Source organism: Primulina eburnea, chromosome 13, assembly GCF_022965805.1.
Source record: "Primulina eburnea isolate SZY01 chromosome 13, ASM2296580v1, whole genome shotgun sequence".
Taxonomy (NCBI): Eukaryota; Viridiplantae; Streptophyta; class Magnoliopsida; order Lamiales; family Gesneriaceae; genus Primulina; species Primulina eburnea.
Window position 1 is genome coordinate 3,180,320 of NC_133113.1, and position 130,115 is coordinate 3,310,434.

Genomic DNA, 130,115 nt, shown 5'->3' on the forward strand with positions numbered 1-130,115 from the left:
GCGCCAAGTGGATAGTGCCGCGCGGTCCAACCTCTGGGTCACTGCATCCACTACAAGACAGACGTGGACCTAAAATGTCCCGGACCACCGAAGCCCTCCCGACCCGTCGGCCACTGTGTACTCTCGGTGTCCATGCGTCCACAAGACAGGGCTGAGCGGCCCCAAGATATAGCTTATCTCGAAAGAGATACAGCTCAACAGTATAGGCTATCTCGAAGGAGATACGGCTCAACATGAAATGCAATATGCATCATAACTCGTGACATAATAGCATGCATCATATGACATATAACAATGCAACAGATAATCATGCAACACATATATGAATGTATACTCAACCAGGATATCTCGGATAGTACTTCCGTACCTCTATCACTGCAATCCTAATCCACTGGAACAACCAGACAACAGGTCTAATCCAAGCCTATTCATCAAGTGAAAACCATCACTAAAACTTATCTACCAGACTTAACTAGATAATCCTGAGATAAATACTGATACAATTCCAAACCTTCGTCCGTCGCTAGCCCGCTGATGCCGCTAGCTCCCAACTAGAGCACAGCTCCGCTACAAGACCAGCAGCTCCCCGCTAGTGCCCGAATCTCGGAAAAAATACTAGAATCTCACAGAAACGACTGAAATGCTATGGAACTCTCTGAATTGGCGAGTCACAAATGAAGCCTCGCGCCTCTATTTATAGCCAATGTTCGGACGATCCGAACCACTTCGGACGCTCCGATCCAGCACACTTCGGACGGTCCGAACCCTGATCGGACGATCCGATCCTTGCATGACTTCCACGAGTACAGCCACCTGTCTCGGACGATCCGAACCCCAATCGGACGATCCGAACCTTACCACGTGTCCAGAACCCTTCCACGTGTCCAGCCACCTGTCTCGGACGGTCCGACACCTGGCTCGGACGATCCGAACCCATCGGACGATCCGAACTCATCGGACGATCCGAACTTGTTCGGTCCTTCCGATCCCACCGAAAATATAATTAAACCAATAATTACTCACATTAGGAATCGGGTTACTACATTCTCCCCCCCTTAAAAGATTTCGTCCTCGAAATCAAGTTTATAGGATGAACAAAACTGAAATAACAACATTGTTATTACATCTCAATTGTTGGTATACACAACTGATATTTGGATTACAACGGAAAACACACACACACACACATATCCATAGTACAACTCAAAAGAGCTCTGGATGCTCCGAACGCATACGACTCTCTAGCTCCCAAGTGGCTTCTTCAGTGCCTCTACGCTGCCACTGAACTAAGACAAGAGGAATGATCTTATTCCGCAACACCTTGTCTTTGCGATCGAGAATCTGAACTGGTTGCTCCACGTAAGACAAATCCGTATTAAGTTGAACTTCAGAGGGATGCAAGATGTGAGACTCATCTGCTACGTATCGTCTCAACAAAGATACGTGGAACACATCATGAATACCGGACAGATACGGAGGTAATGCTAACCTGTAAGCTAAATCTCCCACACATTTTAGAATCTCAAAAGGACCAATGAATCTCGGAGACAGCTTACCCTTGAGACCAAATCTCAAAATCCTGCGAAAAGGCGAAACTCGGAGAAACACTTTCTCACCTGACTGAAAATAAAGAGGTCGCCGCTTGGTGTTCGCATAACTAGCCTGTCGATCCTGGGCAATCTTAATCCGCTTCTTGATTACTGCAACTTTATCAATAGCCTGCTGGACTAACTCCGGTCCCTCAACATGTCGTTCACCAACTTCGTCCCAGAATAATGGAGTACGACAACGTCGCCCATACAACGCCTCAAATAGTGCCATACCGATACTACGATGGTAGCTGTTGTTGTACGCGAACTCAATCAAAGGCAAATGATCCTGCTAAGCGGGTCCGAAATCCATAACACAGGCTCGCAACATATCCTCAAGCGTACGGATAGTCCTCTCTGACTGACCGTCAGTCTCCGGATGATAAGCAGTACTCAGACTCAGTGTAGTACCCAAAACTGACTGGAAACTACCCCAAAACCGTGAGGTAAAACGAGGATCTCTGTCACTGACAATACTGACTGGCACTCCATGCAAACGTACAATCTCTTGAATGTACAGTCGAGCCATACGATCGAAAGTGAAGTCACGGTTGTAAGGCAGAAAATGAGCAGACTTGGTGAGTCGATCCACCACTACCCAAATAGCATCACTATTCCTCGACGATAATGGCAAGTGAGTAATGAAATCCATCGTGATATGCTCCCACTTCCATTCAGGAATAGGTAGATTCAACAATAATCCTCCAGGTCGACGGTGCTCTGCCTTAACCTGCTGACAAACAAGACACTTGGAAACAAACTGATAAACACTGCGCTTCATCCCTTTCCACCAAAATCGTGTCCTCAAGTCTTTATACATCTTATTACTTCCTGGATGAATACTCAGCTTGCTTTGATGAGCATGAGATAAGATCTCCTCCCTCAAAGTATCATCTTCTAGTACTACAACTCGATTAGACAAACACAGAAGACCATTAGACTGATAATGGAAACCGCTATCTCCACCCGCTAACCGAGCTAATCTCTGAGTCTTGAGATCAGACATCTGAGCATCTCGAATCCGAGCGAACAAAGCTGGCTCAGATAAAATGGTAGCAACCCGAATGCTCTCCATACCTTTCCGATGTTTGAAGTTAAATCCCAATGAACAACAATCCTGAATAGTACTAATCATAGCACTGGTCTGAAGTGCAGAGACTCTCACCTTACGACTAAGAGCATCGGCTGTGAGATTCGCAGAGCCTGGATGGTACTTGATCTCGCAGTCATAATCTTTCAGTAGATCCATCCAACGACGTTGTCTCATGTTCAACTCAGCCTGAGTGAACAGATACTTCAGACTCTTATGATCAGTAAAGATTTCAAACTTAACTCCGTACAAGTAATGACGCCAGATCTTCAGTGCGAACACAATAGCTGCCAACTCTAGATCATGAATAGGGTACTTCTCCTCGTGAGATTTCAGCTGCCTGGAAGCGTAAGCGATCACATGACCATTCTGCGTCAACACACACCCTAAGCCTTGAAAAGAGGCATCGGTGTAAACACTGAAACCATCAGATCCTGACGGTAACGCCAGAACAGGTGCAGAAGTCAGAAGTCGACGAAGCTCTCTGAAACTATCTTCGCACTCAGATGACCATTCAAATGGAACATCCTTCCGAGTAAGTTGCGTCAAAGGTCTAGCTACCTGGGAGAAATTCACGATGAAGCGACGATAATACCCTGCTAGACCTAGAAAACTACGGATCTCAGCCACCGTCGTAGGACGTGACCAATTCAGCACTGCCTCAATCTTGCTGGGATCCACAGAAATTCCTTCCTTGGAAATCACATGACCAAGGAATACTACACGATCAATCCAGAACTCGCACTTACTTAGCTTAGCATACAATTGCTTCTCGCGAAGAATCTGCAACACAATCCTCAAGTGCTGGACATGCTCCTCCACACTGTGAGAATAAATCAAGATATCGTCGATGAAAACCACAACGAACTGATCTAGAAAATCACGAAAGACTCGGTTCATCAGATCCATGAACACCGCTGGCGCATTCGTCAATCCGAATGGCATAACTAGAAACTCGTAATGCCCATATCGAGTACGAAATGCAGTCTTGGAAATATCATCATCTTTGACTCTCATCTGATGATAACCCGATCGCAAGTCAATCTTGGAGTAAACAGAGGTACCCTGAAGCTGATCGAACAAGTCATCGATACGAGGTAATGGATACTTGTTTTTGATCGTCACACGATTCAGCTGGCGATAGTCAATACACAATCGCATCGATCCATCCTTCTTCTTGACAAACAAGACTGGAGCTCCCCAAGGTGAAACACTCGGGCGAATATAACCTTTATCAAGAAGATCCTGCAATTGCTGCTTCAGTTCCCTCATCTCTGACGGTGCAAGACGATAGGGGGCACGAGAAATCGGTGCAGTCCCTGGCATTAACTCAATGCCAAACTCCACCTCTCTAACCGGAGGAAAACCAGGAATCTCATCTGGGAAAACATCAGAAAATTCACAAACCACTGGAATATCCTCTATACCAACACTACCTGTGGACGTATCAATTGCATAGATGAGGTAGCCTTCCCCGCCCGCCTCTAAAGCACGACATGCTTTCAGAGCAGATACCACTGGCATCGGAGGTCGCGCTCCCTCACCATAGAAAAACCAACTAGAGCTCTCAGTCGTACGGAACTGAACAAGCTTCTGGTAACAATCCACAGTAGCTCGGTAGGTAGTCAAAATGTCTATACCCAAAATACAATCAAAATCTTCCATCTCCAGAATCATAAGATTCGCAGTCAACTCGTTACCCTCAAAATCTAAAGGACAACCCATCACTAGACGCTTAGCTAACACCGAATGACCCATTGGGGTAGAAACAGAAAGAATGACGTCTAAAAAAACATACGGTAACTTATGACGCTTAACGAATCGTGCAGAAATGAATGAATGAGATGCTCCGGTATCTATAAGAACAAAAGCAGGAATACCGCATAAACGAAAAGTACCTGCTATGACTCTCTCCGTCTCATCTGCAGCCTGATCCTGGTTCAGCGCAAAAACCTGACCTTGGGCACGAGGTCGAAGATTCGAACTACCCACTGCTTGACCCTGCCTCCTCTGCTGAACAGTCGTCTGAGATCCAGAACCGGATCCTGCTCCACCTCGCAACTGAGGACAATTCTTCTTAATATGCCCCATCTCTCCGCACTGATAACAAGCTCCTGCGGCTACTCGGCATTGCTCCGATGGATGGTTCTTCCCACAATGCGCACAAGACTCCTTCTTCTTACCAAAACGGAAAACACCGCTAGATCGAGATCCAGATCCAGAAGAAGACGAACCAGATTTCTTGAACGACTGAGATCGAGGCCTCAAAGTACTCGGAGGTCTAGAAGAAAGAATAGCCCTACCCCGCTGGAGACTGATCTCTGCCTGGCGACACCGGTTCACTAACCCATCATAAGAAGTAGGATTATCACAAACAGTGACTCGGTCAAAGATCTCCTGGTTAAGACCCTGGAGGAAATGATCATACTTGGCCTCAGAACTGCCACTGATATGAGGAGCGAAGGGTAACAACTCAAAGAATTTCTGCTGATACTCATCAACAGACATACTTCCCTGCTTAAGGTTCAGGAGCTCAATCGTCTTCGCCTGGCGAAGGGCTGGAGGAAAATACAGCTGCATGAAAGCTGCCCGGAAATCGGCCCAAGTCACCCTACCCTGGGACTGGACTATCGGCGCAGAAGTCGATCGCCACCACTTGCGAGCACGGCCCTCGAGAAGAAAACTCAGGGTCTCCATCCTCTGCTCCTCGGTGCACTGGAATGCACGGAAACAACTCTCCATGCGCTCTAACCAGTCCTCAGCATCATCGGGAGTCTCTCCACCAACTAGAGGCTTAGGCCCCATCTGAATAAAACGATGCAAATCAAAACGTCTAGGGCCATCCCGACGATGACGATGCTCACGATGACGCCTATGATCATCCTGGTCGCCCCAACGACCTACACTCCCCTGACTACTCTCGTCACCAAAGTGGTCAGCCATCGCTACAAGATAGAGTAGGGAAAAATGGTAAAATGGTCAACGAAAATTCCCAAACAGAAATCTATATCCCAAAATCGTAAGCATGCTCTGATACCATAAATGTAGTGACCCGTTCCAGAATCACCTACTAATCAAGATCTAAGCATGCAAATAACTTAATTAACAATAATCAGAGATAACAGCGGAAATATGGCCAACGACAGAAGTTATACAACCCAATCGAAAATCAGAATAACTTAATATATTCGGTACAACCATATCGAAAAGACTAGTACTGAAAACTAAACCAATCAGCTACTCACTGTCCTCCTCCTGCTCGTCCTGAGCCATCCAACCTGAGACCTGCCCCGTAGGAATGGGGTGTCCAAGATAAACAAAACCGAAGACGTGAGCGATAAGAACGCCCAGTACAAAAGTATGAGTATACAAACCTATATGAAATGCACATGCTATGACATGATACCAGGGTAGTCAAGAAACAGGAGTCACAAAGGATCTCAAAATGCTCAGTCTAGAGGCGCCAAGTGGATAGTGCCGCGCGGTCCAACCTCTGGGTCACTGCATCCACTACAAGACAGACGTGGACCTAAAATGTCCCGGACCACCGAAGCCCTCCCGACCCGTCGGCCACTGTGTACTCTCGGTGTCCATGCGTCCACAAGACAGGGCTGAGCGGCCCCAAGATATAGCTTATCTCGAAAGAGATACAGCTCAACAGTATAGGCTATCTCGAAGGAGATACGGCTCAACATGAAATGCAATATGCATCATAACTCGTGACATAATAGCATGCATCATATGACATATAACAATGCAACAGATAATCATGCAACACATATATGAATGTATACTCAACCAGGATATCTCGGATAGTACTTCCGTACCTCTATCACTGCAATCCTAATCCACTGGAACAACCAGACAACAGGTCTAATCCAAGCCTATTCATCAAGTGAAAACCATCACTAAAACTTATCTACCAGACTTAACTAGATAATCCTGAGATAAATACTGATACAATTCCAAACCTTCGTCCGTCGCTAGCCCGCTGATGCCGCTAGCTCCCAACTAGAGCACAGCTCCGCTACAAGACCAGCAGCTCCCCGCTAGTGCCCGAATCTCGGAAAAAATACTAGAATCTCACAGAAACGACTGAAATGCTATGGAACTCTCTGAATTGGCGAGTCACAAATGAAGCCTCGCGCCTCTATTTATAGCCAATGTTCGGACGATCCGAACCACTTCGGACGCTCCGAACCAGCACACTTCGGACGGTCCGAACCCTGATCGGACGATCCGATCCTTGCATGACTTCCACGAGTACAGCCACCTGTCTCGGACGATCCGAACCCCAATCGGACGATCCGAACCTTACCACGTGTCCAGAACCCTTCCACGTGTCCAGCCACCTGTCTCGGACGGTCCGACACCTGGCTCGGACGATCCGAACTCATCGGACGATCCGAACTTATCGGACGATCCGAACTTGTTCGGTCCTTCCGATCCCACCGAAAATATAATTAAACCAATAATTACTCACATTAGGAATCGGGTTACTACAGGCTTCTTCCTCCTCGGGATCCTCAGGCATCTCTGGGTCTAAGAACTCTGCAAGCTGCATCTGAAGGCTCTGATTCTCCGATTCCAACTCAGCAATCTCTTCCATGTGGGTCAGAATCTTTCCTATCGTGTTATTCAACTCGTTCCTTGCATGCGCGCAGTTTGCTTTATCTTGCTGGATGAGCTCCTTCTCCTTTGCTTTCCTTTCGTCTACCTCCTTGCATAGCCTTTGGTTATTCTCGGATAATTGAATGATCACATTCCAGGACTCTTCAATTCTTTCCTTACCCTTAAGTCGTGCTTCAGTTAGCTCCACGGTGTGCCTCTCCATTTCTTCCCTAGCCCGCTTGGCTTGACCCAATGTTGTGCCTAACGAGTCTCGAAGCTCGGAATTATGATCTTTAGTGAGCTCGAACATTTGGAATACCTCGTCAATTCTTTTCTCTGCTGCCTCCAGTTTGGTAGTCAAGTCTTCCACTTGTTGCCTCCTCTCAGAATTATTATCTCTCAGCCTTCTGATAGTCTTCTCATGGTTCCTTAGGGCCAATTCGTTCGAACGTATAACAGCCTGAGTGTGCGTGCGAGATCGGTGATCGTCCAACGGAATTGACTCCCTATGAGTAATCGAGGTTAGTTTCTTACGAGCGGTGACATGCATACGAGCCATTTCTTGGATCAATAAAGAAAGGAAATGCTCAAAATATCACAAATAGGACAAAATAAAATATCAAGAACTAATAGAGCAAGGTATCGAAATAAATATATATATTTTCGAAAATTTCCGAAAATAGAAGGATAATGTTGGCGGGTTGACTCGTTGACTCGGCCGAGTTGACTCGTCGGGTTGACTCGCTGGAGTATGGTCGGAGCAAAGGCGTGTGTCGACGAAGGGGTCAGGGTCACGGAACCGGTGGTGGCACGGCCAGAATCGGTCGTAAAGCTACTTAATTTGGCCGGAACTCGCGAGAAATCGGTTGACTCACTCGAAATTGGGCGTTCCTGATTGATTGATCCGAACTCGAAATTAATTCTTGGGAAAAGTTACACATGGATCGTAGATTGTTTGGGCAAAATTAAATGAAAATCGGAGTAGGTTTGGTAGGATAATTGGACGGAATACGATTCGGTGTTAGGGTTCGTACGCCAAATTGGCAGATCCGAAATTCCGGTTTCACCTGAACACGAAATCCAAAATTGTTTGAGGGTTTTTGTTCGTATCGTCGAGACGATTCTGGAACTGGTTGCCGATCGAAGAAAGGGTACCGGAAGCGGCCGGAATCGGCGGAGAAGCGGCGCGCGCGCTAAGGGCCTGTTTGGCGAAATTTTCCCGAATTTTTTTTTTTTGAAACTCGACTTTTCCCACTCGGATTATGAACCTGATGGCTCTGATACCACTAAAATGTCATGCCCCGAAACTCGGGATTGACACCGACGTCGTTTAACAATCACACGATTGAAAACAACCAGCCTCGTAGCATAGTATAAACCGAAAACCAATTTATTAATCATAATCTCAAAAAAAAAAACCAATGTCTTTTACAACTGAATAAAATAAATTTGCGGAAACGTCTAACATAATGTTGAAAGTACTAAATTCAAAAAAATAACATAACTAAACTAAATGACAAAATTCACCATTTCCAAAATTGTTCAGATTCTTCTTCTTCCACCTGTTCTTCGGATTTATCTGGGGAAGGGTGTAAGGGTAAGTATTTTGGGAAATACTCAGTAAATGGGGGATATTGAAAACAACATAACATTTTATAACAATTTCGGATCATAACATAGCATGCTTTTCATAATCGTAACATCATATCCATAACATAACACTGCGATTTTTCACCTTTCATGGTTTACTGATATCAGTCCCTAAGTTTTAATCTGTTAGGATCGGTTATTGGCTAATTAGTGTTTAGAAAGGGGGGTTGAATAAACACTAATAGGAATTTAAATGTTTTTCGAAAAAGATAGTTCAGTCTTGTTACAAACTGAACTAAGTATCCCATCAGTCAATATCAACTAGTTAAACTGAATAAGCAGTTGCGGAAAATAAACTGTTTGATAGATAGAATATCTAACTGAAAATGAAAAGCTAAAGTAAAGATGACACGGTATGTTTATGGATGTTCGGAGAATTGAATAACTCCTACGTCACCCCTTCTATCTCAAGGATAAGATATTTACTAAAAGACTTTGATCGAGTACAACGCTTGTACAGACCCACTTCAGTTAGGACTTATCTATTGCCTGAACTGAAACTCTTAGTATAATACAATGATCTCTGTAAGTAACTGAACTTAGCACTTAATTGAATTTTCAATATTTCACAGTGCTAATTTGCTCAATGTGTAGCCTTGATTGCTACGAATAGATCTGATACGAGTGAGCAGAGATTTTGACAGAGTAATGACAAGTTTAAGATTGATCAATGGCGTTACTTGTCAACTGCTCTTTAGTCATATTTATAGACTTCTCTTCCAACGGTAATTTTGAATTCTCGTATCCGTTGATTGCCACTTTATCATTTCTTGGACAATGTTCTTGATTGCTGCTTCATCATTTATTGCAAGACGGCGTATAAATCTTGATAGCCGAAACACATTGTTCTATGCAGTGCGGCTTTCCACATTCAGTTGCTGTCTGATATGTCTTTTTGTCTGTTTGAATGATCTTTCCCGAGGTATCTTCAGTCGAGAAGCTTTAATATATTCGGCTGAATGTTTTACTGATCAGTTCTCAACTGATCAGTTTGTGTCAACTGATTTTAGTTGAATGTTCAGCTGCCGAATATGCTTTCAAGGATTAGTTGGTTTAGTTAATTGGTTTATGTTTTGTCAAACTCCAGAATTCAGTTTCCAACAATTTTCCCCTTTATGGTGTTTGACAAAACCAAGAGATTTGACTCAGCTCTTTGTTGATAATGGATTGTGCGACTGAATCATAAGATAACAGAATTCCTTGTAGATAATATAAATTCTGAGAGAATAACATCAGTTGATAATAATCTGATTCATTCAGATAATTCTTTAGTTGTTTTCCCCCTTTTTGTCAAATACCTCCATTTTGTCCGTTAGCTTTTGAACGTGAAGGGAGAGAATTTTGACGTCTGATGTGATGCTTGAAGTAAAAGTGTTGAAGGAGATCTATAGTAACTCCGTTTGCTTTGAAACAAAAGCTTCCAGTCGCTGAAATCTTTGACTGTTTACATTTTGATCTGTTGATAAGGAATTTAGTAACCCCTGCTTTGTTTGATCCATAGTTGTGACAAGAGAGTCCATTTCGACTCTAAGAGCATTCAATTTCTCTAAGTTGATCTCTTTTAGATGATCCAATTTTAGAGTATGAGATAGTTGCGTGTTCTGAATGTTAGAGATGGCAGAGATCATTTGCTCCATATTATTGTGTAAATGCTGGACTTCTTCCAGAATAAGATCAATATCTGAAGCATTTTGAGGAGGAGATTGGTAGGATGATCCTGTTTCTTTGGTGATGTGTTCAGAAACGACTAGTGTATGATCAGTTGAGACTGGATCATCAACATTTTGAATTGAAACATCAGTTTCAATTATTTATCCTTGAACTGTAAGGGGAGGAGATGAATTCTTTTCAGTAAAATGACTTGTCTGAAGAATAATAGATGGTGGAGAATTGAGCACCGGTTCTTGTAGCGGAGGATCTTGACAAGCCTGAGGGTTTTCTGTTGAAGTATTTGTGTTAGCAGATGAAGCTTGCTGAATTGGTTCTTTTGCAGAGATGGGAGCCTCTTCATTAGTTTGATCAACTGGATGATCAATTTTGTCATTTGTAGATTTACTTAAGTTAGAATCCTGAACGATTACTGAAATGATCTCGTCGATGGGAGCAAAAGAAAGCTCAGCTTCGGTGTATAGTTGTTGTTCAGTCGGAGGTGACTGAAGCTTTTCTATAACTGGTACTTCAGTTGTAATAAGGGCCAGTTCAGATGATGGTTGCTGTTGTTCAGTGAGTGATTCGTCATCTTCGTTTTCATCATCAGTGTCTGAGTTTCCTTGATGAATAACCAATTCCTGATCCATTTCCCAAAATTTTATCTGAGATAGCAACCCAACCAGATCAGAATCTAGTTGAGTGATCACTGCTTGATCAGCATAGGCAGTTGGATTTGTGGGAATATAGTTGTTCTTCAATTTGCTGATAATTTGAGCCAACTTCTTTGCTCGCACTTGATCAAATAAGTAGTTTTTCCTTTGCATAGCCAGAGTAATGGAGGCTGCTTTCACTGTCTTCAGAACATAATCTTCCAGTTTAATAAATTTATTCAGTTGAGATTTGTTCTTTAGTTTCTTGGCAAAAATTTCAGTTCGGTAGGCCTTCCAGTCATCATAGACCTGGATTTTTGAAGCTGCAAAATCATTAACCTTTGCCCAAACAAGGTCAATGTGGGTCTGAATCGGATTTGTTGGTCGGGATTTTTCAATCATCTTCCCCTTTCCTTTGTCAGAACTCATGAGGTGTGGAATTTCTAATCCAGTTTGAGTTGAATCCACCACTTCTACAAACTTGATGCCTTTCGGGCGTGCAGGTGCGACACCAATTGGTCGAGATATCTGAGTTAAGGGAGCTTTGGCCCTAACTGATTCCCTCTTTGTGCTAGCTGAATCATCAGGTGGAATGATGTTCAAGGGAACAGCTTCTATCGGTTGCTGATTCTCTGTAGTCATTGACTGATCAGCAGCAATGGTGACTTCAGCAACTGACCTCACTCTTTGAGTTCTTGTTCTCTTGACAATCTGAGGTGATGGGGTTCTCTCTGAATCAGTTGTACTCAGAATCAATTTTCTTTTAGTGATCTTCCGTGGAGGTAGATTTTTGACTTTCTTTTCTGATTTTGTAGTCGCCTGATCTATTCCAATCTCCTTCTTAATCTTGACGAATTTGGCAGGAGAAATGTCCATGGTGATTTTTGGTGGCATGGTATTCTTTGCATTGAACACCTTGAATTTCGATAATCTTTCAGAATCAGCATCCACTAAACCTCTTACTTTCAAAAGATAACTGATTTGTACGGCAAAACCCTTGGATTGTTTTGATGACAACAACATATTCTTCAGTATGTTAAAGATGAGCCGTTTCCAGTTGAATTTTTGATCAGTCATAATAGCAGTAATAGCTTGAAACTTTTCCAATGTAAGGGCAGCAAATGATCCTGCTTTTGCTAAGAGCCCTTTAGCAATTATATCAGCAAGCAACTGAATTTCATGTTTCAGTTCCTTCTTAGGATCGGAAACTTTAATTTTCCGTCCATCAGCAGATAAAAGTATTTGCATTTCATCAATATCAGATGCTTTGACATCCGACAGTTGTGCTAATCCCTCACAAGGTAAAGAAAATATTTCCCCAAAAGAGTCTTCAGATATAGTCAGCGACTGATTATTGACAGTAGAATTTATAATACCTTCTGAGTCAACCTTGCCAGATGAATAGAAATCTTGAAGTTCTTTTGGATATATATCCTGCGATTGTTGTCCCAGAAATTTTCTCAGACCAGCATTTTCGAGTTTTTGAAACACCTTTTTGACTTCTTCATCTCCGAAAGATAAAATGGATCCAAAATTGATTGTCATAGCATTAAGCATGTAAGCGAGAATCTGAGTCGTCATTTCGTACTGGGTAATTTGCTGAAAGAGAAATTTAGAGAAGATATGTGTTCTTTCTTTCGGCAGTTTGTGAAGACTCGAACTGAAATGAGGCGGGCATTTGTACATATGTTTGTGACTATTCAAATTTTTGGACACGTGTCAGTCCGAAGTAATTTGTGTTTTTCAAAATAGTGTACGCGTGCCATGTGTGTGCAATTTTGAGCGGTGAAAAACGTGTACACGTTGTAAACTTAAAATTCATCATGATTTAGCAGATAGTCACGTCATATGATTTGGAATATAATAGGTTTAATTTATTAACTTTGATGAGAAGATTAGTAGAATTTTCAACTGAACGGTCAGTTAGGGAAAACTGAGTCCTTCCAGTTAAGAATTCACTAACAACTGTCTTCTCAGTTAATCTCTTAAACCATCAGTCCCCTAAATAAATGCATTAAAGAAAAATGACGGCGATAGACAGTAATGATTAAAGACGAGTATAGTGCTTGGCATATCAATCGTCACAGAGAGAAGTGTCCTTTCGTTTTCCTTGTCCTGGCCTATAAATAAGACTGAAAAGTTAGTCACAAGTATCAGCAGAAAACTTTTAAGAAGCAATGGCAGGAGCAAGTAGTTCAAGCGTCGTTCCAGTTTCACTTGAGGAACAAAAAGCTGCGATAGAAGACGAGGTCTTCTATGCTAATCTTCCCTACTGGGAAGAGTTACAGGAGCTAGAGCTCCTGTACAACTCAGGAAGGGTCACCACCTTTAGGCGGATGGCCCAGTTAAGAGAAGTGCGAAAGCACTTAAAAATTTCTGCTGAGGTGGATGCCTTCAAGGAGGGCCACTTTTATGAATTGATGCTGCGTAAGGAGTTGGAGACTCTTAACAGCATCGCATCTTCTCATAATTTCTGCAAAACTTCATCCTCAGCACTAGCTGTTTGGATGAGAATGTGGATAGGTAGTGTGCAAGAAACTTATGATCATGTAATCTTGTCCAATATTTATGGATAAATGAAATATTTATTTTGATTAATGTGTCATTTTATTTTGTTTTTGTGCACAATGATCTGGTATGAGATATAAACGCTTAAACACTAACTGATATCAGTTGTGATAAATAGATAAACTAATAAAGGATTAATTTTAATAATTTGGTTACAAGTTATTAATTATTAACTAATAACTTAAAGTCATTGGTAAATAGGAAAGACATATTTAATGACTTAAAACGCTTCGGCTTCTTCATTTTTCTTATAAGTAGTGATCACAATGTGATATATTATCAGTTAAACTTTCAATATGTCTGATTCTGATACGGGCAGTAGCACTCATGTTCATGTGACTGAACAGTCAGCCCATCGTTTAGCTGAGATTAAAATAAAAATGGAGAAATATGTCTTTCACAAGGTGTTGACAACCTGGGAGAAGATTCAAGATTTGAAGAATGTGAGTGACAGTGGTGTCATTCCTACTCATGCTCAGGAAAGGAGAGCACAAAAATTTCTTGCTCGTTTTGAGGTTAGCCATGTTAGAGATTTGGTAGAAGATAAATGTCTGTTAGAGGCACTGCTGTGGAAGGAGTGGCATGTTGTTGATAAGATTTCGAAGTCTAGGGCATTTGCCAGAGTTCGAATCTATGAGTTGAATGACTGGGTTAGAGAATGGCTAGATACAGTTGGATCTATGATTTCTGCTGTAAATTGGGAACGTTGGTATTCTTAATAAAATATTATTCTTAATTTGTTGTGTTCTTATTTTCTGTATTTAATTCTGTTATAGAAGATATATCAATTAAACCAAGAATATTTCGAAAATAAGAAAACTTAGCCTCTGGTAGCGGTTTTGTGAAGATGTCTGCTGCTTGTTGTTCCGTTGAAACATACTCCAATCTGATGTTCTTCTTCAGTGCATGATCCCTGATGAAGTGATGTCTGACATCTATGTGCTTGGTTCTGGAATGAAGAACTGGGTTATATGTTATAGCGATTGTACTTGTGTTGTCACAAAATATCGGTGACTCCTTTGCATCGACTCCATAATCTTTCAGTTGTTGCTGAATCCAAAGCAGTTGTGCGCAGCAGCTTCCAGCAGCAAGATATTCTGCTTCAGTTGTGGAAGTTGCTATGGATGTTTGCTTCTTACTGAACCAAGAGATCAGTCTGTCTCCTAGAAACTGACATGATCCACTTGTGCTTTTCCGATCAAGCTTGCATCCTGCATAATCTGCATCTGAATAGCCAACTAAGTTGAAAGATGAGTCTTTTGAATACCATAAACCAACATTTTCTGTGCCTTTAAGATATCTCAAAATACGTTTGGCCGCAGAAAAATGTGATTGCTTGGGGTTAGCTTGAAATCTTGCACATATACATACAGCAAACATAATATCAGGGCGACTAGCAGTTAGGTACAATAAAGAACCTATTAATCCTCTGTATAGTGTCGTCTCAACTGATATTCCCCCTTGATCAGTGTCTAATTTAATTGATGAACTCATTGGAGTGCTTGCTGTTGAACAAGATTCCATGCCAAATTTTCTTAGCAATTCCTTGGTATATTTGGTTTGACTAATAAATGTTCCTGAATCCAGTTGCTTCACTTGCAAACCAAGAAAGAATGTCAGCTCACCCATCATGCTCATCTCGAACTTTTCCTGCATCAACTTAGCAAATTTCTTGCATAATTTGGGGTTAGTTGACCCAAAAATAATATCATCAACGTAAATTTGAACAAGTAAGATATGATCATTTTTCGAGAATTTAAACAAAGTCTTATCAACTGATCCAACAGTAAAATCATGATCAGTTAGAAATTTTGATAGGGTTTCATACCAAGCCCGTGGGGCTTGTTTGAGACCATATAATGCTTTGTTCAAATGATAAACGTGATTAGGAAAATTATGATTGACAAAACCTGAGGGTTGCTCAACGTAAACTTCTTCTTGCAATTGGCCATTTAGGAATGCACTTTTCACATCCATTTGATAGACTTTAAAGTTTTTGAAAGATGCATAAGCAAGAAATATTCTTATTGCCTCCAGTCTTGCAACTGGTGCAAATGTCTCATCATAATCGATCCCTTCTTCTTGTCTATAGCCTTGTGCTACGAGCCTGGCTTTGTTGCGCACAACTGAACCGTCTTCGTTTAGTTTGTTCCTGTATACCCACTTTGTACCTATAACAGTTTTAGAAATTGGTCTTGGAACTAAGTTCCAGACATTGTTATGAACAAACTGATTTAGCTCTTCTTGCATTGCATTAATCCAATTAGGATCAGCAAGAGCTTCGTCAGTTTTCTTTGGTTCTAATTGAGATACAAAAGCTGAATGAATAAAAAGATTAAGCATCTGATTTCTGGTTCTTACTGGATCAGATGGGTTACCTATTACCAGTTCTGGAGGGTGTGATTTCTTCCATCTATATTCTGCATTTGTTGCTTCACAACCAGCAGATTCTTCGTTGGGTAACTGAATGTTCTCAGTTTCATTTGGAACTGATTCAGCTGATAATTGATTTCCATTAGTTTGCTCCATGAGCTGATTGTCAAGATTTGCTTCTAATTCAGCTGGTTGATCCAATATCTCAGGTTCAGGTGTATGAAAGATATTCTGATTATTACGATTTTCATCTGAGTCATCATCTTCCAGACTGATATCTGTAAAACGATCAGCTAGCTCAACTGGATCAGTTGGCTTATCAATTAGTGCAGTTTCATCAAAATTAACATGTGCAGATTCTTCAACATTCAAAGTTTTCTTATTAAATACTCTGTAAGCTATGCTAACTGATGAATATCCAAGGAATATTCCTTCTTCTGATTTGACATCGAATGCTTTTAGATAATTTTTACCATTGTTGTGAATGAAACATCTACAGCCAAATATTTTGAAATAAGTGATTATGCTTTTTCTTCCATGCCAGATCTCATATGGTGTTTTCATGTGATTTTTGTTAATCATCGATCTGTTCTGAGTATAGCATGTAGTGTTTACTGCTTCTGCCCAAAATCTTTGAGAAATACCTGAATCAGCAAGCATTGTTCTAGCAGCTTCCTTAAGAGTCCGATTCCTTCTCTCAGCTACACCGTTTTGCTGAGGTGTTCTTGCTGCTGAGAGCTCATGCTTGATTCCGGTATTTTCTAAAAAGTTTGAAAGTGTTTGATTGATGAATTCAGTTCCTCGATCAGTTCTGATTCGATCAATCCCAACTAATTTTTCATTTAAAAGTCTTTTGAAAAGTTTAATCAGTTGTGCAGCAGTATGGTCTTTGGATTTGAGAAATATAACCCAAGTGAATCTTGAAAAGTCATCTACAACCACTAAGGTGTATTTCATTCTCCCTAAGCTCATGACTGGTATTGGACCAAAGAGATCCATGTGCAATAGTTCTAAGCATCGGGATGAAGATTTACAGCCTTTGTTTTTAAAAGATGATCGAACTTGTTTTCCATACTGACATGCTGAACAAAGTTTTTCTTTTGAAAAATTTATTTTGGGCAAACCAGTTACAAGTTCATGCTTACTCAGATAGGCAAGAGATTTAAAATTTAAATGATTTAATCGTTTATTCCATAACCAGTTTTGAGATGATTTAGACGCAATAAAGCATACTGGTGTATAAGGTTGATCATTCCAACTGACTTTGTAAGTGTTTCCACACCTTTTGCCAGTTAGAATAATCTCTTCAGTTGAGTTTTTGACTGAACAAGAGTGTTTGTCAAACTGAACTGAGAATCCATTATCGCATAACTGACTAATGCTTATCAGATTATACTTAAGATTCTCGACTAATAAAATGTCACTAATGGTGAAATTACCATGGATAAGCTTACCCTTACCCACGGTTTTACCTTTGGAGTTATCCCCAAAACTGATGTTTGGACCATTGTATTTGACCAGTTGGGACAATAAGTTTGAATCTCCTGTCATGTGTCGAGAGCATCCACTGTCCAGGTACCATATTGATCCAATGCTTGTTCCTATTGTCTGCAATTAAACACAAAATAAGATTCTGGTACCCTTTTCTATTTGGGTCCATAGTTGATTAGTCCTTTTGGAATCCAGACTTGAATCAGTTTAACTGACTGTCCTGTTGCTGTATTCCATATGGTCCTTCCCTGTCTGTGTGTGCTTGGTGTATATTGTGTGGATGATTTTACATGTGTTTTTTTCTTCTTCAACTGATTGTTCAGTCGATATCTTTTCTGAACCGGCTTACAGTTGTGATAGTTTGAATAGCCATATGAATATTTTCTGCTGAGATTTTTTGGTTGCTGATTCCATTAATCAGTCTTACTCTTTGGAGTATATCCAATGCCACATCTCATGCCTTTATTCATATTCTGAGATGGCTGTTCAATCGGTTTGCTCGACTCTTCTTGATTTTGTACCATAACTGATTTTACAAAGCGAATATATTTCCCTTTGTTCGTATCCAGTTTTGGTTGAGTATCTTGGGAAGACAAATCATCGTTACTGCAGAATCCTAAACCAGTTTTATCATCAACTGATTTCTGAGAATTCTGTATATTAGTTAGAGCTTTTGATGATTTGTTCCAGACTTGAATGAGCTCATTGAGCTTTGTATTTTCAAGCGACAATTTTTGAATCATTGATTGATTCCTGCTTCTTTCATCAGTTAGTTCAGCAATCTCCCTTCTTAGACTCAACATTTCAACTGATTCATCAGTTTTTGTTTTATCGTCTTTGGGATCATCTTGCTTTGCTCTGAGTTTTTCAAATGATGAAGCAAGCTTTTGATACTCATTGACCATGTCATGAAGAGTTGAAATGAGTTCTTCTCGTGTAAAATCAATAGAGCTAAAATCAAATACCTGCTCGCAGCTTGATTGATCTTCTATGTTATCTGCCATTAAGCATGTTACTTCTTCCTCATCACTTGAACTGCAAGAGCTTTCTGGATCTGACTCTTCACTGTCAGTTTCTGCCCATTTTGCTTTGTTGTCTTCAGCTAGCAGTACTTCATGTTTCTTCTTGTAAGGCTTCTTTTCGTCTTTAGATCTTCTTCTGTGCTCATATATCTTCTTCTTTCTTTCAGTTGAGATTTGATTGTCCTTTTTAGGCTTTGTACAGTTGGCAATAAAGTGACCGGATTTGCCACAGTTGAAACATACATTAGATTCTTCTCTGGAGTTGTTTCTTTGATAATTCTTCTGAAAGTTTCCTTGATTTTTCCTCATGAATCTTCCAAATTTCTTAATGAATAGAGACATGGCATCATTACTCATCTGATCAGCAGTTTTCTTAATGAATAGAGACATGGCATTGCCACCAGCTCTATCTGCCATTCACGATGTGTTTCATGTTTCTATGTTGAGGAAATATGAACCGGATCCATCACATGTGCTTGCACCTGATGAGGTTGAATTGGATCCTTCTCTTTCCTATGTTGAACAACCTGTTCGTATTATGGATCGAAAGGAGAAGATATTGAGAAATAAATTGATCCCTTTGGTACGAGTGCAATGGACACGACATGGTGTTGAAGAATCAACATGGGAATTGGAGAACAAGATGCGAGATTCGTATCCGCATTTGTTTGATTCTATGACATCTGTTCCATTGTATTCGATGTATTCTGATCCTTTTACTGATTTTAGTTTTGATATGTACTATAACTGGTAACATATGTATGTTTGCCAATGTTATGTATATAGAGCTGTTTGAGATTTCGAGGATGAAATCTTTCAAGTAGGGGAGAAATGTAAGGACCGTGTATCGTATTATCGTAAATCTTATATGATTATCGATAATTCACGAATTTGTTATGTGATTATACATTTGATGTATATTATGACAATGAAATTGAGAAAATGAATATTGTATATGAACTGACGTTGTAAGAGCTCGATTGGAAAGGCCGGACGCCAATATAGTACAAAACTCATGTATTGTACAGAACATGTGGCGCCCGAGCGGTAGAAAGTGACCGCCCGAGCGCCAGGGTATTTGAAATGTGATGTTGGGCAGAACACTTCGCGCCCGAGCGGTAGTTTGTGACCGCCCGAGCGCGAAGCGAGTGGCATGGGACAGAACATGCCGCGCCCGAGCGGTAAATTGTGACCGCTCGAGCGCAGCATAGTTCGGGGACAGAACTTCTCGCGCTCGGGCGCGAGAATTCTACCGCCCGAGCGTGGTATCGGTGATGATAAGAATGAGATTTTCTTCTCTTTCTTCTTTCACTTTTACCGAGAGTTCGAGAGATAAGTTCGAGAATTCGATTTTCTTTCTTCCGAATCGACTTCGAAACGCTGTCTAAACGCGAAACAAATTATATATTTGTGATCTGCGCGTTGAGGGCTTCTGACTGAGGTAATTTTCTTTCAGTTTCATCAACTTTAAATATCAAGGTGCTGGAATAGCATGTATTTGAGGTTGAATTTATGATATGTAGTAGAATAACCGACAATAAACGTATATTCGAATTCGGAAGTGAATTATGATATGATTATGATTTGATATGAATTATTGAAGGTTCAAATGATATTTGAAACTCATATTAATGATTTTGGAGTATGTTATTGATTGAAATGAGTATGTAATTGATGTAGATAAAGTGTATCTTCAAGCTACATCAATTGGAACGAAGAATTGAGATATGTTGCGACCGGGTAACATACGACAGGTATCTGTAAAATATGATATATGTTGGATTGATTGGATTGATTGGAATGAGATTATGTGTCTATATGCCTTGTTTGTTGATTTATGTGGCATACATGACATTGAGATTGAGATATCGATGTATAAAATAAATGTTTTGTTAACACACATCATTTTATGCATACATCGATACATGACATGCACGTTGAGCTATGATCCTTGGATACCCTGATATGATTTGATTGGATTCCGGGGTTTGTGAACACAATGCTATGTTTGGTATTACATGACCCTTAAAACATAGACATTTGTGGCCCCATATGATTGGATATGAGATGTGGGATTGATGGCGCTTCGACGACGCTATCATATATGTGTATTCCCATATCGGCCGGTGTGCCAGCTCGAGCATTGATTTGATTTGATAGCGATTCGATTGATTCTGACATGTGCTCAGTGGATGGGCATTTGACCTGATACCTCCACGACATACATGCATTGCATACCATATATCATTGTTTAGATATCTGTGGTATATATGATTGGTTGTTCCATACGGAGCTTTGCTCACCCCCAAGGGGGGCTGTTGTTGTCTTTGTGTGTGGACAATGGCAGGTACTCCAGGATATCAGGAGGCCAGATAGGGTACTTCTGGTGGGAGCCACAGCTTGGGCTGAGGTTTTATGTTATGTCTTGTTCCCAGTATATATGTATATGTATCTATATACCGGGGCATGTCCCGAGGATATGAGTTGTTTGTATGTGATTGGTTTTGATTACGTGTGGGCGTGTTTTATGAATTGAATTTAGATACTATTTTTAGTATTTAAATATCAGAAGAGATATTTTGGGCTCATTGTAAAGAAATTTTAAACTCGGTTTCCGCTGTAATTACTTAACCCTAATCAGATTGCATTGTAATAACGATTAGGAGCTAAGGGCCCCACACTAGATGGTATCAGAGCATAGCTGGGAATGCTCTATTGAGTCTTGTGTACACGTAGTAGGCACAAATGAATTGTGCGTATGTGTTTGATTTATTTGTATTACTTGCTCTTACTTGATTTGATTTGAGTAAGTATCTGATGAGATTGATGATATGAGATGATGATGATGTGAAATTGATATTGATTTGTGATATTCATCATTGATTTGTAGATGGATCACACAGATGAAGTTGCGAGTAGTAATACTGAGAGGATTGTTGGACAATTTGAAGGATTGTCCATGGATGTGGTGATGGCTCGATTCCAGGATCTGAAACCACCGAAGTTCTTTGGCACTGAGAGTGCTGAAAGAGCTGAGGCCTGGCTGAAGGATATCGAGCACTTGTTTAATATTGTTGAGTATTCCAAAGCTCGGAGACTGAAACTTGCTTTGTATCAGCTGAAAGACCGAGCTAAATCTTGGTGGGAAGCCGCTGAGATTGGACTGAAAGAAGCAGGGACTGAAGTCACATGGGATGTCTTCAAGGCCCAGTTTTTAGAGAAGTATTCTCCTCCTTCTTATTATACTGCTCAGGAGAATGAATTTAATAATCTGCAGCAGGGAACGATGTCAGTTGCGGAGTATGCTTCAAAATTTTCTACTCTGTTGAAGTATGCACCTCACGTGGCTGGGAATGCGAGGGCAAAATATAACAGGTTTGTAAATGGTTTACATCCTATTTTGTATACATATGTTGTTTCTGGATTGCCTACCAGCTACGCAGAGGTAGTTGAACGAGCTAAGGCAGCCGAGGCTGGACTTAGGCGGGGAGGTCCACAGTATACTCCTCCACCACCGGTGTCAGCTCAGCAGCCTACTTTGCGACCGAGAGGTAAGAAGTTTAAGAAGACTGGCTCTGTTTCTTCGTCTTCGTCGAGTTCTAGTGGATCCCAGAGAGGGAGCCCTGTGATTGCCCCCTATTGCGGTCATTGTGGAGGGAAACATACTATCGAGCAGTGTCGAGGTATGTTTGGTACTTGTTATCAATGTGGGCAGGAAGGCCATTTCTCTCGAGTATGTCCGAACAGGGGTACGACTTCTGCTCAACCCCAGCCAGGATTTAGAGGTGGCCCTAGTATGATGAGACCTGTTGTTCCTGTTCCATCCTTTCAGCAGTCTAATGCCCCACGATTTCGAGGACCGGGTGGTCAGAGTGCACAAGTTCCTCCTCAAGTGAGAGTGTATGCCATGACTGAGGATCAGGCGAGAGAAGCTCCTGGGGGCATGATTGCAGGTATTTGCACGCTTTGCGATTATCCTGCACGTGTTTTGTTTGATACAGGAGCATCTCATTCATTCATATCTCATGCATTTGTTGCATCTCACGATATTGAGTGTACCCCGTTGTATGATATTTTGTCGATAGCCACGCCAGCAGGAAAGATTATTTTGTCTGAGAGAGTTGTGCATAATTGTGTATTGATATATGAGGATAATGTGATATTCCTGAATTTGATTGTCCTCCCTATGCACGACTTTGATTGTATTGTTGGCATGGATATCTTGACGACGAATCGAGCTACTGTTGATTGTTGTCATGGAGTGGTTCGATTTCGACCGATTGATGGACCCAAGTGGAATTTTTATGGCAAGGGTTCCCAAGCCAAAATTCCATTGGTATCTTCCTTGGAAATGTCTCGATTGTTGACTAGCGGAGATGAGGGTTATCTTATCTACGCTATTGATATTTCGAAGAAGGAGTCTTCTTTATCTGAGATTCCTGTTGCAAAAGAGTTTCCGGATGTATTTCCCGATGAGATTCCTGATTTTCCTCCTCATCGAGACGTTGAGTTTATTATTGATCTTGTGCCGAGGACTGCGCCTATTTCTAAAGCTCCTTATCGCATGGCACCCCTGGAATTGAAAGAACTGAAAGAACAATTACATGATCTTCTCGATAAGGGATATATTCGACCGAGTGTATCACCTTGGGGAGCTCCAGTATTATTTGTTCGAAAGAAAGATGGTACGATGCGAATGTGTATCGACTATAGGCAACTTAATCGGGTTACTGTGAAGAACAAGTACCCACTTCCGCGTATTGATGATTTATTTGATCAGCTTCAGGGTACTTCTGTATACTCTAAGATTGATCTTCGATCTGGGTATCATCAAGTACGGGTTCGAGACGAAGATGTGCCTAAAACTGCTTTTCGTACGAGGTATGGCCATTATGAATTCCTGGTTATGCCTTTTGGTCTTACGAATGCTCCTGCTATCTTTATGGATTTAATGAATCGGGTCTTTCGAGATTATCTAGACCGATTCGTTATTGTGTTTATTGATGACATTCTTGTGTATTCGAAATCGAAAAAGGAACATGCTGAACATCTGAGACTGGTACTTCAAACTCTTCGTACTAGTCATTTGTATGCCAAATTGTCCAAATGTGAATTCTGGATGGACAAAGTGGTATTTATGGGCCACGTCATTTCGAGACATGGCATATCTGTTGATCCTTCGAAGGTCGAAGCAGTATTGAATTGGCCAAGACCTACGAATGTTCCTGAGATCCGAAGCTTCATGGGTTTAGCTGGATATTATCGTCGTTTTATTGAAGGATTTTCGAAAATAGCTAAACCTATTACTCAACTGACACAGAAGAATCAGCGATTCATTTGGTCAGATGAATGTGAAGCTAGTTTTCTTGAATTGAAGACGAGATTGACCACAGCACCTGTGCTTACTATTCCCTCAGGTACCGGAGGATTTGTGGTTTGTACAGATGCGTCTGGTAAAGGGTTGGGCTGTGTTCTGATGCAACACGGCAAAGTGGTTGCTTATGCGTCTCGTCAATTGAAATCTCATGAAACACGTTATCCTGTTCATGATCTCGAATTGGCCGCCATTGTGTTTGCTTTGAAGATTTGGCGCCATTATTTGTACGGAGAAAAGTTTGTTATCTATTCGGACCATAAAAGTCTGAAATATCTATTCTCTCAATCTGATCTGAATATGAGGCAACGCAGGTGGATGGATCTCCTGAAGGATTTTGATTGTGAGATTCAATATCACCCTGGATCGGTGAATGTTACTGCGGATGCCCTGAGCCGGAAAGTTTATGATTCTGTTTTAGCTTCTGTCAATGTCGCCAAAGTACACGAGGATATATGTACTTCTGGTTGGACTTTTCACTCGAATTGGAATTCTGTCACTGTCTCTGCATTGCAAATTGATCCGAATTTGATATCAAAGATTCGAAAGGCCCAACGAAGCGATGCTCAGATCCAAAAGTCGAAAGAACTTGTATCTGCAGGACATCAGTCTGGATTTCAGATTTCTTCTGATGGTTCTTTACGACTTAATGGTCGGCTGGTAGTTCCTGATGACTCTGATTTGAGATCTACCCTTCTTCGAGAAGCACATTGTAGCAAATACAGTATTCACCCTGGAGGTCGAAAGATGTATTTGACATTGAGACCTCAATTCTGGTGGAAACGTATGAAGAAGGACATCGCTGAGTTTATCTCTAAATGTCTTGTCTGCCAGCAAGTGAAAGCCGAGAGAATGAAACCGGGAGGATTGCTCCATAGTCTCGAAATCCCGAAATGGAATTGGGAACATATTGCTATGGATTTTGTGACTCATTTACCTCGTTCACCCAAGGGCTGTGATGCTATTTGGGTAATTATTGATCGGCTTTCGAAATCTGCACATTTCATTCCGTATGAACGGACTTATCCCTATAAGAGAATGGCCCGTTTATACATTGAGAATGTTGTGAGACTGCACGGTGTGCCAGTCTCAATTGTATCTGATCGTGATCCCAGGTTTGCTTCTAAATTCTGGAGTAGTTTTCAGGAAGCGATGGGTACGCGTTTGGCTATGAGTACTGCTTATCATCCTCAAACTGATGGCCAGATTGAGCGTACAATTCAGACTTTAGAGGATATGTTGCGTGCTGTTGTGATGGAATTCAAAATGGGATGGCAAGATGCCTTACCATTAGTTGAATTTTCGTATAATAATAGCTTTCAAACGAGTATCGGTATGGCACCGTTTGAAGCTCTATATGGGAGACGATGTAGATCGCCGTTATTCTGGGATGAGATTGGTGAGAGACAATTGACTGGACCTGAAATGATACAGGAAATGAATGATAAGGTTCAGTTGATTCGGCAGCGGATGAAAGCTGCTCAGGATCGTCAAACGAGTTATGCGAATAAACGAAGACGACCCTTGGAATTCCAGAAAGGTGACCGAGTGTTTTTGAAAATATCTCCCTTTAGAGGCACTGTTCGGTTCGGCATGCGAGGGAAGTTATCTCCTCGTTATGTTGGTCCATATGAGATTCTCGATCGAGTTGGTGATCTTGCGTATCGATTGGCATTGCCACCAGCTCTATCTGCCATTCACGATGTGTTTCATGTTTCTATGTTGAGGAAATATGAACCGGATCCATCACATGTGCTTGCACCTGATGAGGTTGAATTGGATCCTTCTCTTTCCTATGTTGAACAACCTGTTCGTATTATGGATCGAAAGGAGAAGATATTGAGAAATAAATTGATCCCTTTGGTACGAGTGCAATGGACACGACATGGTGTTGAAGAATCAACATGGGAATTGGAGAACAAGATGCGAGATTCGTATCCGCATTTGTTTGATTCTATGACATCTGTTCCATTGTATTCGATGTATTCTGATCCTTTTACTGATTTTAGTTTTGATATGTACTATAACTGGTAACATATGTATGTTTGCCAATGTTATGTATATAGAGCTGTTTGAGATTTCGAGGATGAAATCTTTCAAGTAGGGGAGAAATGTAAGGACCGTGTATCGTATTATCGTAAATCTTATATGATTATCGATAATTCACGAATTTGTTATGTGATTATACATTTGATGTATATTATGACAATGAAATTGAGAAAATGAATATTGTATATGAACTGACGTTGTAAGAGCTCGATTGGAAAGGCCGGACGCCAATATAGTACAAAACTCATGTATTGTACAGAACATGTGGCGCCCGAGCGGTAGAAAGTGACCGCCCGAGCGCCAGGGTATTTGAAATGTGATGTTGGGCAGAACACTTCGCGCCCGAGCGGTAGTTTGTGACCGCCCGAGCGCGAAGCGAGTGGCATGGGACAGAACATGCCGCGCCCGAGCGGTAAATTGTGACCGCTCGAGCGCAGCATAGTTCGGGGACAGAACTTCTCGCGCTCGGGCGCGAGAATTCTACCGCCCGAGCGTGGTATCGGTGATGATAAGAATGAGATTTTCTTCTCTTTCTTCTTTCACTTTTACCGAGAGTTCGAGAGATAAGTTCGAGAATTCGATTTTCTTTCTTCCGAATCGACTTCGAAACGCTGTCTAAACGCGAAACAAATTATATATTTGTGATCTGCGCGTTGAGGGCTTCTGACTGAGGTAATTTTCTTTCAGTTTCATCAACTTTAAATATCAAGGTGCTGGAATAGCATGTATTTGAGGTTGAATTTCTGATATGTAGTAGAATAACCGACAATAAACGTATATTCGAATTCGGAAGTGAATTATGATATGATTATGATTTGATATGAATTATTGAAGGTTCAAATGATATTTGAAACTCATATTAATGATTTTGGAGTATGTTATTGATTGAAATGAGTATGTAATTGATGTAGATAAAGTGTATCTTCAAGCTACATCAATTGGAACGAAGAATTGAGGTATGTTGCGACCGGGTAACATACGACAGGTATCTATAAAATATGATATATGTTGGATTGATTGGATTGATTGGAATGAGATTATGTGTCTATATGCCTTGTTTGTTGATTTATGTGGCATACATGACATTGAGATTGAGATATCGATGTATAAAATAAATGTTTTGTTAACACACATCATTTTATGCATACATCGATACATGACATGCACGTTGAGCTATGATCCTTGGATACCCTGATATGATTTGATTGGATTCCGGGGTTTGTGAACACAATGCTATGTTTGGTATTACATGACCCTTAAAACATAGACATTTGTGGCCCCATATGATTGGATATGAGATGTGGGATTGATGGCGCTTCGACGACGCTATCATATATGTGTATTCTCATATCGGCCGGTGTGCCAACTCGAGCATTGATTTGATTTGATAGCGATTCGATTGATTCTGACATGTGCTCAGTGGATGGGCATTTGACCTGATACCTCCACGACATACATGCATTGCATACCATATATCATTGTTTAGATATCTGTGGTATATATGATTGGTTGTTCCATACGGAGCTTTGCTCACCCCCAAGGGGGGCTGTTGTTGTCTTTGTGTGTGGACAATGGCAGGTACTCCAGGATATCAGGAGGCCAGATAGGGTACTTCTGGTGGGAGCCACAGCTTGGGCTGAGGTTTTATGTTATGTCTTGTTCCCAGTATATATGTATATGTATCTATATACTGGGGCATGTCCCGAGGATATGAGTTGTTTGTATGTGATTGGTTTTGATTACGTGTGGGCGTGTTTTATGAATTGAATTTAGATACTATTTTTAGTATTTAAATATCAGAAGAGATATTTTGGGCTCATTGTAAAGAAATTTTAAACTCGGTTTCCGCTGTAATTACTTAACCCTAATCAGATTGCATTGTAATAACGATTAGGAGCTAAGGGCCCCACACTTTTACGCCGATTGCACTATTTTTGTAAAACTCTTCCTTTTGCAATATTTTACTAAATAGTTTTTTTAATTTATATTATTTTTAAAAAAAGCCCAAAAACAAAGTTACGATAAAGGAAGAATATTTCTTGGAGCCAATTCGTTCGCCACATGATTGACACTACAAGAACAGTGCTTGATCGAAGCATTCTTCAAATTGAGTTTAGACGGCGGATGTAATCTATCATAGAAGCGTCCAACGAACAATGATGGAATTGATCTAGTGTGAGTCTCATGTGAGACCGTCTCACAGATCACAATCTATGAGACGGCTCAACCCTACCGATAGTAACAATAAAAAGTAATACCCTTAGCATAAAAAGTAATCTTTTTCATTGATGACCCAAAAAAAATCCGTCTCACAAATACGATCCGTGAGACGATCTCACATAAGTTTTTGCCATTGATGAGTGAGTCTCATGTGAGAACGTCTCACAGATCCTAATCTGTTAGACGGGTCAGCCCTATCGATATTCACAATAAAAAGTAATATTCTTAGCATAAAAAATAATATTTTTTCATAGATGACTTTTGTAAAAGATCTGTCTAACAAATACGACTCGTGAGACGATCTCACGTAAGTTTTTGTAATTGATCTATTACTTAAATTATTAAAAAGACATCTGATTAGGACATCCGCATCCGTCGGAATTAATCCATGTTAATAACTCTCCATCTCATCAAAAATGATGGGGTCCACGAGCCACATATTCATTACATTAACACTTCCCCATTATTAACACACACTCACATTCATTTAATTTCAACTTTCATTATTTATGGGTCCCACTGTCCACTTACTCATTTTTTTTATTTTTAATTATTTCAATTTCTTTCTAATATTTCTAAAATTTTACAACAAATATTACTAAAAATAATTAGTATTATTATTTTAAAAATAACTTAATTCCAATATTCATTAAAATATTATTAAGAAATGAAAAAAAGTTGGACTTTTTTATTTAAAATATTATTTAAATAATGAAAAAACAACTGTTTAATAGTTTTATTTATTATTTTACGAGTTTCATTTATGTAAATTTAAAAATTTATTACAAATTTGACTGAAAGCGTACACATAGGAAACAACAGTTGAACATAATGAAAAACAACATATAAATCAAACATTTTGAAATTTGTAATAAACTGACTTCACTAATTGTTGTTGTACTCTGTCCAAATATGCTCAACTAAGTCGGCACGAAGTTGGTGATGTAATTGAGAGTCACGTAGTTTGGAATTTCTACGGATATAATCATGAAATCCTCGGTTTGAGCCTTGGACAGGTTGTGCGGGTTCGTCACCTTCGTCGTTAGACCAATTTGTCACGTTACACCCCTCATCCTCAACAATCATGTTGTGCAAAATAATGCATGTTAACATAATATATTTTAATTTTTTTCTGTACCAATAACGAGCTGGACCTCTAACAATCGCCCATCTAGATTGGAGCACTCCAAATGCCCGTTCAACATCTTTTCTTGCAGACTCTTGTCTTTCCTTAAACAATCTCCTTTTAGGATCCTCCGGACAAGGAAAAGCCTTAACGAAAGTAGCTCATTCCGGATATATTACATCCGTTAGATAGTAATCCTTCGTATAATGAGTGCCATTAACTGTGAAATTGATCTTCGGGGCATTTCCTTGCAAGATATTGTTGAATATGGGAGATTCGTACAACACGTTAATATCATTACGTGAACCCGCGACCCCGAAGAATGCGTGCCATATCCACAGATCTTGAGATGCGACTGCTTCAAGTACGATTTTCGGCGACCCATGGCCTCTGGTAAACTGCCCTTTCCAAGCAACTGGACAATTTTTCCACTGCCAGTGCATACAATCAAGGCTACCCAACATGCCAGGGAATTTGTGTTTCTCTTCGTGCATTTGAAGAAGACGTTGAATATCATCAGCATTCGGCCTTCTCAGGTAACGATCACCAAATATTTCAACCACATTTTGGCAGAATTTGAAAAGACACTTGATGGCAGTTGATTCCCCCATACGTAGGTACTCATCAAGATGGTCGGCAGGGACTTCATAAGCCAATTGACGTATAGCAGCTGTGTATTTTTGTAGTGGTGACAATCCTTTCCTTCTAACAGCATCGTTCCTCATTTGAAAATACATTGAATTGGCCTCAAGTGCATTCACAATGTGAAGGAATAACTCTCTTCGCATACGAAATCTTCTTCGAAATATATGATCTTGATACACTGGGCTGGCGGAAAAATAATCATTGACGAGCCGCAAGTGACCGGCTTCACGATTTCTTTGGATGAACCTTCTTCTTCGTCGAATATCGTTATTACTTTCAGAAGATTCATGTATTTCTCTGCTTAGTTCAAGCATGCATAACATCATTTCTTCTCCCGGATCACAAATTTCGTCATTAACTTCAGCTTGTACTTCGTCTTCGCTTTTTGGGCTAGAGCTGGAGCTCGAGCTCGAGCTGCTCGAAGAATGAGACATTGTATACAAATAAGGATTAAAGAAATAAATATTGAACCTACAAATAGAAGTTTGAGAATGGTAGAGAATATATATTGAGTGTGGTTGATGAGTAGAAATGTGTTGGATGAATGAATAAATTTGTAGAAATTGATTTGTATTTATAGTGATTTTTTATTATTATTTTATTTAACTAGCCGTTATAGTTTGTATTTTACAATATTATATAAAAACTAGCCGTTATAGTTTGTTAAATATGATACGTAGTATTTATTTTTCAAAAGAGCCGTTGGCGAAAAACCGTCGCTAGTAGTGACTTTTTTTTTAAAAACTTTCGAAAGTAGCGACTCTTTTGAATTGGCAACGGTTTTTGAAAAACCGTCGCAAATTTCGGTGCATGAATATTAATGAGCGTTGTTAACACCAATTAATGCACCGATGTTGGTGCCCTTAAAAAAAAGGAACTACATTCTTGACAACTGTCTTAAATGTTATCTTCTTTCCAGGTGCCAACGTGTACCTATACACCCCATGAAGTGATCAAAGGCCCAGATTTAATCACCATATAAAATCAATGGCTGAGATCCTGTGAGGGCACTACCCCCACAGGTAGCATCTACTCTACCCTATATTTCCTCTTAACCCCAGCAAATTACACGCATGAAACGAATTCTTTGTTTACCAACCAAAAAGATGAAAGAGTTAAGATTACCAGAATCCCTCGCTTTCTCTCCTTGATTTCAGAAAAGAGACCAAGAACAATGACCCCAAAATACTAAACAAGATTCAGTGACCCTTGTTTCCCCACGGTCTCCACGCGCAAGAAAACTGGAACGCTCTTTCAATCTACAACCCTCCATTCCAAGCAATATTTAAACGCCCATTCCCGCAAAATACACCACCAAAATTTATTTTCGAATCCAAGTTTTTGTTGTTTCCTCTGTCCTTCGTGCACCAACCACCCTTCTGTCTCCGCCATCATCACATTTGTTTTTTTTATTTCTTTCGTTGATGGTGGTCGAGTCTCGGACAACATTTACTGTGTTTCTTGATCAGGATGTAAGTGCCCTTTGAATTTATTTGCAACAGTTCCGTTGCTCTGAATCGCAAGAATCATGGAAATCGCAAGAATCAGGCAGTTATTGCTCCTCTGGTGTAGAATCCGAAGCAGTCGTGTTGCTCTGATGGGTGGAAACCACACCGCTTCAAGATTTTGCACTCGCTAAGATTTCCCTCCATTGTCGCTCTAGTTTTTCTCTCTCTTTCACAATTGATTTTCCCGTTCCTTTTTCTTTTTTCGAAATTTTCTGGGTGCGCATTGCCTCTTTTCAAAGTGATTTTGTTTGTTTCTTGCTGTTTAATTCTACAAAGATTGTTGCTGGATCGTTATCGTAGGATGGATAAATTGGCTCGTGGGCCCGTGGCCAAGAACGTTGATTATGATGTGAATGAGCTGAATGGGGTGGGAATCGATTCAGATTCTCACACACTTTTGATAATAAAGCTACCCGATTCATGGGTTCTGCGTGTCTTGTCGAGAATTCTGTTTTTGGCGATGATTATTCTCGCATTGTCTTCTATTGGTTCTATGCTGAGAACCTCTTCCAATGTTGCTTTATTCAAGCCTGATGCTGATGCAGATATGGTCAATGGGTTCAAGATCCTGCCCCTTCTTCTCCGTGATTTGTTAGAAGAAGGCCTCATCAAGAAAGGCCAAAAGGGTTTCGTTCTTGGTGCTGGTAACGGCGATAATGAAGATGATTTCCAGTTCTTGAAAGAAACGGGTATTGATTTGCTCGTCGGAGCTGATCTGCAGCGGAAGAATGTGGTTGAACCCCAAGCGTTTGATTTTGTTTTCACGTGGTCCCTTCGCAGAATCCATCTGTTTGACGGTGTTTTAAAAGAGGGTGCGCTGGTAATCTCTCCATTGGGCAGTGATCCCTTGCCTGAACTGCAACTTTTGAGCAGTTACAAGATCGTGTATCTCCGAAGATTCGAAAACACAGTGGTGGCAATGCGTAAAAAGGGGCAGTCTTCGTATGGTGTTGATAATTCCCCAGCAAAGCATACGTCTTCTGGCGTAACACCAGAGGAAAAGAAAGCTGCATTGAAAAACCTGGAGGATGTATATCTCGAGCCCCCGAGACTTTCAACACTGATGAAAAAACCAAGCTTTACATCAAGGAAAATCAAGTTCCTTCCTGATCTGTTGAAGGATTCTTTGGATGAGTATCCACGACGCATTTTCATCTCAGATGACTTGACAGCACTTGACTGGTTTTACAAGAACTACCCAATGAGGGATCAAGAATTTGAAGTTTATGATATGGAGATTGTGACCAACAATGATGCACCTTCACAACGAGCCACACCTCAAGACATGGGTATATCGACTTGGCTAACGAAGAACGTGAAACGGGAGGACTATGTCGTGATGAAAGCGGAGGCACAAGTGGTGGAGGGGATGCTCAGAGATAGGACATTAAGTCTTGTGGATGAATTGTTCTTGGAGTGTAGAAATCAATGGCAAGATGGGGAAAAGAATGGCAGCAAGAGAGCATATTGGCAGTGTTTAGCCTTGTATGGTAAAGTAAAGGATGAAGGTATAGCTGTTCATCAATGGTGGAATTGATTGTGAGAGAGAGAGAGGAGAACATATTATTTTTTACAGTTCTTTTTTTCTTTTTTCCCCAATTCTTGAAGCTTTGTTTGATCTTTTTCTTTGTTATTGAGTCTTTTTTTTTAATTTAAAGGGTGGAGTTGGATGTTTTATGTTATAATTGATCAAGAAATTGAGTTGTATTTCTTTTAGGGTGTCTGATTTAATTGTTATGTAAGTAAATAATGAAAGGGAAGAAATGAAAAAAAAAAGAAGTTTCTGGTGGTGTGTAAGGATAACGTCTTTTGTTTCTGTTGGTGTTGGTATTTTGCCTTTAACATTAGTTTGGCAACGAGATATACATCCTTCTTGGATGTATGGTTCGTTGGAACGGCCGTTTCGGAACGGGAACGGCGTTCACCGAGTAAAAGTTCTGGGCAAAAACGTTGGATGCTTCGTAACGTCGTTTTTCGTAATATATCGGTGATATATCGGCGATATGTCGGTGGAACAGAACGGGTCGGTGGAACGGAACGGTTTTTATCCGATTTTTTGATATTTTACGTGGCTTGTTTTAAGTATTTATATTTTTATATTTTTGTGTCGTTTTTAGCTTTCCTAATTTATTCATTATTTCTTCATCTAAGTTCAAAACACAAAATTAAAATTATTACAGCATCTACTTAAAAATAGTAAAGTATTTAATTAATTTATTCATATATATTTATGATAGAATATTATTAATCCTAGTAATATTTGAGCTGTTTTTACTAATTTTTGAAATTTTTAATTTTTTTTATAAATTCGTGACCGTTCCGCAACATAATATTGGAACTGAAACGATGGTTGTCGTTCCAAGCACCGCTATCTCACGAATCGTATTTTGTAAGACGAACCTCTTATTTGAGTTATCCATGAAAAAGTATTATTTTTTATGCTAAAAGTATTACTTTTTATTGTGAATATTGATATAGGTGACATGTCTCAAAGATAAAGATTCATAATATCATCTCACAAAAGACCTACTCCTAAATCAATATGCACTTATTTAGATGTTATTTTTTTAGTAAAATTGAAATAAAATAAATTCTATGTTTTGGATAAAACTTAACAAACAAAAAGGATAAACTTCATGCAGAAAAAACATAGAGAAACACACACACATAATATTTTCCGATTCTATAGGGGCTTTTCTGCAATTTAATCCGCCAGAGCAAAGAGCCCTAAGCCCTAGGAAAACAAGAGCTTCGAATTACATGCTAGCTCATCCAATTAGGGCAATGGGAGTGGAGAAGGAAGTTCTCAGAAACGGGTCGGGCTCGAAACCCGTTTCCGGTCAAAAGGTTACAGTTCACTGCACCGGTTTTGGCAAAAATGGTGACCTTTCCAAAAAGTTTTGGAGGTAAATCGCTTTTTGATTCCGAAAAAATGGGGGAGATGTTGAATTTTCTGTCTGAGTTTAATTTTTGGATGATAGCACAAAGGATCCGGGCCAGACGCCGTTCTCTTTCCAAATTGGTCAAGGAAAAGTAATTAAAGGTATTTCTTTTACTTGTATTTAGTGTTTTTTTTAATCTTTTACTTGTATTTAATATCTATTTAGTGTCTGATTTGTATAATTGTTTGCCATCTTGTTACTTGAGTTGGTTAGAAGTGAGAATACGAGAACTGGGAATGAGATTTGTGCTGTGTTGGTGAAGGAAAAGGCTTGAGGACTTCTTGGCTTGGTTTTAGTTTTCTTTAGAGTTTTTGCTAAAAATATGAGCTGTGAAGGCTTTAGCAGTTTGTAGCACACATGAATTTGATGGCCCGAGTTTCCACGTATAGGTTGGGGTTGCCCGTTGCCGGTTCCTTGGCAACTCAGCTTTTTAAGTGCCAAAAAAAAAACAGTAACAGGTTACGAAAATATGGATTAAAATGAAGGATTTAGAAACCCTTCAGTCTGCTTGTGCATTGAACAACTTCCTCGATTGAGCATTCATTACGTGGTGTTCAAGTATGTGATGGCCAATTTGACTTGCATATTACAAAAAAACAAAAAAACAAAGCAAAAATGTAGGAAAATTTTACTCCCCTTTGGATGCCTGGAATTGTTTGATGCCTAAACTCAATGCTAAAGCAGTATTTTAGATCTGCAATGTGTTGGGACATGCTTTAAAATGTGCCTGGCTTTTGGTTAGGTCTCACTTTCTAATTGTATTGTATCAAGAAAATATAATGTTTTGTTCTTAATCAGATTGCTCAATGGTTCTTATGCAGGATGGGACGAAGGGGTGTTGGGAATGCAAGTGGGAGAAGTTGCCCGATTACGGGTAATATGCCAGTCTTTTCGATTGTGTTTTTCTTAACATTAACTTCTTGGAAATTTCTAATAGAAAAAATAGGTGACTTCTGCTTGCTGAGCGTGAATTTTCCACTGCTTGATAGCATGTGATGTTTGTCATTCGAGCAGCAAATGTTATCCCTCTTCTCACACCAAAACTTTTGGAAAAACTCTTTCTTAAAGCTTCCTTATTATCTGCTTGAAGTGTGGCACGATTTACATATATGATTTTTTACCTTCTTAAAATAACCTCATTATCAAGTTATATTCTTGGACAGAGTGGATAAAATGAGCACCTAAAACAAAATTAACATATTTTGCTCGAGTCAACATTGGATTTTGTGTATACTTATGATACCATGGATTAGGTTCATGTGTCCTCCTGGATACTCATGTCTGGATACATTCTTTCTCCTACAAACATTGTAGCAAAGAATTTCCGATTGGGGCTTTTGTTGATTCGTTATTTCTCATAATCTGCAGTGCTCTCCTGACTATGCCTATGGGGCAAATGGTTTTCCAGCATGGGGTATTCAGCCTAACTCGGTTTTGGTGTTTGAGATTGAAGTTCTGAGCGCTGAGTAGTCGACTTGTCATAGCTTTTCAACTCTGGTTTTATATTAGTACTTTGGAGTACTTTTGCATTGATACTTGGTGTTTGGTTTGCAATTCTTGCTTTATATTATGGTTTATGAATGACACTTAAACCTTGGCCTTTTTAGAGCGTATTTTACGTTTGAGGGGTTGGGTAAAATAATTTTCTTGATTTTTTTTTATTTTTTTTTATGCTCAGTCAAATATTTATTTTGATTTATGACCTTTTTATTATCATTATGATTGTTGTTGTTCTGCAAAATGACCTTAGGTGTATACAGGGACGAATTTTAAATCTTTGCATTTTGATTATAGTTTTATTGTTAATAATGAAATAATAGTTCAAATTAAATTTATAATTTATTTATTTTATAATTAGTTATACAAAGTAGAATGAATTTCAAATGATATTATTATTGAATGAATTTAAAATTTATCTTAATTAACATGAAATATTATATAAAAATATAATAAATAGATTTGAAGTTTATCATCATATTTTTTTTCCAGATAATTTGGCCTGATTGATTGCCTGGGTAAGAAAAAAAAACTTGTCTGGGTATGATACAAATCGAATTTTATGGAATTGGATTCCTAGATTTCGTTTTTCTTTTTTGAAAAACTTGCGTATTTAAAGAGTTCAAATTTATATTAAAAAATCTTATAAAATAATATTTACAAATTTTTAAGTGTGAGACGAGTTAACTTTATCGATATTCACAGTAAAAAATAATATTTTTAAGATAAAAAATAATATTTTTCATGGATGACTCAAATAAGAGATCTGTCTCACAAAATACGACCCGTGAGACCGTCTCATACAAGTTTTTCCCTAAAATTGAATTATTTAAATTTGAAAATTTGATCTAAGGAATAAATTTTGAGTATCTTTAACTTCGTTTTGTGAAATTTTGAAATACTTTATAAACATTCTTAAAAAATGAACGAGAGAATTTCAAATTTATTGATTCAAGAATATCCAAACAAGTGCGGCGGATTCAAATATTAGATTTGAAAAACAAAAAACAAAAAACAAAATCACTTTAAGATCATAACATACAAAATACAATTAAAATAACCATGAAAAATACTAACCATCATCTTATTTTCTTTTAGGTTGTATTTGTATATATGAACTTGAAATCTATCAATTTCGATAATAGTTTTATTATAAAGAATGAAAAAATAAATGAAATATTAAATTAATATCATACTTATTTACATATTAGTTACAAAAAATATAATGAATTTTAAATATCTATATTATTAGGTGAACTTGAGATCCACGTTATTAACATAAAACATTATGTAAATATGTAGAGACGTACTTGAAGTTTATGATATTATTTCTCGAAAATTATAAAATACATTTGAAATTCATCAATTTCAAATGTTAACGACTTTGAATTCAATTGAAAACAGAGCAATAACTCTCAAGAAATTGGACAAAGGGGAGAACCTTAGGTAAACATTTACCTATAACTTCACTCACAACCTTGCAACAATATTGGCTAACTGTATCATCGTACCGTCCTCCCATAATCGACCTGAACATGTCTGCATCACAGCCTCCGACATTACCGACCGCTGCTACACATCGCTGTGACGCGATTTCGTCGTCCAATCTTGTTTGCACCCCTTGCACTAACCTAGACCTCCCCGATTTATGAGGTGGGTCGTTCATAAAATATGAGGAATCCGTATGATCTAAAGCTTTCGAGGACGATAACGGCTTCTCGCTCTGTTTAACATCGAAGGAGCTAGATTGCACTAAGCCTACTGTGAATAGTATTATGCAACTTTTCAATAAAATGAACTCCATAAACTGTAATAATTTGGGTGCCATTTTATGCAAATTTGATCGTTTTTGACTGGTTTAATAAAGTGGTATGTCTACTACAAAATAAGGATTTTTTTGGTCCAAATTTTATATACAGCGAATTTATCTTCATATTCTAGTAGATTATAGAATATGTGTCGTCTCTGATTTTATGTTGACTCGTGATATTGATTATGAAAAATCGAAACATATGGTGGTGACTTTAATTGTGTAAATCACAAATATAATTGGAGGTAAAATAATGTCTTTGAATAAGAAAATTAAGTATCTTTTTGGTATAAAAATGTTTTTTTTTTTTTTAAAAAAAGGGTCCTCCAGTACATAGGGATGTGCAAAGAATAAGATTTTATTTGGATGGAAAAATTTTGAGAATATTTATTTAAAAAAAAATTAGCCAAACTTAAATTTAGAAAAATGACCTGTATTTGACTAACAACGTGTGTTCATAAGCTTAGGACCGACCATGTCTAACTATTTTTTAATTTAAAAATTCAAGTTTGATAAGGTAAATTTGACTGATCGTATTCTAAAATGTGAAAGTCGTTGATAAAAAAAAAAAATGTCAAAGAAGGCTATAAATCAATTTTTTTTTTTACTTGTGTAATTTTCTAAAATGATATGGTTAATTTTATTTATTTATAAATTTCTTTCATATTGTTTAATATATTACTTTTATAAAAAATATTTTTGATAATGTAACTTGCATGTTTTTTTTTGGGGTCATATTCTTGGTCAACTCACTGTCTTAGTATGCATTTGCACTTTTTTTAGATATGAAAACATTCCGGAAATTAAAGAATTTAGAAATTTTAGAATTTTTAGTTGAATTTTTTGGATTTGAGATTAAATTAAAATAGATTTTGAGAAATTGATGGATTGATGTTTAAAAAGAAGAATTGAAATATGAATAATGTAAGGTCCGAGATTATAGAAATGATATTATTTTAAACCGAGATTATTGAATTAGAGAATTATGGAGTGTTGAATTATATTCCAAGATGTTTGAACTTATTTAGGATTGGAATTGAATCGAAAAGATTGAATAGGGGCCGATTTGCAAATAGTGAAAAGTTGAGGGGCTAAAGTGCAATTAGTTGGATTGGGGGGGACACTTGTCCTCACCATGCATATATAAAATGTTAAATCTTCATTCCCTCGTGTGAAAGACAAGGAAAATCGAAGGAAAAGTTTCAGGGAATCCCAAGTTCATTTCTTCTTTTAGAAATTTGATTGCGCGGTATCCGTTTATCAGAATTTCGATCTGAACACATTTCTGAGATCCTCTCGTCGATAGCTACTACAGGACGTAAGTTTTATTGAGTTCTGTTATCAATTGAAATTATGATATGGGAGGAATTGTTATTTAATTATTATTATGTGTTCTGGGAATGCTAGACATCATAAAATCGAAGTCAGATCGAAGAACAGACTGATTATAGAATTGTTATGATTTTTCAGATTATATTGATTGAAATTGGACAGATTTGAATTGGAACTGGATTATAGACTGTATTGGATATTGGTTATGGATTGTAACTGTTATCTGGTGATGTTGTATTGACGGGGATATTGAGATTATACCGTTATACCGTTGATTTTGAATTAAATCCAGATTAACCAGATTCAGTATTGAATTGAGAATGGAATATTGATATTAGTATTCTCGATATGTCATTTCAGATTTACAGAGACAGTCTTGAGTTCAGAAATGAGATTGCTTCAGACCGAGACTACAAAAGAAATGTATAAGTCAATGTGGTATTGGGAGATCGACTTGAGTCGGTTTAGACTTGAGTTTCCCTAAATCACATACTTTACTTTATTGCATTGATATTTGCATTGATTTGATTGATGTACTTGTTCTCTTGAATTATAGATAACAGGTAGTAGATGAGTAATCTTGTAACAGAAGTTCATGATAGTGGTGGGATCGCCACGGGAACATTGCACGATGTCACAAGATAGTATAGAAATCTTGTGACAGAAGTGCCTGATAGTGGTGGGATCGCCACAGGCACATTGCACGATGTCACAGGATAGTATAGAAATCTTGGGACGGAAGTACCTGACAGTGGCGGGATCGCCACGGGCACATTGCACGATGTCTCAAGATAGGATATTAGCGATAGAGCTACAGTCCATGACGGTTAGGTCAGGACACCGGATGTTTGGTTATATCGAGTAAATAGGATTGGAATTCTTCTATTACGGAATTCGATATAGGAACACCATATTTGGTTATATCGAGTAATAGGATCAGAGTTCCTTCTATTACGGAATTCGATATAGGAACACCACATTTGGAAACCGGGATCCCTAGACTAGGATTGAGTCTAGTCTGAATGATAGAGTTATGATCATTGTCGACAGTCTATGATTGTTTATGTTCAGATTTTGATACATATATCTGTTACCTGATTACATCATTTATATTTGTTTATATGATTGCATGTTTCGTTGATTTATACTGAGATTTATTCTCACCGGAGTTATCCGGCTGTTGTCTTGTCTGTATGTGTACATGACAACAGGTGGGACAGGATCAGGGTCCAGAAGATGAGGAGAGATCGTGATAGAGTGGAGACTTCGGACTTGGATGTATATAGGGTTTTTACACTTGATATTTAGATGTTGAACCTTAGTTTTACTGATTTGTAGACGATACAAGACTTGTACTTTATTTTATACTGAATTGTATATTAGTTGATTTCACTACGTTCCGTATTTTAAAAAAAAAAATTAGACCCTGTTTTATAATTGATTAATTAGTCCCAACGATGATTAAGAACTTGATTAGCGTCCGGGTCCCCACAAATAATATGGACAAACATGTGTTAAGAAGTTTTCAATTGGAAAATATATGGGGATTATTAAAATTACACAAAATTTTTGTGATGTGAGTAGGTCTCACGAGTCAATTTTATGAGACAAATCTCATCTTGGCACCCATGAAAAAAATATTATTTTTATGTCAAAAATATTACTTATCATTATAGATATGAACATTATTTATCCGTGTAATGGATAAAGACTTATAAAATCGTATTATAAAAGACATACTAAATTCAAAGTTTTTATATAGTATGTTATTTCGGTTTTATACTTGATAATTTATTATCAATTTCAGGGAATTGATTCAACAACATACGGTAATATTATTTTATGTCAAAAATATTACTTATCATTGAAAATATGAGCATAGTTTATCTGTGTAACAGATAAAGACTTATAAGACCATCTCATAAGTGACCTACTAAATTCAAAGTTTATATTGCGGTTTTTATACTTGAAATTTATTTTAGAATACACTTTTTGGAAAATATCTTCCTGGAAAATTTAGTTTCATAAGGTTTGATTAAATAGATTGTGTCTAAGCTCTAACGTAAGTGGTGATTGGTCTTGGTCTTTCAGTGTTCCGGATAATTTCAAACCAACTCATCGTATTCTAGTGGTAATTATATGTTCATCATTCTTCATAGTATTTATTTTTTTTATTGTATTTTTAATTTGAATTGAATGTTTTTTTTTTTATTATTGTAATGTATGTATCTTTTCACTTGGGTGCATATGATGGAATAACTGAATACTAGCAAATCAAACGATTGAATGAGAGTCAAAAGGTCATTATACTCGAATAAATTCTAGGCTTGAAATAGTGTGGACATTAATGTATCTTACAATATACATAGAAATAACAACAGAGTAAAAATATATATTTTATATAAACAAAATACATGGTTTACTAACTATTAAAGTTAAATAATAATTATACAAACTCAATAATCATATCAACTGTTAGACTTAATTTAATTGTGGTGATAAGAGTCAAAACCAGTAGGTCGCGATAGCTATAATCAGAAGACTTAATAAAAGCAGAAGCTCTTGTATCGCATTAAAAAAGCAGTACTCGAACAGTATTCTTTGAGTACTTAAACGGCTTAGAAAATCAGAAACAACACTTAGCTTTATAAGCAGAACTTAGCTTAAGCAGATGTAACTTAAAGTCTTTTACTTGATCGTTACAATCTTCAATGTTACCGTTACTTTACCTAGTACTAGCATTAATTGCACCATTAATGTTGTACAAAGACATTTAATGTTTCTTACTAGTTTTGATATGAAATAAGACTGATTACTCTGAAGCTTTCTGTAGGATCTTTTTAGGTATTAAAGCTGGTCTTACTCAGGAGTCTCAGAAGTTGTTTTTGATTATAGACGTTGGACTCAAAGTTTTCTATATATATAGAGGTCAATCATTTATAGAAAACAATGTTATCATCATTATCAACGTAACGATCATTCCAACGTGAGTTTTGAGCTATCAACAACTACTTATCTTCAAGCTCAACATACAGAAAAGCAGCATACGCTTTATTATATTTATTCGATCTTCTGAGATCATTTTGTGCTGTTGCTGTTTCGAAAACTTCTTCAAGCTAAACACTTTACTATATCTTATTGAGAAGAGTTTGTAATCTGGAAAAGAGCCTTTTCCAGAACTTTGTTGTATACGTTTTACCGAGTTGTGTAACTAAGAGTTTCAGTAAGCTAAGAGTAAGTCTTACTGAAGTGGGTGTGTACAAGTGTTGTACTGTAATATCCAAAGTCTTTTAGTGATACCTTCTGGAAACAGAAGAATGGGAGACGTAGAAGATTTTATCTTTGAACTTCCAGAAACAACTACTGTTCAACTGCTTACCTTTGTATTATTTCTCATCGTACTCTATCGGATCGTTTCCGCACTTATTATTGTGATCTGCTGGATTTACATTCGAACAAGACCAGCTATAATCTCTAACAGGATTCTAGCACCCTTTACAAAATCGTCCAACAAAGGTAATAATGTATTCACCCACTTCTAAACTATTTATCGATCCCCAACATCAACCTAATATAACTCACTTTTTATTAGCAAAAAATAAAGATTTCGAATCTATGAACAACGTAACATGCACTTTTTTTTAAAAAAAAAACTTATTATTTACTTCAAAATATATACACAGTTGCATTACAAACCAAGGAAATATTTTTGTAAATAAATCAAATTTGAAAAGCGAAAAACAAAAAATTATAAATTAAAAAAATTAGAAATAATTAGCATTTAAGTGATAAAATATTAATATAAAATAAAAATTTTCATTCTTAATTAAATAATTGTTTGAGAGTATTATTATTTGTTCATCGGTTTTGAGCTCTCAATTTTTTTTATTAATTATGTTTGTTTCAAATTTCGATGGATTATGTGTTTTTTCTTGTTTTAAAAATTACACATGTAGAAGCTACATGGTTTTCTTTCGATAGTTACCGTAGTTCTTATCGTTCACCTCATTTGGAGGACAATGTGAAGATTGAGGTGAGGAAAATGTACGATTTTAAAATGGCAAAAACTTGTGTGAGACGGTCTCATGGGTCGTATTTTGTGAGACGGATCTTTATTTAGGTCATCCATGAAAAATTATTACTTTTTATGTTAAGAGTATAACTTTTTATTGTGAATATGCGTAGGGTTGACCTGTCTCACAGATTAAGATCCGTGAGAGCGGTCTCACATGAGACCCACTCTTTTAAAATTGGATGATAAAACATTCATTGACGATTTTTTTCAAATGAATGCATTATTTACTAAAATACTATGCTATTCAAATTCAAATCTGTACATTTTTATTTCATATGTGTTTTTTTGAGAATCATATTAAATTAACAAATTAATTTAAATAAAATTCATTACCTCGGTTTAATTATCGCTAAAAACACATTGTGAGAAAAAATAATTAAGCGACATTGACTATGACAAAATATTATACAAAGCAATGTAGTAATACATTAAATATATATCTAATAACAACAAATCGGGTAAATTGGGAAAATAAATCCGTTCACGATTTTTTTTTAAAAAAATATGTTATCCCCAAGTATATTTGAAATATACTACATGAGGTCATTTTTTTTAAATGACCAGGGTTAGATAGAAAATTTACTCTTGATAAATTCCTTTTTTGAGTGGTAGTTGGTCCTACGAAGGCATCAATTTTTACAGTCATTCTCTGTATGTATAGGTGACTTTGTCACATTTTTTGTATTAACAAAAGCATCGGGCAATTGATTAATGAGATATTGTTTTCTCATTCCTCCAAAAAAAAATTTGTTGTTTTTCGGGATACAACTTTATTTCCCCTAGATTTGGAAATTTCAAGTCATTGAATTGTCAATCTGCAAATCTCGGAGTAAACAAGTCTCCTGTTAAAAGTTCTAAATATCTAATAATAGATGGTGAATCATATCCCACATAAATCCCAAGTCAACATTGTGGGCCTATTTTGGTTCGTTATGTAGGTGGGAGAGGGATACAAAGTCGTATTGTGTAACTTCAGGAGCATCAACATAAAATTAAAATTTATGTTTCTTCACAAACATCAATATAAACCTATAATTTATGCTACTTCGAGAGCATCAATATTAAATATAAATATCGAACTTCTTCAAGAACATCCATACAAGACAAAGAATAAATTATTTATGAATTTTACCTTGAAGAGTACATGTGCTGATAACGTGTGTTATTAATAATAAAACTATAAAGATGAGAGAATGAATTGGAATGATTCATTCATCGTTTGGGACGTCTATTTATAAAACAACACATTTAAATAGTTCGAATAATAAATAACATGATAAAATATTAATCTTATCTCAATAATCATCTACAATACTTTATCGATAACTGACTTTTATTTTTAGTAACTTTTTAAACAAAAATTAAAGCTCAAAAAGTAATCCATATTTATCTTCTAAGCATAAGATATCTAATTATACCATTTTTCCCCACTAAAAGAAAGCTTTCTATGCGTTTGTCTCTCGACAGTACTTTCTATCTCGGAAGAACAGAGAGAAAAATGGCAGTGAAGAGGTGCCGTACTACTACTATCTGTTGCCTGCCGGAAGATTGTTTAGCCAACGTGTTCGCTCTCACCACCCCAAAGGATGTTTGCCGCTTCTCGGCGGTGGCCTCTACTTTCCGATCTGCTGCCGATTCCGACGGCGTTTGGGAGCGCTTCTTGCCTTCCGACTATCGCGACATCATTTCTCGCTCGATCGACGGCCCCGACTCGTTGCTGCGCCAAGTTCAGTCCAAAAAGGATCTTTATCTCCGTCTATCCGATCATCCCATCATCATAGACTCTGGCCTCAAGGTAAGTCTGCATCGCAAAACCCTTAAATTTCTTGATCCGTTCGATGAATTTCAGTATCTCCAATTCGTGGCATCTATGGCGAAACACTATTATTGAGATAAGCCCTTTACACTGCTATTCAATCAATTAAGTTAAATGGCATTCAAGGCTATCACCAGTTCTGTTCATAAATTAAAGAAATAGATTTTGTTGCTAAAATTAAAAAAATTCAGAGGTTTATTGTCGTAAAACGAGTGGTTTTTAATTGTATTTGGCATTTTACCTTCGAAAGATAATGTTAGTATAACAGGAATTTCAAGGCAGTGGATTATCATTTGAACATGAATGACAGAATGTCTCTAGAATGGCTATTGTTCCACTCATGCTACTTTAGTGTTTATGGCATACAGAGCTTTAAGCTAGACAAAGGGAGTGGAAAGAAATGCTACATGCTACCTGCAAGAGACCTCTATATCGTTTGGGGCGATAAGCGTAGATATTGGCTATGGGCATCTCACACAAAGACCAGGTATCGATATCCTCCTGCGCCAATTACGGCAACTTGAGAACGGTACATTAATAGCTTCTCATGCTGACACTAAGTTCCTCATTGATTCAGTTTCTCAGACGTCGCGCAACTTCGGAATGTTTGTTGGTTTGAAATTGTTTGCTCTATAAACACCAATATGCTGTCTTTTGACACAAATTATGCAGCTTACCTTGTGTTCAAGATTAAATCCGGAAGGTATGAATTTTATAACCAACCAGCCGAAGTTTGTGGTGGAATCAAGGGGCTTGAGGTGGAGAAAGATTCCTTTTATTTGGAGAATAATACCGAGCTCTTGAAGCTGAGAGAGGATGGGTGGATGGAAGTTGAGTTGGGCGAGTATTTTGTGAAGGGAGGAGAAGATGATACAGAGATGAGTTTGTTGGAGATGAAGGGACTTCGTTCGAAGAGTGATCTAGTAATCCAAGGGGTTGAGATTAGACCTAAGGAATGTACCTAAATAAATTTCGCGACGACGGCTTCCTTAAAAATTCATTTCTGGTAAGACTTGTATCTTTCGTTGAATCAAATTAGAGTCTTGTAACTATGTTCCGACGATCAATGTTAGTCGTTCACATCAAAATCAGATTAATATTTAATATTATTGTTAAATTTTTATGTATGTATGTGTAGCTGTAGTCTTTTTTTTAGTTTTGAAAAAAGATTTGATTTTTTTAATGTTTTCCTCTCTCTGTCTTTATGACTTGTTTCTCTGCACGTAAAATTGGTTTGAACTTTGAAGAATATCATAAAATTGAAGCTGGGAATTTGAAATCCATGAGTCTGAAAATCTTGCAAATAATTTGAATGGATTTGTGTTAAGAATTCGAAATGCAAATTACAATATTTTTCATGCAACCTAAAGATTTCAATGGACTCTAAAGCTCATGACTGTCTTCAACCAAGTCTTGAATATGATAATCTAGAAAAAAAAGGTATTCAATGATATACCATTAAATTTTTGCTCCATTCATGTTAATTAAAATATAAATTTTGAATTTTAAAAATTGAAAAAAAAAATTGCGATACGGCCGTGTATATTTATCTCTTTGGATTTTGATCATCTATAAAAATCTGAGGTGCTGCTTCCACAACAACATCAGATTATATTTTATACACCCATAAATTATTAGTATGAAATAAAATAGTTAGACTATGTTTTCTTCTTGTGTTTTCAATTTAATTATCAAGATAATATTAAATTTAGAAAGGTTACAAAATATTCAAATTTTAATCCAAAGGTAAAATTCCAAAAACAATCTTGTAAATTGGTTTTTCATCACGTGGAATTATTATTTATTAAAAGAAAGAAATCGCTGGTATACCTCTCATGATGGTCTCACAGATCTATTTCCGTGAGACACGTCAACTCGATCCATATTTAAATTAGAATTAATATTTTTAACAAAAAAATAATGTTTTTCCATAAATCGGGATGGAACAATCTTATCAGGAGTTTTGGTGGTCGCCTTAATACCTGTCTTAATTGCTAGGTCCAATCCAAAGAAGTCTGATGGACTTAAGTGAATGAGTTTGACTTGTTCATTGGGCCTTTATCTTGCCCCCGCAAGCACAGATCGGAGAAGAACCCATGCTGAGATTGATTCTTGGTCGATGTAAATTGAAGCAGCTAAAGGCTTTGTGAGAATATATGCCATCTGATGATAAGAGGGAACATGCTTAACAGAGAGTGATTGAGACATAATCTTTTTGTGAACAAAATGAAGATTTAGTTCAATATGTTTGGTTTGATCATGAAGAACCGGATTTGCACTTGATGAGATGGTGCCGATGTTATCACACCACATCATAGGTGGTTGATTATAAGGAATACACAACTCATATAACAATGATTGTGTTGGAAATTTGATTCAAATTTCCAATTTGAATAAAAATTATGTCTCATGAATATTAGAGTATTTTTTGGATCTCCACATTCTTGAGTTAATTGTGGCTCATAATTGTAGATTTGTCTTTTGACTTTCCATATTCTTAAGTTAATTGAAGACTTGGCTCTTCATATTCTTGAGTTAATGAGAAGATTAATTGTTTTAATTAATCTTTCATGACTCTTGGTATGCATTTTTGGGCTTATAAATTGCGTTTTCATTTCCTCATTTCATATGTATGAAAATCTTATCGCTTTCAAGTATTCTCTTGCATTTCACATTGTTAGCTTTTCATTTGGCCTCCGTTAAATCTCGGTGATAAAGTAAAGGTATGTTTTCAGTTCGCCGTAATAGTGTCTCGTGCTAAGTCACTGCTGGTTGTTACGTTGTATCCTGGGAAATAGACGTCCAAGACGATCCTCGAAGCACATACAGGAGGGGACGAATCTGTTTTTAGGATACTGTACTTCGTGTTTGATTTACTTTAAACTTGCTCTACTGCGTTTTCTGCACCATTTAGTTCATTGGTTTATAGAAAGTTATTGTACTTTATAGTTCGATATATCATGCAATAAATTTAAAATAGATTACTCATTACGTGGTTTGTTTCAGATATGGCTACTGAAACAAACATGTTTAGGGAAATTGGTTCTGTTGTCTGTCATGCCACTGTGACGCCTCAATTTTCCCCACGTGCTGCTATTGTTGCTGTGCCGGCTACTCACGGCGAAAAACCTGAGAAGTTCACTGGTGTGGACTTCAAAAAATGGCAGCAGAAGATGCTGTTCTACTTGACGATGCTCAACCTGGCCAAATTCCTGTCTGAGGATGCTCATAAACTAAAAGAGGGTGAGGGAGATGTTAAATCTGTTAGTGCGGTGGAGGCATGGAATCATTCTGATTTCTTATGCCAAAATTATATACTAAACGGATAGACCGATTTGCTCTACAACGTGTTTTGCGAAAAGAAAACGGCTAAAGAGCTATGAGAATTCCTTGACAGAAAGTACAAAACCGAGGATGCCGGGGCCAAGAAGTTTCTTGTTGGTCGCTTTCTGGACTTTGAAATGGTGGATTCAAAGCTGGTTATCAGTCAAGTTCGAGAACTCCAAGTGATTCTTCACGAGATTCACAGTGAGGGGATGACTTTGAGAGAATCATTCCAAGTGGCTGATATTGTTGAAAAGCTACCACCAGTTTGGAAGGATTTCAAAAATTATCTGAAGCACAAGCGCAAGGAGATGAATGTTGAAGAGCTCATTGTTCGACTTCGCATCGAGGAAGACAACAAGAGTTCGGAAAGACGATTGTTTTCTTCTGTTACTGCTAAGGCAAATGTTGTCGAGCATGGTCAAAGCTCGAAAAAGAGAACCTTTTCCACCTCCAACAAAAAGTTGAACCTGAGACCCAAGGGAGGCATTTCGGAGAAAAGGTTCTCTGGAAAATGCTACAACTGTGATGGTATGGGTCACAAGGCCTTTGAATGTAAGAAGTCGAAGAGAAACTGAGAGGGGAATGTGTTACAGAACATTTCTCCGGAGGTTTCGAATATGACTCTCTGTGCTGTAATATCAGAATTTAATCGGGTGGGTTCGAAGTCAAAGGAGTGGTGGATCGACAGTGGTGTCACTCGCCATGTTTGCTCGAACAAGGAGATATTTTCTACTCTTGAGGAATCTGAGAATGGGGAAAAGCTATTCATGGGAAAATTCCGCTACTTCTGAAATCAAGAGAAAGTTGTTCTAAAGATGACATATGGAAAAGAACTAACTCTGAACAATGTGTTGTATCTACCTGTCATCCGCAAGAACTTGGTGTCCGGGTCACTTCTTAACAAGCATGGTTTCCGCATTTGTCTTTGAGTCAGAAAAGCTCTTTAGCGCACACATCATGTGATATCATCCAGAGAGAGTGACTTAAATTGAATGTTGTAAATTCTGACTTAGAAGTGTCCGACAAATCTTCTGCAATATTCTTTATATCATTCTCAGTAAATTCTTAATTAATAAGTTAGTAAGTTATTTTAACTTTCTATAATCAATTTATGTTAGTAAATTTTTATTCGTGATACACAGATTGTCACATAAGAATGTTACAAAAGATTTATTTCTCATATTATGATCACCCGATGAGACATGTTTCCGGCTGAAACATGGAATGAAAAGTATAATATTTTTTCATTTGTGAGCACAACTGAAACTATTCGTGTTCGTAGGGACCTAGCAAGGCCCCAGTGTGTGGGTTCTTTATGGTGTTCCAAAGTCTCATCATATATGCTACTTTTGAATGCACAAATTGTGTCTCGATTCTCTGTTATGGACATGATTTGAAGTGGGATGTCTCATCATGCTTGTCCTTTTTTCTACTTTCTCAGTTGTTCCAACTGCCTTTTCCCCATTGTGTATGGCATTTCATAAAGATCAAAGTGGCTATTTTCGGAAACTCGCAAATGATCTTTCTTTCAGTTATCACAACACAGATAGACATGTCTCCACTGGTAAAGATGCTGCATGGCATATCAAACATGTGCCTCAGTGCATTTGATTGAAGTCTAGTTGTAGAATTTTACTTATTATATTTTGTGTGTCAATCTTTGCCCCCACTCTTTCCTCGTAACATTTTTGCATATGGAAAGGCAGAACAGAACAAGAAAATTCTATTTGTGGTGGCGAAAATTTCTGAAAAGAACTTCTTATTTCTAAAATCTTGTTGGGTGGTGCCGTGGTGGAGCAAAGTTTGAATTTCAATATTGCTAGGGAAACATGAGCGGATTTTCGGCTACACAGGGATGCATGATGTATCAGTGGGTCACTTGTTTTCCAGATGATAAAGGGACATTTCGCCAATATGTAAATTAAGGGAGAGTTGGCTAATATGACATTTGCAGCTGTTTCAGTGCTGTATTACTTCCTTGTGACAGAACAATACTAATAAATTTACAGCGCATGGTATGAATTCTTGAACAAAATCACTCCATGAACTGCAATGTCCGAGGCATGCATGAAGTTTTCTGATTTCTATCTTATAGTGAACACATGTGAAACCACTATAGCTGTTACAGACAAATTAATCACACTAAAACAGAGAGATTAACAATAAGATGATGCTACTCTCTCAAGTATTCAAGATGGAACAAGAAAGTGGAACAGAGTCTTGAAAAAATAAGTTTTGGAACTTCGTAAAGATCGTCACTTATCTGTTTATCCCTTTGTTCACGACTTATAAATCTTTAAGAAATCGAATTCCTCCATCTTCTAGGGGTCTTCTTAGTCTGTTCCGCATTAGGTTCCTGAGAACCGGAGTCGTTGGCTTCTGACATCTTAGTAAGCTTGCTTAGTTTTTTCCAACCGGTGGTCCATGTTGATGCTTGCTTCGGTTTCGTCACCTTATCAAATTGTCTCTGCAATGTTTCCATGTTGTTTTGGAGTTCTAGATTCTTTGCCTTGATACTTTCCAGTTCAAACTTGAGCGTGTTTATGTCCTTTTTCGCCGAAGCCCACCCCTCTTGAAACGATTGAGGTGTTCCTTCGAGTAATGTTTTGCGGTTCGGTATCAAGGGCTGGTAGTTGGTTTCACCAGCATCTTTTAAGGTGTTGTTGGCTATTGCATTGCTTATTTTGACCTGTTCAGAGAAGAGGACTTGCACAACCACTCTGATCGGGAGTCTCTCGTTCTGAGCAGCGTGCATACATGCATCAATAGAGAGCTTCTGGCAGTCCATGACACGGCAGAGCCTTTTCCTCTCGTGTTCGGTGAGCGTTGGATGTGCCTGTCGAATTGAGACATGATCAAATTTGTAAACAAAAATGGTTTCTTGAATACATTGTTAGCTTGAAATTTCAGAATAGATTCCGGTTTCATTTTCTTAACTTATTTTAAGTTAAATGAGAATATAACTTAATCTATTGTCGTTACTAGATCGATCACCTTAAGGTAGGAATCAACAGCTCTGTATAATCCATCATCACAAGTTCTAGTGGATTCCGGCAAGGCTTCGGCCAGGACCTGGAATTTAGTCAATGAGAGATTTCTGTCTCTTGAAACTTCTGTAAGATAGCTGTCAACAATCCTAGCCACTCTCATTTTGGCATTAGAATTACTCCCTCTTTGAGCTCCATCATACATTTTTATTTCCGAAGACGACTGACGATTAGGACTCGCACTCGAACTCTCTGACTGTTCTTGAACCAGAAAATGCTCCAAAAGCCTCTGGACTAGATCAACATCATACAGTGTCTCATTCTTGTGGTAACAAGGTATCAGAAGATCTGCCAGTGTTGCCTGTTCGAACTGCATACCGACCCGTTTTTCCAATTCAGTGACCAGTGCTGGAGCCACTTTCAACATATTAGCCATTCTCAGAAGCCTGAGCAGAAAACTACAAGAAACACTATCTTTCTGCGGAGGGATAATACTTATAAGGCTTTCAACTATCATTCTCTGATCTTTTGTCTGAACTGCTGCAGGAAAATCCTCTTTCGTTCCGGCCACGATCATATGAAGTCCTTCTTTCCAGTTGCTGCTACTGCCATTGCTGATGCTACATATACTTCCCTCATCCATACTTCCCCCCAACGCAGGTCCCAAACCCGATCCCTCTTTAATCAGACAAGGTAACCATTTAGCGGCATACTGCATGATTGAAGCTCCAATCAACTCATATCTCATACCTTTTACCTTGATTGCTGTAATAACACGCACAAAATGATCTATCCTTAGAATCGAAACATCTTCAAACCACCAATCAGGCGGCACCTGTATGTTTCTACTTGGGCTAGACTCTTTCATATCATTCCATCTTGGGCTGGAAACTGATCTAGGGGGCCTTCCTGTATACTGCCATTTTATACCTTTCGGATTAGCACATGCTTTCCACGCTATTGATTCGCTACATCTTCTTACAATTTGGAGATTTTCGGCCCACGGTGAGAGCTTCTCACAGCTCTTTAAAACCACTATAGAATCCCTCCATGAGGATAACACCACATAGCTGAGAAAAGCTTCGGTTTTGAATATCAGATTGCCTTCTTCTAGGTCCTCTGTCATCTCCAAGTACTCCGCAGCACATCTTAGGCCGGAAATATTCGTCGCCGTTAAATCAACAGCAATTCCATACGAGAATTTTGCTGCCAGTTCAAAAGCTTCAGACCCTCCTGGTAGATCATCAAGAACTATCTTATTCGTTTCGCCATCACGCGATTCGTATATGATTCTGTTCATCTTTCCACTTCTTGACAGAAGAGGGTACTAGAGATGTACAAAGATCAGTAAATTAATCTTTCTCATGACAAACTAAAAATTCGTCTAATTATTAGTGTGTAGTGAATGTTCTACCTTGTGCAAGTGGAAACTCACATCTTCAATCTGAACCAAAAAATCACTTGGAATATCAGTTGCAACATACCTATTTGGAGACAAACACCACATTTTTAGTACCCTTAACTGCTAACATCACTGAGAAAAGAACAAATCTAAGGCTTTAAACACAAAAAAAAAGTTCGATACATACCAAGACTTGCCTCTTTGCTCAAAACCATCGCTCTGAACTTCAGCCTTGCTGGTGGAAAGGACTTCATTTCCGTGACCTCCACCGCCTGCAGACTCAGCTTCTGAATCCCACATGGTGTGAACAACTTTAGATCAAGAAAACTCGGGGAGGAATATCTTCAAGAAAATGGACAAAGCCCGGAAATGGTGAGGAGAAAATAGATCAAAACTTCTAGAGGAACTGAAGCAATTACTAGTTAAAGACGCAGAAATCCCACATGGGGATGCTTGGAATTATCTCTAATTACGTCCGTTTTCTCACTGATTTCAAATGGCTCTCACAGGCTGTGAAGTCATGGGCAGCTAACACTGTTTTTGGATCCTTTCATTAATAATGCCTTTTTTTAACTGTGAAAATTCAGAAACTACTGCCTTTATGCGCATCCACCACTGGTGCATCATTATTAATTCATCATTAAATGTTTGCTCCTGATTAAGTTAAATTTTTTAATCCCTTAAACAGTCAAAAAGCAGTGTGTGTATATATCCTCACTATAATATTCACTTCTGTACTTAGAGTTGTCTCCATCATAAAACATATATTTTATGTTAGCAACAAGGGTTGATGCAACAGTTCAAAGAAGTAGGAATGGTGCTATGCATATTCACATTTCTAACTCCCAATTTCATTGCCTCAAAAAAAGGGTTAAAAAAAAAAAGAATGTTGGTTGGTAGAATCTATCTAACCTATTTTTTATAGGTCAAAACTCAATATTTTTTTTATAAAAAAAATTGAAAAATTTTAATTTTTAGGATGGATTTTTCTTATAGTCAAGAGTGAGCCCTCCCAAGTTCTAATGATTATGAAAGCAATGGTTTTGAATAGAGAGGAGGACCACTTTTTACTTATTGGTCACTTCTTTGGGAAAATTGTGATGTAAGTGTTGGTAAAGGTGGAATCAAGATAAAGTGGCAGAAATTGTGAGAGTATGTTTGTCTTAAGTTTTAAAGTGAAACAGTAAAAATATAAAAATAATACACACATAACAAAGTTGTCAATATCTTTTTTGGGATTAAATATAATTGCTTGATTTGCATAGAAATTGTCTGGATGTGTCCAAATGGCAAATATTTTATGTACTAATAAGGTGGAGGATAATATCATCTGTGCATTTAATGGTTAGACAATGAGATTACATGCAAATTGATATTAAAAGATGGTCTGATCATCTTACTAGAGTTGCAGAAATGATTTGAAATATTATTTTTTATTGTATTTAAAAAAAATTATTCAATTTAATAATGTTGTATTTAAAAAATTATATAATTAAAACATAATTAAAATTACAATTACATGTAACCAAATTTTAAATATAATTAAAGATTACACAGTGTTTTCGTCCAGAACTTTGTTGCAGTCCACGGTGGTCGCCAGCCGGATTCTGGAGGTTGCATGCTCGGAAATCGAGAGAGGAGCAGGGCGACAGGTTGTAAGCTTGGGTTTGGGGATTGGGTCTTTCTTTCTTTTCTTTCTTTATTTTCTGCTAAAATAGTAACTCCCATTTTACTTGATTTTGCATTTATTTTGTTCTCATAATTTATTTGAACTCCAGGTATATTTTATATCGTTTAAATTCTTTGATATTCTAAAATATATATTTATAACATATTTTCTGAATTATTTTTACATAAATAATTATTTTAATTTAACAATTCAATAATTATTTTAATTATGTAAATGACCGAATAATTAATTCAAGGTTCTTATAACACATAACTAGAAAAATGCACATAATTAAAATACTTACACGCAATTTTAAAAAAAATACGCGCAATTAAAAAAATACAAATAATTGAGTGAATCGTTTACAAAGAATTTTTTTCTTGCATATTCATATAATACCCACGTTGAACGTCACTCAAATTTAGATCGTTTGATATTTTTTTCTCATTATCAGATTTTCTTTCTTCATGCTCATTTCTCTTGCTTCCTCAACTTCATTTCATTTCCATATTTTTCTCAACATTCGTAAAATGCTTTTCTGCTGGAGCAATCTTCGCATTTTCCTTTTTAGAGTATTTTGTCTATCATTTTTTCATCTCTTTGGTGAAAGATTATTGATATAATCATTTTTCCATGGATTCATTTTTTGAATAAAAGTAGAAAAAATTGTGATTTTTTTGAAGGTGTAAATGATGTCAATTTATAGGAAAATGGTTTGATTTTCAAAATATGAACTTTGATGATTCATTCTAATTTTTTTTATAAAATTCAAAAAAAAATCGATTTTTTTTATGATTTTTAAATATAATTTTTTAATGTTTAAAGGATGTAATAGATGTGGTCGTTGATTTACAATGGTCAATCATTCTCAGCAATTTTATTTTATTTTTTAAGTTCAATTTTTAAAAGTTGCTTCCATTTTATAAAAGAAAATTAAAAAAATAAATAAAAGTGGACTTCACCATGTGGAGAATCTCCGCGTACGGCCCCACCTTAAATTATGTGGAAGCACACATCTTCCTCGACCGTCGGGAATGCTACCTAAGAGAGCACTGCATCAACTTGATTTGAATGAAAAAAATTCACACACATATTTGTTTTAAAAAAATTAGTGGACTTCGTGTATGTGTGACTAAATTTGGACCCTTGATTCTATCAAATGAATAATTCCCATACATATAAGATGTAATCAACCTTGTTTGTGATATCCCAAAAAAACAAAATCAATCAATCAATCTATATATCAAATTTTTTGTTTTCAAAATCAATTCACCGTGAAAATCTATACAAAAACTTGAATGAGACAGTTTTACGGATCGTATTTTGTGAGACGGATATTTTATTTGGGTCATCCATGAAAAGTATTAATTTTTTAAGTTAAGAGTATTATTTTTTATTGTTCATATCTGTAGGGTTAACCTGTCTTACAGATAAATATTCGTGAAACTGTCTCATAAGATACTTACTCTGAAACCTAATGGAAAAGACGTGCACTATATGTTCTCATTTTCCCCAAAAATTACGTTATTTTGTTAATAGGATAATTATATTTTTCGTCCCTATTATTCGAGACTAAACTATTTTGTTTGATACTCGTACGGATAAATTAATAATATAACAAAATGTATCTAAACTTCAAGTGAACAAAACGATTTTGACTCTAAAAAATAGGAACTAGAAAAATAATTAACATAAAAATTCTTGTGAGACCGTTATTAAATCGATTTTTTTAGACCGATTTTCGATCCAACTCAACTCACGAAAAAAATTATGTCAGAGATATTATCTTTCATAATGATTATGGGTCTGATGAACCCCTTTCACATATATGAATCTGTAAGACCTTCTCACAAGAAACATACTCGATAATTAAACCAAAGATAGTTATTTTGTAATTTTTATCATTTGATATTGTAGTATTCATAGGTACATATTTTGTTTCTCAAGATTGATTTAGTTTATGATATTTTCAAAATTAAATATGACACAGATTTAATAAGATGAATTTTTTTTGGGGGTAATTATGAGACATGGAAATTTAAACACACTCTATTATACTAAATAAAATACAAATAAATGATAATTTAATAATTAAAACAATCATTTTTTAAAGAGTCAAATCCAAAAACAAAATTATATCACCAAAAGTTAGTTAGATATTATGTGTCTCCTTAAAATAAACCCGAATTCGTTCTATGAGACGGTCTTATGGGTCATATTTTGTGAGACAAAAATAATAAATACTAAATCTCAAAAATATAAATCATCTTCAATATTCTCATAATTTAAAGGCAAAAACTTGTATGAGACGGTCTCATGGGTCGTATTTTGTGAGGCAAAAACTTGTGTGAGACGGTCTCACGGATCGTATTCGTGAGACGGATCTCTTATTTAGGTTATCCATGAAAAAGTATTATTTTTTATGTTAAGAGTATCACTTTTTATTGTGAATATGGGTAGGGTTGACCCGTCTCAAAGATTAAAATCTGTGAGACGGTCTCACATGAAACCTACTCTTTTGTGAGACATGTCTCTTATTTAGCAGTTCATGAAAAAGTATTAATTTTTATGTTAAGATTATTAATTTTTATTATGAATATCGGTAAAATTAACCTATCTCACGGATAAAAATTCGTGAGACTTTCTCACAAAATACCTATTCTGATTTAAAATCTCAGAGCATGAAGTTCCGACCATACTTCCCTCAGTATCCAAGGTCATATTGCATGTCAGTATTTTGAGATTTGCTTCCACGTGAATGCCATTGCACAAAATGTAAAGAAAAATATTACTAAAAAAGTGCAGTAAAAGCTCAGATTTCATGGTGGAGGGGACATATTTTTATTATGAATGGGACAGATATATAAATTATAATTATACTTATACAAGATTCATTGCACGCAATGAATCTTGCATAATTTCAAACAATAAATCATCACAACATCGGAAAGTCGCTTTCAATCAGTGTTGGGTGAAGCATGTATGAGTGAGAATAATAATAATTGTTGAGAAGTTTTGGTGTATCAAGCTACTGACGTTGTGTCATTTGATGATGTTCATTGGCTAAGTGGACCGTAAAAAAGTAATGTCAGATCTTAACGGATAGACATACGTTTCTCTATATTCAAGAACTTAACAATCCGACTTATTAGAACTCATGTAGGTACACTCTGCTCTGCCTTTGACTAATAGCTAAAACTTTTGATATAGTGATAAAACGTTTGATTTCTTAGACTGGGAGCAAATTCTAAAATTAATATGGATAGCTCGTCTATGCAGATTTTTTGCTATTTAATTAGTCAAAACTTGATTTTAGTCTAATAAATTTAATTTTTTTGCACATTTAGTTCCAATTTTTTTTTTTATCGCTGAATCACGCAGGAAATGTGAGCATTTCGGAAAAACGAAAAAAAGAGTCAATTTATTGCACTAAAATGAAGTTTTATTAATTAGATGATCGAAACCCTTCCTATTTCTTTTCTATAAAAACTTTATTTTATTGTTATATGTACTATGATTGGTATAATAATATATGTGGATAACCGATTGGATATGACGTGGGAAAATGATAAATAAATAATAATAATATGTTTGATTTATTTATGAGTAGGTCTTGAGACGATCTCACGAATCTTTATCCGTGAGATGGATCATCCCTACCGATATTCACAATAAAAAGTAACGATCTTAACATAAAAAGTAATATTTTTTTCATAGATGACCCAAATAAGATATATGTCTCACAAAATACGATCAATGAGACTGTCTCACACCAAATTTTGTTTTTATTTATTCGAGACTATGATTAAATTATAAATTACAGTTTATCTTTCGGTAATTTGGAGAAAAATGCACATGTCAATGATTTTTTTAAGATTCAGTACCCAAGAGATTTTTTTTGTATTTTAATACCTGGCAATAGACAAACTTAGTTTTTAGTACATGTTTCATGTATTTTTACCTTTTTACCCTTTTAATTAATAAAAAATTATATAAATCCTTATTTTTTGTTGGTATCTTCTATTTCCACTCATCATTCCCGATGTATTTGAATGACAGGTACATTGAATTAAAATAATTTTTTATTTAAAAAAAACAATTTCACAGCTAAACATTGAAATTTTTGAAATACTTAGTTTTACTTGCGAAATACTTAATTTAAATTTTAAAATACCCGATTTAGTAAATAACATATTCAGAATGTGTATTAAAATACTGGATATTCGAATATGCAACGCAAGTTCACCAATTGCTCGTATTTCCATTCAAGATCCATTTGGATGCCATGTTCATTTCGTTTAATTATTTTTTTATTTTTAAAAAACAAATTCGCAACTAAATATTGAACTTTTTTAAGTAATTAGTTTTACTTGCGAAATAACTAATTTTAGATTTAAAATATTTCATTGGTAAATGAGATACTCAGAATGAGTATTAAAATACTGGATATTCGAATATGCAACGCAAGTTCATCAAGTGCTCGTATTTCCATCCAAGATCCATTTGGATGACTTGTTCATTTCATTTAATTATTTTTTTATTTTTAAAATAACAGATTCGCAACTAAGCATTGAACTTTTTCAAGTACTTGATTTTACTTGCGAAATACTTACTTTCAGTTTTAAAATACTTGATTTGGTAATTGAGATACTCATAAAAGTTAATAAAATACTGGATATTCTAGTCGGCAATATAAGTTCACCAAGTGCTCGCATTTCCATCCAAGATGTATTTGGATGACATGTACATTTCATTTAAATATTTTTTATTTTTAAATTCACAATTAAACATTGAACTTTTTGAAGTACTTGGTTTTACTTGCGAAATACCTAATTTCAATTTTAAAATACTTGATTTGGTAAATGAAATACTCAGAATTAGTATTAAAATACAGGATATTAGAATATGCAACGCAAGTTCACCAAATTCTCGCATTTCCATCCAAGATGCATTTGGATGATATGTTCATTTCATTTAATTATTTTTTTATTGTTAAAAAAAAAAACAAATTCGTAACTAAACATTGAACATTTTCAAGTACTTAGTTTTACTTGCGAAACACCTAATTTCAATTTTAAAATACTTGATTTGGTAAATGAGATACTCAGAATAGGTATTAAAATACTGGATATTCGAATATGCAACGTAAGTTCACCAAATATTGGTCTTTCTTTGGAAGATGCATTTGGACGACATATTATTCTCATGTGATGTCTATTTTGTTAAAAAAAAATCAAATTCCCAACTAAGCATGAAACTTTTAAAGTACTTAGTTTACTCGATAAGTACCTAATTTCAGTTTCAAAATATTTGATTTCATAAATGAGAAACTCAAAATAGGTAATAAAATACTGAATATTTCTAATTGCATTATGATGCAATTTCAATGCAATTGAAATTTTAACAAATACATTGTTCATCACTCCTCATGAAATAAAAATAACAATTTATTTCGGTATACAAAGAAAGAACTTACTTTTACTCCGGAACAAGTATGCTATTATATTTTTGTTAAAAGTAAGTTTTATTTTGATCTACAAACAACTTACTCTTACTCCACGAACAGTAATGAACTGTGTTCATTTCTTTAAATGACATGAATAAGTATTCAAATAAATCTTAGTTGGAAAACCAACCATGACTGAATTTACGTTGCATATTCGAATATCCAGTATTCTATCACATATTATGAGTATCTAATTTATCAAATCAAGTATTTTAAAAGTAAAATTAGGTACTTCGCAAGTAAAAGTAAGTACTTCAAAATGTTCCATACTTAGTGATCGAGCAAAACTTTTATTGTAAAATTCTTAGTAAAAATTAATAATATTCAAGCTCGATATAATCGCAAGTGCACGATGTCAAGTAATAATATAGTATACAAGAGTACGAGTATCGTTCTTCTAAGGACTGTATTTCTCAATTATTATTCTCAGTTCTTCAATTTTTAGCAGCGACACTTCAGATGATTGTATACTACTACAATTATTAAAAAAAAAATCAATGAAATGGTTCAAGGATTAAATGATGAAATAAATAAGCTAAAATGATTGATTAAAGTTCAATGAGAAATGGAGTTTTTTGAGAAGATCGGTTCACCTACCTCTCGTTAATATACTTAATTCGTTCGACAATGATCTATGCTTTCGACGAGTTTTCTTATCCAATAGAACATGCCCTCTCAAGCTATGTCAAACCAATTCAAATCAGTGAAGTAATTAAAATCTCTTTAATTATTTATCAAGGATGAATTGCATGTCGTTTGATTAAATCTCATAGCTTTCGACCTACTAGACTATGAGTATCGACGTGTATCCGACTTCATATTTCTATGTAAATTGTAAATCCACGGATTATGCTACTCATTCTTATTACGGGTTATTCTCTCGAAGAACATTGTCCGGAAATCTCCAAATCTTCACTCCAAGCCCATTTTTCTCTTTCAAAGCTTTGTGGCTGCTAAAAAGTCCTTGAACATGTCATCCAAATGCATCTTGGATAGAAACGCGAGCACTTGGTAACTTACATTGCATATTCGAATATCCAGTATTTTAATACTCATTATGAGTATCTCATTTACCAAATTAAGTATTTTAAAACTGAAATTAGGTATTTCGCAAGTAAAATTAAGTACTTGAAAATGTTTAATGTTTATTTGCGAATTTATTTTTTTTAACAATAAAAAACAATTAAATGAAATTAACATCTCATCCAAATGTATCTTGGATAGAAATGCGAGCACTTGGTGAACTTACGTTGTATATTCGAATATCAAGTATTTTAATGTCCATTCTGAGTATCTTATTTACAAAATCAAATATTTTAAAATTGAAATTTGGTATTTCGCAAATAAAAGTAAGTACTTCAAAATGTTCTACGCTTAGTTGTGAATTTATTTTTTTTTGTTTTTAACTAAAGAAAATAATTAAATAAAATGAACATGTCATCCAAATGCATCTCGGATGAAAATACGAGCACTTGGTGAACTTACGTTGCATATTCGAATATCCAGTATTTTAATACTCATTCTGAGTATTTCATTTACCAAATCAAGTATTTTTAAATTGAAATTAGGTATTTCGCAAATAAAACTAAGTACTTGAAAAAGTTCAATTCTTAGTTATAAATTTGTTTTTTAACAATAAAAAAATAATTAAATTAAATGAACATGTCATCCAAATGCATCTTGGATGGAAATGCGAGCATTTGGTGACTTACGTTGTATATTCTAATATTCAGTATTTTAATACTCATTCTAAATATCTTATTTACCAAATCAAGTACTTTAAAACTGAAATTAGGTATTTCGCAAGTAAAAGTAAGTACTTGAAATTTTCAATGCTTAGTTGCGAACTTGTTTTTTTTAAAATAAAAAATTAAATGAAATGAACAAGTCATCTAAATGGATCTTGGATGGAAATACGAGCACTTGGTGAACTTGCGTTGCATATTCGAATATCCAGTATTTTAATACTCATTCTGAGTATCTCATTTACCAAATCAAGTATTTTAAATTTAAAATTAGGTATTTCGCAAGTAAAACTAATTACTTGAAAAATTTCAATGCTTAGTTGCGAATTTGTTTTTGTTCTTTAAGATAAAAAAATAATTAAATGAAATTAACATGTCATAAAATGGATCTTGGATGGAAATACGAGCACTTGGTGAACTTGCGTTGCATATTCGAATATCCAGTATGTTAATACACATTTTGAGTATGTTATTTACTAAATCAAGTATTTTAAAATTGAAATTAAGTATTTCGCAAGTAAAACTAAGTATTTCAAAAAGTTCAATGTTTAGCTGTGAATTTTTTTTTTTAAATAAAAAATTATTTTAATTCAATGTACATGTCATTCAAATGCATCGGGAATGATGAGTGGAAATAGAAGATACCAACAAAAAATAAGAATTTATATAATTTTTTATTAATTATAAAGGGTAAAAAGGTAAAAATATATTAAACATGTACTAAAAACTAAGTTTTTCTATTGTCAGATATTAAATTACAAAAAAAATCTCATGGGTACTGAATCTTAAAAAAATCATTGACAGATGTATTTTTCTCTAAATTACCCTTTATCTTTTCGCCCCTATAAATAATGGTCTCGAGGATGGGTGTGAAGGCAAGTTGATCTTTTTACCATAGAAAATAACGTGGAAATGTATATTCTTTCCCAAAAAAATACATTTACAAAAATAAATATTGAACGCTATGTTTCAAAAGTAATTAATTTCAATTCAAAAAAAAAAATAATTTCAGGATAATAAATTTAGAGTGAGTCTCATGTGAGACCGTCTCACGGATCATAATCTGTGAGACGGGTCAACCCTACCCATATTCACATTAAAAGTAATACTCTTAGCATAAAAAGTGATACTTTTTCATGGGTGACCCAAATAAAAGATCTGTCTCACAAATAATACCCGTGAGACCGTTTCACACAAGTTTTTGCCATAAATTTATTGCAGGTAACCTAATACTTGATGGACCTATATTACCAAACTATCCAACTCTGGTAAAAATAATCGAACACTAGATTTGATCAAATTACATAGATATCACTTTCTTTTTCTAGTTAAACATTGGAATTTCATTAAACCAAATCAAGAATATTTGAGAAATCAAAGCAATAGAAGGAGTGATTCTTCCTACAAGACCAGTTAAAAAAACGATGTCCTTAACTAAAAGAACTCATTCGCTGATCGATTAATAAAAACAAAAAGTATATAAAAGATTTTTTTTTTCACTAAAAATAGAGTTGTTCGCATAGAACCATTTTTAGATTATTGTTCGGATACATGATCTTTTATAAGTCAGATCTCAAAAAGTTTATATTTTCAACATCAGCTTATGGCTTCCTCTATAAAATTAACAATTTATTTTTTTATTTTACTATTATACACAAAAATAAAAATTATTTCTCTATATATGAGAAAATTATTCTGTTAAAAGTAATATTTAATAAAATTATTTAAAATAATAATTTCTCTATCTGAACCGATGCTTTGGCCATTGGCTCCATTAATTGTGTTCGGATGGACGGAATATATGGTTAGAATGATTAAAATATGAGCATCGCTATCTCAATTAATCTCCACCTTATTCATTGCATTCTTATTAAAAGCCACGCTGAATATTTAAATATATATTTTATTTAATCATTTAAATTTGATAAACTTTTGTATAATTTTTTTACTTAATTTTAAGGGTTATAAATGTATTTTATTTAGAAGAAAATTTTAATTTACTTGAATTTCTGTGAAAAAATCCAATTTAAAACGACGGAAGTAAAGAAGTAATTGCTAAAATGATTATATTTTTAGCGATGAAATACGTTAGAGTAACTAACTTTGGTATTCCATTAAACACAAAATCTTCTTTCCCAAAATATCTTTCTTATTTTTATTATAAAAACTTAAAAAATAAAAACACAAATTACACAATTAAATATTGAAATTTTTGCTCTAATATGATTGTATTTTACATTAATTTTTTTTTATAGATCTACCAAATTTTGGTTGTCGTCTCATATTATAAAAATTGTACTCATTTATTAGGTTAAATAGTAATAATATCCCAAGTAAAAAAATCGTTAAATTAAAATATTTATACTGATAACGTCCCGAAAATTATTTATAATTAGTATACTGATTGTACCGAATTATTTAATTATACCGAGATTTCGATACGATAGCGATATATATCTTTTTATGCCGAAAAATATTTTGTATTTTTTAAAATTTTAACTTTATTATTTCAACTCTTGGTCTGACCAGTTCTTTGGTTTCTAAAATTGTTTTACTTTTCTATATTTTTGATATAATATATGTTAGGCTCAATTATTAAAAGATCATTAAGTATATAAAAGGCCCACACTTGACCAGAAAAGAATTATTGAAAAGACCCACCTTAGTATTCGGAGAGACCAATTGAAATATTATTTAATTGACCAAATCAATGGCCCAATAATTTGAATGCTTATCTAGTTGAAGTTTGATGTGATACGGGGTTGTCTAATGATGATCTTTAAATGCGGGACATTGGCCGGTCTCCCGCCGTCGATTTTTTTTATGTTCAATCCTTGGATACTTTTTTAGTACCACATTTTCACATGAAATGTACCACATTTCTACATGAAGTGTACCATATTTTGTATGACATAGTACCACAATTTTGTGGGCAGGGAGTGAACCCAAAGAAATGTTTTGATTGGAGATTTTTCACCAACTTCCCCTCTTTAAATGTGATAACAAAAACAAGGAATGTCCATTTTTTAAAATAAAAATTTAAAAAGAATTATTTCAGATTGTTTATCTTAATTTTGAGCAAAAAAAAAAAAAAATTGATTTGAGATATGGATTTAAAATTAAAAATCACATCTAATTTATTGTTAGGTTGCGGAAATACTAACAATCTTGATTTTGATGATAACACAATTTGTTATTGTGTTTATAACATATTTACTCAAGCATGAAGTTGCTACCTCAAGTTGGAAGTTGAAACTCGAATTTTGCAAACAGCTAGACTCTGGCGAACTTCAGTATTTCAATGATATCTCATAGTTCAGCGATCTAAATGTCCAGTGGTGAACATAAAACTCAATTTTCTACAAGTCATACTTCATATAAGTTGGACTAGTTCGGATGTTATCTAAGCAAAATAATAGTTTCAAGATCAAGTTGAAAGTCACAAATACAATAAACAGCTATACTTGACTAGCTCTGACATTTTTCTCATTTATCACAAACCGTTTATTCAAATAACCAGATACCAAAAATGGTTCGAAATCCAACTCAATTATCTAGACGTAATATTTAAGGACAGTCGGGTTAGTTTGGAAATTATCAATGATAACCGAATGCCGCAATATTCACCCGGAAGTCGCGGATAAATCAAACATCTACATATGAGCAGTGCTAGTTGTTCGAGCATATCTCTCTTATATGAATTCGAAATGGTGTGAGTCTTGATTATTATCAAGTTCAAACATTTAAACTCTGACGTCGGCTTTGTGAAGGGCATATGCGGACCGCTTGACGACCTCTCCCAATCGGTATTGGCGGAGGCATTGATTTTTAGAGAAACACTTGGCTGGATTAAGAAATATTTCAAGAATGTGAATATTATCCTTGAATCAGATGCTTTGGTGGCAATTCAAGCAATCAGAGTTCGTTTAGTGGATAATACATATCTAAAAGACGTGACAATTGATTGTATTTCTAGCCTTCAAGAATTGTCGAATGTGTCTTTTCTTTTTATTAGGAGGTCTGGAAATTGTGCCGTCCATGAGCATGATAAAAACGAATCATATATATCTCTTTTAGGACTCGTATCCATGGTTATCTGGCATTTTTTTATTTCAGATTTACGCTTAAACTGTCATTTTTTTTTTTTATTGTTTGTAGGTTTGACCAAAAAGTATACAAATTTAATTTTGGAGATAAGGTCAAAAAATTTAAAACCAAGTAGGAAGGATTCCCGATAATGAAGGAAATAATGATGTAGAGTTTTTCCAATCATCCAAGAATATATAAGATAAGATCGATGGAGTTTTATGATCTTGGAACAAATTTGAGCTAGAAATGTGATTTTTATAACATTTAAAGTTGTCTTCTGGATGAAGGAAGGACAAAAATAGAAGCGGTCCTAGAACAAGACGTGACACGCCTTGTGTCAGTTTCACTTTTGTCTTGTAACTACATGAAGGAATTGGAATTTAATGATAACAATATCATATTTAAAAATCTTAATTGTGGTATTTGATTTGTTGAATATTTTGGAGAAGAGCAGGTCTCTTGTGAGACGGTCTCAGGAATATTTATCTATGAGACGGGTCAACTCTAGCAATATTCATAATAAAAACTTAACATAAAAAATATAACTTTTTCTTGGATGACCCAAAGAAGAGATCTGTCTCACAAAATACAATCTGTGAGACCGTCTCATATTAGTTTTTGCCTTTAGAGAAAGAAAAAACTTTTAAGATATCAAGATATGAAAGATTTGATATAGTTTTTATGAAACCTTCCTTACTGATAGACTACATCCTATCATAGAAGGATGGAGTTAGTCTCATGTGAGACCGTCTCACGGATCTTAATCCGTGAGACGGGTCAACCCTACCCATATTCACAATAAAAAGTAATACTCTTAGCATAAAAAGTAATACTTTTTCATGGATGACCCAAATAAAAGATCCGTCTCACAAATATGACCCGTGAGACCGTCTCACACAAGTTTTTGTCTAGAAGGATGAGATTTATTTTTGAATTTAATTTTTCTCTATCTTTTCTCTTTTATATACACGAAAAAACTACAATCTCAAAGGACTTTTCATTATCAAGACGTGAAAAACAAGGGGTAGAAGACCATTGGACTAGCAAGATTCACGCCATAGTTGAGATTTCTTTTTATTTTTTTTATTTTTATTTCTTTAATTTCATGAATTCAAACATTATATTTTTATCTAGTTTTGATTTATGGAGTAGTCGTCTCATAACTGAGATCACATAGTGCCAAACTTGTGATTGTTGTTTGCATATTGGATTGTTTAGAGTTTTGGCTTATATTATATTATTGATTGATTGCATTTAATCTGGTCAATTAATTGTATGTTTATTATTTGATCTTGATTTGAAAGAAAATAGATTGAAAATGGCTTCAAAAATATTGATCACCACATGGTTAAAGCGACTAAAAATTATATTCAATTGCACTGTACGATTTGAGGTAAAGAGATGAAATTTCATAGTTGTTGAATACGTTTTTATTTATTTAAATTCAATTAAAAATAGTTGGACCGTTAAATAAAGATATGATTATTAATTCTGGAAATAGATTAATAATTAAGACAGATAATTTCATGTTGACTTTAGAATAATTATTGCGTGATCAAATTCAATACGTGGCAATAATTGATGTTTGATACCGTTATGTGTTCCCGATCATTTTATTTGATTCATAAGCTTAATATGTTATTTAATTGAATTGTGTTATTTTCTTTAGAACAATTTAATTAGTCTAATTATTCACAAAAATCACTTTTTTTAAGTATAGATTAAATTAAATAATTGATATATAATAGTAATTCAATAATAGTATATGTCGGAACGACTTGAACTCCATCCCACTGTATTATTATTTAACCTAGTGCAATTGCTAGTTTCTCAACCAGAATCATCGGTCAAGCAACATGCTCGAGATTCCGGTTCTAAGTCTGGGGTCTAAGTGTGATATAGTAATCACCCTTACTTTATTTGCTCTTTGTTACAGCAAGATTTACTCTGATTAATCAAAGTTTCCTTATTCAAAAAAAAATAATAACACAACCATTACATAAATTTTTTGTTTTATGAATATAATTTTCTGGATGGGATTTTCGAGGAGATGATATAGCTAACGTTTTTCGTTATTGTGAATATTTGTTTGGATAAATAAATAATTGTTTTACATTGTTTCATTCTTCACCGTTTCCATAATGGCAAAAACATGTGTGAGACGGTCTCACGGGTCGTATTTTGTGAGACGGATCTCTTATTTGAGTAATCCATGAAAAAATATTACTTTTTATGCTAAGAGTATATACTTTTTATTGTGAATATCGGTAGGATTGACCCGTCTCACAGATAAAGATTTGTGATACTGTCTCATAAGAGTATTACTTCGGGTCGATTCGTTTTTCTACTGAAATTGTCGATTATTTTGGGTCGAGTTTATTCGATTTGGAAAATTAGTAATTAAAATCATCGGTTCAAATATCTTTGGATAGAAACTACCAACCAACATGTGATGAAATTTGTTTTTGAAGTATATATTTTTGAATTCAAGAATCAATAGGGTAAGGTAACATTAGAATCAGCTGCAACCACAAACATTCGAAGCATGATTTGTACCATTGATTGAACCTTGTGATCGTGTCTTCCTCAATTTCACCTCATTAAGCACATATCTAGCCCACTCGGAGAAATAGCTCTCATTATGACCAATCCTGCTGTTCTTGAACAACGACATGCAACGACGATCATCCTCGGGATACGGGCATCGATCTCCTACCGAGTCCCGCCACGCCCCCTCGTGTTTCATTCCAGACCAACTAGCTAGCCAGTGGTACACGAATTGCCCCATTCCAGCTAGTTCCAGCCACCCCTTAGGGAAAAACTCCATCACACTGCTGTTTCTATCCATTAGTATCATGTTAGACAGTTGAGCTCCATGTGGAGATATTAGAATATCAGTTGAGCTCATCACTTTCACCTGTAAAAAAGAGCTACCTCGATGCTTATACATACGTAGGAGCGAATTTGAATCCGTCATGGCACGATGCGAGGCACGGACGAAGAAATTATGAGACTTTTATCAGTTCTTTACTTTTTTTTTCAACCCAAAAATCTATCTAGTAGCCATAGTTCGAAAATATTGTAAAGAGGGATCATCGAGAGAGAAAAAAAAAGAACATTGAAATTAACTAAAATGGAATTAGTCGAATTCTCACTTGCTCACAGAAGGTAAGGTTATCTGAATAAGCCACCATCAACCTGCAGCCCTCCACCTTCTTGCACTCCTTTCCGAATATGCGGATGACTGCCGATGAATTCTTGAATGATCTAGCTCCATTCCTCATAAACATAGTCACCCCGATTGTGCGAGACGGAATCCCCTCCGAGCTGACACTGCAATACATCCTAGAGTTGCATCTCATTAGATCATACACTTCCATTCTCTTCTCTCTTGACATCCCACCTTCATTGTGCCTCATAACAACAGCTTCCTCGAGACAAGCTGGAGCAGTATCATTGCCATCAAATTCGTTTCCATCAAAAGTTTCGATATAAATTCGTGTATTGAACGTGGCTGCCAAAAGGGTTCTCAACCATGGTGCCATATCAGTCCTTAGTTCACCCCAATGGTACAAAATCCATCGTCTAGGTCGAACCGTGCATTGGTGATTGATGTGCCACGCTACAAACGGCATTAGCGCAGATAAACCGTGCCATATGTTAGAGTAGTCATAATGGTTGTATGACACGAAGGTGATCTCTTTCATTAGTGTGGCATTCTGAGGCAAGGCTTCCGGCCAAGCAAGCGCGTACGAATTCCACGATCCATCGTGCTTGTTACGTCCCTTTAGGCATAAAACCTTACCTCTCGACGATTTGGAAGGGAAGTGCTGGTATTGAACCTCGCCTTCTTCACGTGTATCATGCAAAGAACTCATAAACCATGTGTTTCCTTTCGTAGCCGAACTTGCGAAACGCAAGTCCTTCAACGGGAGAAACGTGACTGACTCGCGGAGCTTGGCCGACAAAGATTTCAGTGCTTGTTCACACTCCTGGACATCCGAAAGAATCGAGTTCGAGGCAGGTTCTTGCCACTGGTACATGAAACTAGGCAACGTTTGTAGCCACCTGATTTGGAAAAAACCGAAGAACGCGGCGAATGAGGCAGCAAGATAGATTAAGGAGCGTCTTCGCGACGCTTTGTGCTTAGATTTGGGTAGCGGATTTTCATTGTGTTTGAAGGATTCTTGCAATTGTAAAGTTGCTTTGTTCATAGCTTGAATGTTGAGCCGAAGAGGAATTGAAAGCAGTGCAAGAGAACGTAATTTGAAATAATGACTGAATAATTGGTGTGTCTAAATTTCTTGATAAATAATTTATGTAGCATCAAATATGACTCACGTGGCATGGATTAAGGTCGTGAATTCCGTGGGCAAACATGAATGTCTCGGTCGGCCGCATGCAAACCTACAATTCTTTCATGCTTTTGAAGGAATTCTTCGCTAAGTGCGTAGCTGCTCCTTTTCACGTGGATCATTCGTGGAACTCATAAAATATATTTTTGCATCAAAAACAAAGAAAAACACCAAAAGAAAAGAGGACAAGAAGCATAGAGAAATAGCTTTGCGCTTAAAAGCCATAACATCAACATATTCGGTTTGATCTTTGAGGAGATGTCCAACAAATTGGTAGAGTATGTATATTCATGATCGATCGATCATACGTTCAATTCCATGTCAATACTTTCTTGACTCTTGAGCAAATCTGTGGCACAAAGTTTGCCTAGTGATCATTCTCATTTCGTGTATGCTTTGCACCTATCATTAATTTAAAATCATACCGTAATTCAAATGTCATTTCTTGTAAATAAAAAATATTGTGACGGTTAATTGTAAGAGTGTCAATTCGGGTAGGTTGGGTCGAATTGAGCAATAGTACTATTCAAAAATTGTCAAACCCGTATTCGAACTCGAACTCGAATCAACTCGATCAACCCTATTAACTCGATTTTGATTTTCCTTAAAATAAAATTCAAAATAATAATAATAATAATAATAATAATAATAATAATAATAATAATAATATTTTAATTTAAACACATAATAAAAAAATCTCACTTATATATCAGATTTAAATTTGAAAAAATCTAATTGTAGAAAAATAAAATATATTTACTAAATCAAATAAACAATAAATATATAAAATGTAGGCAATATTTATTAATTATATTTTCTAAAAAAAATTAACATTTTCGGGTCAACTCAGGTCAACCCGAACCCAACCTACTCGATCATTTTTTCGGGTCAGCTATCGGGTCCAACTCGATCCAACCCGAGAACCCCAAATCAAACATGATTTTTTTTCGGGTTGAACCATGTCAAGTTGTCGATCATATCTGATTTTAACATCTCTAATTGTCAAGTGCGATCTTCTTTAGGAATAGTCACAAGCGTTAAGGAAAAGGGTTAGAAGTCTCGGTTATTTATTTATTTTTTTAAAAAAATACTGCATGGGTTGAATTTCTTCAATCTCCAGTTTAAGTATCTTCACCTCCAACAAACTCAACTCTACTGTATGATACAGTAGAGCAATCTTTCAAGAAAAGAGCGTGCAATCCATTCCAAGAACCGCGTATATTGCTAGCACCATCATATCTCTGTCCACGCATGTTGTGGATATGCAAGTCATAATGACCAAGTGCATCAGATATTTCTTTCTTAAGTGTTGCAGCAGTTGTATCTGTCACGTGTACAATGGCAAAAAACCGCTCACGTAAAAAGCCTTCAGTATCCACAAATCTTAATACAATAGCCATCTGCTCCTTGTTAGATGCATCTCTCGCTTCATCAACTAAAATGCAGAATTTTGCATCTCCAATTTCTTTACGGATCTTGGCTCTCAATTGGTTGGAAATGATATTCAAGACATCTTTCTGAATATCTGGTGAAGTATACTTTGCATTCTTAGGAGCTTTCTCTAAGACGATGTCCCCAATACTTTTATTCATTTTTCCTATAAAATTTATCATCTCGATAAAATTTCCACGATTATTAGAAGATGGAGATTCATCATGCCCTCTAAATGCGCATACTTGCAAAGTGAGCCATCTAACGCTTTCAATAGTTGCTGTTAGCCGCAATCTGTTCTTCTGCTTTTCTTCTGAAGATTGTGCATTTATCACTTTGTCAATATGACGAGGTATATTCATCAAATTATCAAGATATTCCACAGCATTGTTATGTGGTGAAGTACTGCATCCTATATGCATAAAAAATGCACATCTATCGCCATCATTAACTCGCTTCCAATATTTGAATCCATCCATTGTAAATGCAGGATTACGAGGATGCTTATGTTCAAACAAGAAGCACGGAAAACAAAATGCAGCATATTTCGAAGGAGAGTACTCTAACCAAGTAAATTTTTTAAACCAGTGACTTTGGAATCGTCGATTTTGACTTCCAAATTTGGTTGGTGGATACTCTTTCTTAATTGGTTGATATGGCCCCATCTTGATATAAGCTCTTCTAATTTCATCCATTTGATTAACAGGATATTTCCATATCGGAGTACGTAATGCCGGATCAGGTTCAAGAGAACTCACATCAACATCAATTCTAGGAGATTTGTTAAGCTGTTGATCACTGGGATTTGAGACATCAATATTGGATGGAGAATGGTCTTGACTTACCGATGTCTGCTCTTTTTGTTTAAAAAATGAGTCGATGGTTTTCCTTTTCTTCATTCTTGAGTTTCTTTTCTCCTTGGTACCGTCTACACCATAATAAAAATGAACTCAGAAAACATTAACTTCACAAGTTGCCACTGAATCGTGATATTTTAACTTCACAAGTTGCTACAGAAAACAATAACTTCACAACTAAGTATACATGTACTCCAAAAGTAAAAACCATGTGGGAATCTGGGTAGAGAAGCTTCTTCATAAAAATTATATATTTTTTAATTTTTTTTCTAAATGACATGTATTATTATTATTATTATTATTATTATTTTTAGAATAAGTAGTAGTATATTAAATCGGCCCTGTGTCCGAGAGAATTGTGTATGCTAAAATTGTAATATTGAGAATTACATTGTTTCAAATAAGCAAGGACTAAACTCATTTTTAACTATATAATCACATAAAGGGATGCAAATGGAACCATTTGTGTCAACAACAAGAACAAAAGGGTACCTCAATATTACAATCTAAGCTTTTTATTCCCTTCATAATCACTACAAACAGGGAGAGCTTACTCTTGACTACAAAAAACATCCATCCAGTAGATTAAATATTTTCAAAACTCCCACCTCACAATCAGATTTAAAAAAACAGGAAATTTGGATTTGAGAATTGATAAATACCTTTCTTGTGTTGGTTGGCCCTTGAGAATCGAGAGTGGAACCTGAGACTGGATTATTAGACCACTGGGCACTGGAGCTTGGAGGCGTGAGTGAATAGGAGAACCGAGAATGGGATTTGGGAATTGAGGGGTTAGGAGTCTTAGGACGTAAGGTTAAATATATTTTTTTATTTTGTATATTATTATTATTATTATTATTAGTAATATTATTATTATTATTCCAACCATTTACCATGTTTGTTCTTTTTTTTTTGATAACTATGTAGCAAAAAATGAAAAATAAATAAAAATTAATGGGGCTAATAAAATTTTTTTTAAAATAAAACATAATTATTTTCAAAAAAAAAAAAATTAGGTGGGGCTGGAGCCCAACCCAGCCCCACATATACCTCCGCCCCTGACTGTATCATCATCTCCTCCGGTCACGAAATACTCTCCCAAGTCCCAACTCAACTTCCATCCACCACCCTTCGCTCTCCACTTCGACAACTCTGTTGTTGTCCTCTGTTTCCGCGACATCTTCTGCCTTTCTAGGCGCTCTCCCCTTCGTGCTCTATCTGGGTCCAAAAACACTCTACGTTCGTCCATCTCAAGCCCCTTGATTCTAACACAAGTTTCGGCAGGTAGGCGCTTGAATCCATACCTTCTGGATTTAATCCTGAAACTGAACACAAGGTAAGCCGCATAGTTTGTGCCAAAAGATGGCATTTTGCTGTTTGTACAGCCACGAATTTCCAACAACTCTTGTAATGTTACATGTATTGTACTTTTCCGATCGAAAATGTCTCGTCACAGCAAGCCCAATGGGGGTATTTTTAAAAATAAAAAGAATAAACGAACACCCAAAATAATGAAGAAATTAACAAATGAAGAGAAATAATAGGGGGAGAACAAATTGCTCTTGCTTAGAAGTTGAGAATATCAACACTTTAATGAAAACAATCTCAAGATTTTTACTTTTTGTTTGTATCATACACACTTGACAATAATTCAAATTTTTGGGAGGCCTATCCTTTGATCTGTCATCCCAATTTCTATCTATACATATTATAATATAATCATTGTGTGAAAAAACTCTCATCTTGTTGAGACTTCTTAAAACATCAGATACTGAACAAATCCAATCCGAAAATTCATTGACGAATGGCCGAATCCCGGGGTCCGCAGGAGTATCTTGAAAGAAATAATCTCGCACTACATGAAATTGATCTTGTTATAGAGGAAGAGCCTGTCAACAATCTTCGATCGGATACTTCTCTTCTCACGGCTGTCCTGATGTCGGATTCTTTCGTTTCAACCAGTTCTTGAGCCGAATCTCTGTTAGATTGCGCCGGAAAGGTAATGGAGATTGCATCACTGATCATAGATGCTGATAACGAATCCATCGAAACTGATCTTCTTCTTGGTTGAATCTCATCTAATCCACCATTGGCATCATCTAACTTCAATCCAATTGCATCCCGCGATTCGTTCTCGTCCCCAATCCTTATCCGCAGCTCGTAAGCTTGATCCTCTGATCCTCTCCTGACTTCCCTGTCACTCTCCGAAAATGCAGCCCGACTAGTTTCGTCCGCCAGGCCGGAATTCTGAACAACCAGTTCCTCTGATGGTATTACGGCTACGTTGTTCACAATTCCGGCCCGGCAAACGGGGCAGTTCGTGTGCGAATTCAGCCAAGTATCGATGCAAGGAATATGAAAAGCGTGACTACACTTGGGCAACAATCTAAGAGTCTCGTCTTCTTGAAACTCATTCAAACAAATAGCGCAATCCGTGCCTTCAACGAGGCCATCCCCTTTCTTATACTTTACAATCGCAATTTTGCTGATAACAGATGGCTCGAGACCCACGGTCCTGATATACCAGAGGTAATGATCCACCACGGGCCCTTGTTCGGCATCGAGAAAATCATTCGGGCCCAGCTCTTCTTCCTCCCGCCGCGGTGGTCCCCGTCTCCTCCTACTCAAGCTGCGCCAGTTCAGATTAAAGAACTTGTAGATGGTGAAGCAAGAGAAGAGAAAGAAACAGGTGACCAAGATGGCTAAGGTGATGACGAGAAAAAGAGACAGCCTGGAGGTATGGTCCGGGCTGCTATAACCACCGGCGAACTCCGGCGGTGGTGGGAACAGAAATTTTACATCAATACAATTGGAGATGCATAAATTCAAACATTTGGATGGGCATATTCCAGACGGCCGGTTTGTTGTGGGATCGCAGAATAGCTCGCATGATCGGGCTGTGGTTTCAGAAACATCGGATTCATTCAGCAATTTTCTGAGGCGAAACGCCATGGGAGGTTGGGTGTGAAATAAGAAGATCATTAAGGGTTAGTTTGGCCGATTCTTGTAGAGAGTGGAGAGGGTGTGGCGTTGATTTGACTCTTTGTGTCGTCTAATGTTCTTGGCGGCTGACGTTTTCGGGCTTGGATTGGAGGAGCGATTTCTGGGCCAGCCCGAATTGATAAATTCTTTTGGTTTTAGGCGTTAGGTGTTCGTTGGATGGATGTAAAATCTTTTGGTTTAGGAGTTAGGTGTTATTTGGATATATAATTAATTGTTTGGCTAAAATTATTTGAGTAAACTTATAATATTTTATATTTTATGAATTGTAATGATCCGTGAGACAGAATAACTCTACTAATATTTATAATAAAAATTAATATTTTTGCAATGATAACTCAAATAAAATATATGTCTTACAAAAATGACATATGACACTGTTTATACAAATTTTTGTGTAAGATAATAAAGTATGAAGTATTAAAAGGTTTGGTATTATAAATCTTGTTTGATCATCATCATTACAAAGATTGAGTCTCATTTGAGACTGTCTCACGGATCATAATCTATGAGACGGGTCAGCCCAACCCATATTCACAATAAAAAGTTATGCTCTTAGCATAAAAATTAATACTTTTTCATGGGTGACCTAAATAAGATATCAGTCTCACAAATACGACCCGTTAGACCGTCTCACACAAGTTTTTGCTCATTATAAAAATGTGATTATTATTAGCATAATGGAAATAAGTTGTGTCGAGAAATATAAGCAATATTGATTTTGATGATAACCAAATTTGTTGTTATATTTATAACATGTTTACTCAAATGTGTAATTGTTAGTTCAAGTTGGAAGCTGAAACTCGAATTTAGCCAAACTGAAAATCTGACGAGTTTCAGTTTTTTGATGATATCACACAGCTCGGTAATGCAAATGACATAACTTCAAAACCAAATGAAAAAAACTTCAATTTGTGACAAGTTGTGTATGACGTTAGTTGGGCTAAATCGGATGTTATTCAGACAAACTGATGGTTGCAAGACCAAACTGAGGTATTTTGGTCCGCCTGATCAGCTCGGTAATCCAAATGAAATGATTCAGTATGTGTTAAGAAGCTAAGACAATGATTTACAAATCATATTCACAAGTTAAAATCTGAATTGGAGTGTAAGATGCTGATAAATGACGATTAAAATACGAGTTTTGCTGATTTCAGCAGACCTCATTAGTTTAGTCAGTTGAACAGAAGAGCAAAACTAAATGACTAATTGAGAAGGTTCAATTAAGCAAGTTCAGTTTAGCAAATGAGCTAAATTGAATGCCCAGTTGAGTAAACAAAATCAACAAGGCAGAAATGATTGTTTTTATATCAGAAAAAATACAAAAAATTTCCAAACGGTCATATTATTGTATTTAACATATATATCGTTATTAGCGCTTATAAATATATCTTGAAGATCAAATATAAGTTTTTGGAAGGGGGAAAAATCATAGGCAACCTACATGAAGAAATTACTAGAATGAGAGCAAACTCAATGTGTGATGATACATTTGAAAGTTACGCACATTGTAATTGATTAAATCATCACACATAATAACTCACACATATACACGAGACTTTAGCTTCAAAGTTTAATTGAGTAAATCTTCATACAAAGACATTAAAGATTGTGTTTGTAGTCTTGGCATAAAAGATGTTAAATATTATGTGAATTTTGATATTGCGGCCTACAATTTAGAGTGTATTTGGAGCTTCAATAAGACAAGAGATAAAGTCCTAAGTTGAAATAAGTTTGTATCCGGAGTTGTGTAAATCAAAGTTTTCTAGTGGATCTTTCTAAGGAGAAGAAAAGGTGATGTATGAGTTGTTAATCTACGAACATCCATAAACAAATTTGTACATATTTATTTATTGCATTTAAATATTGCTATCTTTTTTTAAGATGCATTTTTGAAATATTTTATGTGATATTCAAAATACTCAAAATAATACATATCAAGTGTTTGATAAAACATATCAACCAAGATGTTTTTAGTCATCCAACTTTCATATTTTTTAAACGTTTCACAAAATGTTTAGTCAGTTTCTACGAATGATTATTTTGAGTATCTTCCACTTGGTTTGAAAATCAAACTCTATTTAATTTATCGGTGATCAATATTTTAATAAACCAAACTATTATAACAAAACGATAAACCATCAATCCATCCTATCTAAGTACTTCTAGACAATTTAGACAGCGATTATGTGTAACTGAATTTTGTGCGGTGGCGGTGGGGATTATATTTGAGAATACATTAAATTTTAAGGGAATATTTTGGCTATATAAAAAATAAATAAATACTAAGTAATGGTAACCCAATTTTTCTTTAAACCGCTGATAAAATATCGAATACCTTACTTTGAAATCTTAAAGTAATTTAAATAAATTTATTTTAAATAATTATACAATATTTTAAAGAGTGTAACATCTTATAAGCTCACTGAAAAAAAAAACTTGCTTTGTTAATGTATTTTCACTGTATATTTTATCCCATTTTATGTTTAAAGTGGATTGTGATTAACAAATACTATACCAACTAGAGTTTAAAGTGGATTGGTATTAATTACATCATCGAATGTGCATTTTTTTTTCAAGAGTTCATCACTTAAAAATTTCAAATTTAAACACGCTTGAATTGGATAATTTTGGGATGAGTGAATTCCAGAAAATTTTCTAAAAAAATATTTGAGTGAAAACATAATCATATTGGAAAGATTCATGTTAATACAGTGAAATCAAGAGTCAATCTGGGACTTTAAAATAAGTAACAATACTTTATATCAATATCATATCCAATTATTTAACCTAAACAATCAATGGCTAATGGTATCAATCCTACTTTTTATCAATCAATAACCATTTCATTATTTATCTTCCAATCTAACACAACCAATAAATACAACAATCAATTATCCAAACTTATTAACATTTTCTCGGACAAGATTATTTCACAAGACTTGTTCAATTTAGTTAGCATGATTTACAGGCTATTACGTTAGCCTAAGAAAATAATTGCACGATATAAATTATATATTTCTAAGAAATTTTTATCATTCATATTACACATCAATATCTTTAGAATATTTTATATATCTTTATAAATATATAAAATAGGAGAATGTAAATCATTTTAAAATTGAGGTGGAGCAATTTTGGGGAATCTTGGATAACTTCGGGCTGTGGGTTGATTGTGGCATTTAATCAGAACACATATTTTTAGTTGAAGTTTTGGCTTAAAATATTTAATAGTGGTTGGTGTTTGTTAAGAAATTTAATAGGATGAATTTGGTCAGCAAAAAGTAGTATTAGCTCATGTTTCTACGTTGTTTTTGGTTTCTTGCAAAAAGTTGTGTGTTGAAATAGGAGATTTTCAATATATATTTTGCTCTCGTCTCCTAAGTAAGGTAAAAATTTGTGTGAAACAGTCTCATGAGTCTTATTTTGTGAGACAGATCTCTTATTTGGGTCATCCATAAGAAATATTACTTTTTATGATAAGAGTATTATTTTTTATTGTGAATATCGGTAGGATTGACCCGTCTCACAGATAAAAATTCGTGAGACCGTCTCACAAGAGACCTACTGCCTAAGTAAATGTAGATATTGAAAATTTGTAAGCCGTATCAATTTTATTAAGAAGTTGTTCGACTAAATTTATTTTATACTTGTTATAAGATTGTATATCTTATCGTTAGTTTTAATTGTGTAAGACCTTATTTTACAAATAAAAGAAAACATGTTTGGATTAGGGATGACAATGAGTCGAGGCGAGGGCGGGTTTGCCATCTTCATCCCCATCCTCATCCCGTATCCATCCCCGAATTTCATTCTCACCCCGTACCCGGCCCAAACCCCGCTTTTTCGGGTTCGGGGAATCCCCAAACCCGTAACTTCGGGGATCAATTTCTCATCTCCGCCCTCATTCCCGTTTCAAAAATATTAATATGGCAAGACGATGATGAATTTAGAGATTTTCTCAAACCAAAACTTATTATTATCTATTATTATTAGAGATAATATTAATAATAATAAGATTATTAATATTTTTAAAAACAATATTATTATTATATTATTAATATTAATAATACTATATATTATTAATATTAATAATACTATTATTTTATTATTGATATTATTTTTGGAACGGGTTCGGGGATTTCAGGGATGGAGATAGTAATCTCATATCCGTCTCGAATTACATCGGAGATTTAAAAAAATCTCCGAACCCGAAAAAATCGGAGATCTCCATCCCCGTTTCGTGATTTTCCCTGCAGGGCCCCAAACCTTCAGGGAAAGTTGTCATCCTTAGTTTGGAGAAAACAAGGTAATAAACTGAAAGGTGTTCATATTTAATAATAATAATAAATACATTAAATTATGGGAAAGAAAATGGATGCAATTATTTTCGGATTTATTTGTGAAGATATTTTGGCCTTTAAAATTTTAAAATAAAATAGTAAAAATAATTAATGGTGGCTCATTTTTTTTTTCTGAATACTTTATAAACTGTCAAATTCTTAATTAGTATTTTTATTACCTAATATTATTTTAAAGATTATAAGTTATTTAGAAAAAATCAATCAAACAGTAAGTGTACTGAAAATTTTTCATGTTTTTTTATAAATTATTTTTAATTTGGTAATTAAATTTTGGATCAACAAATAATGTTCCTAATTTTTGACAAATATTTTTTTTTGGAATTTTTAATTATATGAGAAAATATTTTTCCAAATTATTGTACCAACCAGATTAAATTGAAAGCTATTGAGCCGGCCGTGATAATTGGGGTGGATGATCTCTTAAGAAACGAAAATGAAATGTTTTCATGTGTCATGTTATTGACATTGCTATGTTTGATATGATTGTCTAGGTAAATTGTAAAAGAGAGAAGTTGAATCTTAATAGATAATACTGACTTTATTGGAGACAACACTAGCAACAAAGCAAGAGTAAGACCGATCTCAAGAGACTGACATTAATATCAATGAAGCACAACCCCAAAGCCCCTCTCAAATTCACATGTTTGGTTGTCAAGGTGTAATAACTTTCTCTTATTGGTAGAAAAATCGAAATGTGTTATTTGACCTATTGTACGGTTAAAAATATTAAAGTTGTAATGTTATCAACATCTATAGGTTTTGGTAAAGCGAAAAACACTCGGTCATACAATTAGTAAGAGCTACAATTGGTATCAAAGCTGAGCTCCTAATACGATGTGGTTTAAAGACAAACCAAGCGGAAGCTGGTGTCTGGTGAGCATGTGACACCTAGGACCGAAGAGTGCAGGGAGCGATCACAGGTGCCAAGAGGTTGTATGGACGATGAGCGATCCTGACATACTTTTAGACGAAGAAAAACATGAATGAAACCAATCATACACTGAAATGAGAGGAATGTGTGGTATGAAACTATACAGTTGAGAATGATTTAAAAAGATTTGATAGATACTACTAATATCAACATTGTGAATCTTTTTTTCTAGAGCACATAACTTAAACGCTCGAAAGTTAAGCATGCTTGACTTGGATAAACTCGGAGATGGGTGACCCATGGGAGTTTTCTAAGAGCGTGTGAGTAAGGACATGAACACGCTGGAAAGATTAATGTAATAGCCGAGCTTGGTGTACGGTACGGTTTAAGTTTTCATAAGTTTATTGACTACTTAGTCAAGTTTAGGTATAGTTTGGATGTTAAGAGTTTCGATTTATGACTTATAGTATAGTTGGTGGTAGATGTTGTGTAGTTCGATTGTAGCGTCGTTACGATTAAATTCATGATAAATGGTATATTGATCCAAATGAGGTGAGGCCAATTGGAGTGGTTAGATAAGACATAAGGCTATAACTTTCTTATTTTGAGTTTTGTTCAAATCATTGTGGAAGGTAAGCCAAAAGTGTCCCGAAGTGTGTCGTGTGTTTCGACGTTCCTCCAGTGACACATGTTGGGAGAATGGGCATAACTTTTTACTCAGAAGTCCAAATGATCTGAAATTTTGAGAGAGTCAAGATAAGACATAGATCTACAACTTTGTAGTTTACAACCTTTTCTAATTCGGAGGGGAAGAGGCGTTTCTGAAGCGATCTTTGCAGTGCTTGTGCGCAGAGCACTCGCCCTAGCGGGCATTTTTGCTCGCCCTAGCGAGTCTCGTTCGGGAAAAATGGTTTTTGGCCGTGAGTTCCTCGCCCTAGCGGACAAATATGTCCGCCCTAGCGATCCGCACGGTACAAAAGCGTGTTTTGGGTGATTTTAGGCTTTATAACCGATTGGGACACTCATTTCTCTCATTTCTACTCCTCATGCTCGATTTTTCTCTCCAAGGAAGGCTAGGGTTCCTTCATTTCTTCATTTCCTTCCTTTGATTCTTGCATCTTGTGGTTGATTGTTGAGAGATCAAGGTTTTACTTGGTGCTAGGAAGCTAAGGTAAGCTTTTGGTGTTGGAGATGATATGGGTTTGTTGATTGTGTTGGATTTATGGATTTATTGGTATTGTTGTTGGATTATTGAGATGTTGATGGTGCAATACTTGGTTTATTGTTGTAGGAATTCAACCAAGGGTATAGAATCAAGGTTTCCAAGTGTTGTAAGTGGAATTTCACCCTTTGTGCTCACATGACGTTATATGTATTGTGTTTCAAAGGTTTTAATGTGTTATTCCCTTCATTTGCTTCATGATTATGTATTGTTACATTTGATATATATATTGGAGGCATTTTATGTCTCAATTGTTGAAAAGGGAATACAAGAGATTAATGCTTTCAAAGTGTTTGATGAAATGTCAAAGAGAGAGTTCAAATGTTTTATGGATTGATAGATACATAGTCAGAGATTGCATACAATTAGTTGATCAACGACCATAGGCTTATATCCCTCAGAGTTGTCGATTTATATCGATGGGATACGAGCACCACAGACAGAGTTACTATTGATATCAATCCACCATAGTAAAGAGAAATACCATCTCATTGTTATGCTATTGATATGATATTTATTTCAGAGTTGATGGTATTTATGTTTTTAAAGTCATGTTTTCAGAGTATGATATGTATCATTGCTATGTAAGAGTTCCACTTGCTGAGTTTTATACTCATTTCAGTTATTTTCATGTGATGCAGATAAGAGCGACGGGCCGGGACGTTGATTGTGGGCCGGAGTCATATGCATACCAAAGATGGAAGGAAGAAGTTATTTTGCTAGCATTTTGACATGATCACAAGAATGATATTTTGCTTTTTGTTGTATCATTTTATTGATCATGTGTATACTTTTGAATATTTATGAAATGTATTTTGAATCCTTCTTCCATTTTAAAGAAAATTTTAAATTCCGCTGTTATTTTATTAAAACGGGTCAGAGGTGTCACAATTAACGTTGGCATAGTGAAGTCAGTTGGCTGAGCAAGACGAGAAGGATATCGCTAGAGAGAGGCAGGAGAGGCATCAAGCTATTGTTCAGAGAGGTCAGGCTCGAATCAGAGAGGCAAGGATCGTTTCAAAGGGAAGGGCAAGATGGAATCGAGTCCTAGACCACCGCCAGTTCCAGTTGATCCCGAGAAGCCATTGTGTCCTAAGTGTAGCAGACATCATCGAGGAGAGTGCAGATTTGGCACTCATTCTTGTTATCGTTGTGGCACGGCAGGCCACATTGCTAAAGATTGTCCAAGGGGAGCGAGCAAGGATAAGGTGCAGGGTCGCATCTTTACGATGACCAAGGAAGGTATTAATCATGATTCTTCTGTGATCTCTAGCACTATTTTGATTTCAGACCGAGTAGCTACGACTTTGATTGATACTGGTGCTACTCATTCTTTTATGTCTGAATTGTTTTTGAGATCTTTGGGTATAGTTCCTTCTGTTCTTCCCTTCCAGCTTAGTGTTGTTTTGCCTTCGGGGGACGTGTTGTGCCCAACGTCTATTGTCTATGCATGCCCTGTTCGTATTGAGGAGCGAGTTGTTTTTGCTGATTTGATTGTTATCCCGATGGTTGCCTTTGATGTTATTCTTGGCATGGATTGGCTGTCCACCTATCGTGCTGTTATTGATTGCGTTGCTAAGACGGTAACCTTTGCAGATGATAGCAATAAGGGAGGAGTTCTCACCAGTGCAGGTACTTCGCTGGTCCTTCCTTTTATTTCTTGTCTTGAGGCTGAGAAGTTGATGTGTAGAGGTTGTGATGTATTTCTGGCTTCGATTGTGGATGTGGATAGAATGATTAAGTTGAATATAGATGATATTGATGTTGTGAGGGAGTTTGCTGATGTGTTTGAGGATGATGTGCCGGGTTTGCCGCCGGACAGAGATGTTGAGTTTGTGATTGATCTAGCTCCAGGTACGGTTCCTATTTCTAAGGCTCCGTACCGAATGGCCCCTACCGAGATGAAGGAGTTGAAGACGCAGTTGCAGGATCTTTTAGACAAGGGTTTCATTCGTCCGAGTTCTTCGCCTTGGGGAGCTCCGGTTCTGTTTGTCAAGAAGAAGGATGGATCTTTGCGGCTGTGTATCGACTATAGAGAGCTCAACAAAGTGACTGTCAAGAACAAGTATCCGTTGCCACGGATTGATGATCTATTTGACCAACTTCATGGTGCCACTGTATTTTCGAAGATTGACCTTCGGTCTGGCTATTATCAGTTGAAGGTTAGGGAGTCTGATGTCCCTAAGACAGCGTTCCGGACCAGGTATGGTCACTATGAGTTTCTTGTGATGTCTTTTGGTCTGACCAATGCTCCTTCAGTCTTCATGGACTTGATGAATCGTGTGTTCAAGCCCTATCTGGATAGCTTTGTCATTGTCTTCATCGACGACATCTTGATCTATTCCAAGACCAGAGAGCTTCATGCAGAGCATCTCAGAGTTGTTCTCCGATTGTTGAGAGAGAAGAGGTTGTTTGCCAAGTTGAAGAAGTGTGAATTCTGGTTGGAGCAGATTTCTTTTCTAGGCCATGTCGTTTCGAAAGATGGTATTGCTGTAGATCCGTTGAAGATAGAGGCAGTTCAGAAGTGGCCTATTCCTACTACTGTTTCTGAGGTACGCAGTTTCCTTGGTTTGGCAGGCTATTATCGTCGTTTCATTTCAGATTTCTCCAAGATTGCCTTGCCATTGACCAATTTGACGAGGAAGACTGTGAAGTTCGAGTGGTCCATTGATTGCCAGAGTGCATTCCAAGAGTTGAAGGACAGGCTGACGACAGCTCCTATTCTTTCTCTACCCAGTGGTTCAGAGGATTTTGTTGTCTATACCGACGCGTCTAAGAAGGGTCTCAGTGCAGTGTTGATGCAGCGAGGTAAGGTTATTGCCTATGCTTCTCGCCAGTTGAAAGACTATGAGAAGAATTATCCGACTCATGATTTGGAGCTAGCAGCTGTGGTTTTCGCCTTGAAGATTTGGAGACATTATTTGTATGGCGAAAAGTGTGAGATCTTCACAGACCACAAGAGTTTGAAGTATCTGTTTTCCCAGAAAGAGCTCAACATGCGGCAGAGGAGGTGGTTAGAGCTTGTCAAAGATTATGATGTGACTATCAGTTACCACCCAGGGAAGGCGAATGTAGTCGCTGATGCTTTGAGTCATAAGTCGAGTGCTTCCTTGAGTTCTTTGATTCAGAAGTCGTTGTTGATGGATTTGCAGCGAGAGGAGATTTCTTTGGTGATTCCGGGAACCATTGCCCGCTTTTCAGCGTTGGTCATTCGGGCTACTTTGACGGACAGGATCCGTAGATAGCAGGCTACTGATTTGCAGTTGTTAGAGTTGAGAGCTAGAGCTGAGGAGAGGGGTAACTCAGAGTTTGCGATGAATGGAGACGGTTTGGTGACTTTCAGAGGCCGTATTTGCGTTCCTATTGGCGATGATATTCGGCGAGACGTCTTGGCAGAGGCCCATACCGCGCCATATTCGATACATCCAGGCAGCACCAAGATGTATCAGGATCTTCGTCGACTTTACTGGTGGCCAGGTATGAAGAAAGATATTGCTATGTTCATTTCTCAGTGCCTAACTTGTCAGCAGGTGAAGATTGAGCATCAGAGGCCTGCTGGGACATTGCTATCTTTGCCGATTCCTCAGTGGAAGTGGGAGCATATTACGATGGATTTCGTGACTGGTCTTCCCAGGACGCAGAAAGGTTATAACTCCATTTGGGTTATTGTTGATCGGTTGACCAAGTCAGCGCATTTTCTCCCAGTCAAGATGACGTACTCCATGAACCAGTATGCCGAGGATTACATAGCAGAAATTGTTAGACTTCACGGTGTCCCTGTGTCGATTGTGTCTGATCGTGACCCTAGATTTACCTCAGAGTTTTGGAAGAGTTTGCATAGAGCTATGGGTTCACGGTTAGCTTTCAGTACAGCTTATCACCCTCAGAGCGACGGTCAGTCAGAGAGAGTCATTCAGATTCTTGAGGATATGCTCAGAGCTTGTACTATTGATTATTCTGGTAGCTGGGATGCTAAATTGCCACTTGTGGAGTTCACGTACAACAATAGCTACCAGGCGTCGATTGGGATGGCACCGTATGAAGCACTCTATGGCAGGAAGTGTAGATCTCCCTTGTATTGGGATGAGATTGGTGAGAGAAAGATGTTGGGTCCAGAGTTGGTCCAACAGACAGCCGATGTTGTTGCTGTTATCCGTGAGAGGATGAAAACTGCGCAGTCGAGACAGAAGAGCTATGCGGATGTTCGTCGTAGGCCTTTGCAGTTTGAGGTTGGCGATCACGTGTTTCTAAAGATAGCACCTCTCAAGGGTGTGATGCGATTTGGCAAGAAGGGCAAGTTGAGTCCAAGATTTATTGGTCCTTTTGAGATCTTGGACAGAGTTGGTGATCGAGCCTACAGGTTAGCCCTACCGCCAGATCTTGACAGAGTCCATAATGTTTTTCACGTATCGATGCTCAGGAAGTATATTGCGAATCCTTCCCATGTTCTTCGCCACGAGCCATTGGACTTGACGCCGAATTTGACGTACCAAGAGATTCCGGTTCAGATTCTGGATCGCACAGTTAGAGTTTTGAGGAACAAAGAGATCGGCATCGTTAAAGTTCTTTGGAGGAACCATTTGATCGAAGAGGCTACGTGGGAACCGGAGGATGAGATGAGAGAGAGATATCCTGAGTTGTTCGTGCAGTGACATCAATTTCGAGGACGAAATTCCTCTAAGGAGGGGAGATTGTAATAGCCGAGCTTGGTGTACGGTACGGTTTAAGTTTTCATAAGTTTATTGACTACTTAGTCAAGTTTAGGTATAGTTTGGATGTTAAGAGTTTCGATTTATGACTTATAGTATAGTTGGTGGTAGATGTTGTGTAGTTCGATTGTAGCGTCGTTACGATTAAATTCATGATAAATGGTATATTGATCCAAATGAGGTGAGGCCAATTGGAGTGGTTAGATAAGACATAAGGCTATAAGTTTCTTATTTTGAGTTTTGTTCAAATCATTGTGGAAGGTAAGCCAAAAGTGTCCCGAAGTGTGTCGTGTGTTTCGACGTTCCTCTAGTGACACATGTTGGGAGAATGGGCATAACCTTTTACTCAGAAGTCCAAATGATCTGAAATTTTGAGGGAGTCAAGATAAGACATAGATCTACAACTTTGTAGTTTACAACTTTTTCTAATTCGGAGGAGAAGAGGCGTTTCTGAAGCGATCTTTGCAGTGCTTGTGCGCAGAGCACTCGCCCTAGCGAGCATTTTTGCTCGCCCTAGCGAGTCTCGTTCGGGAAAAATGGTTTTTGGCCGTGAGTTCCTCGCCCTAGCGGACAAATATGTCCGCCCTAGCGATCCGCACGGTACAAAAGCGTGTTTTGGGTGATTTTAGGCTTTATAACCGATTGGGACACTCATTTCTCTCATTTCTACTCCTCATGCTCGATTTTTCTCTCCAAGGAAGGCTAGGGTTCCTTCATTTCTTCATTTCCTTCCTTTGATTCTTGCATCTTGTGGTTGATTGTTGAGAGATCAAGGTTTTACTTGGTGCTAGGAAGCTAAGGTAAGCTTTTGGTGTTGGAGATGATATGGGTTTGTTGATTGTGTTGGATTTATGGATTTATTGGTATTGTTGTTGGATTATTGAGATGTTGATGGTGCAATACTTGGTTTATTGTTGTAGGAATTCAACCAAGGGTATAGAATCAAGGTTTCCAAGTGTTGTAAGTGGAATTTCACCCTTTGTGCTCACATGACGTTATATGTATTGTGTTTCAAAGGTTTTAATGTGTTATTCCCTTCATTTGCTTCATGATTATGTATTGTTACATTTGATATATATATTGGAGGCATTTTATGCTCAATTGTTGAAAAGGGAATACAAGAGATTAATGCTTTCAAAGTGTTTGATGAAATGTCAAAGAGAGAGTTCAAATGTTTTATGGATTGATAGATACATAGTCAGAGATTGCATGCAATTAGTTGATCAACGACCATAGGCTTATATCCCTCAGAGTTGTCGATTTATATCGATGGGATACGAGCACCACAGACAGAGTTACTATTGATATCAATCCACCATAGTAAAGAGAAATATCATCTCATTGTTATGCTATTGATATGATATTTATTTCAGAGTTGATGGTATTTATGTTTTTAAAGTCATGTTTTCAGAGTATGATATGTATCATTGCTATGTAAGAGTTCCACTTGCTGAGTTTTATACTCATTTCAGTTATTTTCATGTGATGCAGATAAGAGCGACGGGCCGGGACGTTGATTGTGGGCCGGAGTCATATGCATACCAAAGATGGAAGGAAGAAGTTATTTTGCTAGCATTTTGACATGATCACAAGAATGATATTTTGCTTTTTGTTGTATCATTTTATTGATCATGTGTATACTTTTGAATATTTATGAAATGTATTTTGAATCCTTCTTCCATTTTAAAGAAAATTTTAAATTTCGCTGTTATTTTATTAAAACGGGTCAGAGGTGTCACGATTAACGTTGGCATAGTGAAGTCAGTCGTTGAATCAAGTTGTTACACAATTGGTATCAGAATTAATGTCATGAATTCGATTTTCATTGATTGCAAAAGAATGCAATTATTGATAGATTAATTGTTGAGATGCAATAATTACCTCTGCTCGATACAATAATCGAAACGTGATGTTTGAGAAAAATCAATTTTTAGCTCGAACGGTTTTTAGGTGAACTCAACCTTCTCTGATCCATTCCACACATGTTGTACGATTTAAAATATTAGAGTTGTACTGTTTCCATGAACTATAACTATTGATAAAACGGCGAACGCTCGGTCTTAAAAAAAACAATTTAGACCCAAAGCCGAAAACATATTTGTGAATTTAAATTTAAAATGCTCATGATATATATTTTTTCGAATAAGTGGTTATATTTTTTGAATCTAATTAGTTGAAACTTGAAATGAATGTTCATAATTATTTAATTCGGTTGAAATTTGGGACAATACCAGACACATACAAAATCTCTCTTTGTTAAAAACGACCATACAAAACATATTACTACTGAAAAACGACAAGATTATGGCAAAATTAAACAAATATGACAACTACGTGCAATTAAAAAGAAAAACGTAAGAGTTATACGAAAATTTTGGAATCAAACGTCCTTTTTTTTTTTTGTTTTTATGGAGAAATCTTTAACAAAATATAGCTTTTTAGGAATGATATATCGTTTCGACGAAATTTATACTTGAGAAACCATCCATCTTCATATCTACTTTAAGTTCTTTTAGACTGATAGATTTAAAGTTAGGAATTGAATTTCAAATTCATGATAATAAATTCATTGTTTTGTTTGAGAAAATTCACTTAACAATGGATTTGATATCTCGATTAATTATTTTTTGAATATTTATGACAAATTTGAAATCAACAGCAACATAATTATTTTAAATTCAAATCTCTCAATTCAAAAACTAACCTTAATTTATTTCCTCTTTTCTGGCCTAAAATATACAGGGAGAGTCTAGTCGTATTGCAATCGGATTGGACTAAGCCCAAATATCCTTTTACTGGCAGTAGCAAAACTGACTATATTTTCTTTTAAAAAAATACCTAAAAAATGACCTCCATTAGTTATATAAAAATATTTATATCGATATTTTCTGATTTAAGCATAAATAATTAGAATAGGTTTTTTGTGAGACGGTCTCACAAATCTTTATCTGTGAGATGAGTCAACCCTACCGATATTCATAATAAAAAGTAATACTCTTAGCATAAAAAGTAATATTTTTTTATGGATGACCCAAATAAGAGATCTGTATCATAAATACGACCCGTGAGACTGTCTCACACAATTTTTTGCCAACTATTTATTACACGCTTGGGATTAATGTATTTTAATCAACAAAATGGTGACGAGCAAAAATAAAAATAAAAATTCAGGAAGTGTGGACTAAAAATTAAATTAGATAGATCCAGTTAAATTATGCAAGCACATCAAACATAGCACATCAAGCCCTATCAATTTAAACTAATCAAGAGATGTTGAAAGAGAGAAGATCGTGGGAAGAAAGAGAGAAAAATCTTAGGATAAGAAGAACGTGGATTATGGGGGAGTGGAAGAAATCGTACCGCACAATGAAGAAAAGGAAGGAATCAGCCAACAAAAAAAAAAAAACAGAACACACGTTGCAAAAAATCCAGGCAACTCCCTGCAGAATTCTCATAGATTTAGTCAAGCTTTTTTATGTTTTTTCAGTCATATTTTAGCATTCTCGTACACATTCTAGCACTATTTTGTTATATTTTCCATGTTTTTGTGTTTTCCTATTGATTTGTTGATACACAATAATGTAGTGAGTTTATTTCATCAAGTTCTATTGTCTTTTCTTTCGTTTTGACATTGTAACGAACGGTCAAATTTAGTATTCATAATCGTCGTGATTTTTAGAAGTTAGATTTTCATCGTTTTTACAGAAATTGATGCATCTTTGCACCTGTCACACCCACAAATCAAATATAGTGCAAACAGGAAGATAAAAAACTTTTTTTTAAAAAAGAATTGAACGAGGAGCTGTATGAAGTGAAAATCTCATGTAAAGTTATGTAGAATGTCAATGTTTTCCCGATTTTCAAATCGTATATTAGTTTTACAATTTTGAGCTTAATTAATGTCAATTTCTTGGAGTGTACTTATGAAGCTTATTTCCCTTTAATTATTTTAAACAGGAAATATAACCACTCTTCCCATAATTATCAGCCAAAATTTGTTAATAAGAAGAGACTCCTCGTTCGATCTTCATTTAAGGTTTGACTATGAAATTGGGTTCAACATTATCTTCAGATATAACAAACGCATTAATTTGTTTTATCTTTTGCCAAAGAAATTCCCATAGTCCTATGACTGAGTCTCATGTGAGACCGTCTCACGGATCTTAATCTGTGAGACATGTCAACCTTATCCATATTCACAATAAAAAGTAATACTCTTAGCATAAAAAATAATATTTTTTCATAGATGACTCAAATAAGAGATCCGTCTCATAAATACGACTTGTGAGACCGTCTCATACAAATTTTTACTTAGTCTTATATACAACGCATTCGAAAATATTAAAAAAAATAATGTGAGATTACTCATAAATATCTTTTTCTTTGGTCAATGATTGTCGTTAGATTTGTAAGAAAAATAATGAATTAGTGACATCAATGGATTCCCTCAAATTACATAGAAATGAAATTTAAATGTTCATTTCCTCAAATTTCGAATTGGGATATGGACCAAAAATATTTTGAGAATGTTGGGTCAAACAATTTATTTAATATAAAGAAAGATCTTTAATGATCAAGTTCTTTTTACTTTTTCCTAAAATAATTCTCACTCTTTTTTAACTTTCAATGCTGTCGTAAACGGAAAATATTAATTATTGAGGTATAATAATTATTTATATTAAATAGAACGATCGAATGATAAAAATTTGAACTGTTGTACAATTTAAAAATTTTGAATTATACAATTATCATTAATTATATATTTTGATAAATCGACGAGAACTTGATTTTACGTTAATAAGTCTCTAAAAAAGTTTTTTAAAATAAAATAAACCATCATTCATATAATTTACTTTCAATTTTTTTTAATTTTCTACATTTTAATCTGAATTATTAAACCATTTGAATGTTAATTAAATAGAGAAAGAATTGAAGCAAAGCTTCTTCATTAAAGATTACAAATAAATTAAACCACATATATAATCAGTCCCATAAAACATGTACTAAAAATAAAAGAATAAAATACAATATATTGTGAAACAAATCCTAGGAAGCAAAATCCGGGACCACTCACGCCACCAATGCGACGGCCAAGATGACACCGGCGGCGGCCGACGCGAATCCTAGGCCGTTGGTCACGGCACTGCTTTTGGCTGGCTCTGGAGCGTCTCCGGAGGACGGAGGCAATGCAGGAGATGTCGAGGGAGAAGCACCACTGGAGGGGACTGCCGGAGGAGGAGAGGGCGGCGAGATAATGGGAGCAGGGGAAGGAGGAGAAGCCAGAGGCGGCGTGGAGGGGGACTTTTTCGGAGCAGATACAGGGGAGGAGGCCGGTGCGGGGCTCGGCGGTTCTGTGGCGGCGGGAGACGGTGCTGGCGCGGGGGAGGGAGATCTCGCGGCAACGAAACCGACGAAGACCGCCACCACGAAGAGGGAGAAAACCCTAGAAACCGCCATTGGAGATGGAGAGAGCTTGGGACGAACGCGAAGTCGCAAAAGGAATCTAGTGAGAGAAAGGGAAAGGTTTTAGAGAGAGGAAGTGCGCTGTGTGAGTACGAGGAAAGGCTTGACATGGATATTTATAGGAGGAGTTTCAGGAGTCTTACACGTTGTGAGATTTTCTTATCATATTGACCGTCGGATTGTAGATGGACGGTGTAGATGTGATTAAAGTTATTTTTTAAGACAAATTATATGGGAAAGTGATTAATAAATAAATTTCCCATTTTTGTGTAAAAAAACGACACGGTTTTGTAATAGCTGTAAAACGCTTTTATAATTAAGGCTTTCCCATTTTGTTTGGATTAAAGTGTTTAAGGGAAACCGCGTGCCATATATAATTTGATTACAGCAATACTTACAAGTTACAACACAAATTCTATTCCTCAAACACATATATATATTTTAAAGAAATATCAGAATATGATGATAAGCATAATCTATATGATGGTTATGGCGCTCAGATAGCGTGTTATCACGTTCCCTATATTTGAACGTCATTATCGTATTTTATGAGATATATTTCTTATTTGGATCATTTATGAAAAATTATTAATTTTTTTGTTAAGAGTATTACTTTTTATTGTGAATATCGATAGGGTTGACCCGTTTCACAGATAAAGATTCGTGAGACCATCTCACAAGTGACATACTCAAAAAATAATGCATAGATTTAGAAGATCAGTCACTCATTCTAAATGATTAAGAATTATAGCTTCAAGTACGATTCCGCTACCATTTATTTAATTTTTTTATGATTTAACATTATAACTTTTGGGCTTTTATATGGTTATTCTCCAACATAACTTTATATACATTATGTTAATCAGTTCTCTCCAATATGCGAATGGTTGACTTTCAAGGTTCTAAAAAGCGGGTGAGGTGTGAAAAAAGCGTTATGATGAAACTTCGACTTTAAATAAATTTATTATGAGATTTAAGCGTGAAATATTATTTATAAAGTTTTTTTTTTATAATTTAAGTCAATTATAAATTAAATAATGCATAAGCATACAAATTTTTAATAATAACAGCATAAATTTACAAGTTATAAAAAACATAAGCCTCAAAATAATAAATTTTATAGAATAAAACTTCATCGTTGTCGGGTCAAAAGAGGTCTCTTCGTCGCAAAGAACTGAAGGTTTCGGGACAATTTTTTTTTCAATGCCTTTAATTTTTCTTTAAAAAATTACATTATTGAATATTTAATCTTTAAAATAAGATTTATAAAAAAATAGAAAAATATTAGCTTAAAATTTTATCTAACAAAGGTGCTTTTAACGTATTTTACATGCACAATATTATCAATCAAAATTCGACTATTTTTAGGGGTGTCAAAATTAGACTCGAACAATCACGGTTCAACCCAAAAAAAAAAAGTTTGAGTTTGGGATTTTCGGGTTCGGATCAGATCGGGTTGGATCCGATAACTGACCAGAAAAAATGATCAGGTTGTGTTGGGTTTTTTTTAAAAAAATATATAATTAATTAATATTGCCTACATTTTTTTATATATATTTAATGTCTGAAAAAATATTTATTGTATATTTATATCATAATTTTTCATAATTTAATATTTATTTTGAATATTTTTTATTTTTAAAATAATTGTTTATTTGATTTAGTAAATATACTTTAATTTTCTACGATTAGATTTTCAAATTTAAATCATATATATGAGAGAGTTTTTGTTATTAAGTGTTTAAATTAAAATATTATTATTATTATTATTATTATTATTATTATTATTATTATTATTATTATTATTATTATTTTGAATTTTATTTAATTTTCTTTAAAAAATTCAAAATCGGTTTATACGGGTTGATGAGTTGATCGGGTTGATTCGGGTTCACGTTCTGGTTAAGAGTTTTAGGTTGGGTACGAGTTGAGCAATTTTTAAATAGTACTACTGCTCAACCCGACCCGACCCACCCGAATTGACAACCCAAACTGTTTTTTTTACGTTGTTGCGCTAATGTTACGTTTTTCCTCAAATTTTACGTTTTTCACGGTTTTTAAAATACTAAAATTATATTTTATATGTAAGTTGTTGTGTTATTGTTTAATCTCATGAGCAAAGCTGTAAGGCCCGAGAAGTTGATTACCGTAATCTGAAATGATTTGGGTATATTTACCGTAATCTGAGATTAATCTGAAATGATTTATTGATTAATTGATGTAATATAGACGGAACGGATAAGATAGGAAAAGACGGGAAAAGACGCGAAATATATGTGTGAGAGTGTGCATTCGTGCACATGCGCGATGAGATGCGCGAGTCATGCGCCGAACGTCAAGAGAGCTGGGCGCATATGCGCCGGATGGTGCGCGCATATGCGCGAGGGACCATGTGCTGAGACAGTAGGTCTCGCGCATATGCGCGGTGTCAGTGCGCGCATATGCGCGAGCACTCCAGTAGCCAAGGAGACGGAACAGAGCATTACGCGCACATGCGCGACGTAATCCGCGCACCTGCGCGAGATAGGCAGAAAGTGTGGCGCATCTGCGCGGGGTAGAGTCGCGCATATGCGCGGGTGGATAAATGTGGAAGGCCGAACCTTCGGCGCATATGCGCGGCATTATGGGCGCATATGCGCCAGTCATGCAGCACGTAAACTCGCCACTTGTTTGTATGGGGCGACGTGTGTATATATATATATATACATATATATATATATATATATATATATATATATATATATATACACACACATACAAACGTAAATGATCAGAAAAAGGAAACGAATAGCTGGGGAAAAGCTTTAAAACTTCTTCGACACTTATTTTGCGATTTACAAGCGAACGTCTGTTTGATTTTGAATCCGACTTCAGTACCGAGTGCCTAGCGACGACAGCCACAACTAGACGTAAGTTTTGTTACGTTTAGACGTGATTTGAATTTATGATATTGTCAGGATTGAATATGAATCAGATATAGTGTTTCGGCTACAGTAGACATAGTATATTTGAAGTCAGATTGAAGAACAGACTGTTTCTGTAATTGTTATGATTTTCGGAATCGATTTGACTGAGATGCGATATCAGATTTGTATTGTGACTGAGATTATGAATTGTACTGATATTGATTATGAGTTCTGGTATTATATCTGTGATGTTTGGATTGACGGGGTTATCGAGACAATATTGTTATGTCGTCGAAACATCAGTTGATTGATATTGATCAGATTCGGTATTAATTTAGAGGATGTTACGATACCGTATGTCGATTGACATAGATCAGATTGTATTGTAATTTGAATATTGATCAGAACATGTATTGAATTGAGTTGTTTATTGATATTATATATGTTCGGTATTGTTATTATCAGATTGAGAATGGACAGAGTTGAATTCGGGACTTCGTCTTCGTCAGAGCGGGAAGATAAAGGTATAAGTCAATGTGTATTGGGAGATCGACTTGAGTCGGTTTAGACTTGAGTTTCCCTAAATCACATACTTTATTTTACTGCATTGATATTTGCATGTATTTGATTGATATACTTGTTCTCTTGATATATAGATAGAAGGTATCAGATTACTTGTTCTCTTGATACATAGACAACAAGTATTAGTCGAGTAATCTTGTAACAGAAGTGCCTGATAGTGGTGGGATCGCCACGAGCACATTGCACGATGTTACAAGATAGTCTATTGGTGTAGTGCCATAGTCTGGCACCGGAGGATTGGCTATCGATGTGGATAGAATTGGGTTTCTTCTATTACTATTGATCGATATCGTATCGGTGTGGATAGAATTGGAGCTTCTTCTATTACTGGTGATCGATATTATATCGGTGTGGATAGAATGAGAGTTCCTTCTATTACTGGTGATCGATACCATATCGGTGTGGATAGAATCAGGCCTTTTTCTATTTCTGGTGATCGATACCCTATCGATGTTGATAGAATTGGTATTTCTTCTATTACTGTTGATCGATATGGAATGCCAACTTCTGGAAACCGGGATCCCTAGACTAGGATTGAGTCTAGTCTAAATTGTGTAGCTACGAGTATTGTCGACAGTTTGATATTAGTTATGTTTTTGATTTTGATACATATTGTTGTTACCTGTTACATGCTTTATATTTGTTTATATGATTGCATGTTTCGTTGATTTATACTGGGATTTATTCTCACCGGAGTTATCCGGCTGTTGTCTTGTTTGTATGTGTACTTGACAACAGGTGGGACAGGTTCAGGGTCCAGGAGATGAGGAGAGATCGTGATTAGAGTGGAGGCTCCGGACTTGGATTAGAGATAGGGTTTGGACACTTGACATTATATGTTAAACCTTAGTTGAATAAATGTATATGGTACAGGACTAGTACTTTTATATACTAAGATGTATATATGTGTTTATGTCACTACATTCCGCATTATTTAAAAAAAAATAAAATAAAATTTAGACCCTGTTTAGTATAATTGATTAATTAGTCCCAATGATGATTAATAACATGATTAACATCCGGGTCCCCACAACAGGTGGTATCAGAGCTGTAGGTCCTTGAACTGTAGGTTCCTTAGCACTGAGATAGAAGAGAGTGAGCAGGATAAAATGAGTTTCTTTCCTTGCATGTGATTGCTAGCATTGTGTTATGTGTTAGTGCTTGAAGTTATATGGCACATAGTGGAATATAATGTTGAAATTACATTGTATATTCTAAGATTTCAGTATGTTTTTACTGTTTATTAAGCTACATGTTACCTGAATATCTGAGTTGATTCGGTAATATGTATTATTTGAAACTGGATCAGAACCAATTCTTGATCAGAGGTAAGCTGATAAGGATTGGGATTGAGACGGATTTGTCTCCTGTTACTACTAACATCTGTGATTATCAGATATTCCTCCTAGAAGAGTTCCAGAAAGGGGTAGTACTTCGTCTGATCAGATAGATGTATCAGAAACTCAGATGGAAATAAAGTTAAAAGAGTTTCAGTTATTTCAGCCGCCGATTCTGAGTGGTATCGAAACGTCGGAGGATTGTGAGAACTGGTTTGATGACATAGAAATACTGTTCGATTTACTTGATTGTACAGATGAACAGAGAGTTAAAATGGTGCCTAACCAGTTACGAGAAGCCGCCAGGAGTTGGTGGATTACAAGTAAAAGAATGTTAGAACAGAGAGGTACAGTGATTTCGTGGGAAATATTCAGAACTGAATTTTATCGAAGATTTTTCTCAGTGTCGTACCGAGAGGACAAGAAAGCAGAATTTGAGAATTTGAGGCAAGGTCAACTGAGTATTGAAGAATATGTCGCTAAATTCTCTACTCTACTGTGTTTTGCTCCTCATGTAGCTGGGAATGATGAAGCTGTAACGGCTCAGTTCATCAGAGGATTGAACTCAGAGATAGTTGCATTGATGAATATACAGCGACCTTACCATTTTGATGATGCCTTGAGTAGAGCGAAGAGAGCAGAGACGAGTCTGATTAGACAACTAGGAAGGTGGTGTGCGATGCAACCCCATACACAGCAATCCCCTCACAGATTTGATAGTGGCAGTACGAGTGGGAAGCAGGAGTTGCTGAAAGCTTGAAAGAAACGGTTTAAGAAAGTGGGAAGCGGACCGAGTGGTTCATCTAGCTCCAGTGGTTCTAGCCCGAGTTACACCGGAGTTTATTGTAGAACTTGTGGAGGAAGGCATCCAACAGAGCAATGCCGAGGTGTACTTGGTAGTTGTCATGTTTGTCGACAACCAGGACACTTTGGTAAAGTCTGTCCACAGAGAGGTTCCCGAAGATTTCAGGGAGCAGAATCATCTGGTTGTAGTGATCGAGGAACAGACCCAGGACACACGTGATGATATAGAGACAGATACTAATCTTTTGTGATTATGTTGCATATGTATTGATATGTACTAATGCATTTCCCTACGATTATCTTTGACTGAGTTGCATTGATATATGTTATACCAGTTGAGTCTGTATTACTGTAGTATTGATCCTTGTACCTTTTTGGGAGAGGAAGTGATATCAGTGAATTCTGTGATATATTGTATACTACAGTAAGATGAGAATGAGATTGAATTAAATCATGTTGTACTTGTGTTGTCTGATTTTGACCGCATTATTGATATTGATATGCTAACAAGTACAGAGAGGTTGTAATTTCTTGCCAAGAAATGGTAAGATTCAGATTTGAAATGACTGGAGAACGATTGATATACGATAAGGATTCTCGATTTTGAATTCCTTGATATCTATTTTATTTATGATTCGATTATTATCGAAAGGAATGGAGTTGGACCTTATACATTCAGTTGATTATTGAAAACTGAGTGTAGTATGAATTGATTTGTTAGTAGCATGAGATTTGCTATAATCTTCCAGATTCAGATGTTAGATTTGTTTCGTATCAGGGAGATTAATTACAGCCTTGATTCGATACAGGTAATGTTTTTATTTTAGAATTTTGAACAGAATGAAACTGATTGAATTGAGAAAATTGAAATATCAGTAAAACGATTTGCTGCCTGAAGAATTAGAGTTACATCTGATTACATGTTTCTCTATGATATATTTCAGTTCTGTTATGGATTAATAAATCATGTGTTCAGATATATTCGAATGATTTTGTGCCGTTTATCTATGATATTTTGATATACTCGTGGCATATTACTGAGTAAATCGAATATCTGGTATTGAATGATTTGAAAGCTGGAAATTATTATATACCGGAATTGTTCATATGAATCTTGATTTGAAACAGATTATATTCAGAATATGTGATATTCGAATGTGGTATATTGATTGATATGAATACAGCTGGGGTAGTGATCACTGACTGTGGAAGACACCGATATCAGAAATTTATATGTGCATGAGTATGGCAGATTAGTAAATCCGACTGTTGTTTTGTAATTGCTTGAGAATTGTATTGTTCTAAAACAGTATTTGAGACAGAGTATATTGTTTGGGGGACATTACATTCGAAGATATTATAGCAGGAGATCTAAACAACGTTGAAGATGTAATCGGTTAGTCAGAATCGTCAGTATTATCAGGAATTGGTTTATATCTGAATCTGAGCTGATATTTCTGTTATTCTGAATCCATATTTGATATTGATTGTTACGAACCGTTGAGATTATATACAGTTCAAGCCAAATCAGAGCTAATTTTGAAAAATACAGCAGTTCAGAAGTTTGACAGGTCTGTTCAGAACTTGATTTCGATAGTCAGAACAGTGTGTTAGTCAGAATACCAGGTAGGTAATGCTTTATTTTATATAATTAACTGTTTTGTTTGTGCCAGATACTTCGAATCTGAAATGATAGATATTTGTTAGAAGCGCACAGTAGTCAATTCAGTATTTTTGCTGGTAATAGAGAAGATAGGTTAATTCGAACGGACAGTTTTGATATAAACAAATGAAAGCAGCTATGTCAGAATGTGCATTGAAATGTCTGAATCGCTGACAGATGAAGACAGGAAAATAAAAACCAGGAGATGAGTTATCTAGATTATCGGTTCTTGAATAGAAATGGGAGTGCATTTCTATAGATTGTGTGATGATACTATTGAAATCCTGACAAGACTGTGCTGTGATGTGATTATGACTGACAGATTTCTCGAATCTGCCTCTATTATGTTGTACAGGAAGATGTACAGACATGATCAGATGACCGAGATTTGGGTAAGAAAAAGGATTGGATTGTATTGAATGCCAAAAGTTGATTATATCATACTATGATTTTTGATTGATTCTGTACTTTTGGCAGAGTATACAATAAACTCTTTTATCTATTGTCTATAGATCGATGAATAGTCGGAGCGAACTATCCCGATACTGGAGGATATCCAGTAACTGAAGTGCTGGATTCTAGCACTATTTGACATGATTGATTGTCAGTTATGAATTATCGTACAACGAGTGCTATCAGATGAGTATTGAAATGACATCATTTGAGATGTTGTACAGTTCGAACTATCAATTCCCGTTGTATGGGGATTTATATCTCGATGATATCTGAAATAGAATCTAATGGAATCAGAAACAAATGAAGATAACTTGAAAGTTGACTTTAAACCAGCCAACGTCGGACGATGACTGTTGGTATTTAAGGTTGAAGAATGAATATATTCTTGACTGAGATAAACAGATTTTATAACAACTGATTGTTATGGTTTGTTATGAACTGTTGATTGGTACATACGGATGTTGTATAGCTATTGTTCGGAGATTGATTCTGTCACGAGTGATCTCGTTGATATGAGATTATTTAAGTTTATGTATATCTCCTTCTTGTATCCGATTTGGGATCAGATATGATTATCTGTATTCCACGAATGGATTGCTTATGATTTCGGGGACGAAACCGTATCTTAGAGGGGGAGAAATGTAAGGCCCGGGAAGTTGATTACCGTAATCTGAAATGATTTGGGTATATTTACCGTAATCTGAGACTAATCTGAAATGATTTATTGATTAATTGATGTAATATAGACGGAACGGATTAGATAGGAAAAGACGGGAAAAGACGCGAAATATATGTGTGAGAATGTGCATTCGCGCACATGCGCGATGAGATGCGCCAGTCATGCGCCGAACTTCCAGAGAGCTGGGCGCATATGCGCCGGATGGTGCGCGCATATGCGCGAGGGACCATGTGCTGAGAGAGTAGGTCTCGCGCATATGCGCAGTGTCAGTGCGCGCATATGCGTGAGCACTCCAATAGCCAAGGAGACGGAAAAGAGCATTACGTGCACATGCGCGACGTAAGCCGCACACCTACGCGAGATAGGCACAAAATGTGGCGCATATGCGCGGGGTAGAGTCGCGCATATGCGCGGGTGGATAAATGTGGAAGGCCGAACCTTCGGCGCATATGCGCGGCATTATGGGCGCATATGCGCCAGTCATGCAGCACGTAAACTCGCCACTTGTTTGTATGGGGCGACGTGTGTGTATATATATATACATACAAACGTAAATTATCAGAAAAAGGAAACGAATAGCTGGGGAAAAGCTTTAAAACTTCTTCGACACTTATTTTGCGATTTACAAGCGAACCGTCTGTTGGATTTTGAATCCGACTTCAGTACCGAGTGCCTAGCGACGACATCTACAACTAGACGTAAGTTTTGTTACGTTTAGACGTGATTTGAATTTATGATATTGTCAGAATTGAATATGAATCAGATATAGTGTTTCGGCTACAGTAGACATTGTATATTTGAAGTCAGATTGAAGAACAGACTGTTTCTGTAATTGTTATGATTTTCGGAATCGATTGGACTGAGATACGATATCAGATTTGTATTGTGACTGAGATTATGAATTGTACTGATATTGATTATGAGTTCTGGTATTATATCTGTGATGTTTGGATTGACGGGGTTATCGAGACAATATTGTTATGCCGTCGAAACATCAGTTGATTGATATTGATCAGATTCGGTATTAATTTAGAGGATGTTACGATACCGTATGTCGATTGACATAGATCAGATTGTTGTAATTTGAATATTGATCAGAACATGTATTGAATTGAGTTGTTTATTGATATTATATCTGTTCGGTATTGTTATTACCAGATTGAGAATGGACAGAGTTGAATTCGGGACTTCGTCTTCGTCAGAGCGGGAAGATAAAGGTATAAGTCAATGTGTATTGGGAGATCGACTTGAGTCGGTTCAGACTTGAGTTTCCCTAAATCACATACTTTATTTTACTGCATTGATATTTGCATGTATTTGATTGATATACTTGTTCTCTTGATATATAGATAGAAGGTATCAGATTACTTGTTCTCTTGATACATAGACAACAAGTATTAGTCGAGTAATCTTGTAACAGAAGTGCCTGATAGTGGTGGGATCGCCACGAGCACATTGCACGATGTTACAAGATAGTCTATTGGTGTAGTGCCATAGTCTGTCACCGGAGGATTGACTATCGATGTGGATAGAATTGGGTTTCTTCTATTACTGTTGATCGATATCATATCGGTGTGGATAGAATTGGAGCTTCTTCTATTACTGGTGATCGATATTATATCGGTGTGGATAGAATGAGAGTTCCTTCTATTACTGGTGATCGATACCATATCGGTGTGGATAGAATCAGACCTTTTTCTATTTCTGGTGATCGATACCCTATCGATGTGGATAGAATTGGTATTTCTTCTATTACTGTTGATCGATATGGAATGCCAACTTCTGGAAACCGGGATCCCTAGACTAGGATTGAGTCTAGTTTAAATTGTGTAGCTACGAGTATTGTCGAGAGTTTGATATTAGTTATGTTTTTGATTTTGATACATATTGTTGTTACCTGTTACATGCTTTATATTTGTTTATATGATTGTATGTTTCGTTGATTTATACTGGGATTTATTTTCACCGGAGTTATCCGGCTGTTGTCTTGTTTGTATGTGTACTTGACAACAGGTGGGACAGGTTCAGGGTCCAGGAGATGAGGAGAGATCGTGATTAGAGTGGAGGCTCCGGACTTGGATTAGAGATAGGGTTTGGACACTTGACATTAGATGTTAAACCTTAGTTGAATAAATGTATGTGGTACAGGACTAGTACTTTTATATACTGAGATGTATATATGTGTTTATGTCTACATTCCGCATTATTTAAAAAAAAATAAAATAAAATATAGATCCTGCTTAGTATAATTGATTAATTAGTCCCAATGATGATTAAGAACATGATTAGCGTCCGGATCCCCACAAAAGCTCTCCAATATCTCTTGATTCAACGACTTCTAACTTGTTCTTAGTGATATGTATAATAATATAAATTAGTTGCTACAAAGTAATTGTTATAATTTCTTCCCAACGTATTCACTTGCATATGTTATCACATTGCAATTGTAGTTTGCTAACTTAATGTATGTCAATAATAGAATAGGGCCTAAATTATTATGAATTCATGGAATTATTGGTGTCCTTGAGGATCAGTAGCCAACTATATTGGTCCAGTTGGAAATATAAAAAAACGGTAGGTCTCTTTTGAAACGATATGTAAACCATGTCTATGTTTACAATAATAAGTAATCTTTTTTTTTATATATATAAAAAGTAGACAAAAACTTGTGTGAGACGGTGTTACGAATCGTATTTTGTGAGACTGATATCTTATTTGGGTCATTCATAAAAAAATATTACTTTTTATGCTAATAGTATTACTTTTTATTGTGAATATCGGTAGGGTTGACCCGTTCACAAATAAAGATTCTGAGACTGTCTCACAAGAAACCTACTCTAAAAAATAATACTTTTTTGGTGGGTAACCTAAATAGAAAATCTATCTCATAAAATTGACTCATGAGACCATCTCGCAAAAAATTTTGTGTAAAAAAAAAATAGGTCGCTTTTATTTTTATTTTATTTTTTCCATTTTCCGGAAATTGTATATCATACAAGTAAATGAAAATGGGTGGGAATATTTTACTTTTTTGTAAAAACAAAAAATGGGACCCTCTGTTTCTATTTTCTGGACTATTTTTTTGTTTTGTTTTACATAGTAAATATATTGCTCTCCATTTCTATTTAACAAAATATTTTGTTCTTTTTCCTTATTTTATTTATTTTGCGTCCATTATTATTATTATTTATAAATATTATATTTTGCTACCAATTTTAAACTCAAATACATTTTTTTAATGTAAATGTGATTTTTTTAGATATATTGCATAAATATCTTCGATTGTTCATTTAAATTTTATATATTTTTATTAATATATGAAATGTATTTTATATAAGTTTTATTTTATTAAATAATAACATATATAAAAAGATAACATATAGCATATTAATAGAAGAAAACTGAAATCGTATTGAACCGTAACCAAAAGCATAACTTAACTTTAAATTTTAGGATGAATAAACAATTTAACATATGTAATTGAATTACTTAATTTAAATAAATTAATTAAACCCCAATTTTTAATACAATTTTTTAATCAAATTAAATATCTATAATATTTATAATTTAATATTGAATAATTAACTTTAATTATTTAGATCACCACACAAATTATGTCTATTTTTTTTCCTCACCATAAATTTGAGTTCAAACAATCAATCAATCAATCAAAATATTGCAAAAGATAATGTATTTAATTATCAATGACAACCATTAATGGAAAGGAACAATGAAGAAAGGAGGGTGACTAATGAGCCAAAACCAACAATGCATTTCTTACTGGATTGGTTCCCAGAAATCAATTTCTTTAACCTACAATTCTGGCAAAAAAAGTAGAAAAAAAGCTCCAACCAAGTTGTCAGCTCAATTCACATCAGTTTCCAGATTGCATTTTTCTTAGCTTCGTCGAGGGGAGATGGCGTCACTAAGTGACGAGAAACCATGGATGAGAAGAACCAAAACTTTACTTACACAATCATTTGGGGTCAATACAACCCCAAGAACTTCCACCAAACCGTCCCTACGACAGCCCAGATTAGTGCGTTGATTATGGCCATGATGAATCCATATTTGAAGACGTCCGGAAGATCTATGTAACCAGCTGTTGTCAAATTTGAATAAAGAAACAATTAGTCAGTCGATGAAGTTAAGAGTACCAGCTAGAATATCAGATCGGGTCCGCGTCCTTTTTGACTTAACAACCAAAGAGATGCAAGACAAATGTTTCAAGATTACAAAAGGATGCTTTATGGTATAGTGCAATGGACTTTTCTAACAATTTGATTAATTATTTTCATGAGGCAAGGATGTATTTGAAGTAACTGCCAGAGGATTATCTTGAGTGTTGCTTTGGTAGCCAATGTCGCAGGACGTAACAGATAAAGCAGCTGTGTACGATAACGAGAAGCGTTAAATAGACGTACCTCCAAAATATACAGCTGCCTGACCACTGCTATAATGTGTCAACGCACCAAATAGATTGGTGTTGTAAGCAAGAGCCAGTGCTGATAGCACACCAGGCACTCCAGAAGCCAGATGCATGGCAAGAAAGGCTGAAAATAGAGCTCCAACGTGGCCTGTTTGGCTTGCGAATAAGTAGTGGATCAAGAAATAAGCGGCTTGCAGAAGGACGAATGCTGCAGGCCAGCTTAATGATAATGATTGGAGGGATTTGGCTACACAATTTGACATCCAGCTTACAATGCCAAGGTTTGTCAACTGGCCAGCCATGCCCACAAGAACTGCAAACCAAGCCAAAGTATCCCAAGCGGATTTTTCGCTTAGGCAATCATCCCAATCTAGAACTCCGAGTAATAAGAGAATTGATAACCCAATCATGGCAGCAACAACACTTGCGATACCGATAGCATCTCTGCGCATAGTCTATCTTATATTAATTGACTGTGAAATTGACAGTAAACAGGAAGGCCATGACAACAGAATCGTCTACAATAGTTATATACTAGTGCTAAAAATGTGTCTTAAGTAGTTTGAAGTATGTATGCATAAATGGGCAAATTCAAAACAAAACAAAAGAACTTTTAATCCAAGAGTTACTAATGTTAAAGGAAGGAGTTCCTAAAGCAGAGAATGACGCACGATAAAAATCTAATCTCATCCAAATAAGTAATTTCATTCACAAAATTTATACTTGATTGCAACATAAAGAATGAAATACAAAACCCAATTTCCATTTGTTTCAAGCTAGGCAAGTTAATATCAACAATTGATATGCCATTGATAGTCCAGTATTGAAAGAATCAGTTTCTAATAAGTTGTACATACCCGAAAACCCACAAAGAAACTGCAAGAAGCATTGTACCAACCATCACCCATTCATTTTTGGTCACGGGGCCCATAAGTTCTAATTTCTTTGCGGCCATTGCAGGTGCCTCGGGCGTGTCTTTGGTTTCAGGAGGATAAATTTTGTACAAGATCAAAGGTGTAGCTAGAAGAGAAACAAAAGCAGGTAAACTAGCAGCCTTGAACCAAGAAACCCATGGATTTGCAACTATGACACCAAGTTCCTCTGCTAGTTTAAGGCATAGCAAGTTTTGAGCTGCAGCAGTTAGGAAAAGAGCACTAGAGTTACCGGCAGACTGTCACACATCAGAAGAGCTGTGAATGAGTAACAGAGAAGCAAAGAACTAAAATTCCCACATGAACTGATATTAGATAACTGCACTTCATGACTTCAACAAAGAAACATTACTCATATTGCTCTCAACTTTCAATCAAGATTAATTAATTAAATACTCTTTCACAAAGAAATTTATGGAGTCAAAAGTGATGCTAAGAAGACCTTCTATAAGTTCCCAGATAAAAAAATGGGCCTAGTTAACTGGTACTCATTAAAGAAAAGTTAAAGCACAGCATTAAAAATCGTGCAACTTCGAGCTATAGTTTCATCCTTCCAGGAACTGAGCATCAATCGAGCACTAATTTATTCTACCTTTTACAAAATAGGGAATGCTTTGACCACTTCGGTAAATAATTTTGTTCAAATACTAATCAAATTCAACCTCCGGATAAAAGTACCCTTAAGCTAGTAGGACATGAAAAAAATAAGGTATTCAAATCCGAAATGGAGATGAAGATTGCCAACATTTGAATCTCACAGGACACATAAATAGTACATAAACCAAGGACTAGATTGCTACACAAACCGTCAGTTACAATGATTAAACAATAGTTTCAATCAGAAGCAAAACCGCCCATACCAACTTCATATGAAAAACTAAGAACAAAAACAATTCCACATAGCAAAGAACGACCATTTTCACATGATCCAGAAACAAAACTGGAGCCCCATTGACAGAACCAATCAAATTCTCCCAAGCAAAGCAAACAAATGAACAGAATTTGAGGCAAACAACAAACCTGAAACTGAGACTGTACTAAATAAGAACCAATCTTCTTCCTGGAAGAGTCCCCGGGACTACTCCCAGCCGCCAAAGACAATGATTTGATGATGGGCAAGAAAACGCCCCCCGCCCTAGCCGTGGTGCTCGGCATTGCCGGAGCAATCAACGCCTCACTCAAAGTCAACCCGTATGACAACCCGAGCGTACTCTTACCCAAACATTTAACAAAAAACGTCGCAATTCTATCACCTAAGCCTGTCTTGACAAAACCCCGAGCAAAGAAAAAGGATATGACAATCAGCCATATGACTTCATTGGTGAAGGCGGAAAAGGCTGCGGAAAAAGAGAGGGTTTTGGTTATAATGGAAGTTGTGAGCCCAAGAAAAGCCCAAGCGCCGACGGGAAGGGGACTGAGGACCAGTCCGGCGATGGTGGAAAGGAAAATTGAGAGCAATTGCCAAGCTTGCGGGGTGACTTCAGGCGGCCTCGGAACAAAATATCGAACGATCAAACCGATGGATATAGAGATCACGAAAGGGACGAGCTTGACTCCTTGAGGCGGAGAAGGTGATGGTGGCTCTGACTCCGTGGGGCATGAAACGCCGGTGGATGAGGAAGGGACAGCCAGAGAACTACCAAGCGGTTTACGGAAGAGGAGGGGGTTAAAAGGGAGGCGGTGAATGAAAGGAAGGTTGGCGGCTGCGGTGGGCGGGCAATTGAGCACTGGGAGGGGGCGGATGTGGGTGGAGGAAATGGAAGGAGGTGGGCGGAGAAGGGTGGCGGAGAGGCGGGAGAAGGATGCGGTGGATGGAGAGTAGAGAAGGGCGATGCTCTCCATGTTGACAGCGGGAATCAAAGGATTCTTGGGAACTGCGTGTCACAGTGTGTGTAATTGTATTGTGTAGAGAGGCGGAAACTACAATAGAACATGGGTGGAGAAAAAGAAGAACCTCAGCTTATTTTCTGTTTGATTAGTTTCATGGTCGGGGCTATTGCCAGGGCAACAACTGCTTCTGCCAGAGAAGTGAAAGGTGTTGATTACCTATCATGCCCTTTCAATCCATTTTTTTACATACGTATTAGCCGTGTTTTAAAAAAAACTAAGCACGTTTAAACTTGAAGCTCGACAAAAACGCCTAACTTCGGAGAAAATAATAAATATGTTTATAATTTAAATATTTATTTTCATTTTAATTATGATTAAATATGTCTGATAATGATTTGACAAATATTTAGCTTTTTAAATGTGCTCTAGCTGGAAAAACAAATAAAGATAAAAAATGAGATTTAATGCATTAGATTTAAATTTATCATATTTATGTATTATTTTATCAATTTATCGGTTTGAAATAATTACAATTACATTAAAGATAAAAAAACGTTTTTTCACGCTTAAGCTTGTGCTAATCTCATTCAAGATTGAAAAGCTTGGAGCTCGACATCCGCGCTTCGAGGCGCTTCACGCTTTTTTAGAACCGTGCATATTAGTGTAATTCGAGTTTTTAAATTCAAAAAAATCGATTTTTTGAGTTGTTTAAGACTGCTTCTGTCACGCCCCGAAACTCGGAGTTGACACCGGCGTCGTTTACAATCACACAATTTAAAACGACAAGCCTTCTCGTAGCACAGTATAAACCAAACCAGTTTATATCATAAATTCAAACGAAATAAACAATTGTCTTTTACATCCGAAAATAAACAAATGACAGAATTAAGTGCGGAAACGTCTTACAACTTATTAAATCATAAATTCGAACTATACTACTACTAGTACTGGTCGCGTGGATCACCATCCCCAAAACTGTTCGGACTCTTCGTCCTCAACCTGTTCTTCGGACGACTTATCTGGGATGGTTGTAAGGGGTGAATATTTGGGAATACTCAGCAAGTGGGGGATATCGAGCACAATATAAATCAACATGTAAAATTTCGAATTAATCATATGACTTGCATAACATTTTCGTACCACATGCATAAACATATATCAAGCACTGCAATTTATCGACCTTCTATGGTTTACTGACGTCAGTCCCTAATTTTTACTCCTCTAAGGGGGCGAGGCCGTATAGCGGTTATGTCCCCCACCGCGTAAGGGTACGTCATGGTTGGGATTCCCACCCATATACGGTTGACTCCTCACAGTGCGTTTAAAATCGTATGACAATGCAAGAAGTAGAAGAAAATTGTACTCGACTATTTATTTATTTTCTTTTAAAAATTTCGAAAAATCACCCATGCATAAACCGAAATTTTGATTATTTAAAATAGCCCACTTACCGTATATTTTGGTGCTAAAAAATGTGGAGTGTACGGCTTAGATTGTATCCTTCGCTTTCCTCGTCCGGGCAGCGCTTTGGTTCGATTGCTCGACTATCTTCGGGACGATTTTCGGGCAGAGCTTCGCTAGGACAGTTGCTGGAATTTTCGAAATTCTGCAGCAAGGTTTCTCGAAAATGTTGAGGTAGGGAGGCTAGGTATGGTGCACTATTTATAGGGGATGAGAATGAGGCTAATTATGGTGGCTAAATCATGCTCAAATCTCACAAGATTAGACTCAAATTCCCTTGCCAAAAATCCGAGAATCAGCTCCCTAAAACCGAGATTTATTCTTGATCTCATTGCCCTTCATATTTTCGAAAATATGGGGGGCTAGGGTAAGGATCTTTCTTTGTGCACAAGTTTTATGATTATCTCCCAATCTTGCAATATTCTCCCAAAAATTTCGAGATATGCTTACCTTGTTCATGCATGGATATATTCTTGTATCAATATGTCATTGCCTCTCCAATTTTCGAGAATCAGGCCACACTCCATCATGCATGAAATTATTTACTTTCCTTAGCTCTTGTATTTCCCCTCCCTCAATTTCGAATTTTGCATGTGCAAGTGTAGATATTATTGGCTTAATAATAAAGATTCCAATTAACTAAATTTCAGTATTCAAATCTTATTCTAGTACAAGGATATTAATTAAATGGGTAAAAATCCGGTTTTTACATCCCTCCCTCTTTATGAGAAGTTTCGTCCTCGAAACTGGAGTTGGCTTGGCCTACAAATAGGTAGGGATAATCCTTTCGCATCTTTTCTTCAACTTCCCAAGTTGCTTCTCGCTCTGTGTGGTTGGACCACTGCACTTTGACATAGGGGATGATTCGTCGTCTAAGCACTTGTTCCTTGGTGTCCACGATTCTGATAGGGACTTCCTCGTATTTCAGTTCTTCTCCCAAGTTCCCTTCAATTATGAGTGGTTCTACCTCCAGAACGTGGCTTGGGTCTGGAACGTACCTCCTTAGTTGAGAAACGTGGAACACGTTGTGGATCCTTGACATGTTTGGTGGCAGTGCCAGCCTGCATGCTAGCGTGCCCACTTTTTCCAAGATTTCAAAGGGTCCAACATATCGAGGGTTCAATTTCCCGGCCTTGCTGAATCGGACGACCCCTCTCATAGGCGAGACTTTCACATAAGCCTTCTCGCCCACATTGAACTCTACAGGCCTTCTCTTAAGATCTGCCCAGCTTTTCTGTCGATCCTGAGCTGCTTTGAGTTTCTCTCGGACAATTTTAACCTTGTCTACTGTCATCTGTACTAGCTCGGGTCCCACTATAGCTTTCTCTCCCACTTCATCCCAATAAAGTGGTGATCGACATTTTCTTCTATAAAGGGCTTCGTATGGAGCCATTCCGATGCTGCTGTGATAGCTGTTGTTGTAAGCAAACTCAATTAGGGGTAAATGAGTGCTCCAGTTGCTACTGAATTCCAGAGCGCATGCTCGCAGCATATCCTCTAAAGTTTGTATGGTCCTCTCCGTTTGCCCATCGGTTTGGGGGTGATAGGCAGTACTGAGGGTCACTTTCGTTCCCATGGCCTCTTGAAAGCTCTTCCAAAAGCGCGAGACGAACCTCGGATCTCTGTCGGATAAGATGCTCACTGGCACTCCATGAAGTCTGACGATGCTGTCCATGTACAGTGAAGCCAACTTATCGAGATTGTAATTCATGCGGATGGGTAGGAAGTGTGCAGTCTTTGTGAGTCTGTCCACGATTACCCATATACCGTCGTGGCTTTGTCTAGACTTTGGCAATCCTACCACGAAGTCCATGGAAATATGCTCCCACTTCCATTCGGGAATTTCCAAAGGTTGCAGTAATCCTCCAGGTCGCTGATGTTCTGCTTTGACCTGCTGGCATACCTGACATCTAGAGACGAATTCAGCTACATCTCTCTTCATGCCATTCCACCAGAAGCTATTCTTGAGATCCCTGTACATCTTCGTACTGCCTGGATGGACTGAGAATTTTGACTTGTGCGCTTCTGTCATTATCTCTCGGCGAAGGTTATCACTGTCTGGCACACACAGTCTTCCTTTCATCCATAAGATTCCCTTGTCATCAATTTGATGATCCTGAGACTTCCCTTCTCTGACCTCCTTAATTTTAGTCAGTACCGGGTCTTGATCTTGGTTTAACTTGACGGTCTCCTGCAGACATGGCCGGGCCGAGAGGGAAGCTAGAGTCATTTTTCCTGGGCCCTTCCGACTTAGCGCATCAGCCACTTTGTTTGCTTTACCCGGATGGTAACTTATGGTCAAGTCATAATCTTTCAGAAGTTCGATCCATCGCCTTTGCCTCATATTAAGTTCCTTTTGGGTGAACAAGTACTTGAGGCTCTGATGGTCTGTGAAGATTTCACATTTAGCACCATAGAGATAGTGCCTCCAAATCTTTAAGGCGAAGACAACCACTGCTAGTTCCAGGTCATGAGTAGGATAATTCTGCTCGTGCGGTTTCAACTGTCTAGACGCATAGGCGATCACTCTTCCTTCTTGCATTAGTACGCATCCTAGACCGTCCTTAGAGGCGTCACTGTAAATCGTGAAATCCTTATTCTCTGCGGGCAAGATCAGCACTGGTGTGGATGCGAGTTTCTCTTTCAGCGTCTGGAAACTTTTCTCGCAATCCTCACTCCAGGTGAATTTTGAATTTTTCTGTGTGAGCTTCGTCAGTGGCACGGCTATCGAGGAGAACCCTTCGACGAATTTTCGGTAATATCCTGCCAATCCAAGAAAGCTTCTGATATCGGTGGCGTTCTTCGGTCTCGGCCACTCTGTAATCGCCTCTACTTTCCTTGGATCCACTGACACTCCTGTTCTCGAGATCACGTGTCCTAGAAATGACACACTTCTTAGCCAGAATTCACACTTACTAAACTTAGCATAGAGCTTATTCTCTCTTAAGATTTGCAGAGCAAGGTGAAGGTGCTCTTCGTGGCTTGCCTCGTCAGGAGAATAGACGAGAATGTCGTCGATGAATACCACTATGAACTGATCCAGAAATGGCTTGAATACTCTGTTCATAAGGTCCATGAATGCTGCTGGTGCGTTGGTCAGACCAAAGGGCATCACTGTGAATTCGTAGTGCCCGTATCTGGTTCGAAAGGCTGTCTTGGGAATATCTTCAGCCCTGACCTTTAACTGATGATAACCGGTCCTCAGGTCCAGTTTAGAAAAGACGGCGGCTCCTTTAAGCTGATCGAACAGATCGTCTATCCGAGGTAGAGGGTACCTGTTCTTGATTGTGATCTTGTTCAATTCCCTGTAGTCGATGCATAATCTCATACTACCGTCCTTCTTCTTTACGAAGAGTACTGGAGCTCCCCACGGGGACACACTTGGTCGAATCTGCCTTTTATCTAGTAATTCTTGGAGTTGTTCCTTCAGCTCCTTGAGTTCGGCTGGTGCCATTCTGTATGGTGCCTTAGAGATTGGTGCCGCCCCGGGAACCAGGTTGATCTATGGGGCGATGCTACTAGACGCTCTTACCATGATCCGATGGGTGTAATTAGAAATGAGTTCTGGCATTCTTGATCAAGGTGTTGGTGAAAAGAATGGGGCTAACTAGGGTAAGCCCGAATAAAGGATTATGTCCTGAATCACAAAGAGTTGTGAACCCACGGCTAGCTGTATCCCTGAACCATTGAGGGTCACACAAGCACTGGATTGTTTGTTCCCGTTGAGAGAATAAATTCAAGGAGTTGAATTTATATTATGATATAGTAAATTCAAGAAGTTGAATTTATGATAATTAAATTTTGAGAAAATAAATTCAAGGAGTTGAATTTATGATATAGTAAATTCAAGAAGTTGAATTTATGAAATTTGAGAATTTAATTTATTAAACTCAAATGTTGGGTTTATTAAATATTAAATTTTGGAGGTGATAGAAATTCAAGGAGTTGAATTTATAATTTAAATAATAAATTCAAATGTTGAATTTATAATGTATTTAATTCATTAAGCTCAAGAGTTGAGTTGATTAATTAATAAATTAAATATGGTAGATAATATGTTTAATGAGCTTGTAGGAGTACAAGTCCAACATATTAAATAATTAAAGTTATTAATAGGCCTTGATTAATGGATTAAACTAGTGTGACTAGCCCAATTAATTAATCAAGCCTATTAAGGTTAATTATGAAATTTAGGTCAAGATTATTGTGTTTAAGGAAATAAATATATATATTGACCTAGCCTCCACTATTCCTATTTTGTGATTCACGAAGATTGCATCCGAGAGTTTCATGATTTGTCATGAAAATATTTGTAGAATCTTTAAATTGATTTAATTATCTCATTAATTAATTAAATTGAAGATTAGACATAATTATAAGGATTTGATCCTTATTTTACGTGAATGCATCCAAAAATTTTTTTGGCAAGATTCAAGTAAACTTTCGGCTCTTCTAATATCAAACAAGGGCTCCTCTCGAAAATTCTTTCAAAAGGGAAAAGAAAAATTCGGCTTGGGTGTTGAGTCGATTTTTCGTGTTCTATCTCTGCGCAAAAATTCTTCTAATTTTCTAGTGCAAGTTAGAAGAGGAACAAATAATCTGGTCGTGGACCTAATTCGGAGATCGAAGAATGTTCGTAGGGATTTACAACAAGAGCTACGTCCGCTAATACCGGAGTAGTTGGAGCCACGTGATTTATTCACCAAAGGTATAACTTTTAACACCCTATGAATGTTTTAGTTAAAATCATACGAGCGTCCAAACATCTTGAATGTCAAGATCTAAAATTTTTAAACTTCCGCTGCGTTTGGGCGTGTAGAAAACCGAGATCCAACAGAACTGGGGTTAATCATTTTCGTAAAGCGAGGACGGATACGAAGTAGTTGCTATAGGGGCCCATTGTGCAGTCACGCAGGCGCGGGCCCGGGCTCGGGGCGTGACAGAATGGTATCAGAGCCGGTCACCGGCATGGAACACCGAGAAATAAGTGCTATGCGGGACAAAGTGCTACGTGCATGGGAGCCACCTCTTGAACCTGCGGGGCAAAGTGCTACATGACGGGAGCCACCTCTTGAACCTGTAGGAGCCACCTCTAGATTCTCGGTGCTGGTGGTTCAAGCGGTCAGGCCGCGACGGGGACGTCGCGTTCTGAAGGAGGGGTGATTGTGATACTCTTGTCCCACATCGAAAAAAATCAAGATTTAAAATGAGTTTATAAAGGGCTACAATGGACTTCTATAGCAACTGGGGTTAATCATTTTCGTAAAGCGAGGACGGATACGAAGTAGTTGCTATAGGGGCCCATTGTGCAGTCACGCAGGCGCGGGCCCGGGCTCGGGGCGTGACAGAACTGCTTCTCTTCTCAAAACTCTGGGACTGACGTATTTTCACATATGCATCAGTTAAATCATTCGAAAAAGTATTTTTTTTTATTTCGTGTTTGGGATTCACGATTGATATATATATATATATATATATATATATATATATATATATATATATATATATATATATATATATATATATATATATACGGGTGGAAACTCAACAATTTTACCTGAAAATATGTTGAGAGTTTCTTATAAAAAGTTTGGGAGGTTATGTCTGAAGCGAAGAACCCAAGAATAACTTTGAAGGTTAAACATGGTCATATTCAGAGGTAAGACTTTGTATTTTGTTTCTAGGTTGTAAATAATATTGGCTTTACTTTGTTATTTATGTTATTCTTTCATAAATAATGTCTCACAACCAGTGGCGGAGTCAGGAATCTGGCGCTACCCGAGCTACAGTTTTAAACTCTAACATCTTTTAATATTTTAAATTGATCTACTCGGGCTAATATCAAATTTATCAAAAATTATACAAAATTTACATATAAATTTTTTAAACAAATTTGGACCCCCCGGGCTAAAGCCTGAGTACAAGAACAGCTACCTCCGCCCCTGCTCACAACTCCGACTACATGTGATATGTCTCATCTAGTACGTACAATTGCATACAAGAGTCTTCCAAAACAGAAGCAAAAGGAACCTTGTTAATATAGTTTTCTCCTGCTCCGGTGATTATGTTTTGGTTAGTTTGAAATGACTATCCAAAGATTTTTCATCTGCTAGAAAAACTTTTATGTCATTGATAGCATTTTTTTTTTCAAATACATCACGATTACTAATGTATGAAATAAATCTCTTGAGTTATGAAATCAAGAATCAATTATATTTTCTGTGAAGATAAAATAACATGTACCTCAATTGGCGTTGTTCTTCATTGATTTTTAGTTCTTTTTAAAGTGGTTAGTATCACCCCAACTCCAACACTTAAATTTCTTTTCAATTGTACTTTTTCTTGCCACTCGTCTTGGATCTATTGCACCATCGCTTAGAATTCTTTTCTCCACTTTTGTCTTTGTGTATGTTCTCGAGATTTTGAGCAGAACTCAATGATGTCCTTTCACCCGAGTTCATCATATGAACTTCTTCAGCGATAATTCGATTTCTGACATCATTGAATCGCAGTTTGGCTTTACCAACAGAACTACAAATCACTACCCGCATAGGTTCCCAAGAATTTGGCAGAGAAGCCAAAAGAATAAATGCACGAGTCTCATCATCAAAATTGATTTTAACTGATATTAACTGAGAAATAATCGTGTCAAACTTATTAACGTGTATTTCCACTGAAGCACCTTCCTCCATCTTCAAGTTAAGCAACTTTTTCATAAGATGTACCTTAGTGCTTGTTGACGACTTCTCATACATGTCCGACAAAATAGACATCATTTCCTCTGTAGTTTTTGCTTCTATCACATTATGTATCACGTTCTTCGTCAGAGTCAACCGAATTAGCCCTAACACCTGTCTGTCAAGAATCTCCCACTCATCATCCGTCATTTTTTCTGGCTTCTTTCCTAATAAAGGTTGATGCAACTTCTTGCTATATAAATAATCTTTAATCCGTAATCGCCAAAACGTAAAATCTGTACCATCGAACTTGTCGATTCTAAGTTCCAATCCATCTTCTTCGGCCATCTCTTTACACTTCAAACTTGATCTCGATCACAGAGAAAACTTTTTAATATAGGATGGATTTATTTTGGGATACCAAAACGAGGCAATGAGAGCTCTATTTATCAAGAGCTCCCCTTAGTGTAGAAAACAAAAGGAAATCAAATTCCATTTGTCCAGCCACATTTTGGACGGTATAATTGAATGTTCACATTTGGTCGGTTGATCGGTCAAACTATTCAACTATCAACAGTTAGAATATATATATATATATATATATATATATATATATATATATATATATATATATATATATATATATATATATATATATATATATATATTGCTTTAAATTGGGGCAAAATGGATATTTAATTCAATTTTATTTTTTAGCTCATTTTTTGCGGATGTGTCAATTTTCACCTTTCATGTATTCAACGGCAATTTATCAGTACTATTTTATGTACCAAAATAAAACTTGCTCTAATTTATTTTTATTTTAAATAATAATTAAGTTGTACAAGTATTTTGATTAACAATTTCTGTATTTTTTTAAAAGGCAACAAATTATGTGTTTAGTGTGTGTGTGTGTGTATAATTAAGTGTAATACTCTTATACTAACTACCTTAGAGGACACCAAAATATTTAGTTGCACAATTATCTTTCTTACTTTACTAAAAACTTCTTCAAGTCACTTCATATTTTATATATGAAGAAAATCTAAACAAAATTTCTCTTTTAAATCGAACAACTCTTCTAAATTGAAAATAATTTGGTGTTAATTGTTTAGTATTATTTGATCAAATTAGTTATAAAAATAACACGTGCAACTCGTGTGTAATGTCCAAAAATATGATAATGTAATCCAACTGCATACAAATCTAGGAAAATAAAAAATAACTAATTAAATGGATTTAATGGCATGAATTAATTATGATGCGCATGATCACATGTTTAAAAATAGAGTTTTCTGTTAGAATACATAAAACTGTGTTTTAAAAATTATTCGAGACGCGATCAAGGAACGGAAACTGAGAACCATAAAAGAGAAAATATTTTTATTAAATAATTATCTTTAATTGTTTAATGTGTGGTGTATTTTAAATAGTTGCCACTTCTTACGTGTGTAATTGATACACTTTTGTGTTATCTTGTTGTATGAGAAATTTTTCTGGTCTTGAGATAAATATGGGATAAAGAAGGTGATTTTATATTCACAATTAAAGTTGTCAATGTGAACCTTGTGAAGGACTTGAAGCACAAAATTTTCAGAAGTGGACTTTCCGCAAGGTGTGATCACGTCTTGTGACTACTATTCAACTGCAGGCACAACTGAGTCTGAATTTCGAAAACTGTGAAGATAATATCTGACTTTAGAATGATAATTATGATATTTAATTTGTGAAAAATAATTAGAGAGAGAATTTTTATTATTAGGAGAAATAATGATAAGATAGAGTTTTATTCCATAAAAACTCTCTTATATCTTTGGTATGATTGTGTGTACATTAGGTTTTACATAATCTTGGTGGGATTTCCTCCAAAAAACCCAATAACCATAACTCACGTGAATAAGGCAGGAGGCGTAAGAAAGAAAGAGGATTTGAGAAGAATTCTTTCCACCAAGAACACAAGTGAAGAGAAGAAAAAAAAGGCGCAAGATTTTCTCTCCGATTTTCTCAATGGCTCTAGTGCTTTTCTTTTCTTTATTTTATATCTATTTTTGGAGATTGTAAATCGAGCCATGCTTGACTAATTTTCTAATCTGATTCAAAGGTTATTTTTACTGTTTAATTTATCACTGTGAGGTGTTCATGCTTAGATTTAATATTCTTGTCAGTTCAAGTATTTATTGATTTGGGATTTAATTATATGAATATTGTAAATCGATTAATCTGACAATTTAATTCGATATATAATTTTCTACTACTATCTATGAATTCAGTGATCTATGATTATCATGAATGATTGATACGTGGGTAGCATAGATTAAATGTGTTGTGTTATCATAATATATTTAATATAATAAATCAAAAAAATTGAATTTATCAATTGCAGCTACCTCAGTTGTTAAGTTTCAAGATTAACTGTTTTAATAAATCCAAAAGCTGTCGTTAGTTAATATTGAACGCTATCGTGCCCAATTGGTTATTTATAAGGTTTGATTGGATGTTGGGTTCGGTCAATTAATTTAGAAAAATACAAGAATTTTAGCGACTATCCCTATAATACTAAGGTTAATTGCTTGGAACTACTTGAAAAATTATTTGTTAGCCGATGAATATTGATATAATTAAATAGTAGAACCCATTTGAATCATATTTTTTCTCATATTAAATTCTTCATTTTATTCTAGTTGATTAATTATCATTAAAAATTTATTATTTTCCTCTCTTGGATAAATTTATTTTAGTATTTTATTAAACTCATATCCAAAAAATCCTTCCTTTTACTTGCATTTTTACTCGAAAGAATTCATCCCCTATTCTCTGTAGATTCGACCCTGCCCACCATTATAATATATTTATTTATAAAATAGGAATTTAAATTTTGTAGCTCAACGACAACACATCAAATTTTGGTGTCATTGCCAGGTAACGGTGCAAGGTTATTTTCTTTCGTGTTTAGTCATTTTCTTTCTTTTTTAATGCCCTGTTCTTCTCGTACAGGTGAACTAAAATATTTTCCGGAAATCAAGGAGACATCTAGAAGATTGAGAAAAGAAGCAAAGCTACGGGGTAAACAACCATCATCATCTCCTGGTTTAAACATAGCATTGATGTCAACTGACACTGAAAGAGAATCCGATCTTGATCTTAACACTGAAAGAAGTAAAAGTGACGAAGAAGTAATGGCAGAACAAGATTAAAGAACCCTCAGGGAGTTTGCTAACCCTAATGTTATTCGAAAGTCATTAAACATTCAATTCCCTACTATTGACGCTACATTTGAATTAAAATCTGGTTTGATTCACTTATTCCCTACTTTCCGTGGTCTTGCAGGTGAAGACCCTCACAAGAATCTAAAAGAGTTTCATATTGTGTGAACAACCATGAAATCACAAGATATTACGGAGGAGCAAATCTCATTACGAGCTTTTCCGTTTTCTTTAGCCGACAAAGCTAAGGATTAGCTCTATTACTTGCCCTCTGGGATGATAACAAGTTGGGACAATATGAAACAACAATTTTTGGAGAAGTTCTTCCTAGCTTCACGGGCAGAAAATATCAGGAAGGACATTTATGGGATTAGACAGCTAAAGGGGAGGCTTTATGTGAATATTGGGAGAAATTTAAGCAGTTATATGCTAGTTTCCTTCAACATCAGATTCCAAAACAGCTCCTAGTCCAATATTTCTTCGAGGCTCTCTCACTTTTCGATAGGAACATGATTGATGTTGCAAGTGGAGGTTTATTGGTGAACGAAACGCCTCAAGAGGCACGAGCTCTAATCTCCAACATGACTGCCAGCCAATACACAACCGTTTGGAACTAGGCAAGATAACCCCCACGACAAGTTAATGAGGTAAGCACTACTATCAATCAAAATTTAGATTCTTTGACATCTCTTTTGGAAATGTTGGTTGTAGGACATGTACAACATGCCAAAACTTGTGGTATATGTGCGATTGTTGGACATTCGATGGACATGTGCCCTACATTACAAGAATATCTAACATGAAAAGTTTATGTAATCAACGGATTTCATGGACAACCTCAGCACTGATACGATCCATATTCTAATAGCTTCAATCCAGGATGGAAAGATCACCCAAATTCCAGCTATAGGAATCAAAGAGGTCAAGAAGGATATCCACAACAAAATTTTCACAAACATCCATCACATGCGCAAGACTCTAACTCATGTATGTCCCTAGATGAAATTGTGAAGGCCTTAGCTGAGAACAATCAAAAATTTCAAAGGAAATAGGGCTAGAATTCAAAATTTGAGCACTCAAGTGGGACATTTGGTGACCGCAATTCACAATTTGGAAGCACGAAATTTAGGTAATCTACCTTCTAAGATAGTGGTGAATCCAAGGGAGAATGTGAATGCAATTATCTTGAGAAATCGTAAAGAATTTGAGGTTCAAGAAATTGTCGCACAAGTATCAGCCAAGCGAGAGGAAGAGAATGAGATAAAAGTTGAGGATAAAATGATCAATCAAGATGATGCACCGAAAGATAAGTTTTCTCCTCTATTTGAGTATAAACCTATTCCTCAATTCCCTCTTGCATTGAATAGAAAATGTGAAAGTATTAAGGATTTGAATGACACTTTTCATAGATGCAAGGTAAATATTCCTTTATTAGACATTATTAAACCAGTATCTCTTTGTGCTAATTTTTTTAAAGAATTGTGTACTACAAAAAAAGAGACATAAGTTGAAGAGGTGTCAGAGGATAAAATCAGGAGAACATGTTTATGATGTTATTCAAAGAAATATTCCTAACAAATGCAGTGATCCAGATATGTTTTTTATCCCTTGTACAAATGGCGACACTAGACTTGAAAAGGCTATGTTGGATTTTGATGCTTCTATCAATGTCATGCCTTATTCTGTTTGTAATTATTTAGAACTCCAACCTCTAAATGAAACTAGAATTTTAATTTAATTGGCTAATATGTCCACTGTTTAACCAAGAGGCGTAATTGAAGACGTTCTTATGAAAGTTGACAATTTGGTTTTTCCTTCGGATTTTTATGTGCTTGACATAGAAAATGATAATTTGAATATTCAAATTTTGCTAGGAAGACCATTTTCAAAAAATTCAAAGTCTGTTATAGATATTAATAATGGTACTCTTACTCTGGAATTTGATGGCATCCTCTTCTGAAAGTACTACTAATACTATTGATGTCATTGAACACTTGTCACAAAAAAATTCAAAAATTGTTGATGAGATTGATTTAGAGGAGATTATTAAAAGACATGTTGAAAATCTTAATGCTATAATTTTTCCCTCTGTTTCGAAGGCAACTAAAATCGAGTAAAAATTTTCTCCAAATCGATCCAAGCACATGACCATGGAAAATGGAAGAAATATGCAAAAGATAGGGATTTCCAAAAGAAATTCTAAGAGAACAGACATAGGCTAAAATTTGCTAATAAAATACTCAAGTGGCATAAAGTGGACAAAGTGACCATCTATGAACCACCATGAGCAACAAGAAAGAATGAATTCGAGCCAATTTTCTAGTCTGATTCAAGGATTAATTTTATTGTTTAATTTATCACTGTGAGGTATTCGTGCTTAGATTTAATATTCATGTCAGTTCAAGTATTTGTTGATTTGAGATTTAATTCTATGAATATTGTATATCGATTAATCTGACAATTTAATTTGATATAGGATTTCTACTGATATTCATGAATTCAGTGATATGTAATTGTCATGAATGATTGGTAGGTGAGTAGCATATATTAGATGTCTCGTGCTATCATAATATATTTAATCTAAATAAATCAACAAAAGTGAATTTATCAATTACAGTATCTCGGTTGTTAGATTTCAAAATTATCTGTTTTCACAAATCTAAAAGCTATAGTTAGTTAATATGGAATGATAACGTGTCTAGTTGGTTATTGATAAGTTTTGACTGTATGATAAGTTCAGTCAATTAATTTAATAAAACACAAGAATTTTAGTGGATATCCCTATAATTCTAAATTAATTGCTTGATACAACTTGAACAAAGTATTTGTTAGCCGATGAACAGTGATATAATTACATAGTAGAACCCCCTTGAATAAGATTTTTTCTCATATTAAAATTTTCATTTTATTCTAGTTGATTAATTATCATTTAAATTTATTATTTTCCTTTCTTGGATAAATTTAGTTTAGTATTTTATTAAATTCATATCCAAAAATCCCCTCTTTTATTTACATTTTTACTCAAAAGAAATCATCCCCCGTTTCATGTGGGTTCGACTATGCTCACCATTACACTTTATTTAGTTATAAAGTAGAAATTTAAATTTGGTGGCTCAACGAAAGCACATCAATTATTAAGAATTAACAAATGATTAAGACAAAGGATACTTCTGTTGATAAATGGATACACATGTCAAGCCTTCCTACAAGCAGTGACAGAATAGACCAACTTTTAAAAGATGAGAGTCATCGCGCTCTTTCATTGTTGGTGTCGATATTTCGATTCCTTTCATTTCAACTAACTTATATCATTCTTGGCTTGCATCATATAGTTCAAGAAGTTGACTTGGACATTAAGATGGAGTCAATATTCTTGGGTCAATAATTTGGAAGAAAAGTAAGCAATGGTAACACGATTTTTATTAAGAAGAAATTTTTTCACTTGCAGTAGTGATATTGAGGCTGACATTGATAATTCTATTTAATTTTATAACTTGTTCATGTTCAGTTGTATAATATTCTTCATTGATAATTATATTACTCATAGTTTTATATTTCCTTATATGGACGATCTTACATGTTTTTTAAGTTTTCTTGGGGATATGATATCTTTCGTTTTCTTTACGAAGAATTACAGAATCAAGGAAGTAAAACCTTACATGGATGGCTGCACAGTTGGGTTGATGGTGATGATTTGTCAGTTTCTCTATTTGGTGAGGAGCAAATATTGTTGGATATTAAGATAAATCGAGTACCATATATATTATGTTATGACAGATGCATCGTCATCCTAACAAAATTTTGGCTCACTAAGATTCGAAATTAACTTGTCAAGTTCAAATAAATTAGGTTTGAAATGAACAAGAGTTGAAATAATTAAGGTTTAATACAGAACTATGTACACCTACTTGTTAAATTTTTTTACTACAAACATCTCTCAGTAAAAGACTTTAACCACAAGCACCTCTCAATTATTACCTTTTGAATACAATACCTACCCTAAATTGAATAACTAAAACAATGAAACTAAATAAGGGATGAGGTCTTGTGGATATGGAGATACGAATTTGCAAACGCCTATAACCAAGGTAAAAACATTTCTTAGAATAAATTTATGTCACTACAAAAAAAATGTTTCTAAAAGCGGTTTTTTAGGAGCACTTTTAAATCGTTTGTGCAAACTGAACAACAAAACCAGTTTTACGTAAACAGTTTCTATTTCCTTACGTTTAGGAGTGTTGGTAGATATCTGAAACACGCTTTTACATTTGATACACGATTTTGTTAGTTGCACACACTAGCTACTCTTCTGTACATATATGTTGGACCTGTATGAGAACAATCAATTTTTTCCAGAAGTTGAGAAATGAAGTCAGCTTAGCTTTCTCTTTTTCTCTGCACTTTAATATGGTATCAGAGCGGTTACTGGCGACTTCACTCTGATTTCTTCTCCGATTCTTGTTTTTTAAGATCATAGCTCCTCTGTAGTGCAGATTTGAGAATCTGTACGCGCACTTTGTCAATTTTTTTGTGAGATATTTTGGCTTCGATCTGGTTTTCTACAAGCTTCCATGGCGGTTAACATAGGATTCAACGATCCAGTCTACATAAATCCTTCGGATACACCTGGTATGAGCCTTATCACTGATCAATTAGTAGGTACTGATAATTATGGTATATGGAGCCGGGCAATGCTCATCGCTTTACGTGCTAAGAATAAAACAGGCTTCACCGATGGCATATGTAAAAGACCTCCAAGTGCCAACCTAAATTACATCAATGGGAGAGATGTAATGCTTTAGTGTTGTCTTGGATTATGAATTCTGTTTCGAAAGAAATTTTTGTGGGCATCGTCTATGCTATTGATGCATCAACAATTTGGACCGATCTCAAGGAGCAGTATGACAAAGTTAATGGTTCAAGGATTTTCTCTTTGCACCGGGAAATTGGTAGGTTGACACAAGCTGGTAACACTGCGTCGAGTTACTATTGTCGACTGAAACAATTGTGGGATGAGTACTCGTCGTTGGTTGTGCTTCTTTCCTGTGAATGTGCAACAGCGAGGCAATACATTGTGCATGATCAACAACAAAAGCTATTGCAGTTTCTGATGGGATTAAATGAAATTTATATCTCAATTCGAAGCCAAATCTTGATGATGAGTCCTCTACCCTCTATTGGTCAAGCTTTTTCGATCATCTCTCAAGAAGAATCACACAGATCCTTGTCCACGGTGGAACCCCCATCAGCAGCGTTTTTCTCTGCATAAAGCAAACAAAATTATCAAAAAAAAAAATGATGTTTTGACATGTGACTATTGTAACTGGAATGGTCACACTCGGGAATTTTGTTATAAGCTTGTAGGTTATCCACGAGCCATAAGCTTTACAAAGCTCCTCATGGTAAGAAGGGCCAGCATGGACGGAATTACAGGGAGAATCCTCGAACTCCGACGCCATTTGCAAATTTATCTGATGGTGCACAGACAGAGGGTTCCCCCTTGACCAACACAGATGACAAAAACACTGCTGTCCCTTCCATTTTTACACCTGATCAGTATGCCAAAATTTTGAAATTGTTGGGCACTTGCAAAGTTCAGTCTCCAGCTGAACCGGTAGTCAACATGGCAGGTACTTCAACTAAACCAAGTATGTTTTCTCATTGGATCATCGACAGTGGTGCAAATGAACATATGGTTGGTGATTCTAGTCTTTTGTGAAATCCTAGTTCTGTGGCCTTTCATCTAAGTTCGTAAGATTGCCAAATGGTAGCAAGGCTGCTGTGAATAAGATAGGATCTGTCTTGCTTAATGATTTCATCACCCTTGACCATGTGTTACATATGCCAGATTTCAACCTCAATCTTATTTCCATATCCAAGTTTACCAAAGATAATAATTGCTTTGTTACCCTTTATCCCCATTTTTGCTTATTTCAGGACCTCAAGACTGGGAGATTAACAGGGATTGGTAAAGAACGCAATGGCCTATATCACCCTAACACGAGATTCTTTTCAAGTTCAAATCACAGCTCAGTACCTTCTATTTCCTTTCTTGATTCTCTTTGTAATAATTATGTTCATAGTTACAGCTCTTTGCCTACCGTTTCTGATGATTCTTTTGTTTGGCATAAGCGTTTAGGACATATGTCTACGTCTCGAATGCAATTACTTCCTTTTATACCAAAATCTGTAAAGTTTCCTCATTGCCCTGTTTGCCCACTGTCTAAACAAACTAGACTTCAGTTTCCATTAATGAGCTTGTCTAAATCTTCTGGTTGCTTTGCACTGGTTCATGTTGACATATGGGGGCCTTTTCATACTCCTACGCATAATGGTGAGAAATACTTTCTCACTATAGTGGATGATTTTTCAAAAGCAACATGGGTTTATCTTATGCATTTTAAAGTTGATGTATTGCAACTTCTCAAAAACTTCTTCCAGCTTGTTAAAACTCAATTTTCTGCCCTTGTGAAAATTATTCGAATAGACAATGTGAGTGATTTTTTTCAAAAATGAATGTACTTTGTTGTTTGAATCCTTAGGTATCGTACATCAAAGTTCTAGTCCATACACTCCACAACAAAATGGAGTTGTGGAACGTAAACATAGACATCTACTTGATGTTGCACGAGCCTTGCGTTTCCAATCTTCTTTACCTTTGAAATTCTGGGGGGAATTAGTCTTGACTGCTTGCTATCTCATTAACTGCACCCCTACTCCATTGTTTCAAAACAGGACACCACATGAAGTCTTACTCCATAAACCTCCATCCTTTAGTCATCTTCGTGTTTTTGGTTGTTTATGTTACGTCACATCCTTGACTCATAAGGATAAATTTTCTGCTAGAGCAAGTGCGTGTGTGTTCTTGGGCTATTCCAACAATCAAAAAGGATACAAAGTAATGAGTCTTGATACACGAAAGTTTTTTATCTCCCGAGATGTTGTTTTCCATGAGAGCATTTTTCCTTTTGCTTCTCCCAGTCATCCTCAACCTATTTTTCCCTTCACTGTTACTCCTGATTTTTCTTCAACTCCATCAGCCCCTGTTGAGGTCACTCCCTCTGCCCCATCTTCTCCTCTTGATGGTCCAGCCCTACATGAAGTCGCACATTCAGTCCCTATTTCCCAGCCACCAAGAAAATCCTTGCGTGCTACCAAGCCTCCTGTCTCGACTAAGGATTATTCATTTCCCACTTTGTCTCACAGTAATCTAGCTTCTTCTTCCTATCCTCTCACCCACTATCTTACTTATTCCAAGTTTTCCCAACCATATCAAAGTTTTTTGGCATCTATTTCTTTAGAAAGGGAGCCTAGTTCCTATCATGAGGCTATTTTATATTCTAGATGGAAGGCAGCCATGGACCTAGAACTCGCGGCTTTAGAATCCAACCACACTTGGGATTTAGTTCCGTTACCAGTTGGGAAGAAGCCAATTGGTTGCCGGTGGGTGTATAAAATTAAACGATATCCGGATGAGACCGTTGATCGTTTTAAAGCCCGTCTCGTAGCCAAAGGTTACACACAACAAGAAGGGATAGATTATCATGACACCTTTTCACCTACGGCTAAAATCGTCACTCTAAGATGTTTGTTGAGTGTTGCAGCTGCCAAACAGTGGCCTCTTCACCAAATGGATGTCACTAATGCATTTCTCCCAGGTGATTTGGATGAAGAGGTATATATGCATGTACCACATGGGTGTTCTCCTCAGGGGGAGCATCGTGTTTGTCGGTTGCTTAAGTCCCTATATGGCCTTAAGCAAGCCTCTAGGCAATGGAACACTAAATTTGCTTGTGTTATGAAGCTTGCTGGATTTACACAATCGGCCAACGATCACTCTCTTTTTGTTAAACATGATTCTGCTCATATCACTTTGTTGCTCGTGTACGTAGATGATATTATTGTCACCAGGAGTAGTGAGAAAGCTATCTCAGATTTAAAGGTTAACTTGCATTCACAAGTTCACATTAAAGACCTTGGCCCTTTGCGTTATTTCCTTGGCATATAGGTAGCTAGATCCAAGGTGGTGATTTACCTCAATCAACGAAAGTATGTGCTGGAATTGCTAGCTGATTCTGGTTTAACAAGCGCTAAACCTTGTGATACTCCTGTTGTACAACATCTCAAATTGACAAGTCATGAACTTGATGACTTTAATCGAAAGAACTCTATCTCTGGTCTCACCGATCCTTTTTTATCCAACCCTGATGCTTACAAGAGGTTAGTTGGAAGGCTCATCTATCTGACATTCATAAGACCGAATATTTCTTATGATGTCCAAGTCCTTAGTCAGTTTATACATGCACTTAAAAAATCCCATATGGATGCTGCGTTCCATGTGCTGCGTTATTTGAAGTCTGCCCCAGGCCTAGGGATTTTGTTGTCTGCCAGTTGTTCTTTTTCTCTTCAGGCTTATTGTGATTCCGACTGGGCCGCATGTCCAATGACTCGTCGCTCAGTCACGGGATATTGCATCAAGTTGGGAAGTTCTTTGATCTCTTGGAAGTCTAAAAATCAAAGCACCGTGTCACGTTCATCGGCAAAAGCGGAATAAGAGCCATGGCAAGCACCACTTGTGAAGTTACTTGGATCCTTGGGTTGCTTAATGATATGGGAGTGACACTGCTCGCGCCTCCAACCCTGTTCTGTTATAATCAGGCGGCATTACATATTGCTGCCAACCCGTTGTATCATGAGCGTACCAAACACATAGAAATTGACTGTCATTTGATACGAGAAAAAATAAAAAATGGTGTGATCCAAACGGTCCACATTTCTACAACTGAACAACTTGCGGATATCTTTACTAAAGGATTGAGTCATGAACAACATTCATACTTGCTGTCCAAGATTGGTGTGTTGAATCTTCACCAATCTTGAGGGGTAGTGTTAGTAGATATCTGAAACACGTTTTTACATTTTTTCTATATTTGATACACTATTTTGTTAGTTGCACACACTAGCTACTCTTCTGTACATATATGTTGGACCTGTACGAGAACAATAAATTTTTTCCAGAAGTTGAGAAGTTAAGTCAGCGTAGCTTCCTTTTTTTCTCTGCACTTTAATAAGGAGTGGTCGCATAACCGCTTTAGTTGCGCAAATTTTAATACCGATTCGTAACCACCGCTTCTATATTATCATTGAAATCGATTCTACTGGTGTGATGATCATCATGGTGAAGGTCGAAATCAACATATTCAAAGTCTAACAAGAAAGAGTACATCAACAAAACAGACTTTCGTTTATTCCACCATTCAACAATCAGAGACTTGTCTTCCACCACACATGGTTCGACATAAGATCGTCGCTTTAAGCGTCATGATGAATCACCCACTTGTTTCTCTTCAATCACTCTCGTATTCCACCGACAGATGGTAATAATATAGCACTCATCTATTGTGGTTTTTGTTACACGTGTTGTTACATTGCAATTTTACTCGGCGCAATGCTTTTTTCTGTCATAACCAGACATTGATATGCTGACCTAATTCTTTGCAACATACGTAAGCATCGTCAAATTCAAGAATTGGAAACTTATCATACGGTGCATTATTATCCTCAAAGCCGTACATGTGATTCATGTCGGCAAGTCAACATTCAAAGTTGGATGGTGCACATGTTAAATGAGTGTGAGAATTTTGAAATGATGCGTTCAGACTGAACGCATTTTATACGCGTCTTCACACGGACTAGAGGCTCTATAAATAGAGCTCCCCCCTTCATTCTGAAATTATCTCTTCTTCGAGTTTTCTCTCATCTATTAGTTCTATAATATTTGTGAGGTGTTTGTTCTCCTGTATTAAGAGAGTTTGTGTTCTCTTTGGAAACATAGTGAGTGAGTTGTACACTACAAAATATTATAGTGGAATTCTTTTCATCTTGCCCGTGGTTTTTACCCTAATAATTTTTAAGGGTTTTCCACGTAAATCTCGGTGTCCAGTTTATTCTTTATTTTCTGGTTTATTATCTCAAATTCCGCACGTGGGACCAACAAGTAGTATCAGAGCCTTGGTTTAAAATTTCTTAAATTCTGAGTATGCTCTGTGGTTGCAGCCTAGACTGATCTTCCACATCAGAAAATATTTTTCGAGATTTTTTATTTAAGGCGGGATTATTTTGTCCAGTCTATAAAATTGTTGTAGACATAATGGCGGGAAGGTATGAGATAGCAAAATTCAATGGAAGCAATTTTATGCTGTGGAAAATAAAGATACAAGCAGTTTTAAGAAAGGAAAATTTCTTGGCGGCTATTGGAGATAAACCGGTGGAGATTACGTATGATGGAAAGTGGAATGAGATGACTGATAATGCTCTTGCCAATTTACACTTGGCTATAACAGACAAAGTATTGTCAAGTATCTCTGAGATAAAAACAGCAAAAGTTATCTGGGATACTCTGATTAAGATGTACGAGGTCAAGTCGCTACACAACATGATTTTCCTAAAGAGAAGGCTTCTTTTCGGATGGCGGAATCTTCATCGATGACCGACCATATCAATACACTAAATACTCTATTTGCCCAACTCACTTCCATGGGGCATAAAATAGGGGAAAATGAACGAGCGGAGCTTCTATTTCAAAGTCTACCAGATTCATATGATCAACTTATCATCAACATTACCAACAATATTCTTATGGGCTTTCTAAGATTCGAAGATGTCTTAACTGCGGTTCTCGGAGAAGAAAGCCGGCGCAAGAATAAAGAAGATAGGTTGGTATCCTCGAAGCAGGCAGAGGCGTTACCGATGATAAGAGGAAGATTTATGGACCGTGACTCCAGTGGGAGCCAAAGGCGAGGTAGATCAAAGTCGAGAAGTAAGAAGAAAAATATTTACTGCTTTAAATGTGGCGGTAAAGGGCACTTCAAGAAAGAGTGTACGAGTATCGATAAAAGTTCTCAAGGAAATGTGGCTAGTACTTCAGGCAGTTGTGAAATATTATTCAGCGAAGCAGCAACTGTTGCAGAAGGCAGGCACAAATTTTGTGACACATGGATTATGGATTCAGGAGCGACGTGGCACATGACGTCTCGGAGAGAATGGTTTGATCATTATGAATCAGCCTCAG

At 36.3% G+C, this 130,115-nt stretch overlaps 7 protein-coding genes, 4 long non-coding RNA genes and 1 pseudogene across 11 annotated transcripts in view; 5 read left to right on the plus strand and 7 right to left on the minus strand.

Annotated features, from left to right (window-relative positions):
* Nucleotides 1-922, minus strand: part of LOC140810866 (uncharacterized) — a 1,235-nt gene extending 313 nt beyond the window's left edge. The window contains exons 1-2 of the long non-coding RNA XR_012113331.1: nt 512-922; nt 368-424 (exon numbers count right to left, since the gene is read on the minus strand). This is a non-coding gene — a long non-coding RNA (uncharacterized lncRNA). The remainder of the gene's footprint in view (nt 1-367; nt 425-511) is intronic.
* A 4,153-nt stretch (nt 923-5,075) lies between these two features.
* Nucleotides 5,076-7,071, minus strand: LOC140810740 (uncharacterized). The gene is made up of 3 exons (XR_012113283.1): nt 6,651-7,071; nt 6,507-6,563; nt 5,076-5,964 (listed from the first exon to the last, which is right to left on the minus strand). It is a non-coding gene; the product is annotated as an uncharacterized lncRNA (long non-coding RNA).
* A 22,151-nt stretch (nt 7,072-29,222) lies between these two features.
* LOC140810201 (protein ANTAGONIST OF LIKE HETEROCHROMATIN PROTEIN 1-like) lies at nt 29,223-30,542 on the minus strand (annotated as a pseudogene).
* A 1,375-nt stretch (nt 30,543-31,917) lies between these two features.
* LOC140810202 (uncharacterized) lies at nt 31,918-33,153 on the plus strand. The gene has a single exon (XM_073168073.1). The coding sequence runs from the start codon at nt 31,918-31,920 to the stop codon at nt 33,151-33,153; it is 1,236 nt and encodes a 411-aa protein (XP_073024174.1).
* Nucleotides 33,154-34,296: 1,143 nt separating this feature from the next.
* On the plus strand, nt 34,297-36,164 carry LOC140809242 (peptidyl-prolyl cis-trans isomerase FKBP12-like). Its single transcript, XM_073166797.1, has 4 exons — nt 34,297-34,522; nt 34,598-34,659; nt 35,380-35,432; nt 35,927-36,164. Exons 1-4 carry the CDS (start codon nt 34,377-34,379, stop codon nt 36,026-36,028), a joined length of 363 nt encoding a protein of 120 aa, XP_073022898.1. The 5' UTR covers nt 34,297-34,376; the 3' UTR covers nt 36,029-36,164.
* An 8,528-nt stretch (nt 36,165-44,692) lies between these two features.
* Nucleotides 44,693-46,215, plus strand: LOC140810604 (putative F-box protein PP2-B12). The gene is made up of 3 exons (XM_073168450.1): nt 44,693-45,067; nt 45,457-45,575; nt 45,666-46,215. The coding sequence occupies exons 1-3, from the start codon at nt 44,720-44,722 to the stop codon at nt 46,051-46,053; spliced, it is 855 nt and encodes a 284-aa protein (XP_073024551.1). The 5' UTR covers nt 44,693-44,719; the 3' UTR covers nt 46,054-46,215.
* A 4,222-nt stretch (nt 46,216-50,437) lies between these two features.
* On the minus strand, nt 50,438-53,350 carry LOC140809437 (root phototropism protein 3-like). The gene is made up of 4 exons (XM_073167058.1): nt 52,992-53,350; nt 52,817-52,886; nt 51,410-52,729; nt 50,438-51,251 (listed from the first exon to the last, which is right to left on the minus strand). Exons 1-4 carry the CDS (start codon nt 53,102-53,104, stop codon nt 50,712-50,714), a joined length of 2,043 nt encoding a protein of 680 aa, XP_073023159.1. The 5' UTR covers nt 53,105-53,350; the 3' UTR covers nt 50,438-50,711.
* Nucleotides 53,351-68,311: 14,961 nt separating this feature from the next.
* LOC140810311 (uncharacterized) lies at nt 68,312-70,068 on the minus strand. Its single transcript, XM_073168184.1, has 2 exons — nt 68,969-70,068; nt 68,312-68,730 (listed from the first exon to the last, which is right to left on the minus strand). The coding sequence occupies exons 1-2, from the start codon at nt 70,025-70,027 to the stop codon at nt 68,332-68,334; spliced, it is 1,458 nt and encodes a 485-aa protein (XP_073024285.1). The 5' UTR covers nt 70,028-70,068; the 3' UTR covers nt 68,312-68,331.
* Nucleotides 70,069-73,990: 3,922 nt separating this feature from the next.
* LOC140810169 (uncharacterized) lies at nt 73,991-75,656 on the minus strand. Its single transcript, XM_073168031.1, has one exon. The coding sequence runs from the start codon at nt 75,436-75,438 to the stop codon at nt 74,251-74,253; it is 1,188 nt and encodes a 395-aa protein (XP_073024132.1). The 5' UTR covers nt 75,439-75,656; the 3' UTR covers nt 73,991-74,250.
* Nucleotides 75,657-81,691: 6,035 nt separating this feature from the next.
* LOC140808754 (uncharacterized) lies at nt 81,692-82,782 on the plus strand. The gene is made up of 3 exons (XR_012113008.1): nt 81,692-81,862; nt 81,983-82,022; nt 82,555-82,782. It is a non-coding gene; the product is annotated as an uncharacterized lncRNA (long non-coding RNA).
* A 4,469-nt stretch (nt 82,783-87,251) lies between these two features.
* LOC140808932 (uncharacterized) lies at nt 87,252-88,248 on the plus strand. The gene is made up of 3 exons (XR_012113061.1): nt 87,252-87,422; nt 87,543-87,582; nt 88,114-88,248. It is a non-coding gene; the product is annotated as an uncharacterized lncRNA (long non-coding RNA).
* Nucleotides 88,249-104,257: 16,009 nt separating this feature from the next.
* On the minus strand, nt 104,258-107,845 carry LOC140809403 (dicarboxylate transporter 2.1, chloroplastic-like). Its single transcript, XM_073167015.1, has 4 exons — nt 106,894-107,845; nt 105,799-106,112; nt 104,937-105,385; nt 104,258-104,614 (listed from the first exon to the last, which is right to left on the minus strand). The coding sequence occupies exons 1-4, from the start codon at nt 107,713-107,715 to the stop codon at nt 104,499-104,501; spliced, it is 1,701 nt and encodes a 566-aa protein (XP_073023116.1). The 5' UTR covers nt 107,716-107,845; the 3' UTR covers nt 104,258-104,498.
* Between the last annotated feature and the right edge of the window lie 22,270 nt (nt 107,846-130,115).

Excerpts from the sequence above, each read along its gene's own strand:
- LOC140809437 (XM_073167058.1), bottom strand. The coding sequence starts at position 53,104 with ATGTGGGATTCAGAAGCTGAGTCTGCAGGCGGTGGAGGTCACGGAAAT. Across the intron at positions 52,887-52,991 it reads GAGCAAAGAGGCAAGTCTTG|GTATGTTGCAACTGATATTC; the intron begins GTATGTATCGAA and ends GTCTCCAAATAG. Across the intron at positions 52,730-52,816 it reads TGAGTTTCCACTTGCACAAG|TACCCTCTTCTGTCAAGAAG; the intron begins GTAGAACATTCA and ends GTACATCTCTAG.
- LOC140809242 (XM_073166797.1), top strand. The coding sequence starts at position 34,377 with ATGCTAGCTCATCCAATTAGGGCAATGGGAGTGGAGAAGGAAGTTCTC. Across the intron at positions 34,660-35,379 it reads TCAAGGAAAAGTAATTAAAG|GATGGGACGAAGGGGTGTTG; the intron begins GTATTTCTTTTA and ends GTTCTTATGCAG. Across the intron at positions 35,433-35,926 it reads GAGAAGTTGCCCGATTACGG|TGCTCTCCTGACTATGCCTA; the intron begins GTAATATGCCAG and ends CATAATCTGCAG.
- LOC140810604 (XM_073168450.1), top strand. The coding sequence starts at position 44,720 with ATGCGTTTGTCTCTCGACAGTACTTTCTATCTCGGAAGAACAGAGAGA. Across the intron at positions 45,068-45,456 it reads TCATAGACTCTGGCCTCAAG|AGCTTTAAGCTAGACAAAGG; the intron begins GTAAGTCTGCAT and ends TATGGCATACAG. Across the intron at positions 45,576-45,665 it reads GCATCTCACACAAAGACCAG|TTTCTCAGACGTCGCGCAAC; the intron begins GTATCGATATCC and ends TCATTGATTCAG.
- LOC140810311 (XM_073168184.1), bottom strand. The coding sequence starts at position 70,027 with ATGAACAAAGCAACTTTACAATTGCAAGAATCCTTCAAACACAATGAA. Across the intron at positions 68,731-68,968 it reads ACCTTACCTTCTGTGAGCAA|GTGAAAGTGATGAGCTCAAC; the intron begins GTGAGAATTCGA and ends TCTTTTTTACAG.
- LOC140809403 (XM_073167015.1), bottom strand. The coding sequence starts at position 107,715 with ATGGAGAGCATCGCCCTTCTCTACTCTCCATCCACCGCATCCTTCTCC. Across the intron at positions 106,113-106,893 it reads TAGTACAGTCTCAGTTTCAG|TCTGCCGGTAACTCTAGTGC; the intron begins GTTTGTTGTTTG and ends GATGTGTGACAG. Across the intron at positions 104,615-104,936 it reads GGCAGCTGTATATTTTGGAG|CTGGTTACATAGATCTTCCG; the intron begins GTACGTCTATTT and ends ATTTGACAACAG.
- LOC140810202 (XM_073168073.1), top strand. The coding sequence starts at position 31,918 with ATGGATAAATTGGCTCGTGGGCCCGTGGCCAAGAACGTTGATTATGAT.
- LOC140810169 (XM_073168031.1), bottom strand. The coding sequence starts at position 75,438 with ATGATCTTCTTATTTCACACCCAACCTCCCATGGCGTTTCGCCTCAGA.